This window comes from Caloenas nicobarica, chromosome 2 (assembly GCF_036013445.1).
Source record: "Caloenas nicobarica isolate bCalNic1 chromosome 2, bCalNic1.hap1, whole genome shotgun sequence".
Lineage (NCBI taxonomy): Eukaryota > Metazoa > Chordata > Aves > Columbiformes > Columbidae > Caloenas > Caloenas nicobarica.
The window spans coordinates 95,933,810-96,077,988 of NC_088246.1; the positions used below are offsets into that span (position 1 = coordinate 95,933,810).

General features: G+C 39.1%; 2 protein-coding genes across 4 annotated transcripts; both read right to left on the bottom strand.

The window, feature by feature from the left end:
* Nucleotides 1–28,668: 28,668 nt before the first annotated feature.
* TMEM245 (transmembrane protein 245) lies at nt 28,669–116,024 on the bottom strand. Of its 3 annotated transcripts, XM_065628416.1 has the most exons (18): nt 115,394–116,024; nt 103,371–103,488; nt 102,042–102,143; nt 100,983–101,090; nt 95,288–95,503; nt 90,057–90,226; nt 85,204–85,227; nt 79,040–79,144; nt 77,699–77,781; nt 76,340–76,430; nt 75,468–75,566; nt 72,644–72,775; nt 64,803–64,925; nt 58,846–58,991; nt 41,596–41,696; nt 39,561–39,735; nt 36,645–36,839; nt 28,669–35,626 (listed from the first exon to the last, which is right to left on the bottom strand). In XM_065628416.1, the coding sequence occupies exons 1-18, from the start codon at nt 116,015–116,017 to the stop codon at nt 35,581–35,583; spliced, it is 2,658 nt and encodes an 885-aa protein (XP_065484488.1). In that variant the 5' UTR covers nt 116,018–116,024; the 3' UTR covers nt 28,669–35,580. The 3 variants fall into 3 exon arrangements, with proteins under 3 accessions (XP_065484488.1, XP_065484489.1, XP_065484490.1); XM_065628417.1 differs by lacking the exon at nt 85,204–85,227; XM_065628418.1 differs by lacking the exons at nt 79,040–79,144; nt 85,204–85,227.
* A 13,722-nt stretch (nt 116,025–129,746) lies between these two features.
* FRRS1L (ferric chelate reductase 1 like) lies at nt 129,747–138,883 on the bottom strand. Its single transcript, XM_065629654.1, has 5 exons — nt 138,676–138,883; nt 136,788–136,872; nt 136,166–136,304; nt 130,862–131,108; nt 129,747–130,396 (listed from the first exon to the last, which is right to left on the bottom strand). The coding sequence occupies exons 1-5, from the start codon at nt 138,881–138,883 to the stop codon at nt 130,224–130,226; spliced, it is 852 nt and encodes a 283-aa protein (XP_065485726.1). The 3' UTR covers nt 129,747–130,223.
* Nucleotides 138,884–144,179: the final 5,296 nt, after the last annotated feature.

The window sequence follows — 144,179 nt, forward strand, 5'->3', positions numbered from 1 at the left end:
AAGAAGGTCATCAGGTCCCTTTACAAAGCTGAAAAAGGAATGGAGAGCCATCCAAAAGCTGGACTACACTTTGAAGGGGATCTCACTAATGTTGATGAAAAGCTTTCCAGCTAGCATCAATATGAATCTGTCCTGCTCTCTTGCCAATAAAATGGCAGTAATACTAGTACTTTAATGGAGATAGTTCAGCAGGTCAATAGGGAAACAATGCGGAAAAAAAAAGGTGGTGTAAGAGCTAGCGAGAATACAACTGCTTAGGCAGACCAAGTTACTAAGATACAGCTGCTGTTTAAATATGCCTGAAGAGAAATATGCCTGAGGAGTACCTTTATGATGCTTTAATGTTAACAGACTCTTTCAGTTTACTGCCATCAACACTAGGAGTGGCATCATAGCATTCATCCATCATCCATGGACCTTTCACAGAGGAAGAAACTGAGACAGATGGGTCATGCAAGGCCAACATCAGCAATGTAAACAACTTGAGCACATTGTGTCCTCACCCTGTTCTCCATCTGCCTGGTATACTCCATGCCTCAGGTAAGAGCAAAGAGGGGCTTGAATCAGTTCCAGGGTGCATCACCTTTTTTGCATCCAGCCACACAGAGCAGAAAGGTTACCATTGCCTGTTACTTCTTGCCAGGTAAATATTGAGATGCTATCCTTGTATGTTTGGGCATAAACTGTTCAGGGACAGTGCCTTTTGGCTGAGTCCTAATGTTTTTGCGTTCAAACCTGTCATTTCAGCCTAAATCTTACACGCAGCTGCCTACTTCAGAATGAATGGTCTGTTTTAACTTTCCAAAAATAAGTATTCATATCCTTTAAAAACATATAAGCTATTTGCACTGCCAAGGTCCTTCCCTGTCTCCTTGACATCTCTTCCTGCATTGGGATGTAGGATGAATTTTTCTTCTCCTTAGAAAGGACTGGAAAGAGCTAAAATGCAAGGAGAGGAAGGGCAGCTGCTTCTTGCTGCTTTAAAGGAGTGGCCCCCAAGTGTCTGCAATTTGTCCTCGAGTCTGTCCTTGCTCTTTGCTTCCAGTCCGTCTGGCGTTAGCAGAGCTCTGCTGGAGATCTTCCAATCATTTACAGGAATGAAAAGTTTAAAAATAAAACAGGAGCTTTGATCAAGAAAGAAGTTCAGCTAGGAAGGAAAAAGGAAAACACAAACACTGACAACTCATGCGGAAAACAAGGCAAAAGCAGGTTCATTATGAGCTCACAAACATTTCTATGTCTACTTGCAGAGCCAAAACCCTCACTGTAGCATGTTCTTCTTCAAAATGCTCTGCATTAACAGTGAAAATTATGTTTCCTTTCGCCTCTGGCTTTCCTCTGTGTACCAACGTTCTTTGCCTTTTTACTTGAAAAATGTTATTTTGCAGGAGCTGTCGACTGTACTGAACTCTGTATGTGTGCACAAGTATGTGTGTAAACACATGCACATGCAAGCATCAGTTCTTCAATTTCTGTTTTTTCATAGGCAGTTCTTCCTCCCCCTCCTCCATGTATTTATGTCTTAGTTTTCAATAGCCATGTCAGCTGCTGCTAATGGAGAGATCACTTCACTATTTTTCTATTATAAAGGAGGCAACAAAGCCAACGTGAAAAGTTACAGTACCAGCCTCCTCCCAAATTTTTCATGATACACACAATGTAGCACATTTTAGATTATATATACTTGCAAAATCCTCCCCCAAATTCTAAACAATCAAAGCAAACTCCACACAAGCACCTTGTTTACATTTGTCAAAAAGGCTGCAACAGCCTGCTCCATACAGGCACTCTGCATCATTCAGGACCTCCAAAAATGTCAGTGCTCAGGATATGCCCTGAAATGCAGACAGGATGAAAACAGAGCAGCTTCAGAGCGTACACTGCTAGTAGCCAGGGTATTTATACTGCATTCACTACCTGAGGGTGGGTCAGCTGGCTGTTGGCGGGAAGGTGGTGAACGTTTGCAGAACAGAGAAATTGCATGTTGCATGTCTCTGCTCTGCACTATGTATTTGAAAAAATGTTAGTTATTGTGAAAGTATAATCTCCTTACGTAGTTCAATATTTACTATTTTAAAACTACTGCATGCACACATATTGGTGAAGGGACCTGTTGTGTGCACAGAGCTCTCTGTTTTAAAACCAGAAATGACTACCAGATCATTTACTTCAATCTGCTATACAATAAACAGTGGTCAAGCCTGCTTCTGCCTGACAACTTATATTTTACTATGGTACATCTTGCAACAAGGCATCACATTCTTTCTTGAGAACTTCCAGAGGCTGTCAGTTTATCTGGGCAGTTAACCACTCTACCTGTTAAGAACATGTGCACTGTTCCCAAAACTCAGCTGTTTCTCTCTCAGACAGAGTTTGTCTGTCTATAGCTTCCAGCCTTTGCTTCTCTCTGCAAGATTAAAGGGCCTTTTAAGAACCTACCATTTTCTTCTCAGAAAAGTACTTGTGAAATTCACTCATCCAGTCACCTCTCTGTGCAATAAAGCTAAACAAAGGGAGGAAGTCCTTCATGGAAGACGTATCTTCCAGTTCTCCAGCCATGCTTTGCAAGCCTTTCTGCACTTTTTCAATGTAATTCTTGAAGTGTATGCAGGAGAACTGAGCATGCCACCTGAGTATGAAACCATTATAATATTCCATATATCAATAAACCCCCACCTATTTTAAAAGAGACAAAACCAAGACATTGAACAGGATTGGCACAACTCTTTGAAGAGCAGGTATTAGAATCTGGATACAAATACAAGAATAATCTGCTCACAGAACTAATTCTCCTGCCTTACATATGCCTAAAACTCACGCATCTGCTACAACGGCTACCAGGTAATCTGGTACAGTGATTCTTCCCAGAATTTGATGAGTCTGTACTATGTACAGTAGCTAAGAAATCACGGAACTAGAAAGTGCATGATTCTCCCTCCTCCTTGCTAAGCTGCCCAACATAAAAGCACCTACATTTAGTGACAGACCAAGTACATTGGGCTGAAGTTCAGAAGCAGCTAAGACAGGTGGTCAAAAACAACAGCAGCTCATTCCAACATCTCTAGCAGGTACCACTCCCCAGCCTTCCCCGTCTCACACACTGCAGTTCCCATGTCCTCAGCACCTCCACCTTCCTGCCCTCCAAAGCAGCGTGAGACACACCACACTGTCACATTCATCTCCATGCCTAGACCACACCAGTTTCAGCCATCTATATCAAAAACCAATGAGGACAGACCACTTTCAAGCAGATTTAAATTGAATTCATTCAAATCTCACCTTTATCTGGATTTACACACAGTACATTTTCCTAAAACAAACAAACAAACAAAACCAGAATAACGAACAAAAAACCCCCCACACCCTAAGTTACTTAAAATTCCAAATACCAAGACTCCAGCCTAACTAATTATCCACTATAAATAAAAGTGAAGTAGCCACAAAACACTTCATGGACTGTTATCAGACACAACTCGGTTGTGTCTAATTAAGGTTAAGGTAACAAGGAAACTGCACATGTATAGATGGTTGTATGCAGTCATGTTTACTACGTATATGTGACCATCCAAAGCCTGGTGTCCTGGTTTTGTTAAAAAACAGGTTTCTCTTTTAGTGAATTTCCCTGTCAGCTAAAGCCTTCTAAATAACTGCAGTTTTCCTGAAAGCTAGATACATGTTTTGGTAGACATAGCAATGGAATGCGAGGTCATTGATAAGGATGGATGCACATCTCGCGAGAGCAGTGAACTGAAACAGGTGACCAAAAAACTGACCAACTAAAGTATTCCATCCCATTCATGTGATACTTCATATAAAAGTGGGAGATCACGAGGATCTCGTCCCTTTTCCTTATGGCCGACATTGGGAGAGGACCTTGCGAGTTGTCCCTGCGAACTGAGGCCTAGTGACAGACTGAATCCAGTTCCGGTTGGCTGCGGAGTCCAGTCCAGGACTTCAGGTGCCGGCCCCACATCTGCCGGAGCAGCTGCCGGGACTTTCAAGATTGGTCTTGTATATTTTGTATTATTTTCTCTATTTTTATTGGTAGCATTAGTAAAACATTTTTAATTTTTCCAACTCTCTTCTCTCAGTCCTTCTTTCCCTCCCAATCGCCTGTCCTTAGTGGGAAGTGGGGAGAGGAAGGGGCTGAAGGGGAAAGTGGGGAGAGAGGAGGTTAACAATACATCTGCCACGGTTTATTGTCACTTCGCAATCAAACCTCGACACCTGGTTACATTCGCGTACTGTTTCTGTTTGGATTGAGTGGCTTCCATAGGAGACTGGAGAGCTGCTAGAGGAAGCTCTCACAGCTGAGGGATATCACCCAGTTCCTGCACAGAGGGAGATACAAAGGATCACCAATGTGGCACTTGATTTTTCATGTCCTTCAGCAAGAAATGATGTTGCAAGATAATAGTGTCCTGGTGCAGAAATAGCCAGTACATCCACCCACAGCACTGTTGATGTCCAGTTTTCCAATAAAAATACTCACACTGATCAGAAATTAGTGGGCAGCTAAGTATGTGCATGCCAGTTATAATGTATTAATTCCTCAAGCTGGGCAGCCCTAATACTGGGAGGTTTGTCTAGTACAAAAAAAAAAAAGAAAAAGAAAAAGAAAAAACACCAAACAAAAAAACCTCACTTGGCCAAGTTTTCATTCCACAACCAACAAAACAAGAATGTACATAATATTCTAATATTCTCACTACCTTTTTGCTACAGCCACTCACAGCCTGCATTGACATTTCTGGCTGTGGTCCAGAAATTGCTCCTACAGCTTAACAACCATCCAGCTCCATGCAGAGCTGTCGTTCAATTTTCTTTCTGCCCACTCTGTTGGATTCTTTACTCATAGCTATGGCAATTGCTGTGCAAAATCTAGACTGGATCTTTGCTTCCCTAGATGTCTATTCTACCCTCTCCTCCTCATCCTCCAGCCCCCTGCAGCTCTCCAGCAAGCAGAGAACATGGTGGAATCTGTAGTTTAGAAAAGGTTAAGAAATAGGCTGTAGGGGGTGTTTTTGTAGAAGTGCATCCAAGTGATGGAGAGAATGATATTTAGAAAATCATTTGCTTCCTCTTCCTTTTAGAAGTCATAGGATCATAGCAAGGAATCTAGGGAGTTCACTGCTTGCAACCCAGCAATAAGACCAGCACTTCAGAACAATGATACATGTCTTTGTAAGGCAGGACAAGCCACAGGAATTCATCTTTCTGCCGAAAGGCATGTAAGAAATGTTTTTTTACAGGAGTTCAGGGAAGAAAATAAAGCACAAAAAAGAATGTGTCACCACAACATGCTATTCAGCCTCTGAGAAGCAAAAGATGGCCAGTTGAAAAGATAAATGTCATGACAATTATGACATGCTGGAGCATCTCACTTTGAGTTGAAAGATCCCCATTTAAGACTTCATCCTAGATGTTCTGACTTCATTTGTACTTGTTTACAGGTTTCAATACTCATAATGCTTGATGGAAAAAAAAATCAGAAATATGTTTGAAATTATGTCCCCAAATAATTGCCTCCAGCCTAGGGAACAAGCTATGTATTCTTACCCAGCGTACACTACAGACTCACAGAAAGACCTCTACACACCTCATGGCACTTACACAAATAAGGGCTTGTATCTCCCTCTGCAATGGTGTCTCACTGATTTTCCCACTCAGACAAGTGAGAAGTTGCCCAAAGCCACTCCAGTTATACTGGAAACAGAAAGGAGACTCAGATCTAATTGCTTTTGCCATTAATTTTGGAACAAACAGGTCAAGCCTACAAACCTGCATACGCTACAAGTCTGTGTGTGAACACTGTTTCAGCCTCCATGCTACACCTTGCCAGAAAGTGAAGCTACACTTCACAATACCATGTTTGAAAATACGCTGGCTACCAGAGTCATAGAATAGTTTGGGTTGGAAGGGACCTTCAAAGCTCATCTGGTCCAATCCCCATGCAATGAGGAGGAACATCTTCAACTAGACCATGAATTGCTGAACTTGTAGCCGAAGGTTAGAGATACAACCTCTACAGACACTCCACACATGAGAGAAATGCTGACCTACCAGGGTTATGTTAGCTCAAGTCACAGAAGCCTAGAACAGCTATGTGGAAAACATGATATGTTCTCCTAAAGCTAAGGGCTGTGACTACCCAAGTTGATCCACGTTTGAATGAAGATTACACAAGTAACCTTTCCTCTTGCATTCACAGTCTTCAACTACACAATTTGAATGCTCTTTGAAAAGTGCTGGTGTTGTTCCAAGGGCACAGATGATCACCTCAGAGCCAACTGTTTGTGCCTTACCTGTGGGTCAGGTTTAACTTCTATTTCCATTTAGGCCAGGTGCTGGCGTGTGGCTGCAATATATTTTCTCTGTCTCAAAACTAGCTCATCATTGCACTTTCCAATAATTAGAAGACTGAGAAGAAGAGACCAGACCTATGGAGATTAAACTAATTACTGCTCCTAAGAAAATTCCTTAAATTTCCTGCTCCCAAAAGGCATACCTGCACATTTATGTATGACAGTCATTTTTTTTCTAGTTAATCTTCTTCCACAACCTATCAAGAGGACATCTCTTACCAGCATTATATCCACACTGTTAAATAAAAAGGAGCAGGTTGTGGTATGTGAGAGAATTATCATTAGTTCAAGACAGGCATCATATTCTCGTTTTTTTACCTTTTCACACACAGAGATACACAGTAGCTGGCAGACTCCAGGAGTATTATTCTGGGGTTTTAGAAATAAATAAACACATCCTCAAGAATTCTGGAGGTGTCTCTAAGCAACTTCACAAAAGTTCCAAAGAGATCTGATCAGCCAGAACCAAAAAATATAGGCTGTAAGAGAATACAACAGTCAGGAAATACATCACCCAGTAAAGATACATGCTAGAGTTGCTAGAGTTGCAGGTTTATCTTACCTGTAAAATCACTGAAGATAGCTTTTTAAAAAATAAAGTTTGGCCCACAAAAAAAAACCCTGATCTATGTCAGGCTTTCTTTGTTCCATAACATCAACAAAAGACAGGTCACAGCACTGCAAATATATTCATCTTTCTCTCTAGAAAGTCAGAAGTCATTGGGGAAAAAAACCAACCAACCAAACACCAATCTGTAGATTGTAAAGAAAATTTCTAAAAAGTGCCATGTTTTAACCTAAATAATTTATATGGTCCCTAACCATAAGTTGGACTATCCGCCATCCCACCAGTGATCTTTATTCAGCCTGAAATACTTCAAAGCCTCCAGGAATATATAGCTGTTGCTCTGCATTTGTTTTTTAATCTACCATTTAAGCTGCAAGGTGGCTGTGAAAACAGTGAAGTTACATTTCTACTTATGGATACAAATTGCTTAAAGATATTGCAACACTTCCAGTATATTCGTAACTGCTCTCAGGTGGACATGATTAAGAAGTTACATGAAGTTCATTCTCTCATTTCCCTTCAAATAAAAGTAAATATGTGAGAAAAATCAGCGTACCTCAATGGATGATTGGTGAGTGGTTAGCTAAGGGTTGTTGTAGTTGCAAAAGCTCAGACTTAACTCAAAAGTACACAGGATAATTGAGAAAGTAAACAATATTGATTTTAGCTCAGTATCTTTTTTCCATCATGGACAGAGAGAAGTGAGACTTGAAACATTCTGACCAAATCAATTTAATGTAATTAGACTTGAAACATCTTTTTGCCATTGTGATTGTATCATGAGTGGGAAAATAAGACGGCAAACCCGAAGCATATTATAGAAGAAGATGGCCATCGCAACTAGATACCGGTTGTGGACACACTTTAACAGTCACATACTTGATCTCATCAATCTGTCAATTTCCTCCAGAATAGTGTCACAGGTACCTTTAGAAATAATACAAAAATATCTACAAAGAGCAATTCTGAAAAATGATGCCTCACTTGTCAAATTTGCCAAGTCTCAGAAATAAATACTTTTCCACACCTCTTTAAATATATATATAAAAAACAATAATCTATGTCCCTCATTCTGACCTTGTGAAGAGGCAAGTAGTATCACAGAGCATTGTTTTTATGAAAATAAAGCCTTACATAACTGTGTGTAAGCAACTTCCTTGTTAGGCAAGTTTTTTTTCTTTTTTTTTTTTCAAAAGGAAAAAACCAGAACGTTGAAGTTGAACTTCTCAGAGAAAGCTGAAACAACGTCTTCCCTGATCATGCCAAAATTTTTGTCTAAATGAAGTACTTCCTTAATCCAAATAAAGTGGGAAAAAAAGAATAAACAGTTTCTGAGGTATCCACCATGTAACAAAATATATAAGAGTGGTGTTTGTGAAGGTGACATGGAGAAGAATTCATTTGGAGTTTCTGAAAGCTTTTGATAAGGATCCTCATAGAAGTTTTATTTGGAAAAGTCGGTCAAGCCTCCTCTCATTAGCTCACAGTATGACAAAAAAGCAAGAGAGTAACAGAAACTGAACAGATAAACTGCCAACTTCTTCAACTTGGGCAAAGTCAACAGCAAGGCACATCAGGATGGTTGCAGAGACAAGAGGTAGTTCATATACTTATTAGTGAATCACGAAGAACATCAAATAAAGTTTTTGGATGAGATCAATGCTTTCTAGTTGTTAAACACTGTAAGAAGCTTTGGGGAAAACAAACAAACAAACAAAACTCCACATTGTATTAAAGCACATAGCAGTGAAGTGGCAGAAAAAACCACTTTTTTATACATTTATAGTAATTAGAGCACTAGCAAAGAACAAGCACTCTTCTGACACATGTTAATGCACTTGTAATCTTCTGACGATCTGCAAGACAAGACTCTGATAGCAGTGTTAGGTCAATAAGAACATTTCAGTGAGAACTGTGGGCAACTTTGCAACAGCAGATGATCACAACTAGCCTGAAAGCAACTGGAGCACTTAAGTTGGATAAGTGCACGATCAACACTGTCAGAAACAGTAACATAAGCAACGGAAGGGATGTCACAAAACATGTTCATAGGCTTTGTAATAGTGAGCTAACCCTCACTAGAAAAGTGAGACAAAACGTGTGAGTAAATAGGAAAGGTGAACAAGTACTGTTTTCAACACTTTAGACTTACTATACAAGAACATGTTCATACCTAGATGGTACACGCAGTGGAGGGGCAACACATAAACAAATAAAGAAAAGAAGTCCAAGGGAGTCTGTCAGCAAGCAAAGAAGCCTCTGGCTGAGCACTGAAGAGGGCTGAACAGCCAGAATGGTGCTTGCATTGGGAGCTGCTGGTATTCTGTTCAAAAGGGAATAAGAACGTCTGTGTTGTGAGAAACACAACAATATTCTCTATAAATATTCAAGACAAAAGAGACAAGCAAGAGAAAAGCAAGTCATTATAATTTGGAGTGCCATGAGCTGGCACCAGGTCAGGTAAGTAATACTGAGCACAACTTGCAAAGGCAACAGTGGTTATAAAAACAAGCCAGACAACTAGAGTACCCTGTAAAGCTGTCATCCAAAAGGGACATGTCTGAGAACCAGGTGACAACCCAACATGAAAGATAAAGGGCTCTATGACTCAAAAAGGTCTCAAACAAGCAACAGCCAGATCTTGTAAACTTGTGAACAAAGAGAAGCAATGTTGCTGTTGCAGGAAAGCCTAACTGATCTATGGAAATGCATATGAGCCATAGACAGATTGAAATACACTGATTAATTTAATGACACCTCACTATAATTCTTGTATTTTATTAACTGTAATGTTACTTGTAAATTCTTATCATTATCACTGTTTGCCTGGAAAAGGAACACACAGAGAACTGTGCTTGAAGATGCTCTTTGTAGTTCAACTGGAAGCAGCCATTAAGTTATGCATGTTTCTCCTGGATATAGATCAAGCACGAAGGCAAAGGTAGATTGCATGGCACATTTACAAAGATACAGAGAGGAAGCTCATCAGCCAACACAGGTGCCTAAATGATCCAGATCCCTTTAGTCACTGTTAAAAATGTACAAGGCACTTTTGATAATGATTTTGATAACACAGTGTCCTACCAAAAGCAGAGGGAGTTTTCAATACCAATAGAGATACAAGTCAGGCTACTTCTATGATTGTGGGAAAATCACAACCAATACTCATTCCATTTTTCCACTCACATCTACACTCCTTTTCATCAGTAGACCATTAAACACTCCAAAGCAAGATAAGTATCATTATTCCCATTTTGCAGATGAAAAAAAAATAAAATAGACCCTGCACATGAAATTGTTTCACCAGCATCACCTAGAAAGGCAATGACAGGAACGGAAAGTAAATTCAAGTTGAAGGAACCTTAGTGAACCAACACAGTGGACACAATGATGTATGACACAATATCAACTTTAAGTGCTTTAAAACATCATTAAGCTAATGTAGAATGTTTTCTATTGCTTATCTCACAAACCTGGATTCAGTTTGCAACTGCCATTATCTAGATTCCCTTGGTCACGTTGAAGTATACTTTCAAACCTTTTTTTTTTTTTCTGTTGTTTTCAGCTGCTGGTGTTTTAAAACAAACAAACCTGAACAACTACTGTGATGTAGCAATCGGAAGAATGGGTAACAGTGCCTGTCTTAGGAAGGGAAGAAATGCAATTGCTTGAGCTGAATCTTATTGAGTACTATTTTACCTCAGGTCCTTTACATTCTACTTCCATGACTATCTCTATTTCTGTCAACTTTATTACAGAGATTTTGTACATACCACATTTTTTTTATTATAAGGTCACAAACTCAATCTGCTTCTGTGATCTCAGAGAGCAGCTTCACAAACCTTCAAAGGCCTCACCCACCCCAAGCTACTGCTGCCTTTGAAAAGGTATATCAAATGTCATCTTGTAGCATTCCTCGAGGCTTCCAAGTCTTCCTCTTGTGCAGAAGTGGAAGAATGAGACACTGATCACTCTCTGTTGGAGATACAATCTTGCAAGCAAGGACTAACTCAAACTCACTCCTCCTCTCTTTCTCCCTTCTCCTATCAGCACCTCTTAATATATTTTGAGTCATAGGTTACACTATTTTTTACATGGATGTACACCACCTTCCTTCCCCTCCTGTTCCCAGCAGTGACATAGCTGCATCCAGCCCTCTATATTTATTGAAATGCACTTAAATACCGTATTTGGTACTACAACACAAAGAGATGTCACAATTTATAAAAATTTTTGCTTGAGGCTAAATATCGGTTCCAGAAAACTCAAAACAGCCAAGCACCCCTGATGATCCCAACTCCTCTAGCCTGTAACAAAGAAAAAAATTTTCCCATACCGTATAAAACAGAGAATTGCAAAAGGCAGGTTCTTTTCAGCAAAGTGTTTTCTAGGTAATGGTATTCTTATGCTCTTTCCAGAGATAAGAGGCAGCTGCTTCCCTAATAAGTTCAGCATATATGACTGCCCTAGACACATTCTATAAACTATTCATGCTTAACACTTATTACAAGTTTGACATTTCTTCTTGCTCTCCCTCTTTAAAACATATCAAAGTATTTCACTAACTCTAAACGTATGGTCAATCATCCCTTTCCTCCTCCCTGCCTCTGAAAAATTCAGGAATCTGAATTTAGAGATTCACAACACTGAAACGTGGTGTATACAAAACCTGGATTTCACTTTGCTCAAAAAACATCTGTATGTCACATATATCTTATAAAAAAATTCTGAAGGATATAAATATCCCACAAACTTTGCCTCTGTTCTTCAGCTCTAATGATAACTAAAAAATAGTCTGGTCTTACAAAATCCACCCCTTTACCATTTTTCCATCCCTACATCCTTTATTCGTCCATTGGTCTGTATCTGTCTTCTCCTTTCCAATCTCCACACCTGTTCCACTTCTCTCCCATCTGGCTGACATGCTGAAAATAATCTTGTACAGTGACCACCTCCCCTGCCACTGCTACCATATCACTTCATCCCTCAAACTCCCCTATCAAAGTGCTTTTGAAACATACCCAGTCTTAACTACTCATTCAAGTGTCTCCAGTTATACCAGATGTGTACCAAAACTCATCTTCCAGAAGTCTTCTTACACTCCATTGCATTCCCATTTAATTCACCCCTTTCAGTCACCGCTCCATGAGGTGTCCCCCACTGCACCCTTGGGCACTGCTCCCACCAAACTTCAGTTCACCTTCTCTCAGACTCCACATAGTCAGACTCTTTTAAGTCATGTCGATTCAAATAGTGGCCATCACAACACCTGGCAAACCAGTAGGTTTGGAATGCAAAGTAAAGGATGGAAGAATTAAAAAATACAGGCAAAAGACACCATGTTCAGGCCAATGAGTAACAGCCAGTGAGCAACACTGAAAAGGGGTGAACTAAAGAAATGCTTCCTCCTGAGCTTACCTCTGTCTTTGCTTTCAGTGACACCATCCTCACCCTCTGCAAATACATCATTGCCTTGTTCCAACTGCACAAAACAGACTGAAGATGCCTCAGGGGCAGTGCTCATCTTGCATCTGAAAAATGTCAAGCAGATCTAGACTGCAAAAGAAGGTGAGAGGTAACAGAAAAGTGTGTATTTTTATTTAGCTTTATATATCTTAGGATCACATTAACACGCAAGTCCAAATACACATGCATGATAAACTAAGAAGTTACTCTTCTTCATAAGAAAACCTGTCATTGGTCACTTGTCTTCCTCTCCACTTGCTAACATCTCTTTTCTCAGCATGTATTTCAAATGTGCTTGTCACTCCAGTATCCCAGCACAAATGCATCATGCAAAGAACCTAATCCTGATGGTTGATGTCGTTGACGTGGCAGAAGCTGGGCTGCTGGAAAAGGCAGTCTAATCTTGAGGCAAGGTCTGTCTATAATGATTCCTATTTTTTTCCCACACATCTCCAGAGCAGTGGCAGACTGGGCCTTCAGACTTGAAGGTCTGGGGATGCTGGAAGAAGCTGGCACACAGCTCCTGCCACTGGGCATATTACGCTCTTGCAGAGCTGCACTCTGACTCAGTGTCCTTGCGGCCCCTGTTCACAGAGGCAGAGCCTTCCTGAAAAACAGACATTACAGCTCTGCACATTTCTCCCAGCTGAGCTCATGAACGTGTGCAATCACGTGAACATGTCCAATCACACATGGAGAGCAGCAGCCTTTCTCCTGTCAAGGGCAGAATAACCCTGATGATGGCAGTGTTTGCAGACTCCAGGAGAGGTACTCAAACTCTTCAGATGCTGCAGCATCAAACGAATTAAAACCACAAAAGATCACAGTGATTGCTGTTTGGTTAAATAGTCTCTTTCTTCACATCCACTATAAAATCACTTCCCAAAATCACTTCTTTTATCAAATGTTTCCCTAAGGAAATATTTCTTATTGCCCACATCAATATCCACTGAAGTGGATTTAAGAATTTCAAAGGCCTTGATGTTCATTATTAGCATCAGCTTGGGTAGCTATTCTGTTAAACATACAAATTTTCAGGGGTGATTCATTTGCAAGACTCCATGTGCCCTAGCTAGTGAATTTATTTCCCATCAGAATATTCTGCACCAGCTTCTAGAAGGCATCATTGGATTGTCACTGTTTGTGGCAGAGAACTCTTTTATTCGTAACTAGAGTGTTTGCCTGAAAGCATTAGGCTTTTTCCATCTATTCTACACCATCACCCTGCAAGTCCGAACTACTTTTGAAATGCTGGCATGAGCAAACCATCCACACTGCCTATTGGATCATCATGAAGCATTGAAAATAAAGTCACAAACACTTTACATAATGCAAACATCACATTTTCCCACATTTCAAATGAAGAAATACCTCAGAGATTTATGAAAATGTACACTTATTTTCTTTGTAAGCTTCTGTTTACCAAACAAATTAGATTTGTGCCTGCATTTTCTCAAAAACTAAACAAAGTTTTATGAGTTACAGTGCTTCTACCCCCAAAAGGAGTATGTCTAGTAACTATACATACTTAATACACAGTATGACAAATACCTAACTCTGAAATAGTTTCACATCATATTCGTACTGTGTTCATATATACATGCATCTGTCTTCATCAGTCGAGAAGACCTCACCACAGAGGGCTTGACCTGAAAACTGAACACTCCTGCCTGCTCCTGAACTCCCACAGTTGCAGGTGCTCAACAACTCACTGAAGTGAGATCTACACCTGCATGTAGCATTTTAACGAAACAAATGCATGTGCAACAAGGCATCAAAGATGACCTATATACAGGCAAGCACACGCTGAGGAAAACTGTATTAAACTAAACACATGAATGCATACTTACTACTCAAACTAAAAGTATACATTAAGAGTTTTTCCATTTCTTGCGACTCTTCTGCACATTTTCCCCTACAGTCTAAGGCAAAAAAATGGGCTGAATGACAGGGCAGCCTGTTGTTACAAAAGGGCCACCAAGCTGCATTTAGCTCAGAGCCTTCCGCACCATATATCCCAGGTAAAGATGTTTCTGCGGAAAGTGGCTCATGACTGAACCAAGGCGCAACCCATCCTAACTCGGGAATGTACAAGCAGATGGCCACTGGAGTTAGATTCTTCCAAAGACTTTTTAAAATTTTGGTTCTTAAGGCTCACTTGACTAGGGAGAGACCCCATCTCAGTTGTCTGAAGAGGAGAAGGTGGCTAACTATTCAAAAAAAGCAAAGCCTGTTCCTCATGACAATCAGTTACGCCCAGAGTGTCAAAATACACACGAAGGACTTAACTTACACTTACAGACTCTCAGAAGTGTAGAGAGGCCTGAGGTGTTCCTCTATATTTCTTAAATCTATCAGCTTTAATTGATTCCAAGGAAAATCTTATCAAAATCAGATCTTATTTTCACCCTCATATATACCTCTTCATTCACAATGTATAGAAAATCAAGGCTTAAAGATATTATAAATGCAATTAACCTCATTTCACCTATCTATTCTGGGAAACTGAAGTTGTCTATGGAGCTGAACATATTTAAATTAATGGATGCCTGTGTGGCTTTAGTCTTTTAAAACTTTAAGTTGTTCTTAAATGCTAAATGAATTATTTACTTAATTCTTTATACAAATTGCTGTCTGGCAGGTATTTGTATAGAAGAAAACGAAGTATTAAAATTAAGGAATCTGATAATCTGTTCCATATGAAACATTCCACCTGAAAATGTGTTCACTGTGTATCATGAATGTTGTCGCAACAGAGTTTCTAACTCGGCTAAAATTTGCAGAATTTCATGTTTTATGGTGGAGGTTTTGGTAGCTTTTTGTTTGTTTAATTTTTTTGTGGGACTTTTTTACATTATCACTTAAGTTACATAAATCTTCCAAATTCTTCTTTCATATTTCCGCATTCAGACTTTACTGAACATGTTAAAATCAAATATTAAATTGGAATGGTATTTTATGTAATTGGGCAAAATGCACCAACATCTTTAACACTAAGAAAAAAAAAATATTTAAAAAAGAAAATAGATCCAGTGTATTAAATATGTAGCCTTAACTATAATTTGCACTTGTACAAAAAACAAGCTCTAAAGAAAGTTTAACCCTTAATGAAAGACACACAGAACAGTGATTTGGTCTTCTTCCATGGCACCTCATTTTAAAAAAATATATATATATATATATATATTCACAGAAGTGTAGCTTGAAATTTTGGGGGAAAATTTTTTTTTCCCCTACAGTACTGCTTTTTGCACAGTTTTTCAGACAGAGCAAGAGCGAAGCTGAGAATATTCCATTTGTGTGCCTGGTGATTTACTGCACTTCATGGACTTGGAATTGTTGTTGGGTAGCTTTATTTCTCTCATGAGCAAGGTTCATCTTAAGAAATGCACACCAGCTTCAACCCCCACGCTCCACAAGCCTTTGACTGGATCGTACTGCAGACAGTGTTTGCACAGCAGCCAACCAGCACTGAATCTCTTAGAATTATGCAGGAGTTCCTATTTTCATCATCAACCAAAAAGACTCAATTAATTGATTGCACCTTGGATTCCTCCCTCTCCTTAAAACTGAAAGCTGCTGACCCTCATTTTAGAAGGAAAGTGATTTTTAATTTCTGTTCTGACACAACACTGCTGAATTACCGTGAAAAGATCACAGATCACAGCTGAATGACAGGCAGCTTTGGGCCCAACAGCTCATACTAATTGAAATCAAATCAGCTGAGGGAAGAGGAAAGACATTTGAGAGGAATATGTGTAATAAGAGTTTTGAAAAAATACAGTAGAGTAGAGAAAAAAACCCCACCACACACAAAAGTATAAATTAGGAGAATTTCTACCATTTTTCCTTTTTCAACAGCTCCATTATATAATCTCTAGTGAAAGGATATTTGTAATTTACCCATAAAATTCTCAAGGTTAAAATCTTTACAGAGAAAATCTCAACACAGATTTCATTAACTAGATGCAATTTCAATAACTTACAATTAGGAACTACTCGTTCTTCTTCAAATATATTGATTTACTTCTTCACTTCAAAATCTGTTCTACATGAAGAGTCAGGCTGCCCAATAAATTAGTCAAGATTAAAAAACCAACCAACCAACCAAAAAACCCAGAAAACAAAACTGATTGCAAAACCACAATTTCTTATAGCAAAAGTGAAGTTTCCAAGGAAGGAGAAGAAATTCTGGAATGATTGTGGGATGATGACCCCCATACAAAGAAACAGAAGGACTGAAGTACCTTATGGCTGACGTTTCATCAGGCAGCATGTAACTTGGTTAGTTCCACAACAGCAAACTGCATTCTTATATTCTGAAAATCTAAGCTCTTCATTAAACTCATTCAGAGGGGTGATTACAAATAACCAGTTGCAGGCACTAGCTGCATTTACCGAAATGGAAAATTTGCAGATGTTTGATAAACACACAGATGTAATTATCACTTCAGATTTTTCAGCTAAAGCTGAAGAAATTCTTTACTCTCTCTGCAATGCAGGCACAAATACAAAATAGCTATGATATTCCTTGGATACTGACCTCCAGCTGTTTGATCATCCACTACAAAAAAGAAAAAATACTGTTTTGGATAAACATACTTGATATTTTTAAAAATATTTTTTTATTTATCTCACTCAAAGAACACAAAAAATAATCTGATCCTCTTTGTCCTTAGATCTCTTGCAGTAGCATAACAAGGCAAAAGGGAACTAAGACAAACTAAAGTAATTCAGTTGTGTTGCCCTTCATCCTGCACCTCAGAACACCCCTTTGCTGAAGTACAGGCAGAATTCTATCTTTTCTGAAAGCATTACTGAGACCTCAAGATTATTATACATGAAGGGTATATGTTAGCAGCTCCAAGTCAATTCTCACAGGGCATACCACACTGTTTCTAAATGACAGAATTTAGACTTCGTGGGGAACATTGCAAGCAGTATTTAGAAAAGTCAGAATTTTAAAACTTTTACACTTCTAAAGTCTAGCTATTACAAGGTAAATCCAGTGGTTTCTTAACTTTTCCCGTGTATTACTGTTACAATAGAAAGGATAATGCAAAGTTACATCATAAAGCATTCCTATTTTTGTGCTTCACTACACATGCAAAATACATTTTTCCCTTGTCTTTACCAGATGTGACACCTCAGGGCTCAAACACGCAACCAAGTCACCATGGGTCCTATGAGCACTAAAAATAGCTGATGGGCATCCTGTAATACCCAGGAAAATGCAAAGTATGGCAACTTTGCTGAATGTTTGGCTTTGACAGTGCGACTATCAGACAACTCCATGTTAAGTGGAGTCAGAGATGGAGAAAAAAGGGAAATATCTCTATCCCGGCCCTTCACCTAAAACCCCATCATCAAACAGACTGGGGTGTCTGTAGCTACAGCACTTCTCTACTGCTTGAGTTAAATGTTAGGGATGAAAACAGAAATCTGTAGCCTGTGCCTAAGGCAGAGAAGGATGATACCACCTGCCTTCACAAGAACTTCTCCCCCACCCCTGGGCTCAAGCATGGGCTGAGACCCTGTTCAGGGTTCAGAAAAGCAAAGGCTGAAGAGCACTCTGCCTTGTCTCAGTAGATCTTTCTTCAAGGATACATATAAACATGCAGTCAATATTGTCTTTTATATTTCCTTGTTATAAATCCATCTAAATCACATTTAGACATGTACAACCTCGTTCTGATGTTTTTTCTCACAGGACCATCTACCATGTCTGGATTCCTAACATGTCTTCCCTGGGACACAGCTGAGCTCTCCAAAGGTAACAATCAGTACGCTCCTCAAAATGAAACTTCCCTACACCATTTCAAAAACACCTACCAAGCAGTTCATGTCTTCTCTGCTTTGCATCTCTTCCTTTCCTTTGGCCAACAACAAGACAGGCAGTAGAAAACAGCAGTAAAAAGTTACGGCAACACCTGAAAACCCAATGAAAACTTTAACAGTTAAGTACCCTTTCTTTGGCAGGCTTAAGAATGAAGCTGGCAGCAGTGTCACATTTTCTATGAAAAATGTACGACTTGGGATAGACACGTTCAGCTGCCAAGGGAATATATGTGTCTATATGAAAAGTTATATAAGAGCAGACTGAACAGCTGCCAGCTCCACCATGTACATGAAAGCCATAGTTTAGATTTTAAAAATATTTTTATTAAGACAAGAAATAATAATAATAATAATAATAATAATAATAATAATAATAATAATAATAATAACCACCACTCAAATGCATGCCAGCATTATCTGTTAAATGCTAAAGCTTTCAAGTGACCTTTACTTTCAAATGTTAGTTGTGCATCAGGCAACAGAGGCTTCCAAGTTCCTGCTAAGACAAAGCAAATCAATATAGTTACTTTCCCCAAGAAATAACAGGCTTACTTTACAACAGCGTAAGTCTGTTGACAGCACTGCATACTAAATTCTGAAATAATCCACTTGAAGTAGCAGTTTCTCCAATACTGTTGGCTTAAGAATTAGACAGTAATTGCACCTGATGAATACAGGATACTCAGCTGTTCCCAGGATGAAACTATTTGCTGACACTGAAGATCATGAGATTATTATTGTTTATCAAGTGTCAATGAGATAAAAATGTAATCTATGCAAATACAACACATCTCTCCCAAGGTATTTACAGTACACATTAGAAAGATAACACAGTTTATCATGCCACAGCAAGTAATTAGATAAACTCACTTCAAATCAGGATCTTTTCCTTGGGAATCACTGTTCTAACGATGCAGAGAGATCAGTTTTGCAAACCACACTTCTCTTGAACCAAAGGAACTACCTTTATTTTCTAAGGTCATTGCTGAGTCCCTATTTTACAAAAGCTTTTGGATTAAAGAAGTATAGAGTAGACTTGGAAATTCCTAATTCCAAAATCATTTGGTAGACTACAGCAAACAGCATATTCAAATCATCTATCTGTAAGCTAAGGATAGGATTTGTAGCAATGTCTTTATGCTAAAAATACCATTTACAGAATTCAAAGCCTATTTGTTGCTTTGTTGATCTGATATCTTTTCGCTTCCAAGATGATGTGCATTTCCCTGGCAGCAATGTTCTATTAAGGAGAAAAATATATTACGACTACAAACTAAGGTAGCCTTTGATTAACATTATCAGAAAGTGACAATATTGACTGGCAGTATGGACTGTGCATGTTAAATACAAGCCTTGAGAGAATCCATATGACATCACTTGTATCGGCTTTTTATTTACTGAAGTCTGTGCACGTTTCTCAAATACACACTTCTATAATCAATCATATTACACTATTTTATATCAACTGTTGCATTAATCATATGCTGTGCCTACCACCTTTGCTTACCAGTAACTCCATGTAACACACTTAACTATTCATATTTAATTTCTAATTATTTTTTAACAATTTGCCTACTTATTTTAGCTACTGTTCCAGACTGTTCTGAAAAGGAAGGTAGTCTTGAATTAATTTGTTGGTTCATAATAGGTAGGTATTCCTCCTTACTGCTCACTACACTCTTTCTTTAGTTGCTCACATAGTACTAGTCTAAGTCAAAATTATCAAGATGGTGTACAGCAAGCTCAGAGTCTTGAAATTTCCTTCTTTCTTCCGAGTCTGCTTTAGACTGTCATTGAAGTACGAAGCTGTAAGTAGAGCATCTCTCCTATGGCCAACAGCCACTATAGCAACACACGGTAGAGCTGCCTGGGGCTGGCACGGGTGCTGTTCCCTGGGCTCACAGGAACGTTCCCCTAATGGAGTCATCATGAGCACACCCAAAGTACCCTGAAGTTCAACAGACCCAGAATAATCTCTAGGATCTTCCTGATCAGAAATTCCTCTTCAGAGCAGAATCAATGAAGGTTTTGACTTTCTGCTTCCCGAAACAAGAAGTCTGCTAAGAAACATCCTTCCACATCTTTTGTCTGTTCTTGAAGATAAGGAAAAATTTATATTTTAATCTGGTGTGCCCCACACATGCCAGCACTATATTTTTCCCTGCTAGACTCGTTTGGTTATTTTCCCATATCCTCTGAACTTGGGACAACCAAAAATTTTGCATAGATAATCCTCCTCTCAGAATCTTCTTAACTGATCTTTTTTTCCCCCCACAGGAATGTGATAATTCCCAGCAAGCATTTCAGATAACTGGCAAGGAATATTCAAGTGATAAACATGGGTTCAAACCAAATATTGCTTCAATATTCACCTTGGAGAAAAAAATAATTCTGAAACTTGGTCAATGACAGATGAGAGCAACTCTAAATTCAGTTTTCAGAAAAAAACCACATTTTTATTTTGCCATTTCTGGTGTGAATTTTTCTCATTTTGTGCCGTTTTCCTAAGATTTCACTTCCTGTTTTAATTAAAATTTCATTTTGAAACATCAAATTCTTTGCAATTTTATCATCCTTTCTAAAGAACTGCAGCTCCTAGAAAGAACATGGCCATGAGCACAGCTGCAAACAGCAACATCAGAACCTGCTAAACATGAAGGTCTTAACAAATTTCTGTTACATGAGCTGCCAAGCAGATCTTCATTAGCAATTTCATTTTTAATTGTGCAGTCTCACCCCACAGTAAGATGGTTTACTCTTCCATGAAAACATATCTACTGCTGAAAATGGAGTATACTACACAGCCAGTGCTACTATGTTATTGCTTTCTGGAGAAATGGCTATTATTTGAAGAGCAGCATCTGCTTTTCATGAAGTTCCAACCTGTTCAGGAAGCTACTAACCAGATGTTCTCAAAATGGCAAGTTAAATGGACAACTGCTACAGAATTCAGAATCACACTCTCAGGGTTTTTTTTCTTCCATCCTCCTCCAAAACAGACAGATGTACTCGGAGCACTACCTGCTGGACATCTATGGCAAAGATGTGTTTTACATCCATTTTCACTGGTGCTTAAGCAACCTTGCTTGGCAAAATTGAAGCAACACTCTTCATCTTAGGACCAAAAGCTTGGGACCTTCTCCTAAAAGCATGTTTCTGATGAAGATCAGCAAGGAATAACTCTTTTCCTATAAAGCAGACAAAATGAAGAGGGTTGCATTCAGCTCCTTTTTACTCAATTGTCAGGTGTTTGGATACCTGCCTGAAAGAGTTCAATTCTCTTTTCTGCCTAAAGAGACTAAAACATTACTCTTTCCTCTTTACTGCTTCCTCCATCTACAGCTAGGAAGAGTTTTCTTTCACAGCTGAAGTTGTTCTTTTGCACGCTGAGTATTTAAACAACAATTAAATCAGAGTGAGCAGCAGCCTCCAGCCTAGGTAAAAAGATAAGTTCACTTCACATGAAGTTGTTACCAGAGCAGCAGCAAGGAACTTGGATCCTCTTCCACACAGGCTGCTCTCAGGAAGAAGAGTAGGCTGAACTTGCAACCTCCATGAATATTTAAGCCACCGGGCTAACTTAGAACGAAAAAAACCCAACCAACCAACCAACCAACCAACACAACATATATAACACAAAGTAGGTCTACTGAGAGTACTTGCATTTAACAGAAGCAGAGGAACAACACCTAGTCCAGGTTTGAGAGACTTTAGGTCCACATCTATTACTGAGCTGCTCAGCTCTGCCAGGCCGATGGGTTTCAAGGCTCACCCAAGAACAGATTTTTGGGGAGCTCAGTAGTAAAACAGTAATCCTACAGACTTTAGATGCCTTAAGGATTAAAACGAACTCAATAGTTCAACATAGCAACTGCGATATTTGGTATATAAATACCAGTTCCCTTTCCAGATCTGACCTTTAGCCCATGCCTCCATTCTGTGTCTGCATGGACGTGTCCCAACACACAAATAACAGCTTCCCTTCTTGTCAATGCCTTATACTTGCTGGCAAACAAAAGCAAAGTGTTGCCTAGAAAGGAAAAGAGGAATGAAACCCAAAAGATAATTAACACCATCAGTGGTCAGGATGAGAACCCACGACTTCAAGGCCCTGACAGAGCCTGAGGAAACCCTGACACAGCAGTGCTGCCAGAACCACCAGCAGAGCCATGGTTAGTTTCCAGCTTTTCAGTGGGGAAAAGGCAGCTTCAAATGCAATCTGCAGGGGGCAACAAAGGATATTCAAGTTTACAACTGCCATGACCAATAAAGAACCCCACAGAAGTTATGAGGGTGCCCGTTGTGCCAAAAGACAAATCCAAAACAGATCCAGGAGGGGGATGTCTCTTCCACAGGCTGCTCATGCTCCACAGAGCAGAACGTCACAGGGAAATAGGCGGCCAGGGGACACGAGGTGGGAGACTTGGAGGTGGCTGGGTGTGAGACAGGAGTGTTTCTGGAGGCTTCATCCAGCTACACCTAAAGGGATCCTTCACCCCCTGTGACACATCTACCCAAATCACTCAGCTTCATCTTTATGCAAACGCACATTTTCTGCTGGAGAGATAACACCCCAAAGCCTGTTTCAGATGAAGCAGGTTTGGTGGCAGTAGGTACACACAGGCGTAGCAGATGTATGATGTATCCTGTGTACAGTAGAGCACACATGAAACCAAAATCCCTGATCCTTTCTACCACTGCACCGCTGGCTTCCTCCATCTTCAAATCAAACCGTGCAGGGTGGGATTTTTCAAAATCACTTGGTACATTGGTTTGACCAGTGCCACTGAAATACTCAATAAACTCATGTTGTTATGAAAGCAGATATATCAACATCCTTTGACCCACCCAGAATTTCCTGCTACCTCATCTTATCTGTGAGTAATAAACAATTATCAACTGTCTCCCACTTCTCAGTAGGCTGAGATGTGCTGTTAACAAGTTACCCAAACATCCTTGTCTGGAAAGAAGTGAAAGAAAAGGAACTGTCTGGCAGTAGGAATATCCCTCTTTTGTCCACAAAGGACTCTGCATATGAGCAAAAATGTTTCACTATTTTTTTTTATAAAATACTTCGAATATGAGGGAAAAAACGGTTTTAAACATAAAAATCAGTCATGAGTCTTGCTCAAAATGTATGCAAACAGTACATGAAAAGAGTCAGTCTCCTATCAAACATAGCGCCAATGTTTCAGTATCACTTAAATGCAATAAAGAGACTGCAGCCAGCAACAGTTTACACAGTTACTCTTCTGGATTTCATAGAGAGAAAAAAACAAAGCCAACAAAAAGAGCAATCAGTGCCACTGAGGCTTTCCTATACTTTTATCAACTCAGCAAAGCTACAAGGTCATTATTGTGCTCCCTAGAGCTTTATGGGTTAGATTGCTCCTTCGCTAAAGAGAAACAAATACTTGGAGGATAGATGGACACTATATGTCATTCCAGAAAATGTATTGACTCTGGAAGAAAACGAGGTAGCACCTAAGAGAGCCGGAAAACTTGACAGCATTTTCCAGCATCACAAGCAAGAAACCTTACCATTAAGAGAGATCAAGGCAAGCTACCATGTTTAAAAGAACAAGACCAAAACAGCAGGTGTTGTGGTGTTCGGGGGTTTTTTGGTTTGGTTGGGGTTTTTTGTTGTTTGTTTCGTTTTGTTTGTTTTTGTTTTGTTTGTTTGTTTGTTTTTCTCACTCAACATCACAGATATTTATTTGGAAAACATGGAAGTCAACAAGCTAACATCGAAGTAAAGCCACAAAAAGCTGAAAAATGTATCTGGCTTCAGCATGACTCATGAACCCATTTACACTCCTAAATCCTCCATAAAATGACTTTTTGCAACCACCAACCATTTTTGTGTTATAATAAAAAGACACATTAAAGGACAAAAATCAGTAGAATGCAAGGAACCATCAGGAAATTTCAGGTGCTGATCTCACAGCTGCCAAGACAGCAGGCCTTGCTTACCTTTGCAGACAACTATAGATGCTTTAAGTACATGAGGGGTTTTAACTGAATGAAACATTCCTTATTTTAAGCATGCACAGAATTTTGTGACAAGGGGATTGTTCTAGCCCCTATTTTCCATCCTACACAACAGAGACGATCGAATTTTTTTCATTCAGAAACTCAGTTGTCCTAGACAATATAATGAATGATTTTAAATCCTCAAGGATAATTAATACCTTAATCAGAGAGATTTTTCCATTGGTTAATTAGTGTTAAAACATGTGCCTTAACTCTAGTCCAAATTTGTTTAGAATCAGCTTCCAGCCATCTGATATTGCCAGTTTTTCCTGCTTGAAAGAGGACCCTCTGATTTTTAAATTTGCTTTTCTTTAGAGTTTGATCAATCCACCGTCAATAACCCCTTTCTTGGCTAAACTCCAAAGATGGAGTGTCTTTAATCTCTCATTAGAAGGAGCATTTGTCATGCCTGAATCACTCTTTTCTCTTGTTTCAGAACTTTTTCTACTATCCAACATCCTTTTCAATGCATGAGCCTCAGGACTAGCCCAATTATTTTCCCAGTTCTCCTGTTAATGCCATAGACATATAGCCGGTGCTATCTTTTCTACACATCCAAGGATCATATTTGTTTTAATGATCATCCAGCACCAAGGGTTTTCATCCTGTCAGATATCTAAGCTGAACCACAAATGCTTTAAGGAGGCATTGGCTTGCAAAATATAATCCTCATAACAGATGTATAATTCTGAATATATCACCTTGCAATTAGTTCCATTAACGTATATATTGTTAAAATGAGACCAGGTTGACAAGTAACCAAGATTGTCCAGAAGGAATTTCTATCTGTCGTTGCAAATACTGAGAGTTATTACATTTAACCTTCAAATAATTACAATTTTTCTTCCTATCTTGCTATACTTCAACAATATTGTGACAGACCAGAGCGGTTTTTCACAGGAACTTACTGCAATGCTTTCTAGAACAAATATTCTCATTTATGCTTTTTACAGTCACTTGATGAGTGTGTAATCCATCTAGTTCTCTTGTGTGTTACCATTTTTTTTTTTAATCCTGATGTTATTTTGACATGGTGTTTGTCAGCTCTCACAGGAGCTGAGACACCAGGTCAACAAAATTCTTCATGCTTAATTAAAATGAAAGCATTTCCATAGGCAAGACCTGCCATGTGAATGACTGACCAGGAGACAGGAGTCCCCTTTATCAAAGGGTCATTTTGGTTTAGCAAAAGAATTACTTTTCATATTTTATTTAATTCTTCTGAACATTCAGAGCACTTCTACTTTGAAAGATAGGACATAACAGTAGAAATAAGCTGCTGTATCTAAGAAGTAGTGTCTTTGCTCTGTGGCCACAGGTATGGTGGATTTTTCCCAGCTGGAAGAACTTAACCTCAGATTCATTTTCCTCAAATATTTATTCCTGAGAGACAGAAAGAATAATGACATTTGAAAGTACACAGACAAATCTGATGTTCTCCTACAGGTACCGAGAAATTTCTGTTTAGCTACTTAATAACTACCAGTAGAACGTAGTTCATTCTGACCAGAAAATTACATATATTGGAAGTTTCTTACCACAGGACATTAATTTGCTCTCTTAAGAGAGCAGAAGTGCTTTGAAGGCAAGCTTTTTAATGATTGTAAACTGGTGGTGATGGCAAGCAGAGAGTTCAAATTAATTGCCATCTCTGTAGTTTTATTTGGAACACATAAAAAAATTAGTTTAAATCTCCACAAAGAAATTGGCTTTAGAGCGCGCAAGCAATTTATAATTTGTCAGAATGTATCGAGAAATGGAAGTAGACTAACCACCGCTGGAACGATTGCAATAGTACTGCCGCCACAATCTAGCTGCAACTGTCTACTAACTGTATTTCATAAAGCAAAGAAATAACTTATTACATGTCAGTTACAGACCACTGAGAAGCACACAAGAAAATGTTTGACACTCCCAGTGTGTAAGCTTCTGAATTCCCCCGCCACTGTCTCAGTTCTTGAAAGTCTACAGCAAAACCAGCATTTGATGAAAGCCAGCAGCCGTGCTCTTCACAGAACAGAACTTTGAAAAATGCTGTGGGTTATTATCTTAAAGGAAAAAAAAGAAAAAAAAAAAACTATCTAAAGAAAATCTGACATTGCTACCTCCTGATGGGGATATATACTGGTTATAGGCTTTTACTCAGACATCTGAAGATTAAACTGTGATTTTTTACCCGATTGAATTGAAATGAGTAGAATTGAACTGTCTTGACCAAGAAAAAGTTCTGGAACACCCCAGGGAAAGATAATTTTTTTAGCAGCTTTCTTTGACAGAGATCTAAGCAACTATTTCCTTTCATAAAAATGAGATCTAAATTCCCTTTCCGAATTGTACAGATTGGTTTTCTGAAACTCATCACACTAAAGCAAATCTTATGACAGAAGCCCATACCACATGCTCTTGGAGCATCATACTGTTCTCACTGCAAGACCAATATCCCCACTGTCACAAAATACTGCAGCAAACTCCCAACCAGCAAACAAGAAATAATGAAGTTACTGTTTAATTATCAGTCAATATCATTCAGATCTTTCATCCTATTTTTGGAGGTCCACAGACTTGTAACTTGTATGTGGACACTGCTATGACAACTGCTATGCCTTGATGCCCACTGGACACGTGTTATCTTGACGTGTCACTGTTCATCTTGAAATATTTTGAAAAACAGATTAGAAACCAACCTAAGGTAAAATTTTTGTTCCAATTTATAGAACGTACAACAATAATTATTTTAGAATGGCTGAAAAAATGCAATATATGGTAAAGGCTAGTCTTCCAGTTCTAGTTCCTGCTAATCCCCAAAATACAACAGATTAATCTTGCAAGTACGAGCTACTCACCACAGATTTCTGCTCGCATTTCAATTAAATGCTGAAACTATCCCAGGGAGGGGCCTTTACCACCCCTTCCCCAGCCATTAATTTTTAATGCTAAATGAACCACAACAAGTAGAATTGAGGAGAGAACCAAGAATGCGTAAGGCCTGTAGAGGTTTGAATATTTTAAGTGCACATCCTCCTCAAAAGTGACAGAGGCATTTTAACAAACAATGCAGTTCTGAGTAGGCAAAGCAAACTCAGTTCTGAAGTTAAATGACAAATTTCAAATTTTTTTTTTCTAAAAAAAAGGCCATCAGTATGAGAGAGAAATTAATTTCCAAGAAAATCTACTACAGTATAAATCACTGCTCCAGGAAATCTTTGCTTCGATTAACAAGCCAATTGAATTCTCCAAAGAATAAATTTGTAGCTTGGAAGTTATGATGACTTCTAACAATGAAACAATTTCCTTCTAAATTATACCTCTGGTCAAGCTCAAAATGCATCAGTAACATATTTCTTTCAGCACATTTTGTGCCTATGTATCTGCCTGATAACTCTTTCCTATCTTCTGCCCTCCCACCCCCCAAATGTGAATGACCTACATGGGATGCGCACCCCCGAACTGCTTTGTGGGAACAGTTGAGACAGAGCAAATACGTTGTTTCACTGGTGCTACAGCGTTATAAAGCTATTTAGTTTCCCTTAATAAAAAGAAACACTGTATCTGCCCATCAAAACCACTAAAAAACCCAAAATGAGAGCCAAGGAGTTTTCACAAAAGTGCATGTGCTTTGGGCTGCCTCATTACAGATGCCATTTGTCTTGGTTCCAACTTAAAAGGAATTCTGAGCATCTGGGAAGCCTTGCCCCAATTTAAAAAAAAAAAAAAAAAAGAAATCATCATAACTATGTTACTAGCATCAGTTGCTAAAAAAAAAAAAACCACCCAGCTTGTATTCCCTAAACTAAACAAGGTTTGATCCCTTAAGAGAACTCAAGAGCTATTAGCTAAAATTGACTGTGCTATATGGATCACTTCGATGCAATGAGTCTGGTCACAGAACAGTGAGAGGGATGAAAAGTAGAACATCAGCCACATCTCTTTTCAAAAGGTGTGAGCAGTCATACAGGGAGGATTTGATCACTTTTGCTTTATAGTTAACAGAATGATCTAAAATCACGCTTAGACACTAAACAACCATTTACTTTTCAGAGAGTGAGCCATAATGGAGGCAACTCGGATTACCTACAGCTGCTGAACATCAGCTTCTGTAGGGTCTGGACGCGTGGTTGTGTCACTGCAGACAGCATAGCAAGGTGCCAGATGTCAGCTGAACCAGAGTTACTGTTGAGGCCCATGTCCTTCTGTACCTCATGGAAAACATGAAGAAAAAAGAAAAGTAGGGCTTCTTCCAGTGAAATGAAGTTATGCTCAGGGATTGCAGATCCACTGCTGCATTTGTACTTCGTCTCCAGAGGACCTGTTATTTCACCAGATTAACTGCTGCCTTTGTGGCTCATTCCAAAGATCCCATTATTCAAATCCAACTCAGTTTTGTTTACATTAACAGCTTTTTATTTCAAAATATATTAACCATTCTGTGCTTACAAAGGACTGCGGTGTGAATACAATATTAAGTTAAAAGCTTCTTAAACCTGCTACAAAAAACTTTTTTATTAGGAAGAGGACTGGTGCATACAATCGAATTATGTAGTTTAAATAGCTCTTCAGTCTACATGAGTACTTCTCGATCTTAACTCACAGGTTTTGTTCTGCCACAGATAGACACAGGGGTTATATTTTCAGTATTACACATGCGAAACCAAGTACCGTACCAAAACCAATTATGGTAACATTAGTTTTGAACATAGTTCCATTCTGAAGATGTATCACATGTACATTTACAGACAAAATTTGTGTCAACAGACAATGGAAGTTATTGCTCCAAATCCCCACAGGTTCTGGGTAGGAATGCGTGCTTCAGAACAACCCATGCTCTGCAACACAAAAATCTGCTGTTCGGTTTGAGTAGGCTCTAGCCAGGCTTAGGATCTGATGTGAAAAGTGTCTTTGGATTTGGTTTGGCGAAATTTACCAAAGGGAAAAAAACAACTTCCCCGGTCTTCCAACCCAAAACATCAAACACTATTAACACATATAGATATAGGTAAACATGTAACTATTAGTATAAAAAGTTCGTTTCCAACCATCACTGAAGCATAGAAAATTTTAACAATCCGAACAAATTGTATGCTTGCAGAATATACCAGTGATGACACTGGAAACTGAAAACATCGATCTACACAGCCAGTTAAGTTATAAACAGCACAAAAATGTTAGTCAACTGATACTTCTTGAAATAGCTTCAGTTTTGGGGTGAGACTGGCAGAAAGGGGGCAAAAAAATGGATTCTGTTTTTCCAGCCTTATGACCTGGATGTCAATTCTTAAGCTTAATGAGCTTTTTGTTCTGTGACTACTTTTTAGTTTTGTGATGCCTCTTAAATTTAATCTACACAAATACCATGAAGACTTACTTTGACCTTAGATCCTCACTGGATCATTGTATACAATAAACAAGTGGCAAAGAGTAAGGCTAGGAAAAGAAATCAACATTTTTTGCTTTAAAACCATCATGCTGAAAATTCTTCAGATACATTCACGGATGCTAGAGCACTCACTCTGCCTTCATTAGCTTCTGAATGCATCCTGCTGCAAGCTAATACGCCCATATCCAACCAAGCTTTGGTGTGGCTACATAGTGCTATATCCAAAGACTAACCTCTAATTCAACGCAATATGAGTTATGTTCGCCCAAGTCCATCCATAAGCAGAGCAAATCAAGGATGCATTTACTTGTCAAATAGCAATTCCTTCCTGAATTGGACCTACCATTTCAGTATGGACACTCCAAGCACGCCCTTCAGGTCCTGGAACTTATCTCAAAAGAGGATGAAGCAACACTCTAAGGTACTAAACTGGATTCAAACCACGATACCAGATGAGGTGTGGAAGAGATTAAGAGATGGGAGAACTGAAGACATATTCATGACCTACTAATTTTGGCAGCTCTTCAGTGGATGTGTGCAAATACTTTCAGGAACAGTAATCTCTCAGCAATGGATTACCAGATGGAAAAACAGCTTTTCCCAACTTCATATTAACTACAACAAAACAGTTCTAGTCACTCTACCTGTATTTACTTGGCTCTTCCCCAACCTTTATCAAGTAAACATTAATCCTAGAAAATGTTGCTTGTTTTCATTATATACAGGCATTATTTTCTTATCGGATATCTTAAAAAAAAAAAGTACAAAATTTCAGTTAAAGGCTGAATACGATAGACACTGCTCATATTTGAATAACACTGCATAACAATATATACATTTACAAACCCAATGTAGAATCCCTGAATATGCTCATCACTTCTGGCATTGTTTCTGGTTTCAAAATACCAAGTTCATTTTCCACATTACAATTTTTTTTTTTTTAGTTTCCAATTTTATCATTTAAAAGCAATTCTGGAGAATTTTACCATAAAGCATTAAGGTATTTTACTAAAAGTGACAGATAAACAGTATCAGGTTAAAGATCAAGCTTCCCTAATGTGTGTTAGGAGTTTTAGGCAATTATAGTTTTGTAGAAATGGAAATAAGAAGGGAATTGCCCAAGTATGCATCACCAAAAAGTGTAAGAAATAATAATAATAAACCGTTAGAAATATAAGACAAGATACAGTTTATAAAGATGATGCATCCACAGATTTAAGAGATGCCAGCTGTCACTCAGCAAAGACTGTTTCACTTGGGAACCAATTTTCTCTTGTAAAATTGCAAACTTCAAGGCAAACAACTGCATCTCTAGAAGAATGCTACCTCCATTATCAAATATAATGAATACTAACTCCGATCCCAACAGCTTTCAGCACCTTCTGGAGGAAATTGTAGCTGTTTCCAGAGGTGGTATCTACAAAGGTGGCACCATCTGCTCTGACACACTTAAGCCAATATAACATGAATGCAATGTTTGAATAAAGGCAATTGTTGGAGCATGTTCCAGCACTGATGTAAAGCCATCGTGTCTCAGCAGAATAATGGCATTTTCCCATCATTACTATATCAGATCCATAGGAAAGGCAACATTCTTTGCAATATTCTGCCACCAGCATTAGGGCTTAGCAGCATAACAATTCTGCTGCTGCTTTTACTGAGGAACAATTCTATCCAGTTTTGTGTTTTCAGGCTTTCTGAAAAACAATGTTTAACATTGCAGTCGTACACCTATTTCAGAAGGTACACTGATACCCACATGGTATCATACTGGAGACAGCATCCATTTTTCCCTACACAATGCTTTTTTCTTATTTTATTTTATTTATTTAAACAGATGATGGATTTCCTAATCCACTAATCACTGACAAAATATATATATGTATATCTTCCTGCCCAAAGTCTTGAAGAGAAGCCACAGAGCCCTTGAAATCAGACAAATCTGAATATACCCTAGGTCAGCTGCAAATACATACCATTGCACTTGGAAATATCTGACTGCTGTCTCCATTATTAGATATATGGGTATCAACTTAATTTCTGAAAAACTTTTATCATATGTATGACTATAACATTAGAAAAAATTTTTAAAAAAAGAAAAAACCAAAAGGTGGTCTTTCAAACTAAGACATTACTGTTCCCAGCTGGTCACGGTGTATCGGTGCTGCAAGTCACCTTATTGTAGTAAGGCTGGCAAAATGAAAGTGTGCCAGATTCCTGCCCATTGCAGTTTGTTGCTTCATGTATTAAATTAAGCCAGTATTTACAGTGACCTGAAGTTAACACACTGGGCTGTAAAGGGGCACACGTTCACTTCTGCTAGCTCTGCTATACACAGTAATGTTCAGTCAAGGTACAGCAGGGGAGGAAGGGCTAACAGTGCAAAAACCAGTTACCACCGGTCCTTTGGAACTACACTTACTTGTAACAAGCCTGATTTGCTAGAAGAGAATGATAAAAAACAGCACAGTTTTATTTTACAGTACCATGAGAACATATTGTCTTCATTTACTACAAGGATTCTCTTCAGAATTCTAAACTGGTTTTGTTCAAACTGAATATTGAATGTACTAAATACAAGTAAATACCTGCTCCTGGAATGACTGTAAAGCTAAAGACCATCAACTTGCCTATAAGCATTATGAAAAAGATGGTCTCTCCTAAGAAAACTGTAGTTTAATGCCACTACAGAATAGGGTGTGTGAGGAGTTTCACCCACGGAGCTTCTGCAGATGAGGCAATATAACCAGGAACTGGCACCTCAGAAGTCAAAACGACCAGTTTGATTATTTTTACATTAATGTGAGATTGATCTAAACTAAACTGTTCTTAAAGAGGCTGAGTCTTTTCAGAAAATAATACAGATTGTTAAATACGCACGGACAAGTTTTTCTATTTCTACAGGTAACTACGTATTAAAGACAAACCATTAATAATCAAGGTACACTTTTTCATAAGGTGGTGTTTTGTTGGTACTTTTTTTAAACGTGGATAAATTCAGTGAATATTTCATGTTCTAAGAAAGTATTATTGGAGGTTTTGGTTCTTCTTTTTCATTTCTTTTTTTGGCAATATACTGTTACTGTATCACCACCGAACCACACAATTGGTTCCTCAATCACGCATGGCACATACATGAGCTCCTCAAGCTACATTTACTGGGAAAGACTGTACTACGGGTGGCTCTTCACAGCAAGCCCTAACTGAATTTGAAAGAGGAAGCATCAATATGAAACCCCATTTAAAAGCAGGGCAAACTAACAAGACTACATCAGATAGGAATTCTCTATACAAAACTACTTCTCTTTATGTTGGGAAAGAAACATTTCAAAACAGCAACATATCTTCTCAGTTAATTTTACTGATTTGCCATTATTGAAGATAACTGTGTCTGAAATACCATTTTAATCTTCCAGCAGAGACCCTTATTCGATCTAAGAAGGTTGGGTGAATGGGGATGGAGAAGACAAAAACTTAAAACCAAACAAAAGAATGCTTTATAATGACTCTTTAAAATGACTGTGTTGAATACGATAGGCATCTGAAAGATTGTCTCAGAAATAACTGGGATAGCAAATGTGGGCAATACAAATGTCCTGACCAGTGAGTAAAGATAAGCAATGGAAAACTGGAAATACATTAAAGATGTGTATTTCTTGCTAGGTATCTTCTTTAAATGCTGACTACAAGAAGCTATAATGAGAACACAACATTTCGGTGCAAAATTCTTGAGTAAAAGGTAATGTAATAAAGAAGTTTCCCAAGTATCACAGTGGTCTCATTCAGGCTGGTTAGAATGTTGGGGGACTACTTAGGGACAGACTCAGGTTCTTTGTTATACTTTACCCTAGACAGTAACAATTACAAAAATGTGTTTCATTAAACACTTTATGTGATCCACAAAACCAAGGAAATTAAAACACAGGACATTTACTTAAGTCAAGCAATGCATCCTTCAGTTAGTTGTAACTGATGTATAGGTCTTTCAGCATTTAAAATATTCAGTGGGGTGCTTCTGTATTTCAATGAACTTGAGTCAAACCACTAAATTAAGCCTGAGTCTGTCCTCCAAATACATACCTGCAAGTTTACAAGTGCAACATCAGCATGCTTGAAACCCCCCATTTAAGCATAAAGTTTCATCAATAAAACAGCAGCAGCTAGTTTTAAGAATCTGAGGAGTAGCTATTTGTCTCTCAATAGAAAGCCTGTTTATCACAAACCTGTACCAGGATTTTCTTGCTTAGTAAATATCAGAATACCTTCCAAACACTTTGTATGGCAATGTAGTTTTAGAAACAATGTAAAAATACATGCAATATCATGAAAATAGAAGCCTTCCAAATCTACCAGCACTTCTGCAACTTGAGTAAAACAAACATCCAAGTTACCAAGAGCTGTCTCTACACAAATCTTAGATATCATTATTTCTAGGTAAGAACTGTTCCAACAGTTCCATTACTGTCAACGACGAATGGAAGGCATGGCTGTATTTTGTATAACTCATCATCAACCACACTCTGACATAAATTCAAGATAAGTTACTAGAAACTGAAATGTGGTTCTTTGGTTAAGCATGTGCACCTGCTACTTTGTACCTAGGGCCTCACTATATTTGTTGAAAAGCTGTTCAAGTATGAAATTTCTACCAAAACCCCACACTTCCTATTTAAAAAACGGATCCATTTATCAAGATCCATTGTGTCAAAATATTTCAACAATCAATACAAAAGGCCTTAATTGTCACCAAAACTGCAATTTAAGCAAAATTACATACGGAAGAAAAGCACTAGAGTAGTCTGATGCTGTGACTTAGGCAATGCACCATTTCAGGAATTTAAGAACTCTGTTTATTATTCAGATATATCTTAATATATAAGATATATTTTATACCTTATTAAGATATTTGGCTAGAGGCTTACAGGAAAAACAAAACCAACAAAACCAAACAACAACAAACTAAAATAAAACAAAATCCATGCTTTCTCCCCTTCCTCTTTGGAAATCAACTTACATTTGTTTGCAAAGTTAACTGAACCCAGCCACAGCATTTGAAAACCAACATTAAACAATCCTCATTCAACTTCTTCCTATTACTGGAAGCAGACATGACCATCGTACATTACCTCTGCCTGAAAACACTTAAGGCCTTTGATTAAATTTAGTTGACAAGATGACTCCACTGGGATGGTGGGTAAACAGCAACATACTACCAGATTTCACTGCAAATGAGGGCAAGATTTAAACTACTTAAACAAGCCCTCCTATTTAAATATGAGGAAAACCCACACTTAATGATTTGTATGTCTACTACTTTCAGGTAGATACTAGAAATACCAGTCTCCAACAACATTAAATTTCAGTGTGTATAAGAGGATAATATTTAGGTGTTATTGTAAGGTACAGATGATGGCCAAAGCCTCTAAAGACATACTTTGAGGAGCAGCAAATAATTATATTCTACTTTCATTTAACAATAAGTGGTTTACACCTTTTTTGCCACCAGATTAACTCAAAATAAATATTTTAGAATTACCTTTCTTTAAAGCTACTACAATTTAATAACACAAATAACCCAATAAATAAAAGCCTATTGAGTCACTTCAGTAGATAATAACTCCAGTGGATATACTTGTCCTCTTAACCGTTCTTTTTATGAAGACGGAAGGTCTTCAAGGTCTTCAAGAAGGCAGCTGAACTGTGTGTTAGTATGCAAAGCCAAGGGAAGTCGACATTCTCTCCTGAAGAGGCAAAGTGCACAATAATGTAAGGCCAGCAGATGTTCGAGAAGTGGTTTCTCCTAAAACCCAAGCTATGCTTCTTGGTGAGCTGTCCCTAGGCACAGCTGGAAAAGGACAGAAGGCCATGGCTGTAGTGAACTCGAGACAGAAGACAGCGGTTCTCTCATGTTGAATAGGTGCAGCACAGCAGCTTCATCATTCTGCAGCCATTTTAATATCCTCGAGATTCTCTCTAGATGACCTGGGTGTCAGGAGGGGGGGAAAAAAAAAAGTAAGAAAGACTCAAATCTGTTGAGTGATTAAAAATATCTAGTTACCTACAAATGAAACAGGCAACAAACACGCATATTTTTGTGCGTACTGTGGGCAGCTCTATCTACGACATATACTGGAAGTCTTGGAACACAACTTCTACAAGTCAGAGACTACAGACAGGTCCGATTAGTGGTTTTTCTCCTCAGTACCCACATGAAAAATGACAACATTATTCATGTGAATGAAGCAAAGGATTATTTCTGACAAGCACAGAATCCTCTTTAAGATATATGTATAATGAGCTAACCTATGTAATTGAACAAGACAGTAGAGACATTAAAATGGCTACAGTCATTAGTAACTTCACAATATGATTTTCAACTCCAATTAAGTATTCAATTAGGAGTTTATTCATCCCATTCCTTAACTGTACAGTTTAAAGATACATTTCTATAGTCCATCCTCGGTAACTTCAATAAACAGATCAATCAAGATCATACTTTTAACGGAATAATGGCATATAATGTTATCTCATTTTTTAAATTCAAGTATGTTCACTTGTATTTTGCAGAATGGTACAGTAACCCGTAAAAATGCAATATTTGCAGGTAGGCCTCTTATTAAGGACAATGAACACTGACTATCAGATATCGATGAATAATAGTTTTACACAGAAAAAGGGATGCTTGACCACCTCCTAGCACAACAGCAACATGCAAACTATAGGATACAAGGGTATTACCAGTGAATTTTCTAAAAGAGCCTTCTGTAAGTAGCTGAGAGACATTAAATAAACATTCCAAGCTTACAAGATCCAGTGAGTTTTTATTTTGCTATGATTTTTATTTCTTGAGTATAGGACAGCTGAATCCTCTCCAAATACTCATGTAGGTGTGTAGGCAGAGTAATATATAAAACTCATGCACACATTCGCTATACCTATGTGTACATACACTGATCCAAGTAGAAACATGATGCATATGTGTAAGACATTTATAACTTACCGGTAAATCTGTAATGGCCACGCTGTTTGTGACGGAGTGTGCACTGAACTTGTTGGACTCACCAACATGGCACTATATATGTTAGATGCAACCACAAGTATACAAAGTAAAATTGGTCCTATGATGGCTCCTTCCAGCCCCAGGTAATACGCTCCACCAGCTACCGCAAGACCTGTCAGGTAAGGATGACCACCTCTGGAATTACGGCACAAGAAGTATAAAATTAAGAAGAGCAAACAACAATACTATCAATTATGAAATGTGAATTAATCATAAAGTTTTATTAAGCTTAGGAAATTACACAGAGAGCTATAGATACCCATATTTACACTATAAACAGTTGTTTAAATGACTGCACAATTATTCCAGCCTGTATTCTGTGCTATATTTGCACAACAGATCAGTGTTTTATAGCATCTAATCCTTGTAATATCCACAATGAAGTAGCTACTTTATAGACATCTGCTGAAGAATGTCTGAAGGAGTCAATGGCAAAGACATTTCCCTTTTGAAAATGGAAAGATGGTTGATCACAAAGAAGGTTTGTGCTTTGTGCTCAAGAACTGTTAAATTTTAAGACAACTAGCAAGATGTACTATGACTGCCCCTGAGAAACAACATTATTTACACCATGATTGCAATTTACATTTCATCTTTCAAAGAATAGTTAGCACACATTCTTTGAATAGACAGTCATGTCTTCTCATTTTGTTACAAAACAACCTCTCAGATTGTTTGTTATCATTAGTTTTAATGTTTTCAGATGAAAAACAAAACCAGATTTTTACTAACATATAAATATTTACCAGAAAGTTGGGGTCAATGGAGCTTTTGATATGAGCTTTTATGGCAGCAGGCCATGCCATTTTTCTTTTCTATGGTTCAGTGCAGATGCACAACATGAATCCTATCAACAGCATTTACACAAAACCTGCTCATCACGCTTAATCTTTGTAGCGAAAAGAATGATGGTAATATGGAATTATATAAGAAAAACTACAGTTTCAACTTAGCACGCAATTTTCAGGAAGTTGCTCTAAATTCTGAGTGTAATGGACTGAAAATACCAGCCAGTCAGTTCAGAGCTCTGGCAGTTTCTGCCAGGTTTCTACAATGGTCCTGACTTCTACCCAACTCCCTCATTGGCAGTCTTCGCCTTCATCACAACTGTGGGCAGAACGAGACCATGAAACAGGACCTGTTACATCATACACACCTCAGTCATGTCTTACCTAGATCAAATTTAACCTATTGGTAGGGCTAGATTGTTTTTTTGAGAGGACAGATTCAAGCTTGAAGTTTTATGTTTCTCCAACGGTAGACACATGATTATTTTCTAAACTTTTAATAACTTCAATTTTTTTTTTCCAGCTTTTGCATCAGTGTAAATGTTCTTCTGGCTAGTTAGCTAAATTAAACAACAGATCACCTGATGAAACTGGACTACGGTATAAATTCAATGCATTTGAAAAACCCTGCATAACCGAATTATAGCTATTTCAAATAGATTTAATCTAATCTGCAAGACAGCATGATGCTTACTGTTCTATCTAATGGGAAGAATACAATTTGGCTTCACTGTCAGAAAATCTATTCCTGCCATATATATTTTCTGGACAGGAAACAGAGCCTGCATCCCCTACAGCAAAAAAATGTATTCTAATAAGTAGAAGAATTATTGGAGGATTAAATAGCTACTGGTCTTAAATTTATCCATGATCTATTGTTGGAAAAAAATCATAATTTAATTATACTTCACCTGTTAGCTTTGATTCATGCAAAGTAACTAATGCCACAGTCTATGAAAATTATTATTAATATTCTGCATATTAACATAAGGTTCTCTCTGTTCAGTATAATTATATTTGATAAACAAAAATACTAATTTCAAACGTAACAGAGAACTGATACACTTAATGTCCTTATTCTACATTAACTCTGCTATAATAAAAATCAGCACAAATGAGGGACTAGAACCAGTACATAACTTAAGTCTGGATCATGAAGTTCTCGATTCAGACAGTTTGCTAGGATTGTTTCTGATGATCAAGACTGAAGTATGATTAGAGTACAACTTTATGTCTACCTTGTGCACGCTTGTGAACATGAACTTGACAGTTCATATCTTTGCCAGTTCTGTTAAACAGCGCTGCCTTATCTTCTAATTTGAATTGCATAAAGGGATTCCCCTGATATTTCAGCAGCAGAAAATGTCAGTGGACACTGCAGTTGCACTCTGGATACAACTGCAGACGCTGACTCCATAATTTGGACTTTGTTTCTCTGTGTACAAACTCAGAGTTGAAACCAGGAGATATTTCAAGTCAACAGAGGCAGCCAAATACCTAGCAAGTTTTTTCAAGAAATCTGTGCCTACCTTCCACAACAGGAAAACAGCACTGGCTACTGTCTTCAGTTTCACAATTTCACCTTTCTCAACATAGTTAAAGATCAATCCATAATCAAAAATGTTTACACTCAGATGTGGTGGCACAACACAAAGACTGGCTTCATAAAAATTCTCAAAATTCTCCCAATCCATTCTGAAAAATTAAAGTATTTTTTTCAGGTCCCTAACTAGCTCATGGATTTCTTGTTTGTTCTGCAGCACCATCTGGCATCAGGTGATGTACAGGAAAATGCTATACAGTGCAAAGGTATTCTCAGAATTACTTTACCAACCAAAACAGTTGATTTTGCTGACTTTGAGAACAAGTTCAAGACGTCTGAAGTGACAAAGTTCACAGAAGAGAAGCCTGAGAAAGTAAAGGCACTTAGGCCAGTAAGACTTCTTACATCTGTTCCTCTGTTCGAAGATCCTGTTTTGGCTGCTTCAGAAAAGGAAGTTTAATTTAAGGTGTCAATGATCATTAAGCATTTTTACATTTAACTTTAAAAAGTCTCCAATGTACTTACCCTGATATATCTGAATAAATTGCTGTATCTACAAAGTAGGTTGGCAAGAGGTGAAAAACCAAGAGCAAAATGGCTTTGCATCCCTGTCCTTGCACAAGCCACAGATCTAGGACTGCAGGGACGGCTGCCCAGTACGTCCCCAGAAATGGCACTGCTCCGAGGATTGCTGCTAATGCTAGGAAACAGGGAACCAGAGGTGAGAAAAAGACCAGGGAAATGTATTCCATAAATATATTTACAGTTAAATTCTAACACTTTTGCCACTCTGGTAGTCTCACTTGTATGAACTGTTGTAAATAAGACACTGAAGAAGTGCTACATAAAGCGCTCTTGGTGCTTTATAGCTGTGGTTTAGGAAAAACCCTAAAATTACAGTATTCCCTATACAGAAAAGCTTCACCAACTGTTGGTCATAAGGAGTTACCTCCAAAAGAGACAGAAGTCAAAAAATCAAAGTTATATCAATCATGCACATTTCAAACTGTTACATAAATACAAATTAGCAACTCTGTGCAAGAAAATATACAAGCAAAATTCTGTCTCATTGTAACTTACCAGATCTCCTGCAGTACATAAATAATGTAGGTAGTACTGTGAGAAACCAGGCAAATGTAAAATCCATGACATATGTATTTCTGTATGCACGTACATGCACACAGGCGTACACCCTTCTCATTACACAAATACCTGTTTTAATCTAAAGTGATGCATTATTGTTGTCATTCTAATTTAATGCAACAAGAATTAACACAATACAGAAAAATCATAGTTTTTTCTTTTTTTCCTCTTCTTTTGGTCTCATTAACCAGAAGCAAACTTTTAAAATTTTGTGTGTAGCTGAAAGAAAAGGAATAATTGTCTTCTAAGTGGGTCTTAATGACAACCAATGCCTTTAATGTACCTGCACTTCATAATAAAGACATTTCCTATTATATTGGTTTTTGTTGGTTTGTAGCTTCCCTTTGTTCCTTCATACATGAAGGCACAGCATTTTTTAATTACTTTTTTTTTTTTTTTTTTTTTTTTTTTTTTTCTTTTGGTCAGGGGAAGAGAGGCAAAACAGAAACAGGGGAGATTTTTCAGTGAAAACTGTTTAGACACTTCCAGAGCTAAGATCAAAGAATAACACAAAACCAGAGGCTGGTAATACAGCCAGGCAACAGTACTGAGAAAAAGCAGCACGCCTTTATCGTGCATTTTCACGACACCACACATTCCCGCATTTAGGCACCTTGAAAAATCAGCACCTGAAACAAAAGCCAAGTCAGGCAGTATAAAGTTAAAACCTGCTAAGACTCAGGCTGGATAGAAGGGAGAAAGAATTACATCCAGCAAAAGATGGATAAGTAAAATAGATAGCATGGGATCTGTTGTGAGAACAGAAAAAGGCAAGTCTCAGAGGTAAGATACCACTCAGGGACTTCTGCCCATCCTACCCATGGCCATCCTGAAACACCCCTGGAATAAGTTCCAGGAGTGCTACATACGTTCACTGTTGGAACCAAAGATTTTGAAAATAAGAGCTATGAAAAGCTGTACAGTCTGTATAGGATAATTAAACTTATGGCAGTTTAATTTAAACTTGGAAGAATCAAGCAATGCTAAGAAGTTTTATGGAACCACAATCCATATCACAGAAGTATTAAACTTGTCATAGTATTTTCATAGTGGGGTTTGAACAATAAACCGGAAATAAAAATAAGGTTACATATTGAACAAGGAATAAAGAAAAAAATTCTGAACAGCTACTCATTAAGTTCATACCACACACTGAGTTCATCAATAGACTCAAGTGCTATAATAAAAAAGTAGCCAATCCTGTAATTAGAAACTGTCTTAAGACATTTGCACAAATCAACCATATTAAGGTTGTCTATGCAACTCAAATTCTGATAGTTGCCAGCCTTTGATTTAACGTTCTCTAAAAATAACTTCAAGAGTATTCTTATCAGCAACATTTAGTCCTACTGATCTTGCACAATAAATAATTATGTAATATTATCTATAAATAGATTGTAATTGTTTGAATTCTTACCAGATGGTATGAAGACTATGTTAATTCCAAATATAGTGTGAGTCAGCCAAGTATAGAGTCCATAGAACCCAGCCATTTTGAGGGAAGCATCAAATACACCTCTAAAACAATCAAAGAAATACTGTTAAATTTTATTTGCAATAGGATTCTGGGATCTACAAAGATATACATAAGCTGCTTTGAAAACCTGCAGAGTCATTCAGTGCCACAAATCATACAACTCAAAACATTACACTGAACCCTTTATACATTTATTCCCTATGAAAAGAAAAAGCATCCATCACACCTGTTATTTAAGGTATTTAGACACAAAAACCCCAGACTCTTCTTTACTGCACAATGGGTGCCAGGGATAAATTCCTTGAAAGAAACTGCTCAAGCATCAGACCACATCCTCTATCAAAAACAATCTTTTATCTATGAGAAGGAGTACCATTCTATGCATGAACTACTTTTTCTTTTCTTTAGCTGCTTACATTTATATTCCTGCTCGTTCTTGTCGGATTAAAACCACTCATCTGTGAAGAGAAATACGCTACTTAAATGAGGTTCTTAGGGACATGGTTTAGAGGTGCACTTGGCAGTGTTTAGTTAATGGTTGGACTCTACGATCTTAAAGGTCTGCAACCAAGGTGATTCTGTGATTCCATTATATACTTACATGGCTTTCCAGATGAGAATATTCGAACACCTCGTATTCCTTACTGGATTTAGCATCAGTATCTTTATCTTCCTAGCTTTTAGGTTGCTTACTAGGTTACATTACTGGAAACCAAACAGAAAGTCTGGTAATCTAATTCGATCCTGCTGAATCTACATTAAATATGCTGGCCACAAAACAAAGTTCTCCTCTCTTTGCTGTGACCACAGCCTCACAAGACAGCAAACAGGCAGCAGAGTACTGTGCCACACCTACAGCACTAGAGAACTTACACACATGGAGTAACCTATAACTGAAAGCCTGTGCCTTAGCACTACAATCACAAAAAATAAACTCTAAAACGGGTAGATCTCACCATTGCATTATGCCAGTTTTTCACCCTTATTCGAGAAAGGTATGAAGCTTCCTGAAACCACTATTTTAGCTTCGATCTAAGTAACTGAACTATCCTTGAGTTCCCCTCCTCGTAAAAGTCCTAACAGACAGATCATTGCAGATGTGGTGGCACACATCCCTTCTTAGCAAAGACAAATGCAAACTTTGCTGATGTTAACTTCCCATTTTACATTTCACGCTTTTAGTCTTTGAAGGTTTGGGAACTCCAGCAGGAGGGCAGAGAGGACGGGAAGACACACAACAGAAATCATGGGGCCAGATGATTAGTTGAAAGGTTTTCTTTGCACTTCTAAGAGGAACACAGTCTGCACAGAAGTCAGCCCTTTCTGGAACAAAAGCTTCTAAGAGCGGTTTCTGTCCTCTGTTGAGCTGATAAAGCCTTCTAGAAAAGAAACCTTCTCTGTTATTAACTACTGGGTAGAATCTTCTCTGAACTACCAGCAAGAATTCCCATACTCCCAGTTTTTGCTTCTTTGGGCACTATCCTCATTACTATTTCCATGGGCCGTTTGCATATTTTGCCCTCCTTTCCAACCTGAAGGCACACATAGATTCCCAAATGACTGCTGAATCAAAATTATCTTATTTAAAATTCATCCACTGGAAGTTATGAGTGCATAATAAACCTCACGCATCAACAGTGTTGTTCAAAATGAGAGATTCTCTTAACAAATTAACTAGAACAGCTGTTGTCAGCCATTCTCCCCCAAAAAAGAGGGAAAGGGAAAATATGGAAAAAAGCGAGCTTTAAAAAATGACCTGAAACAACAAATCCAACATTTGACAGGCAAATATTATATGGTGCATGAAGAAGGCAAAGGAGTAGTTACAAATATATAGTGGCCTCAGTGAAAAAACCTGAACACTTCACAGTTTAGATAAACTTATATTAAAATGGGAAATCACCAACCAAAATATAGAGAATCTACAGATTTTGAAGAGTGAAATATCTGTATTTTACTTATAAGAAAAGTATGCTTCTAGTGTAAAAAAAAATGGCAAGGAGGAGAAAAGACCCCCAAAACCAAAGCCACAGTAAGAATGCTAAATGTGAGTTTGCACTAAAAACTCAAGACTTTTTCATACGTCAGCTACTCAAAAGTCTTAATTTTCTGCATTTTCTGTGGCATTGAATTCATGTCACTCTTTCTGATGATATGAAATGAGCATAATATTTTTGTAACAAGAACCTGTTTATTAATTGGAACTGATTCTGTCAGCTATCATATAAAAAGGGGAGAAAAATAATCAATCTATCAACATTTTACTTAAGGATACTTTACAAAAACAGAGGGCTAAACACCACTTTAATCCAAACTGGCAAGCTATCTGTGGTTGGATTTTAAGAACTTAGGACATGACCAACTACAGCAGGGTCTTTGGCAATAGAAGCCTCCAGGCAGCTGGAGAGATGAAGTGTTACCTGTACTGCAATGATCATGAAGGGGCAACAAAATCCCCCTCACTTCTCCTGGTTGCACTGAAGAGATATTTGTTTCCACTAAACCCAAGTCCATCGGCCTTGATGGTCTCTTGAATTTTAGACCTGCCCCATAGAAATCCCTTTGCACTGTAAAAGAGGTAGCTCACAATTTCTGAAACTCTTCATTGGTGACACAAAGTTTACAAGTTTTTTTAATGAAATTTCCTGGGTCCTTCCAGAACAAAAACAAAATGAAAAAAAACCTCAACATATCCAGAACAATTTGTTAGAATGAAGCAATAAATCGAAATATTTAATAGCATCTATGAGAACCTAGATTTCAACATGCTGTAATTAAATCTTTAAGTAAATCTTTTTATTTTCAATCGAACAGGAACTGTGGCACAAATACATCTCAGCTGTCAAAAATATTTTAAAACTGTCCTTGAATTATCTCCTTATTTTTTCCATAAAGATGTTTTCTGTAGTGTAGTAAAATGAACAAGGTCTTAAAATGTTCTGTAAGTATGCCCCAAAACTACATTTCAGTATATAGAGGGCGAGGCAGGCCCCAGGCTTAAGGCAGGTATCTGAAGTATCAGCCTCACTTGAAATTAAAATATTCATCTACAACTACAGGAAAGACTTTTTGTATAAGTCATCATTTTAGATTTTCCCACAGAGACTACAAAAGAATGGAAGACAGTCTTATTATGATAACCAAAAGGAGGACAACCACCCAGAATCCAAACCAACAGCCAGAATTAATTGCTGTGAATTTAACTGTGTTAGGGAGAAACTGCAAATCCATTTCTCATTCATAAGAAAGCATCCAAAATTGCCATTCTAATTTCAACAGTTTTCACATTTCGGTTAATATAAGCATAATTTTTATCCTCAGATTCATTTTATTCAAATTTAAATTCAAGTTCTGTCATGTGTTTTGCTGATGTAGTCATCAGCTTATAAGAAAATTTTAGACTATTAAGTCCATTACTCATTATAGATGCACTAGTAGAGTAACAGAAAAGTTAATCATGGACCAACAGGTATGGCCCGGTCTGATGTCATTCTGCAAGTCAACATGTAATTTATTTCAATAGCAAAATAGTATATACCTCTAAAAGGCTGTAGAACAGTTCAGCATCACTAGCTCCTTGTATGTGGCACACACAACTAATTAGCTGTAAGGAGAAGGCACCACACAGTGCTGAGAAGCTGTGAGGTGCCAGTGGTCGAGCAGGAAGCAAGAGGAGGCTATACCTAATTTCACTTTACTCCTCGCCTTCACCTTTCTTTGTGTCTGATTCAACTAGCCAGAAAAAAAGCACAAGGGGTCCTACTTTGTGGTGAGTGTGGGCCAGGAGAACTCTAAAGTCCCTGAAGACTCCTGTTTGTTACTTCTGTCAGAAGAACTAAGAATCATCTCTTAAAAGTCTCTAGAAATTCACATCCATTTCACTTCAGGGTTTAGAAAGCTAAAAAAATAATGCTGAAAACTTTAACCAAAATCTTCATCCACAGTATGGTTCAGCTACTCCGCATCTGTGACACCAGATCTTAAAGATGATGTGGTATGCCAGCGCAAACGCTGAAAGAATTTATTACCATCTGTAAAATGCCAACCTTACCGGTGAAATTTTGACAGTAAATTAATTTCATCTCTTAATATGTTACTGGCATACATACAGCTTCCTTTTATATAGAAGAGTAATTGTATGTTTCAGAAATCGGAAAATCCAATTGCTGCTCATGTCTCACTTTGGCACTGTATCTGGATGAACCACTTTACCTGCAAGAGCTGTCTTCTGCAAATGCATAATTTATGAGCACTTCATGGCAATTTCATGAAGGTATACTTAGATGTACATATTCCATTTTACTGAGCTACGAAAAACATGTAAAATTAAAAGAAAAAAAATCAGAGGACATGGGTCATACTTCAAATTATCCAGATTAAAAATGAAGAAACTTCTGTCGAATTGTCAAAATGTTTCTGCATAGCTAACCTGAATATATTTTTTGAAGTTCTTTCTACTTCACCACGAAGCTGGGGAATTCGCGTGCTGATTTCACACAGGAAAGTGCCACCTTTTCATTTCATGGATTTTGTGGGGTTTAGTGATTTCTTTTTCTCTTTTACTGATTTGCCATAAAAAATCTACAGTTTCCGCTTTGCTTCTACTGAAGTTTACATTAAATGTATGCCCACCTGAATTCAAGTTCACTTCACAGAGCCTGCAGGTAAGGTCTGTTCACCATTAGTGACTTGGCACAATTTCAAAAATTTCAAGCTAATGCTGCAACAACCCCAGTTGAAAGGAAAAAAGCTTCAGCTCAGAGCATTCATTTTTTGACCTCAAAGTTAATTTGACTTTCTAGATCTCTCTGTTCCCGGAGTACTGGAGGAAAGAAGAACATATGTCCTGAAATGATGAGAATTTGAGTTTCCAGAAAGATTAGAATAAGCATGGAAGTTCAGAAAACAGATTCACTGGTTACTATACTAAATTTATAATGAAGGAATACTGACCCTGGCTGCTGAACAGCCATAAGAGTAAAAACTAAACAAAAGTGACAATTGTGTTTGGCAATGTTTGCAAGAATTAGCATTTCCCTAAATACATTAAAAAAGACTTTACAAGCCATACAGTGGTCTAAAATCCAATTAAAATGCAAGTTTTATAACAGGAACATCTTAAGTCAAAAATACTATTAGAAAAAAGACAATTTCACTCTTTCACCATCTTTACACCAGTGATGTCTGGTATTTTCCCATACACTCTAAGCAGACATTACAAGGATTGTAACTGTATCTTTGTTGCAAAATCTTCCTGTATACAGAGCCGACTAATTCAAAGTGATGCTTTAAGAAACTCCAGCTACTCCATTTCTTTTGAGAAGACAAATTTACATCTTTCAAGTAGAGGGTTTAAGATATAAAAGCAAGCGTAATGCATTCCAGACTTCACAGCGCAGTTTCAGAGTTTATTTCACATCAGGTTAACTCAGAGCTACCACAAGTAAAGAGCCCTCCCGTTTCCCTGTTCTCAAGCACTCGCTCCTGCCCCAGACCACTCTTCTTCTGCCTGCCTGCCAGCACAGTCTCTTTTATGTGCCACGACAGTTTTTACAATGAATTCAGGTCATAATTATTTTTTTGCTGTTAGTTTTAGCTAACTAGCTCAGTTCTCTGCTCCCTGTCCCACTCATAGAGCAGTGGCACAAACAGCTGTGTTCCCAGCAGAAGAGAAGGCAGCAGCTCAGTTGTGGCAGGAGGGCAGGAGCTCTTCTTTGCACAATAGTGCTGTTTTATTCCGGCTGAAATGATCAGCTGCTGTCACCATAACTTCAAAACCAAATAACTAATTTTCTTCCTCCAGACACCACCAAGATCCATTGCAAAAGACAAACTACCAGTGACAACTAAAGGACAGCTATTATCTTAAAAAGGACTGAAGAATTCTTCTTCTACAATGATCCCGCAAATTTCAAGTGATCACTGGGAGAACACTGAAAAATTAAATGACTCAGACAAGTCCTTTCGCAAATAGAACTATTAAGCTGCTCTTCAACTGTCTTTAAGGGTTCTGTTCTTGTAGGAACAAAAAAAGAACCTCACTATTTTTCGGTTTCAAATTACACATGAAAATAAGCAAAGAACACTAAGATATATTCCAGCTATAAATAAAGCAGAAGTGGCAGTGTTTCTGAAAAGAGTAAGATCATTTCAGAAGCAATATAAACATGCAAGTTATTTTCAGAGATGACTCCATGACAAGATTTCAACAGTTTTGCTGTTGAAATGAATTTCTCCTTAGCAATGACACATCACACAAAGAGAGGTAACAGCTCCAACATATGGAAGCTAGTGATGACACTAATCAGATAAAGTGATACAGCCTTGAACAAAGCATAGGTCCTCAAGATAGGGCGACTGATGCAAATATTACACCTCTCAAGTCAGGACAGGGCTCCACTGATTGTACCAAACTTCACTTTTAAACAGTGGCAACCAGTTCGAAGGACACAGCAGCAAACAGACTTTCTTCTCTATCATGTCTACATTCTCTGAAAATGAACAATTAACATGTAGTCCAAACTGTAAGAAATTCTACCTCTGATTATTTTCTCACAATACTTTCATATTTGTAATATTCATCATGATTTTTAATTACTAATTTGGCCTGTTTTAGTCACATATACCACATAAAATTATTCTTCTGAGAAGCATATCTGAAATCATTAGTTATTTCTGAATCAACTATTTCTAACATTTCCAAATTTTTGTCATGAGCGGGCCACAATGCTTACAAAGGGCAACACCTAACTCTTCTTAAAATAGATCTTGGGACATAATGTATAAAAAGCCATACTAGTTCAGACCAAACATCTGTTTAGCCAGCATCCCATCTCCAGTAGAGGCCAGAAGCAGATGCTAAGGGAACAAAAGAAATAGGACAAACAGTTAACGATCCCCCTGAACATTTTTCCAGCCTTTATTTCCACCTCAGGGGATATAATGAAGCAGACGCAGGCTATTTAGCAGTCTTCAATTCATATGTATTCTTAGTCCTGCCCAATCCTTCAAATTGCTGCAAGTCCAACATTCTTTGGTAGGACCTTCCCCATATCTACTGCCTGTTGCATGAACCAACACATCTTTCTTACGTTTTGAAACCAACTGCTTGCTTTTTGATGACCCCAATATTTTATGTTGGAAGAGACCACAAGCAGTCCAACCCCAGTCATCCTTTTCACACTGGTTTTGCAAACCTCAATTGTGCAACATCCTTCTTCCAGGCTGAAGAGTCCCAATCAGATCAGCCATTCCTCATAGAGAAATGAGTGCATACCTTCATTTCTCTGATCAGTCTTGTTGCCCTCTAGCTTTCCAAGATGCAGAAACTAGAATGACACACAGTAATTCAGGGTATAGGCACACCACAGATTCATAATATGGGAGTAATACTCCGTGTTTCTCTTGTCCATGTCTGTTGTAACAAATCTTCCTGTTTGATATGCATGGCAGATGTATTAACTGAGCACTGAGCTAGCAGGCCCACCTGAAAACATATCTCCCAAGTGGAAACAGCACAGGGGGCATCAGTTCATATGTGAAGTTAGGATTGGTTTTCATCCACATGTAACACTTTCATCAGTCATTTTATTCCCCAGACACTGCTGTCTTCTGACTGAGTTTGTCTACAATTCTGCTACAATTCCATAATTAGTCCTCATCCTTAGTAGCTCAAATTGTTTTGCAGCATCAGGAAGGTGTCCATCTCTACTTCTTTCCCAAGAAATTACGAATAGATGGGATAGTAGAGGTCCGTACCTCAACACCATCATTTACTGCTGCCCTCTGTTTCTTATCTTTTTAACTGACTATTTATCCATGCAGAAACCTTCTCTATTATCTCGTCACTACTTAATTTCCTTGAAAGTCTTTGGAAAGAGATGTTGTAAAAAGCCTTTACAAAGCTTCCATAAAACATAGCAGCCAGATCAACTTATTAAAGGCCTTGCTTGCTGACCACTTCAAAAAACATGAAGAGTAAGACAACTTCTCTCCGTGAAAACTCCACTGACGCTTTGCAACTAAATCATATTCACCAGGTGCTGACATGTCCCTAACTGTAGTTCCTACTAAGCTGCACAGTACTGATGTACAACTTAAATGTCTGTACTTCGTGGGTTCCCTGGAACTTTTTTTTTTAATTTTGCCCTTGAGTTTTCTTTGGTGAGTTAATATCATCCACTCTCAGCAATTTGCTATTGCTTATTTCATCTGTTTCTTCTATAACTTCTGCAGTCACTGTGATGTCTGAGAGATTCTGCTGCAGCACACTTTTAAGAAGGGTTTTACAATGTGACTCCCTCCACTTACCTTCACAGCGACAAACAACACAACATCAGTTTATTATACCTGCCCCCCCAGCAACAGCCTGCAGCAACCTTGTTGTCGCTGAGTGCTCCTTGTCATCCCTCAGCCCCCTGAGAGCTTCTTGCTCCCGCTGCATATAAAAACCGGTATTTTGGTTTAATAGCATTTTGTGGAGCTTTGAGCAAATGAATCACACAAACACACACCCCTCTGGGCCTGTTTCTATCTGCTAAACTTTACGAACCTTCTGTTTTCTTCAGTTAGCTAAAACTTCAGCTTTTTAAAGGATAGTTTCTCATGTCCTGTGCCCTTTGTTGCTCTGCTGTTCAGCTGTGCAGTCAGTCCTCCCTTTAGCCTTACTCAAGCCTTCCTTAGCTGTTACATGCCCTGGCACTGGATATTGAACATTTATTATTCTCCACACCACTTGTAAGGATGTAATTCTTTTAGATCCCCATTTTACTTTGAAAAATTCATGAATGAGAACAACAGCTAGCTGGACTCAAAGCTCAAAATCCATTGCCATCTTATATTAAGAAACTCACAGTCTATTCAGATTATTATTATTATTATAAAATTATGAATCAGAAGCCTAGAGAAGGGAGTATTTTGATTGTTTATGCTGGTGAAGAGAATAAATAATGGTTTGACTTTATAATTTGACCTAATAGGACCAAAAAAACCCCAAACGCAAAAAGCTAAGGCTGTGACGCTAAATCTTTGAAAAGCCAGGAAATCCCAAAGTTTTGTATCAGCCTTCATGCTGTCTTCTTACATTACAATGAATCTGTATTTTAAATAGTAGAAATCTAACCAAGGTTATAATAATATATACTGCAACCTTTAACACAGACATGAAGAATTATTAGATATGCAAGCACAGAATCCTGCAAAACGTTATACAAAAAAATAATTCTCCTGGTATCCCTTTATTCTTAGAAAAGCCTGATAGAAGATTTCTTCCCCATATATTTAATAATTCTTTCAGTAACCCTTGTCTTTCCATCCATCCCTGTTAGCTACTAGGCCTGCCTTAGAAGCAAAGACAAAAACCATGGCTGAGCTCAATTCCAGGTGCAAGTAAGCATCACTATTTTTACTGATACAGTCTCTGTCACGTACCAACTAAACTTTCATTCAAAGAAAGATTGTAAGTTCTGACATAAAAATAACTGTTTTAAAAAGTTGGCGTTGTAGAAAAACAACATATATACTTGCATAAATGCAATATGTAATTAAAGGACTAATATCAAAGATGCAACGTTATTCCTAAAGATTGCGTGCAAATCTGCTTATGTGTTTAAAAGCGCACACACACACACTAACCCACATCCTCTATGTGTTCACAAATACCTTCAGTCTTAAACAAACTGGACAGTCACAGAATTACAAACTACAAAAAACGCACTAAAGGAAACTCCTGTTGGAACATACAGAATGCGCCATCTGGAATATGAAAGAAGCAAATAGCAGAATGTTGGCACCACTTGATATAAAACAAGGAAGCCCTCAATAACCCATCAATATGTTTGAAAATACACTATACCAGTCTGCACGGTGCAGAGAACAGAACTGTTTGTGTCAGAATCAGATTACGCACTTACATACTCGTGAATTAGGGGTAGTAAACTGTAAAATTCCTACAGACTTTGTGACGTGCTTGACCCAAATTATGCATGTGCAATAACGAACATTTTTTCATCGTTTCAGGTAAACTTGGAAAAAGAGTAAAGATTAGGCATGAGCCAATCAATTTTTTTCTGAAATTTTAATATGTTTTCCTTTGAATTGTTCTTTGAACCACTTTTTAAAGTCATGAGTATATAAAGCAATATACAGACAGCTGTATTTAACAGGTATTCTTGGTATAAAAGAAAAAGGAAGTACAGGTAAAGACTTGGGGTTTTTGCATATAGGAGAATATTTAAGACTAAAATAGTGGTATGAACAAGTCATGTGGTTATTGCTAATAAAACATTCAGCCGATAAATACTCCTATCTATCCCACCAGGATAACCAGGTTACAGTTACTGTCAGTTTGCTTCTGTAAACGTACTGAACCATTGCAGCATCTCTTCTACATTTATAGACTACATTCTACTTTTTTTTCTGTAACTCAACTAAAGCTTTCCTTTCCTCCGTGTAATTTAAATAAAAATAAAGTACCTGTTATTCCCAATTTTAGACTAGGAAATTATTTCATTAAGACAGAATCATTTTCAATTCTATTCCTATCTCATAACATATACCATAAGTAGAGTTTATAAAATTTCAGTAAGGTCCTGTTAAATGCATTCCTGTGTCAAGAGATTTCTGCAAGAGATACTCCTGCTAGTAAAGAACATAAATTGCATGCAGAAATTCAGTCAAAACATAATCAGTTAACAGTTGTCTTTGAAAAATTAATCTGAAAGACATTATTAATGTTGCAGTAAAATCAACAAGATCACACATTTTGCTTTTTCTAAGCATTAGCTTAACATGCTGGAAGATTATTGTTTTCTGTGGGAATTGTATCACCATCTCATTTTCTCCATCATTACTACCACGATGCCACAGCAAACCAGCTAGATGCTTAAGCAGCTGAGATTTTGTTTGTTTGTTTGTTTGCATGGTAGCTCATTTCAGATCTCTTTAATGTTAACAAATAAAAGTTGAAAAAAACATCAGGAACCTATTTCAGCCATCAAGGCACCATAGGTTTTCTTCATATCAAATCTCTCCTTGAATTTCTGGAAAATTTCAATTAAGGGTATGATTAGTGTTTCCTCTTTAGAAACTCCTAATGTTTTACATAAATTTTATATAACCAATGAAAATCTGATCAAATTTGAAGTGTATGTGGCAAATGAAGAAAATGAAGCAAATAATGATAACCCTTCTCAGATTGAAAACAAACAGTACTCATCTTCCTGGCATTACAGAACAAACTTCCACTAACACGTGTTTCAAAGCATCAATCAAAATACCAATCTGGGTCTAAGACCATCTCACAACGTAATTAGGCCCCACCAAAACTGAAAGCTGCAGTAACTTTAAGCCACAGCCATACCCGTGTGCATGCACTCATGTGAAAGTATCGCACACACTAAATTGCACTGAGGCCGTGACAACATGCAACTTAGTAATGTGCAATATCTCCACCAGAGCAAGCAGAATGGGAGCTTCAGGGAAGAAGGGTATGGTGCATTCAGGAAGAGAACGACATGCTGCTCAGGGAAAGGAAAATGGTTCAGGCAAAGGTGTGCATGCTACTACTTTGGAGACCTGTGAATCAGAGAATTACTGCTTCGTTCATTCAGAAAAAAAAAATCCAGACAAGAACACCATGTCCCTATTTCAGGGGTACAGGACATAATTTTCCTACTTATGCAGTGAGGTAGGTGACTTATGAACGAGATTTTACAGAATCTTTCTGAACAAAGCAAGTCTCATGCTGATACGTGCAGATCATTTCCCACTGACCCTCAAAATACTACATTATTAACATAATTATAACTACAATGAAAAAAATTCACTAACTAGTATTAAGAACTAATATTATCTAAATTCAGTAAACTGGTCCAAGTGGTTCTCATTTCCAAAGCAAGTAATCTCTCTAATCCTCTCTAAGAGTGCCACCAAAAGAATTCCTGAAACTCAACCTACTCTTGGCATAACTTTTCTGCTACAGTAACCAGTGCCCTCCCTATTGCTGTTTCTCCACCAGTTCCTGGTGAAGAAAAAAAAAAAGGACAGAATGGCAGGAGGGACGAAAGGCAAATGGAGCATTTACCAAGAAGAATAGTAATGAATTGTGGCCACACCAAGAAAGTTAAAATTGGAGTGAGAAAGATCTGAGATTGATTGCAAACCAAGGAAAAAGAAAAACAGATAAACCAACTGGGCAGGGAAGAACAAAACTATTACAGAACAGAAGCTATTTTGCTACTGAGACATTAGCAGTATTCGGGATTATTATCATTTTCCTAAATTTTTATTTCCCATCTTATTTGCAGGCAACGGCACACAAAATTCCAGCACATAATTTGGCATTCTGAATTCTGAATGAGTTGCTTTACTGGAAGTAGCACCAGTACTTCATACATCTGACAGAAAACCCTGAGGTCACACATGTCTTTTGAAGTGATTTTCCTCCATTAACAAAACCCCAAACAAGAAAACAACCACAACAAAACAAAAACCAGGAAATAAGCCTCCTCTCTTAATTGGCACTTTGGAAAATTCATCTCGAGTCCTCTGTCCACTCCTGGTCTCAACACTCCAAGAAAGATTCATTATAGAAGCAGCCAAAAGGTTGTGAGATGGTGAGGGGAACACCAGGGAAGGTGGAGGAACCTACCTCTGATCTACAGCGAGAAGTCTTCGGGTGGACCTCATGGTTGACTAGATCTGAATGAAGGGCAGTAGGCCCACGAAAAATCAGCAGTAGGTAACAGGAAAAGAGTGTTACAACAAAGCTACTCAGAAACAACACAGGTGCCGAAAGGGGCTGTGAAGTAGGCATCCTTGAGGGCATCCAAACATGATTAAACAAAGTCCTGAGCAGCAGGATCTAATAGGAGCTGCTCTGAGTTGCAACTTGGAATGGAAACCTCTAAGAACATCTCTCAAACTCTGTTCTTCTGAGATTCTTTCAGCATGAGCTGTCCTGCCTTCCCTGGATGGGAAGAGACACACACGACCTTGCTGAAGGTGGCCTGTCCCACCACCACTCAGGCCCTTCCTTCAGACCATCAGCAGCATCAGCCCCACCACTGACCCAAGGCACACCAGCACTACCAGCTGCCCCTGGCTGACGTTTGTCCTGCGGAGCACAAGGCAGGGTCCTCCCACCATGTGGCCCCCTTCTCCTGTCCTCACCTCACCCAGCTGGACGCTGTGGGAGGCTGCGTCACGGGCCTTGCCCCCGTCAGAGTCAATGGCAGTCACTGCTCTCCCCTTGTCCCACTGGGACAGTCTCCTCCTCAAAGCAAGGCTCGTGTTGGCCCCAGCACAACGTCCTTGGTGAAGCTGTGCTGCCTGTTCCCTGATGTCACCTTGTCCTTCATGTGCCTCTGAGCCATCTTCTGGCAGACGGCTGAGAAGGGCAAGAACTTCTTCCACAAAACCTGCCGAAAGCCTCTAGTTCATGACCTGCCTTTGAGTTTTCCAACAAACCGAGAGCGCTATTGCTTGGAACAGGGAAGCAGGAGACTGTGAAAGCAGTGAGAAGCTTTGTGCTGCTCACTAGCCGACAGAGCAAGGGCACATCTCAGACTGAACCCCCTCCCACCTCCAGGCCCCAAGGACGTCCCTCGGGGGCCTCCCACAGGCTCCTCGCCTCGAGCTGGTGCAGCAGCCCAAGGACGCCAGGCCCTCTGCTCCCCTCTCCCCCAGGGCTCTGTGCACCAGAGATGGCCCCTCTCCACGCCCCAGGGGCTGGGCCAGGGGACACCCGGGGAAGAAGAGTCCGCACAACACTTGGCAATCAGCAATTCCTTTATGGAGTGCTGGCAGACCTTGTGCAGGATGGCTGGGCCTCTGTTTCCACCGGTGGGATGTCTGGATGCTTTGCCCCCTCTCAGCCACCATCAAGCTCAGGGGGCTGTGCCGCTTGCAGGACACCAGCTCGGTGCGGGGTCACTGAGCAGCCCCGACCCTCCTGGAACGTTCTTGCCACCATCTGGTTGAGGGGAACCCAGGGACAGGATAAGGAGGGGCTGGAGCCCAGGGCTCACGAGAGGAGGTGGATGGTGCTCCCTGTGCCCAAGGGGCAGCCTTTCTCTTGGGCAAGCAACATGGCAGGGGAGAGTGAGCCCCAGGAAAGGGGCCCTCAGAGATGGCACCAAACAGCATCACAAGGGCACCTGGCTGGCTCACTACCTGTGGCTCAGCTGCCGCATCTTCATGGCTGGACAATAAACAACAACAAAAGAATAAAAATGTTTTCATCCTCTCTTATTTGGCACTTTGGTGACTGCGTCTGCACTCCTGTGACACCTCCTGGTCTCTGTCTTTGACTAGGAAAGTAAAGTTTAGTATCTGAGGTATTGTGACAGAAACAGTCAGATTCAATACTTGACAGAAAATAGGCTGAAAGTCATTCTTACCTCAATACAGCTCAGAAATCAATACATGTGAACAGAGAACTGTCAGTTTCTTTGCAAACTCATCATCAGGGCAGTTAGAAAATTATTCATAAAAATCTATAGCTAATTATAGCCAGTACAATAAAAATCACAACACAGTTCTAACAAGAGAAACTGCAACAGGAAATGGTCTTGGTCTGATTAGGTGCTTGCTGGATAACAGCTTCCACCTGCGTGATTTCTTGAGCTACAGAAACCTTTTGCCAATTGCCCTCCTCAAATTTACCCATTGCTCTTCTACTCACAAATAAATGGCAAAGGCCATGAAGCAAGAGACTTTCTCGATCATACCTAAGTTCCCTAATTCTTTTCACAAACATATTTTAAGTAAAAGAGCAACGGAAGTGACTGACAACATGGAAAAAGTATTTTCATGTCATTTAGTCCATGAGCAACAGAGATGCAACTGCATCGCTTTCCAGGAGGATCCTCGCCCTCTGGACAGGAATATTTAGATGCACTCTTCGCTTTGTGAACATGCTATGTCCTGCTGAAGAGTGATGGGAGCTGGAACACAGCTGGTGACTTTCAAGATTTACAACCTGATCTTTCTCTACTTTCCTCAACTTAAATACGTATTTTAAGGCTGAATTCATGTTATGTAATGCCATCACAGTCTAACGATTAAAGTGACTACAGAAGTTTTATTATTTGACAATTCATAACACAAATGGAACCTCTTCCATGCTACGATCAAACATTAACATTCATTTTACATGCCTTGTATAGATGAAGTGGAGCAAGCCGTTTTTAGATTCCTATCCCTCTAGCAACAACTTGTCTTCAAAAACAAAGGATAGCTGCTACTTTGTGACAAAGAAATGGCTTGTAGTGGCAGCTGTTTTTCATATGGTAACAAATTGGGCACGCATAAACTCACGGGAACTTGTTACTATATTTTTCATATTTACATACTGAAGACCACAGTAAGTACTGAGTGGAATGCAAGCTAATCTAGAAGCATTATGATAAATTCTTAGGTACAACTAAGCAAGAAAGAGGAACTCAGAAAATCTCAGAAGTGTTCAAAAAAATTCAAATAAGGCACCAAGCACAGGCTACTCCAAACAAGCAAATATGCATCACTGATCCAAGCTATCTCAGTGAACAGACATATTGAGCTCCCCTGCATATGATGAGCAGCCTTCACAGACCACATTCTTCAGACAGTGGCTTTTCTCATCATACTTGCAGCTACTGATGCACACTGGCTCTCTCTCACCTGTTTTCCTATGGCTTCTCTAACATTATTTGCTTTCCACCACTCTAAACTCTGACAAATACCTTCAGTCATCTGTTTCACAGACCTATAAAGTCAAATCCTCCTTGCAGAGTATCCGTGTCCAGAGATGCCATATCTTATTTTTTGACACTGTTCCGCTCTACCAAGGGCTAAACAGAGCAATTCACTAGACAAGTTTCAGTTTCTAAATCTGCTTGCATTCTTCAGATGAGACAGAACTAAGACAGTAAACATGTGATCAATGAAAACTCAATAGCAATCACTCTAGAGAAGGGCTATTAACTTTTTGGCAGAACTCCAAATTTGTTGCTTTCTACCTGGATTGTCCCTTCATATCAAACAACTACAGTAGTTAACATTGTTGTTCAAGATCTTGTGCAGCATGATATAACCTTCTGATCATTAAAATGAACCCAGAAGCCACTTAATTCCAGCAACAGGTACCAACACTCACTTGTAAAGTACACCTAGTAACAACGGCAAACATTTGGCAATGAGTTTGGAAACCAGATTTAATATCACCAGTTTAAAGTCTATTAATATTTTGTATGTATGCGCAAGACAACACAAAAAGCACTGGTGTAAGACACAGTGGCTGTATAGCATTAAGTATGGAGTCTGTTGACTTTGCCCAGTCCATCAACTTTTCCAAAAAAGTGAGCTATGACTTAAATACCATATTTTAAATCCATTTCTTATGTTACCAACATATATTTCAAGCTGCTTCCAGGTAAAAGCTGACAGTTTCATTCATCTGTAATGAATGAAATACATTACTGAACCACCCCAAAAATTGCTTTATTGTGAAATCTCAGTGAACCATACATAAAACCACAAAAAAATCCTCTTTCAATTATCGTAGTAGTTTAGAGGTGAAACATAAGAATGGTAACTAAGCATGAAACACTGTGGATGCACTCTGGAGGTGCAGTACAGTAGTGTTTTAAGTGGGATAAGGAGAGCGCTCTCCTGTTCCCTTTGGTGTAATTTGGTTCATGGAGATCATGAACTAAATTTCTCTCAGATGAAACTGAACTGGAAAATGCACTCTAGAAGCACATCGAATATACGTCAGCTGCAAATGGGTACTTAGTCCCCACCTTTAGATGAAAACCAGTTCAAACTAAGTAACTCTGAAATGTGTACAGCACAGATATCAGGTCCTCCATTTCAGCTGTTTTGCCACACAAATCTGCTCCTACTGAGCTGCAGCAGCTGTTAGTGCCAACACAGCTGCAAGCACAGCGCTTCCTGATGGGTTGGGGATGTGACGGGTGTATCAGTTTTATAAAACAGCAGTATTCACTACAGCACAAACCTCTGAAATTTCTTTTAGGCAAGTCCAGTCAAATTGCTCTTTTAACAATCATCAATGCTAGGTTCTCGAAAATCTCTGATATTTGCTCCTCATCTTTGAAACACACGCTGTTGCAATTGCTAAATATTTGTAGCTGAACATCAAATTTAAAAAAATAATTTTCCAGAAAGGGCACGAAATCAACAACATACCTTATTGCTTCCTCTACAGATTGGCCAACTATATTTGAGGAGGGGCCTGGCTGAGACAAAGGTGTCAGGCTTATCACCCACTTTACTGGCTTATAGTACTCATCACTGGAACTCAATAGGTAGAAGAGCGTTGTCAGAAAAATCACCTGCAAAACAAATTAGAGTTTTAATTTTAAAGGCAATACATACTTCCCAGAACTATAGTATACACCTCTGCTTCAGATATTGAACCTCATTGGAAAGGCACAAAATAAAACACTATTCCACAAGCTCTGGCAGGGGGATTGGACTAGATGATCTTTCGAGGTCCCTTCCAATCCTCAACATTCTGTGAAGTTCAGATTTAGAGAAACACAGAGCTGAAAGAATAATTTTCTCCCCTGCTCCACAAAGGACCTCACAGTTATAGCTGAACATTATAAAACTTTTCCCCCTGTTTAACCTCTTCCCAAAGTCACACCTAGATCAAACAACTAGAACAGTTACCTAGATCAACATTCTAGTTGGTTTTTGTTTGTTTGTTTTTTGGGGTTTTTTCAACATGTTTAGCAGATCAAAGAATTGCTGAATAGTAACACCTATTTAAAAAAAAAAAAAAAGAAAGCCAAATAACTGACTTTTCTCAAGAGTAATTATGCAGCTGGATATCAGATATGAACAGAATAAAAACGCACAAACAGAAAATTTATAATATTTATTACGCTGGCAATCCTGACTGAATATTCCTACTGTGAGTTTGAAGATGAGTCTCAGCAGAAGTGATGACAGTTCCAGTGTTTCAGTTTAAAGACCGAAAAAATACAATCAGATCGTATTAGCTTCCTGTACACCGCAGTCTACTATGTTGTCCTTATTTTCCCATTAGTGGGTTCAGAAACTTCTTGGGCTAAGCATACATCACAGAAACGTGTCCAGCTTGAAACAGAATACCTCAAACAAGGAAAATCCACTCTATATGCTCCAATGGTAAACCACAGTTTATATTTGTTTCATCTGTAAGCATTAGATCTTTTTTCTTTCTCCGCAAGCTTAAAAAGAATTCTTTCACTTTCCTTATTTCCACTCTACTCATATGCTAGAATAAACTACATCGTAATCTTTTGATAAGCCAAACAGCCTGGCATACGTAAATCTCTTACTTTCAAGGATTTTTATCCAGTCTGCAGACACCTCATGTCCTTTTCCTGTGTTCTGTCTGAAGATGCTCAGAAAAAAAAAATGCAGACAGCACAGCAGGCATTGTTCCATAACCAGTCTCAAGAATGCCATCCATTTGTCTCCGTTCCTATTTCTTTTCTACTCAGTGAAACGGTACTACTACTTTCAGCCTTTAACTTGGAAGTCACAATCAGCTGTTCACCTACTGTGACCCCTTTCCAAAATGTCATGTATATTAATAGGTGTAGCCTGTGTTTCATCTTCCCAGGTGTGTAACTTCTGCCTGGGTGACAAACCAATTTATCAACTAAAACGTGTCATTACCTCAGCACATTTAAACACCATTCTGTTGACAATCACTTTGAGAGCATTAAAGAAACAACCTGAATTAGGCCTTGGCTTAAAGGGAAATTATCCAGTACCAGTGGCAATATCAGCTATGTTTTGTTACAATTTCAAAGGAGTAAATCTTAAAACCCAAATCAGATTTTAGCATCCTCTGTAATGCTGCAATATGTTCTTTTTTTCTCCATGACAGGGCCTGCCATTTCTCCTAAGTCATTGTGCTGCTTCCTGATTTCACTACAAAACTCTCTATCATGAAGCGGGCATCCGGGTGGTGTTTTCTCTTCCTTCCACTGGGATCTGGCTACAGATCCTTCTTGCAGTGCATTTTTCAACTTAGATCAAGTGGCAGCACACACAGCACGTGTACTGACTGGAAAGGCTGTTCTTCCCTGGTCTCTGTAGAAGAAACTTGCTTTCTCAGAGAGTAACAGCACACCAACCTACACATACCCACCTGACCTGTAAAAGGCAAAGTGACAGCTGGGGATGAACAGCAATGGAATAAAAAGGTGTTAAATTGAATTACAAGCTAGGAAAAGACATAAATCTAACTCATTTCCTGTTAAGAGAAGATGTATGTAACCACAGCACCATACAAAATCAACTGCATTTTAGATTATCAGCATTTTGGGAAATAAACATATTTGCTTTAGCTTAATAGGTACAGAAATGCAAAAAGAAGCAGGAGTCACAGAACAGGATAACTTACTATCAAGTGGCTTACTGACTCTTCAAGCAAGTAGAACAGCCTCAATAATACATTCAGCAGCACAAAGACATGTCCTATCCTATATCAACTGCAGTCTGAAAATTTTCAGACCTCTTTTACAGGACACCTGAGATTTCAGACATTACTTCAATTGTTTCCTAAGCAACACTTCAAGATCCTGCTGATGACTATGAGGAAGAATCCACCGAAGACAAAATAATAAGATTTTTCCATTGTTAAACAATTGATGGATTGCTATTTCTTGCTGTAGAATTTGTTTGGTAGCCCAAAACGTTAAATTCTCTAATTTGAGGGGGGCACAGACTGAATTAAAGGATAATTGACTAGTTTAATTTTTATTAAAGATGACTAAAACTAAACTGAAATGTAATTGATTGAAACGCTAACCATTTCGGGAATTATCTTGTTGGAAAATTTAAATTAGTTTATGCCACTTCATACTAGAAAAACTCTACTATAGCAACTAAGAATCCTGCAAAATGGAAAAATGAGACTACAGTTAAGGCTAGAGTAGAGTGCTTTCTTTTAAACACAATTCTACCTAGACACAATTTAAATGAGTTCCTTCTGTTTCACATTTAGGACAAAAACTTCCCTCAGTAGCCCAATAAATATATCTTTTGACAAAACACAGACATGGCATTTTCAAGAGAGTCAGCTTTTTCAACTGACGCTGCTGGAGCAACATATAAAATGTGCTCAAAATCTGCCTACCTAGCTTTAGGGTTCAGTCCATTCAAAATGTAAAAATTCCTTTCCAAAATTGCATTAAAAACCAAGGGAGGTGGGGAAAGGATATTGCGTCAGGTAGCAGTCAAAGTTTGAATAACTAAGCTAGAATGATCAAAAACTCAGAAACTATTTGCCTTCACATTCAAAATGAACTCTATACAAAAGCTCTTTCTCCTTACTGGAGAACAGTGAGAGTTTTCCCAGGAAACCGTAAACTTCCTAATTCAAGACTTTCCAAAAGAGAACAGGAAACAGTTCACACTGAAATCTCAGCTTAAAGAAAAACTAAATTGTTAAATCCACCCTTGGAAAGCAAATTACTGAAAAAAAAAAATCATCAAGCTACAGCAAAAGATGTAAGTATGCCTTGAGAGCCCACAAGAACAAGAACTATCAAGGTCACTTCTGGGCATCATTTTCTCACTTGGAGAGCATTTCTCCTTAGCTCTGAAGAAAGGAACGTGAATAGCAGGCAAATCTAACAGTGACATAATATCAAATAGGATTCAGTAACAATGCACATCACAAAAGTTAAGAAAGCTGCAGTGATTTATCCTAGAGTCATATTTGGATTTTCTCTGCTTATCACATTAAGCTGTTGCAGTAGGGAAAGAGGAAAAAACCAACAACCAAAACAAACAAACAAAACCAAACCCAAAAAACAACCAGCCAAACAAAAAACAACAAAAACACACAAGGAAAAATTAAGAACCAGTTTTATTATTTCTACATGGTCTCCACAACAGTTCAGTTAAGTTATCCTAAAAAGTAATTTAAAGATCAGCTAAATTCCCACAAGAACTACCATTTTCATGTATTTATTGCCTCAAATAATGGACTGTATTAACCTTTATTTAGTGCAGGCTATTTACTGAACATCCTAAATTTAAGTCCTTTCAGTCATAAGCTGTTAACAAACCCACACTAAACATTATTAAAACAAGTTTCATTAATTTATCTTTCTGTGTTTTAAGAAAATCTGTTTAGTTTTGTAGCAAGAGCTTTTGCAAAAGACTTTCTTAAAGATAAGAAACCATGCCTCTGAATAGACACAATGGCCTATGAAATGTACAGTGCAAACAAGACTAAGTTATAGCACTCTCCCACAGAGTTTAACAGCATTAATAACTACTCTTCAGGTAGGCATGCAAATTTTAAATGCCTTCAAAAGAAATAGTTCATACAGTTACAAGAACATCCAGACTTAAGACATTTCCTGTGCACAGGAATGGAAGCAAGTATATCCCTATACCCTGGTGTATTTAAAGTACAGCTAACAGAACAAAAGGTTTCAGTGATTTTATTGCCTTATTTCTTATAAGTTTAAGTATTTCTAATTTACCAGTTCTGCTGTTTGCATTTCAAAGGCTATAGTTCTCAAGAATCTACAGAAAGAACCCATATATTTAATAAAATGGATCTTTCCTATATATTTACGATGACCAGCAGTGCAAAATGGAAGCTCATAGTTCAAATCCAAGAAATCAAGAGTGCAGGACTGATGTGTTTTGGTGGGGAAAGCTTTATATAACAGAGTAACCTTTATGGCATCTAATCTTTCAAGTAATTCCACCACAGCAATACCCCAACTAGTTCTGCTAAACCAGCTGACTGCACAGTGACACAGCAAGCGGCAGGACCCCGCTGACCGACGAAAAGGCAGGATCAGGCATCACAGCAAGAGCATGTCATGAACTCGGTACAAGCCATTAGGCACCTAGAGCTACATTTTGTGTCTGAGCAACGAGCGCATTGAAATCATCTACAGTTACTATCCAAATACTATCCGATTTTAAGTATACTAACTTCTCAGACACTGTTTTCAATCTGTCGTCATGGGTGAAGTTGTGAACTAAGGAAGAAAAGAAATGAAATATTCCCATGCAATCTTTTCTTCAGTAACTGAAAGATAACTAGAGAACAACAAAATTAAGTGGCAGCGTTTTCTTCAGTTTAAGACAGCCATTCTGTTAAGTCTTATTGTGATCTGTTCGTTCTTATATATTGGAGAGAATCCACACAGCTGCCTTGAAATGCTATCTCAATTTTGCAACTTTGTCTACAAAGACCTCTCTCCTGAGCAAGTATCAATGAAGTTGACAAAGTAAGCTGGCAAAACACTTTGTTTTCTAACAAATGTTTTTGAATCCTGAACTAAAAACCAGTACGTGTATTTCAGTCAAGCTTCCAAGATCAGTATTTGTTAAGTTAAAGGAGGAAAAGGTCCCAGGCCAGTGTTTTAGGAGTTTTTTATTTTAAGTAACAGCTGTCATAGCAAATGGGAAGAAGTTACCTCTACTGTTATAATTACTCCACACAGATGTGGTGTTTAGAAACAAAAGAAACTATAAACATCTAACTCACATAATACACTAAAAAGTATTAATAATACATCCTTTAAAGAAAGCATCTTTAATAAAAGGGTTCAGACACTACTAGTCAGTGTGAGCAATAACATTAATAGGAATTAACTTTGTGAAGGAAGCATTCTGCAGTTAAGAGCTCACGGATTTTAAATAAAAACAATGTAACAACCCTTTCACACAGATTTGCTGAAGACACATCATTAAAAAAGGGAATATAAAGTAATCCTTGTGAAATAATAAATACTTTTGCTGACATTTCCCTGTAACAATTTTAAACCGCTTCCAAGAGCATTGGCTTGTTTAAGGATATGTTTATGAGGACATGCTGTAAGATTTCAGTTACGCAGGATTTTGCAAGTTACAGTTCAGTATCCTCAAGGCGAGAAACAAGAGTTTTCCATGAATGATAGAAAGACTGCCAGCTCCTTATGTGGAAGTTGCACGAATCTTGCCCTTTGCCTAGAATGCCCCAGATTTGAAAGCTGCACCATCCTAAAAAATTTTTGGTATTAGATAAGGTCAAAAGATGTTTTCAATGCTTTAGGTTTGACTTTTCACTGTTACAAGTGCAATCAGGTTCATTGAGCACAATGGACCATGTAAACCAATGACAACCTACTTACCACTGAAAGCACAAAATTGAGAAGAGCTGTCCCACTATGGAAGACGATTGTCACTAATGTTGTAACTGTAGTAAACAAGAGGCTCACATTACGACTCATCACTATCCACAGGGACTCCAGGATCTGGAAAAGCAGGGAGAAGCAAAGACAAAGTCAGGCACCAGATGGTATTAGCTAGGACAAAGAACTGCTTACAGAATGCTTCATCTCCATCAAGCCACACAAAGAACACATTTTATAAAAAAATCGTCTTCCCTCACTCCTAAATTACAGAAGATAATATCAAGTGAAATGTCTACTTTACCAAAGACAAGTTTCTATGTAGATGGTTACAATGTTTTAGAATTTTTCTCCCAATGCTCAAAATTATTTCATTATACAAAACTGCAAAAAATCTAAATGTGGTGACACTTTTTTATTGCGATTACCATTACCACTACCATCAGCTGAAAGCAGATCTTGCCTTGGGAGGAAAAAAAAACCTCATCTTTTCAAAAGCAGAAATGCTAAAACCACAAAAAACAAGGAGTAACATCACAAGGTAGAAATAAATCTGGTGACAGCTTCAAATCAAATAATAGAATTACTATTTTAGTTTTAAAAATATTTTATGGTAATGAGATGCATATTTTTATATTGTCTGCAGACTACACAACTTGTGATTTTGAGAAGGGATGCATCAGTTAGTCAAGCAATTATGGAAAATAAATCGAACAATGCTAGACAATCTATTAAATTTTGTACTGCTTAGGAAACTGATTGCTTATTAGTTAAAGAGTGGTTTTGAGATATGCCTTTAAACACAGAATACCCACTACTGCCAAATTAGTTTATGTATTGAAGCAGACACATCAATTTGAATACGGCAACAACTTCATGAGACATTTCGAACATAAATACATGGCACATGGAGGCATCCTAAATGCAATGCACCATCATTTTGTAACAAACATTTCATTCAGAAGAAATACAGTAAGCATTTATTAGCCAAACTGATTCAAACAAATAAAAGCAGCAAAGTTACAAATAAAAAGTTCTAAGTTCTTTCAGACTAATATCACTGGAAAAACTGTAGAAGTTCTGCCACAAAAGCCCTTCTCTAGATTCAAAGCTGTAAGTGAAGAATTCAAAACTGGCAACAGTTACTCTGTTGCTCTTGGTTTAATGAATATCTTAATCAATTAGACTCAATTGAAACAAACAAAACAAACAAAAAAACCACCAGTAGTTGGCATTTGTACAGCAGACAAGAGTGTGAGCCAAGTGATCGCCTCTGCTCTGGAACTGAGTGAAACATATAGAAGATAATTTATTAAGCATTAACTTGGGAAGTAATAAGTGCTAGGAGAAGTGACAGGGAATTACAACACATAGTAAAACCAGAAAGATCTACTTAGTGCATGCTTCTTACTATTTAATGGCAATTATTAATTTTAAGGCTCATCTTCTGAACAGATTTTATTAGTGTCTCTTGAGAATTCAAGTGAGGTTAGAAGGAAAGAGGATATTCTACTGAAAAATATTCTCTCACTGGTACCTGTCCCTTCTTCTATGGATTAAAAATTAATTTTGGGGGTGCAGCAGTGGTACAAATTTATGCAGCTGCCAGGTACTTTATTAAATGTACACTACACTCTAAGGACTGTAAACACAGAGAACAGTGATCTTCAAGGGAACAGTTTGTAGCTAAAGCAGAGTCATTTCCGTTGGTATTCAACAACAGTACTGTCATTGCTGTAAGTTGTATGCTAACTGTGTGAGGCTCCTGTCCCAGCTGTTTAAGCCTGTTACTAGAATTTGACATGTGAACAGGACCTTGGCGCCACAGGTCTCCTGTTATGATGTGGAGTTTAATCAAAGAACAGCAGCATAGGTGTTGACAATAGGGACACAAGTTGAAAACAAAGGTCACTGATACACAAGCAATTCATTGAGGAAGAAGGCATTGAAGATGCACAAACTTAAGAGCTAGGAAAAGACTGCTTTGCTTTAAGAAGACGTGGTAGCAACTAAGGGAGGAAAAAAAAACAAACAAAACCACAAAACCAAACCAACGACAACCAAAAAAACCAAACCAAACCAAAAACCACAAACAAACAAAACCAAAACCCACCAAACAAACAACAGTCAAGCAACAGGACAAGGCACCTGCCATGACCTGGAAAAGTAATGCCTCTCCAAATATCACACAACACATAGTCCAGGGCAGAGGACAAGGGGTGGGAGTTGTCCAGAAACCAAAACACCTAATAAAAGGACAAGCTCCTTAATTTGAGGGAAGATGATGTCCATTTCAGTTCCAGCTTTCCTTATTTAAGAGCTCTTGAGCTTCCTCACTTTGACTTCTATGACTCAGACCATCAAGGATACTGGTGCCAACTACACAGCATCACCATGATGGTGATCTATCATCACAGTTCATGAAAGATAGGACTGCTAAGGACTGACCACTTTGAATACATAATGATAATTAATAGTTTGTAAAACAAACCATTAGCATGAAGTGTGGTGTTAATGAAAGTTTTGGTTTAAAGATTAAAATTAGCCTGATTGATCAGTCTTCTAAATAGCTGATATTGGTGAGGGGTTTGGTCCATCTGCTACAAGAGAGCATACATCTAGTGTGGGCTGGGAAAGTTTCCTTCGAAATAGTATGTTCCTCCAGTATAGGTTGTATTTGTTTATCACCTTCCATAGAAGCTTCAGCCTAAGGAGCTGACAACCAGGAGTATACAACTGCAGTTAGTTTGAATGCAGTTATCAGGTGGTTCAATCAATACCGGGAATGGTTCTCCTAGAAGGACATCCTTGTTAGGCAGAGTCATTGATTGGAACCGTTGAACTACTGTTAAACTAGTTATCATAGCATATAGCATTTGCTTTAGAGTAAGTGCAGACAGTGCCTTTTGTTCAGCTTCGGTACCATCCTGTGAAAGCACATGCATATTTTTGGACTCGTTTCCAGCTGCAAAGTAAGTTCCTTTTTATGCACATGTACCATTAAAATTTCAAGACGCATGCCTCTCATTGCTAGGATGAGAAGACAAGCATAGCAGACATTAATCATTACTAAATACAGTATCAGAAAGTGCTCAAATACTTCACTAACAGTCACAAAAAAATACAGGTGCCTGTACCTAACAGTTCATTATGTTGTTTGATTCCCAGAGCATCCTGCAGCTGAGTTAATGAGCTCTATTACTATCCATGAACAATTTCTAACCCCTTACCATCTGAGACCAGTTCTCCAAAACACAACTAAGTGTGAATATTTATGCAGTAATGATACTTTTAATATTACTGTTATTAAATAACAGAAACCCACAACTCTTTCCTCAAAATACTGCTTTGCAAGTAACCTTAGGAGATCTGTGTTTAAAAGGGCTATGAAGCTGTACGGAATTCAAGACTCTTATGCATAACACTGTGATGTGTCATCATCAGTATCAGCTGCTATGCTGCCTTTCCAAGCTGTAACAGGCAAGAAATCCAAACTGCACGTAATGCTCTTAGCCATCCAAGGTATGCTAGTGGCTACTTAAACTGGCCAATACCTGAAAGCGAGGTTTAAAAGGCACTTGACCAAAAGAAGTTATTTGCTGAGAACTTCAGGCCAACAAACTTCTGGAAGCCAGGTAAATTAATGTACCTAATTTGATTATAGAGATCATGAACAGATTTATAAAGGGAATAAAACTGAACACAAAGAGGTATTATGAAAAAAACTTGTCTTTCTCTGTACTTTAATTTTTTTCTGTGCAGAAAGATGTACCATCCTGACAACTCAAAAATGACAGCAACAGACCAAGTCAATAAACCTTTAAGGTAAAAGGCAAGCAGTGGACTCTGTGAAGAATAATACAGCATGCACAAGATCAAAGGCCTCTTGCTCCAGTTAAAAGCTGATTTCAAAATAAATGTTTAGCCATAAAGTTCTGGGCTAACCCTTCAGGGTTCCACCGCTTATTGTTAAAAAAACATCTTTGCTTGACCTTTACATGAAACAGAGACAAAACAGCAACAGAAAAAGGAGTATCCTCCAGCATCGTATCTTTGCCTTTCTGATTGTAAATAAATTGACTCCTACTCTAAAAATATGCATCAGGTTGAATTTCACCTGCTCTGAAAAAAACAACACCCATCGTGAAGAGGAGAACACCAAACCTCTGAACGCTTACCTTACTAGAAAAAAAAATGCATGGCAATTGAATTATTACTGAAGAACGGATTGTATTAGCTATAAACTTAGGGGATTACTCAAAGAAATTCTCATGGCCACAGAAAAGATTAGGATATGTGGTAACTCAGTGAAATATTTGAGGAATTGACTTGATTTGGAACACACAGATCAGTCATGCTAAGGGCACAGATTGAGAAGCTTAACTGAGCTGAAGCTCGCTATGGACATCTTAATGGAAGGTCTTCTGTCTTCCTGTCTGAGAAATCTCTGAATGAGATACTGGCTGCTGGTGCAATAATGAGTTTTCTTGTGCAAGAAGCAAAAAAGATCAATTAAAGGAGACATTAGCAACGTCTCATAGACCATCAACGGAGCTCTGAGTGATCATTCACAGATTTAGCCAGCAGCGATCTACTTTTTCAAGTTTCAAGCCTTCAATAAATGGAGGGAAAAGGTATGAATGGAAAAGCAGGTGAGTGAGGAAGGAATGAGCTTTTTAATTTTTCAGAAATTAAATCTTCATAGTCTAGCTATGTACTGTATATTTCATTCATCTGAACAACTACCTTAGAATACAGCAATGGTTGCAAAAATCAAGGCATAGTGAGGATCCAGTCTAGTTCTTTACCCAAGCTAAGAATAGGATGAAATAAACTCTACTTCAGAAACACATCACTGGATACACTGGTTTATAACACTGCTGCTTCTCAAGAATACCAGAAAAATCCAAAGCTGAAAGATAGCAGGACTGCTAATACCAAATCTTTTAGAAAAAAGCAAATTATTTGGAAAAGCTTATCTTCATATTAAATCTTCAAGCAATTTACATGTTTATATAGTGAATTACTTTAAATCTGTCTACATCAAACTAGAGCTAAGCATATGTGCTATAATGAACAGCACAGTTTGAGGGTGGTACAGAAGTCTTCTGTGCTTTATCTGATACTCAGTTAAAGTATCAAATCAATGCATATTGTTACAAATTAAATGAATGCCAGTAATTCCCCAATACAGCTATACCAGTGATTTAATTAGATGCTTGCAACTCCAATATGAAAGTTTCTTCCACTAAGGAAAAAGCCTGAAGTGAAACATTTGCATTTGTCTTTTTTCACATTTTTCTTAAAGCAAATGTTCCTTCTCTTACTAAAGAGGACGAACACTTCCTATGATTTCCATCAATGGAAAAGAGCTTAACTGCTTGGGATTACAACATGACACTGTCAAATAGCTGTGTTTTCAGAGAACAGAGAGTCATCAGTACTGTTCCAAAATATTTCGGAAAGCCAAGGGGCTAGCAAGACAGTTATTCTATGGTAAACTCTAGCCCAATCTATGCATAAGTATTTATTATGTGCAAGTAGTGTAATCTTAGTTTATTCTTTTCCAAAGGTGGAGGAAATCTCACTATAACATATTCACATATACTTCTTTACAGTTATCTCATTGTATTTAAATGGTTTGTGTTTTTAAAAATTGCCAAAGCAGTTTTGGGACGGTACTGTGTCTTGTTATATTCTTAAGAATTGCCAGGTTAGCATTGATTTCAAGTGTCCAAATGCAGAAACATCCTACAGTTTGAATTATTGTTAACCTATTTAACCTTCCCACCAACCCCACTCCCCACAATCTCCCATCATACACAACACACACACACACAAAATCTCACTTAAAGTCCCACAAAATACAAAAAGCAAACAAAAAAGCCAAAAAACCCCAAACCAAACATGAAGTCCACCCAAAGAAAAAAGAAGTTCCTCAAAAGAACCCCCCTCAAAAGTACTCACACAATTTAAAATATTGATCCTTCCCAATTCAGTATGCCATTCTAATAACTCATTGTTCCTATTGAAAATACCAAGAGAAAGATTTTCATGCTCTGATAAAAACATAAATCCTGAATACAGTAACTTTCCACTGTACCCTAGGGTAGATAAGCTACTTGCTTAGAAACACCAGAATGAAGTCAAAATTATTCTTATTTTTATAATCTCTGAGTTTTAATGACTTAAACAAGTACAGAAATCAGATTTTCATAAATTTTAATTTGAAATATCAGTGTTGAGTAATATTTATGCAATGCATTGTGTATGAAAAAGCCAGCAAAGAAAATGCTGCCCAGTAAGGATGTGAAATCAGGATTTAGAGCTATATACTATGCAGACTGGTTTACAGTCTGTCAGTAAGGACATGAGTGTATGGAGAAAAAGGACAGGTGTTTCCCCACAGCTGATGAGTAATGAGTTCATGGAAATAAACAGGAAAGCAAGTCAACTGCTGGCACTTTTTTCCCTGAGCTTCTAAACCAATTTTAGAAGTAAAGCAAGGCATGCTAGCTAGATGAAAATTTTAATACTAATGTATTTCAGCCTTAAATATTTATTATCTTTACACTATTTCCTGCATTATTCTAGTCTATTTAGACTACTGAAGCACACTTATTATCATGGTTTCTGAGCACTGTGTAGCAATGCTGAAAATGACATGTCCAGAACCTACCTATCATGTAGTTACTCCTCAGTCTCTCTCTCTTGCCTACAAGGAAACTCCATATTGATTTTAAATGATGATACGTTGTGTATTTTTGTAACTCTGCCTCAAGCATGCATGGTCAATTTTGAGAAAATATTAAGCAAATTCCACTATTAACTGAAAAAGGGTTCACTCCAATAAAAAGTTTCAAATTTTCTTGACTCGCATCATCTTCTATGATAGAAACTGTAACCATTTAAGCAGCAGTTGAGGGAGGAGAGAAAAAGCGCACATGCCCATCAGTCTAAACCAAGAACTGCCTTGAGGCAAATACTAACGTTTCTGTGGATGCAATTAAAGTTATGAAGTTATGTTGTGAAATAGGTATAAATAATATTCTTCCAAAATGGATAAGTAGTAATCTGAAGGTACTTCCTAGTTTATGACAAGAGCTGAAGTCAAAGATTAACTACATCAGAGACTGGTTCGGTATATTATTAGTATAAGCAGTATTTTAGTATTTCAGACTTAATATCATCTTTAGAGAAATGTACTTGCTTCAGTTTGGATTGCTTTCAATGCTTTTTTCTCATGAGGTAAAAGGTCCAGTGCAGTAATTCAGGAATTACACAGAGTGTAAAACATTAATTTCACTCTCCATAGAACTTCCATGCAAGAAAGGAGAAATAAGATGCTTTCAACCCAATGAACAATACTTCGAGGAAAAAAGAAAATAAGGCTAAGATATATATACACACACATATATATATATATATATATATATAGTTACCACAACTCCTGGTCCATAGTTTCTTCAATTATAACCTAGATAAACTGATCCCTTTTTTAAAAAAATAAATACTACCTAATACAAAGCATTTAAAGCCAGCTTGAAGGTGACACAGGTAACACTCCTACAGTAACAATCTCTCTCAAGAATAAATCTGGGAAGTTAGTACTAATGAAGATGCTGAAATCAGGAAGCTTATTCATCACAAACAGTTTTGTTTATAGTATGGTTACATCCTAAGTAGGCTTGCTGTAATTGCTTAGGTTATTATAAGTAACAGTAACAGTCTTTCCATAATTTTCCATGTACTTGAACCCATAACCTCAGTGTTAGTCCAAGAAGGAATTGTTACCAGTTAAAAATGAGACCAATTTGGTAATAAGGGCAAACAATACATACCGAAAGAAATGTTTCAATGTTTTCATGAACAAATGATGCAACATCTTGCCAGTCCAGAATATCACCAAGCCAGCTGTTTTGTCGATTTATGTGCCATTTGTGTCCTTTGTGTCTTCCAGAATGTGTTACATTCTTAAAAAGAGAGACGAAGACACCAAGAAAACAAACATTTGAATAACTCAGATATGAGAAAGCCAAAGATTAACATTTTCTTAATGAGGAACAGATCAATCATACATCCAAATACTTAGAGCTTTGTTAATTGGCATACTCAAAAATACCTGGGATTACTCTGTATACTGGAAAAATTAAAATCTGGCAGAAAATCATAGTTTATTATCCCAAATAATTACAGTTCTGTATATTGTACTGATTCACCTCAGTTAAACATTAGCTTTACTGCTTGACTGATACAATGGTGTCCCATCTTGCTCTTTATGAAAGCACACAAGAAATAAATAATGATTTGAGCTATTGCCTACATAATTTACTGTTTGCAACATACAACTTCTCCCAGTACAACCCACCACAGAAAATACAAGCAGAAGTCAAAACAAGTAGTCTTCTCACAGTTAGTGTCTACTTCTCCACTGGCAATATTCAGTCATGCAAAAGCTAGAAGGTAAACTGGAAGCATGAGGATTTCATTTGATTACACAGCTTTGTAACTACAACACATCAAGACAACAGGAAATGGGCATAACCACAACTAATTTCTTAAGCAGCTTCACTCTAATTAGGAAGTTGCTTGTTGTCCAACTAAATCACACCTGACCACAGTTTAGCATGAAACTGACTCAGTTTGGGACTGTGACAAATGTTTCAGAGAAGGATGTCAAAATTCTGCTGTAAGCAAGTCTAAGCAAACACATTGACTACAACAGATCTCATCCTACTCTTCAATAGCAAGAGACTTTTCAAGTTCTCAACTCTGATGTTGACATAAGCATCCCACTACTCCTGTGAGAATTTTCCAAAAATTTTAAACCTTACCAGCCTGCATTCGTAATGACATCTTTTTTGGCATACATGGCAAGTAGTATTCCAAGTGAAGTCCCTGCACCGATTTATCTAAGAGCATTACATTTTCTGCTTATTACGAATTCTCCCTAGATGGATTGTTACACCTTATGATGCACAACTAGCAATGCTCTTTAACAATCCACAGCATCACAGAGATCTTTCTTCTGAGGTAGCAGTCTATTTAGAGCAGAAACATATAAGTAGTCAAAAATCTTCCTCCAGTAGGACTTCTGTATTTGTAAACTGTATCAAGAAACTATTTCCCATTCATGTAGCTCTATTTTCAAAAGACAGCTCTCACCATTAACTAGCAGAATCAGGTACCATTTGCCAATTTTTTAACATTGTTATTAATACACATTTCAAGTTCACTGTTTTTCAGCAACTATACTGGTGTAGCACCTAAGGCCTCAGATATTGATAAATAAGGGACTCAAATTGTCAACTGGTTCCTCTTCAACAAAGTCACTAGATCTTAAAACCAAAACTCCGCACCTGAATGGACTTGGAAGAGGAGATTCTTGTCCTTGAAAAAGACACCTTGACTGCAGAGTTAGGCCATCAGTTTCCAAGTAGTCTATTATTCTGTTACTATGTTACTTCATTGGGTACATAGACACAATGATATCTGATCTATCACAACAACCCTAAAACTTGTTGAAATACGCACCATTTGCAATCTACTGATCTTTTGAGAAAGTAGCAGATAATGGTTGAATCCACATTTTGTTGCCAGTCCTTCCTCAATCCTACAGCATTCACAGAAGACTATCACCAGAGCCTGGGTTCTTTGGTCACCTACAGACTATAGCAAAACTACGCGGGCCTCAAAATGAAGTGTAATTATTATGCCCGTACAACTGAAATAGTTGAAATTGAAATAAATTGAAAGCTGTACTGGGAGAGTTAAATATGATACAGATGTGCTGAATACTCCCAACTGCTTATGGCCAGCAAGATCTATTGTAGCTAGAGTTTCAATTTATCCTGCGTGGTCCCATGCTCCTCAGAGTCATGTTATCTCTCCACATGCTCTTCAACAGCATTATCTTGTCACAAAAAGAAACTGATTCTTTCCCCTACTATTTTGACTACTATACTGAAACTCTTCCTTCAGAGTAAGAGATCTTGAAACTGGAGAGGTAATTTAAAAATGACTGTATAAAGAAAAATGTTAATATACTATAATTGCAATTATTTAAATATAGAGAAGTAGTTCAAGGATATGACTTCTGGATTTCGATATTTCCATTGCAGCATGCCTAACAAATCGCTTGCTTTTTAATTTAAAAGGCAAACAGCATTGGCAGCATGAAAATGATTTAACTCTTACGACCTTTTCAAGATTTAGTGTGCAGATCCTATTACAAAATGGTTAGTACATTGCACTGTAAGAAACTTAGTGAAATGATAATTTTTCTCAAAATTGCAAATTAATAAAAGTATTATATTCATGCAGAATACCAAGTTCCTTTTCCTAACCCCTCAAGATCACAAAAATTTAACAGAAAACTGTAAGCTATGAAATACTAAGTATAAAAGGTGAGCAAAGTGTAAATTAAATGGCATACATAAAAACACATAACTACTTAAGTGAAGGACATGGTTCTGGCTGTACTCAAACTGTGACTGAAGAATGATCTATCTTACATACTTGACATTTTTATCAGCTTTTTATTATGACCTTTAAGCAGCATTCCAAATGTTTGCTAATCTCTTTCTCAAAATGCATACTTAGCATAATTACCTCAAAGCATTAAGTGATAAGTTTATATAAATACCATTTGAATAAGTTACCCACCTTCACAAACCAAGAGTGATAAAGCCTGTCCCAGAGCTCTAGCACTTGTTTTTCAATCACAGCGGTGTTATTCACTTTTTCTCCTAAAATCTTATGGAGCTAAAACATATAGAAATCTTTATTATATAGGACAGAATGAAGCTGGCATCTACTGACAAACTCCAAGCTAGAAGAGTCACATAAAACTGTCAGTAAAAGCATGGCTCAAACCCAAATGATTAGAACAGCTGAGTATCAGCATGGAATACACCCTTCAGATAACATGGTTCACAGCATGAAGATTCTGTCTGTAAAAAACATTCTGTTGCACTTCTTTCTGGACTTAAAAACCAAGGCTGTCTCTAAAATGCTTAATCCAAAATTCTTGATAACCTTTAGAGTAAATATTTCAAATAATTTGAGATGTGTGGTAGATACAAAAATGTATAAATAAGAATCTTGGCAAATTCTCCTGAAGAAAGTTAACTTAAAAAAATTATAATTTTTTAAAAAATCCAATCTACCACACCCAGCCCACATAGAAATTAGAATACTGGTGAGGAAAAATGTCTCGATGGCCTACAATTGGATGGCTAAAGCCAGAAGAAAAATATTACTCATCCTTAATTGATGCATTTTCATTGGCAATCTTATTAAAATAAGAGATTTTTCAGCTCTTAAAAATAAATATTCCTCTGAGCAGAAAAGACTACTGAAATCACACCCAGCCTTCCTTCAACTCACAAACTAGAGAATGGAAAGAACAGATCTGCTAACAAAATTGTTAACCACACAGAAAAGAATCACTGAGAAAAAAAAACTTTTATTTCTTCTTACTTTTATACAATATAAGAAATGAAAACATTAAAAAGGTAGGGGGAGCTCACTCTTACCTTATGTGTAATCCATTCTCGGCCATATTGGTATACATTATTAGCTGCTGAATTGAGTGCCTTCTGAATAACCTGGGCTTCTGGAAGCCAGCTAGTTTTTTTAGAGAAGGAAAACAAAATTAACTGCTAAATATTTTACCCATTTCATTACACCAGAAACACATTACAAATTAACATTTTGAAACAACAACAAACAGTTAAGGTTAAATACATATAAACTTACTACAACTAGAATACTCTCTTCTACAGATCAAGGAACAGACTTTCTCATAAGCAAAGCACAACTGAATTTGGGGCATATAATTGCATTTAGAATTCTCCAAGGTTCCTGAAACTTCGGTTAAATTGGTATCTCAACTTTTTCAAAAGAGATCTGCTCTTCAATCTGTATATGTGCTATTCACACTGCATTCTTAGAAATTTTCTTACTGTTCTAGTTTTCTGAAAATACTGTATGAAGCAGTCTCGTGGAGCTGCAAAGATACCCTTCTGAATTACGAGCTGAATGTAAATTGCTAACCTAGGTTCCCTGAAAAAGCAACCAGATGAAGCAACAGGTTTAGGCACCAGTTATTTCTACATCCCCACCAAACTATCTGCTCTTGAATTTCTTCAGTGATTCATGTCACTTTCAAGCAATTGACCTACTGAGCTGCCAGCATTTGAACACTTGGGAACACAGGGCACACGTTCTCTGCCTTGATTTTCTTTCTACATCGTGATTCAATGGCACATGTTGAGCCCCTCCAAAACAAGAACGCATTCAGGAAATAGAACTGCTGTATTCGTTCGCCTGAATGTCAACATGGAAGCTTTTCTGTCTGTCTAACCCTTCAGAAAGGTTCTGCATTGGCAGAACTCTCTCCATCCACCCTTCTCTCCACCACCAAACTCTTTTTCAGTTAACTCCAAAAACATTTTCTTGAACTTCTATTCCCTCAAAGGCATTCTGCAGCCAGCTCTCTAAACTGAAAAAATAATTGGGCTCATCTCACAACCTTCTACAGAGAGCACTCTTTGCCATTACTTTTCTTTGCAGGTAAAAGAATACTGACCTCTTGATTCTCTGCACTATGCAGTTTTTTTCTCTGAAACTGTAACTAGAGAAGTTTATACAGCCGTCATTCTCCAAAGTCCAATGAGTCCTCAAATGAGATACCACACTGACAGTCCTCCAGAGTAATGCATGAACACTACTCACACTACTCCTAACTGAGGGTTCAACTTTTACATTTGTCTGTAATGGTCACTCCCATTTCTGCTCACCTAGAGGATTTTTTAAATTAAAAACTATGCATAAGAGCACCTAGAAGCTTGTTCATCCACCCTATACTATTCGCTTAACTTCAGCATTCTTACTTTGCCCATTCTGGGTGACTGGCTACTGTCTCATTGATCAAGCTGCTTGTGACTTGAATCATGTGAACGCTCTCTTGATGTACCTAAATTAAATACAGAGAGGAGAAATGTTATGTAATGCAAACTAGAACTCTTCCTACATTCTTTTTTTTCTTGGGGGTGACTAGTCTGTACATTTAAAGAATAATTCTTCCAACACAGACAAGTCATTATGAAGAATGAAGTGCCATTAACCCAAAAAAAGTAGTCAATACAAAAATCGTCAGCCTGTTCTGACAGCTTTGGTCACACACTGTGTGACTAGTAACAGCAAATGAAAATTTAAACCTTACTTCATCTGTGGGAAAAAAAAAAAAAACACACCAATACAGCAGTGCTGTTAAGGGAAGTGCTAAAATACAAAGCACAGTTTCAGATATCCCTTTTTAAGCCATGGATCAAAGAAATATAAAAATTAATGAATGCTCAGCTCTAACATGACCAACCATGCTATGAAATGGCTCACCAAAATAATTCTTCAATAAGAATGATAAAAGACACCTTTTGTAAATACCTTAATGTTCCTTTTATGAATATAAGGAGGCTTTAGGCATGAACGTTTGCACAATTTTTAAAGCTTTCAATTTTAAGTATTCAACATTATATAAGCCTACCTTTTGGGTAAAGGAGAACCCATTGATTTTTGTTCTGTAACTGTATTCAAGTCAAACATTCAATCTCCATTGACTGGTTCAAGAATGAACACAGCCCATTTAAAAAAAAAAAAAAAAAAAAAAAAGAAAAAGGTGGGGAAAAAAAGTACATGAGTGACCTCTTCTGGTGAGCAAAAAAAACCCAACCACAGACAAAAAAAATCAATTCTGAGAACATCTGATCATGAATCTCAGCACATTTAAACTCCAAACAAGATACCATGAGGTTATTACAGGCAATTACACAAACAAATTGACAAATACACCTTAAGCATTTTGCAAATAAGATTCTGATACGATGCAAATTAAAAAGAAAAAATTCTAAGTGACTCTGCTGTTGACCAGAAAAGTGTAACAGGATGCAAAAGAAATCTATCCCTGTAATACAAGCTAGTAATTCTTTTACTATAATAAATTTTGTATTTCCAAGTGTCTATATATTAGTTTTGTCATATATGTAAATAAACATATAAATACAAATATATAGATTTTTTATATATGTAACAATGGCAACAAGTTCGACTACAGAGTATCTAGTTGCTAAATTTTTCAAAGAATTCTTTAAGCTACACAATTTTGCATAAATATCAGTAACTTTCATTCAGCATTTAAAATGAGCTCTATGATTACATTCCTTAGAGCACTGTACCTTTGCAGTAAGTAGCAGGGCTAGCAGAAGGGTTCCTATCACTAGCAAAAATATTATGAAAATGCTGATTATTTTATCTAGCATTTTCTCCAGCCACACGATCATCTGTGCAGAACAAAAGAAGAAAAAAACCAAATCATAGCATATAAATCAATTTTTAATGAAAGCAATGCTATATGCTATATGACAGTATTGTTATCTCAATTTACAATCAAAGTGCAAAATCAGGTGCTAATCAAACAGCATTTATGCTCAAGCTTGGAGATGAACAATTAACAAGCGATGTTAGCATGATTAAGGTCATGATATGTGATTTTGCAAACGACATTTACACACTACCACAAGACACAGCAAGCTCTCTGCAAAGCAAGCAATAATGCAACGTTTACTTACTAGACCTAAGGAAGCTAGCACTCATGACAGCTATGGACCTAGAAAGTTGTCTTTGTTTCTTGTCCTTCAGAGCTTGGAAACTTTCAGACACTCTATGCACAGGACTTGGAAGCTATCAAGTTATACTGTAAAGGACAACCATAACTTTCAAATTTTAATAGCTAATTAGCATCTAAAGAACAAATGATGCATTTCTGCAAGTAACCAACTTTTTAAAGCTGCTTATCACCTTCTGACCTGAAATGGGGCTGGAGGTTTCTACATTATTGAACATCTGGCCAGTTATTCAGCATTGACTATTTCTATCCACTGTCAATCTTGAAAGGATGCTCAGCATTAAACACACATCAGCTAAACCTACTGATACAGGAAACAGGCATGTAAGTTGTTCTGTCAGGTTATGGAAAGGCCCATTGTACACATGTCCACAAACAAATAGCGATACCACTTAAGATTAGAGAAATTCTGATAATGTCATTCAAAATGATAAAACTGCTCAGCCACGCGACTATGCAGCATGCTCTACAATAGTGCAAGCTGAGCTCTGTCTCATACATATATTGACTGTTTACATTAAAAGCTGGGAAAGCCATGCAAGAATGAACAAATAATTTTTTCTAGCTTCTATGGGTCAAATAACAAGGTTATTTCTACTCCATCTGGCATTGTTGCAGAAAAAAAGCTGCAGAAGTACAGCTGTAAGATTTGTGCTTTAAGAGAATTGTGGTCAAAGCCAATGTGTGGTAGATGAAAGTATTTCCAAGTGAGTACAAGCTACACATTCAGCAATTAGGCTGGTAAGCTATTAGTTAGAGATCTCACTAAACTACTAATATGTTTGCTGATGGTTTGCATTAGTTCTTTCTTCATTATTTCCCCTATCCCTACATGTGAAATTGGCCCTGGAACAACTAACTTCCACACACTGCTGTGTGATGATTGAATTGGTTAACACTAGAGAAGTACCTCTTATTTGAAAAAAAGTAAGGGGTTTTTTTGGTGCTCATCCTATAGCATCTGAGCAATTAATGTACTTTAAGCAATTATTTTTAAACTGCAGGTTCTTTCACGACAAGCTCCTTGTTTGATCTAAATTAACACAAGGATTATATTCAGCATTTTAGAACTGTTGTTTGAAATTATGAAGAAAACTGGAAGACAGCAAAAGCCTTTTAAAAGAAGCAAGATGTTGACCCAGCAAGTTTCTGTAACAAAATCTGTACTTATATTATGTCCTGCAGAAAGGAATTCAGAGAACCTGACAGAATCCGCAAAATCTTTTGTCTTATATATTAACATTTTTCAGCAATGCTGAAATATTTCAGCAATCAGAAATGCCCTGCCAGTGCTAGAGGGAGGTTACCTTCCTGCAGCAGTACCACAGCTTTCCGAAAAACTCTGAGTAGCCTCTACAGGGGGCTGCTACCTCTTTGGAAATAAGACTGAAAACAGGATTTGCTGTGCCTTTCCAAGCCTCACATACATCTAAGCATTATGTAAGAGAAGCAAGAAATAAAAGTATCTGGTTTAAAGGTCAGAAATTAAAAACATCACTGAAAAACACTGGATGGCCAGGGGATAGAAATTTCATAGCATGCGCTTCAAAATTAAGCTATTAAAAATTAAAGCTGACATTGTTATTTCTTAGTTAACAAAGTTCAAACTAATTGCTATTTACTTTCTAAGACAGAGATAAAAGTAATCTGCTAGCTAGTCTTACATACAGCACCTTAATGAGGCTCAATGAACCCAAGAAACTGGAGGTACTACCAGAAATCTCTAAAAAAGCTGCACTCAATGGTTGCGTGAGTGGTATCCAGTAGATGAAATCTCAGCGCAGCTGAAGCTGGATGCTTTAGATGTTTCACCACAGTAGCAACTACTAGAACATCAAGCACTAAAAGATCAGGATGAGGACTCTCTGTGAACTAGAACATGACAAATGGGGCATCTTTTCTTGAGTCTCCTTACTGAGGGTTGGAGTAAGCCTACACTGCCATTGAGCTGTGGCTGCAGGACACATAAGTCCCGAGTTACCTTTAATCTAGTCGCTAAAGTAATGGCAGCACTGGTGTTGTACCAGTACAGGCAGGAGCCTCAGCCATCCAAGCCCACCTTGTGTTTCTTTGTTTGGGTTGGTAGCCCAAGCAAGCCAGATGAAAGCCAGTTCTGGCATGCCTGCAGGTACTGCAAATACAGCCCTCGCCACAGTCTCAAGGAGATCCAAGTTATACAGCTGGTACAGACAAATCACAGGAGAAGACTGCATTGGATTGAGTACTGTACAAGTAAAATCAGATGCACAACATTCATTTAGGGCTATATTTACTCCTCCTCCTTTATCTTGCTTGCTATTAAACCTCTCTTCCTACCTCTACATTTACGCACAACAGTTCCTTAGGAAACACTCACCTTTGCACACTCATGCTAAATAATGCACAGGTGCCGTGTTACTGCAGGTAAGCTGGACTGTTAACTCCCTGTGCGCTTGTACTTACCACTGAACCAGGCCCAGACTCTGTTCTTACCCCAACCCTGTCAGACCCTCCTTACACCTTTCCTGTAAACCATGGGCATGCACACAGACAAACATACACTAACTAAACACTAGTCATTAGCCAGAGGTCATGAAGTTTTAAATTCAGTTCTGAGTTTCTAATCTAAAGGTTAGTCAATAGCGGGAAGCTGATGCTGCCACAACACCCAAAATTACGCAAAGGTAAAGGAAAGCAAGGCTCCTAAGCTACAGAAGGTCACACTTGTAAAACCAAACAAATATTACTGATTTGTGACAGACTGTCCACAAAAAAACTATCCTTAATTATCACAGTTTTGAAGGGAAAGGTCTCAACTTTTTTTTTCTTTTTCAATTTACCTCACTGTAAAAAAAGTTTTTAAGATGAACTACATTCTGTTAAAATGCTTCTCAACAATTTGCAAATACTCCCTGCTTTCAACTTTTCAGTGATGATACAAACCAAATTACACTGAGCTGTAACATAACTACAGCTCATGCTTAGCAATTGGGAATCCTACTATTTAAACAAGTTCTCCATATTATGCAGCATGATACATCATCTATGAATTCATATTTTCATGTTTCACACTGCATAGCCATCAGAACACTAGTTTTTCTAGTATGTTTTATTTATTGCATTACCCACACAGTGAAGCATATCTGAACATCTACTTCAATTACATCTACATAAGATTACCAAAAAGGACTACTTTTTTTCTTTAAACAGCTTTACTATCTACCACGATTTTTTTCCAAGACATTTCTTAGACTTGTTGACATTTCCTTTCAGTTCAGTTAATATTTGAGGATATCATCTGAAGAGAAGAAGGGGAAGCCTATAATCAGGACACATCTCAGGGTTACATGGAAATGAGTCAGACGACTAGTTAAGTGAGAAAAGACAGAGAATGGTCTATATGAGATCTCAAGTCTGTTCATACTCGTGTCCCTCCAACAGCAAAATTTAGCAATTCTTTCTAAAGACTCCTGCCATAGACAATGTTATGAAGAATAAACCACACTAGCCCAACTGAACCTATTCTATATTTTGGGCTACATATACTGTGTTAAACTATGTGGTTATATACTATCCTTGTTTGCCGAAAAAACTCAAAAAGTTTCTAGCAGGTCATTGACAGAAGCTCTTAGAACAGGGAAAAAAAAAAAAAAAAAAAAAGGTTTATCACTAGCAGCCACAATAAACCAGCATTTCAAATTCTGCCATCTCTAGGCGGTATATTTTTAGTTTCTCGGTAGATTATCAGAAATTTATTTTGGTGTTCTCGAGTACCTTTCTCCAAAGACAGGCAAAAAGGAGAAAGGTTGAAAGGAAGCAACCTTTTAACTGCCTCCCGTGTTCTGTATTACAACTGTCCTCCTTTATTTGCCTCTAGTAGAGTACGATTTTTTTAAACGTAATTATTAAAAAGACCCAAACCAAATACAACTCAACAAAACAAACCCACAAGAACCTAACACAGTTTGCATAGCGTTTTTTTTACCTTTTTTAAAAATCTTGACTATAATATTATTACTACTTTCTCATGCACTGGGATCAACATCACATGTAACACTACAGGACTCTCAAGGTCTCTTCCTATGAAACTGCAAAGTAAACCAGTAGTATTCAAAAATAGCTCCTAGGAACTAAAAAAAAATGCTGTTAAGAAACTATATCCACAGAGTAATGCAAATCTCTAAACTAAAAATAAAATCTAGACATTTTAGAGTTCAAAGCAATTACAGTGAAATTATTTTTGCCACCTATCAATACTAAGGAAAAAATTGATCTACATACATGAATTTTCAAACAAGCACACGACAAACTTGGAGCCAGAAAAAAGTAACCAAGACTAAACTTTTACCTGTGGCCCACTGAACTCAGCTCTTCACCTAAACTGTGCTAACAAACCAATATCTAATAAAAAAAATTTATGAAGGGTTATGGTTACACATATTTACTAATTATAAGTCACTCACATAATGCAAAAATTTCAAAGTCAGGAAATAAAAATCTAATTTTAAAACAATCAAACTATCTTCAAGGGCAAAAGAACATCCAAAAATTTGCCTTCTTAGTGGATAATTATAACTGAATCATGAAGCAAGCAACTCTACCTTCTTGTTCAGAAACACGGAAAGATCCCCACCATGTAACCCTGAGTTCACTGATTAAATACTGAAGATCAACCTTTCTAAATTAACTACAGCCGCTCAGCCTGCACACTACATGCAGCCTTATTCCCTACTTGGTTTTCATACATTTTATCACATACTAGATTTTCCTCTTTAAAACTCTGAGGTCCTGCAGAGTCACACATGCTGCAGGTATCCCTCTCCAGCTCTGTGCTGGCTGGAAGCAATGACACTGTCCAAGTCCCAGAGATATCTCTGCTCTGAGGAGTTGTCCAGATTTCAGTCACACATAAGGCCAAACATGGACTGAATCAGTTTTAAGTTCTCTTGGGATGACAGTTCCCTAAAGAACAACAAACTCGAGTTGATTAAGATGAACCACAGGAACTGAGGAGTACATTTCATATAAACACACACCACATGTTTACAAGCCACACAAAAGAAACAATATTTTAGCTATACCAACTGCTTTAATTATATTTAAAAAAATTTTTCTACAAACCCTCACTTCCCTTAAGACTGACGTTGGATTCAGCAGTTCTGAGACCATGAGTATTCCCATTTCACTCCTGCTACACTGAATACCACTGAATATACAGGCCAGTCTGACACTGCTAAAGTACAAGACTAACAGGACTGACTGAAGCCGGTCAATGCGCTATTTGTAAGCACATTCATAGCTTCACAAGTGTGCTTCACCCTCACCACTCCCATGTTAATCCGGCTAACTGATGCTTTCTCTGAGCAGCAAACAGCTCTCCAGTCTGGAAGAGAACTGGGTTTGTTATGAGTACAAGTGAGGACCAGGTAAAGATCAACTGGTCGTAAATAAAAGCGTCGCTAAATCAAACGACTGCTCAAAAGGCCAGTGGAATATTTCTGCTCTACCAAACACTTAACTATGGGCATTCATTTTAGTAGAAGACAAGAGATCAGGTAGAATTATATGACCTTCAGTAGCTTATATCAAGAGCTGGACAGAGACACTTGGAAGAGAAAACTAAGAAGCAAGGCATGTTAAGGAGTGTTCATGCTGAAAAAACAAAACCAAAACCAAAAAACCTCCCCAAAACCACAGAATCCATTAGTTGGAATCACAATTTTTCTGCTTATTTACCTTCTTATTAAGCCAGTGCCACAGCTTGTCAGTGGCAGGGGGAGATGGGAGAAAGGGAAAAAAAGACAAGAACACAGTGGAAAATCATTGAAAAATGCAGTAATAGAGAGGGGAAATAAAAGCAATGAGAGGTAGGCAAAGTCATCCACAGAATGAAAATGAAATTTTTCCAGACACAAAGGTAAATTGCAATAGGAAGAAAAGATCATAACTTCTAATGCACGAATCCAGATTTTACTATTAACATGCACTTTTTGAAACAAAGAGAGACATAACAAATAAGAACAACTTTAATGCTATTAACAGAGCTATCAGCACAACCTGAGCAATTCCAGTTTAATTACACTGAGAGCTAACATTTCAGATTTCAGAGCAGGACTTGTAAAAGTACTCTGAGAAGGGCACTTTACTGAAACACCAAAACTTAACAGGAGATACTTGTTCATTGCATTAATACTCCCATTCAGGCAGTTTCCTATGTATTTCAAAACACTCCTATTATGTCAGCTACTGCTGAATTTTATATGTTTTTTTCAGTATCACATTCATATTACAACATTCACATTCAACAGCACAACATAAAATACATAACTAAATCTGATATACACACAACAGCAAATTGTAGATCAAATAAATGTATGGATTTCATATCATGTTACTGGTTGTGCAGGAGTTCTTTGCACTTGTCTACAGGCAATTTCTCCTTTTGTACTACAGTTATTTTTCCTTACTAGTTCTCACCCATACTGCTTATGTATACTCATTTTGGGACCTAGTTTATGTAGGATTATACTCTTAATTCCCGCCGTTAGTAATCAGTTAGCAGCATCATCACAACAGTGAAAAGCTTCAATGTTATTACTCATCCCTGTTAGAGGTTAAGATCAAGTGAATGAAATTTGTTTCTCTGTGAAAACAAGATAATTGAATAGTCAAATCTAGAGTTTTGACTAGTTGCCAGAAATTATATTAGCTCCCAATGAAAGGAAAATGTAAGAACCTTTCAAACAAAATAAAATAAAATCTCAGAATGTTAATTAAGTTATATCAGAAGCAAGAAACAGATTTAGAAAGAAACAGGAACACAGGAAAAATTAAAATAAAGTATGTTACAAAGCATCCATTTTTACTACTCATGGAAAGAATCACAGTAATGGAAAGCAATAACGAGGCTTCAAAAGCCTCAAACTGACACAGCAGAATTTGTTCCTATTTCACCTCTTCAACTATGGAATAATTTAATCAGTGAAAAAAAGGTAGTTTACTGATCCAACAACATACTCTTGCCTTTAACTTTACTTCTGCATATTAAAACCCACTATATATTAGGAAGAAACTTGGATCTCATGGTTGTATTTCTCCACTTTGCAAATCCAATACAACAAAAGCTAGAGCTCTGTTGTGACCCTGAGATTTTAGCAGAATGTGAAAGGAAGTCTTTGGTATTTTTCTATAATTTCAGCCGCCTAGAATTTCATTATAAATACAGTAACTATAAAGTAACACTATATACCAAAAATAACAATCTTTTTTATTAATGTTTTAGATTATATCTGGGAGGCCCCACATGCCTATGAGCTTACTGATGTTTAAGTAGTTCTACAAATGTAATCAATCTACATTTAAAAATAGGCTACAGCTTAATTCTAATCTTCAAGTCATCCAAAATTAATAAGGCTACAGCCACTTTCCCAGTATTTTATTGAATAACCACTTATATAAGACCTTACACATCTATGGAAGTATTTCCTAGAATAATATGTGCACTGGTAGAGATTCTCCCTATTTTCTGTCCTTGCTTTAACTACATGGTAAACTTGGCACCAGAAGAACCAAACCTTGACTCTACCCAAAGTCCAAAAAAAACTATTACAGTGCTCCATATATAAAATTATAGTACGCTATACCAAGAAAAAGCATATAATAACTATGTGATTCACTGAAGTTTACCAGAAAGCATGCATGCAAAATACTAGCACATTCTAATTTAAAAAGTGTAGCGCATGCTGCTGAACTCCCTTGCAAACTCCAGTCAAAATAAAACTGCCCTTATTAAAGGACAGTCTTTAAAAAAAAAAAAAAAAGTGAAACAAATCATTAGTTCTCGACTGTTGATAAGAACACACATGATACCATATCTATAAAGCTTTAAGATGACTTGATGGATGACAACAGAAACCTCCCTACTGTTTCCTCCAAGAAGTCTCTCCTATCTGAACTGCTATGTCTGTGGGCTCCATGGGGCAAATGCACAACCAGGGACTAAAGAATACGGTAAGAACATCTTATTTCCACAGTTCGTATTTAAAGCAGGCCTGCACAAACAGGCCCAGCTTGACCTACTGTTTATAAAGAAAATGAAAAACAATGCCCTACTTTCTTTCGTCTTGATCAGAACTTGAGTTAAAATTTGCCTGCATTTCCAAGATAACTCGAGGTTGATGAGCAGTGGGAAAGAAGAAGAGCAATTCTTTTCTTACTGCTTTTATTTAAGAAACAGACATAATCAGTAAAGCTCAAAGATTTGCATGCATAAACAGTACTCCCCCATTATTTCGCACAATGCATTGTTTTCTGGATCACCTACACTAGCATCCTAAACTTCATTTCGGAGAAAAAGACGTGCCATTTGAAGAGGTCTCCTCGTCCTCACTACCTTTTACTCAAAACTAGAACTATTTCCTAATTGACCATACCACTTTAGAAAGACCAAGTAGTACCACTAGACAGACCTTGTCAAAGGCTTGTTGTACTTAGCTAAGAGCACCAATATGTCCTGAGCCTGAGATTCAGCCTCCAGTTAACCTAGTATGCAAAAAAAACCCAGAAACAAGCCAAACAAACAAAAAATTACTAAGAAGCTTCAGCTCCCAGGAAAGGAAAGCACAAATAAAATATTAAAAAATTAAACATCTAATTGCAAATGAAATCATCCTTCAATCTTGGTTCCTCACATACCCACAAATGGTAAGCTGTAACAATTTACTGCATGAATTTCTGGTTTGTGTTTGCATATTTCTATTTCCTCTTCAACAGTGCCTAATTAAGCTAAAATGTCTGGTAATCCAATTTAAATACAGCTCATCCATCCTTTCTAAAAAAAACTCGCAAGGATGTCATTTTCATTCCTCTCCTTTTCCTCTCCTTGCAAATATCACAATTGCCAATATCCTGTGTCATTGCTTCCCAAATTCTCAGAGATAAGATACATCTGTGATCCTACAATGCACAGAATAAGCATATCCAGTAGAACTTAAAAGATATGAAAGCATTAGTGTGATAAGCACTGGAAGACCACCTATAATTCCAGCCACCCATGATAAAGCCAGGCAAACTGTAATTAGAATAGGCACAAACAAGGACAACAGCATCATGCAGAGTATCAAGTGTCCTTATAACAACCAGAAGAGCTTAAATTGCCTTAATACACACAGCACAGACTCAGAAGGAATATGACTATCACCTAAAAAATGGGGAGGAGAAGGGAGATAGAGAAATGAGTTGTGCTTACACTGTTCTTTTGCTTAGACAAGAACATGAATATAAACTGACTTTAAATACATGTAAGCTGAAGAGTGGTGAGTTCTGCTGCACATTATGACAAAAGCCCTATCTCCTTTAAGGACAAAAGTCTTAGTGTAATTAGAAAGAATACTATACCATATAGCTATGCAATACAAGGATACTAAACTCAACAACTCATGAAATACAATACATATGATATTGTGTCTAGAGAGTCTTCTTACTGACAAAACAAAAGCTTTAATTAAAAGATTTGTGTAATGTAAGCTTTTATCCTAAAGCGTTAATACTTCCAATGCCTTTGGAAACTCCTTTTATCTTGTCCATAGCTGTATTCTGAAAGGCTTTTTCCCTTTTTCATATTCTTCCTTAATGAACTCTGTGAAATTATTACTTATTTGCTACAGTCATTTTAATGCTTTTTTTGACCTTTTGACATCCATTTACCCATTAGATCTGGACTTAAGCTCTTCCTTTTCCTACAGGAATTCAGAGCTATAAATTGGAGATGGATCTGCTGAGGTGCAGATGCTCTGACAAATGTACCTACAGGGTTCAGCTCTTCAGTTATAGAAAGTCTGACGCAATAGCTTTTTCTAAAGCAGAAAATACTTCGACAACACAGTTACAGAAAGCTACTACGAACAAATAATCTATCGGATTAAGTCAAAACTTAGAAGCCTCCATAGATTCTACGGAGCTTTCCAACTCTGCAATTTGCAATGCAAATGTGGGCACATTTTGAGTGGGGGAGAAAGAAGAGGAGTGCAGAAGCCTTATTCTATGGCATTTCCCAAATACCGTATTCCTCTCTTACAAAGGAAAGCCTCCCTTCTGTACCACCATCCTACCATGTTCAATAACTATACTTCCACACAGTGTAAACAAATGTGTTCAAACTAGCTCAGGCCCTACATACAGAATAAAAAGGGTTGCTTTTTACATTAAGTTTTCATAATAGAAGCAGGAACGTCTCATCCTTCACATTACAGCTGATTAAATTTTATTTTAAAGTCTTTGTAATCAGGTAGGGTGACTGAACCATGAGAAGTTTGCCTTACTCAAATAAGGAATCTTCTAAAACTAACTCAACATTTAAAAAGTGACTTCTTTCAAGCTTTGCATGTAATCATTTAACAAAGTTTAAACGTGTACTTAAGTGTGAATAGTGAAAGAAGGGACACAGTTAAAATACACCATAAACCAGATACAGTTTTACATGAGAGACACGTCCATTAGTGACAGACATTTATTTTAGAATTAAAGCTTTTCAACATACAGTGAACAGAGAATAAAACTTTCAGGTTGTTTAAGAAAATAAGTAGAAATACCTTACTGTCAAGCTTTAGCATGACTCTTCCAAGCCCTCTGATGGGCCGTGGAGCAAGAGCTTCCTGACGTTCCTTCACAAAATTTTCAACGAGTTGCCACCAACTTTTGCAATGGTTTGCCATGAAGTTCAAAACTCCAAAATGAACCACGAGTTTTTTAAGTGCCCAAACTGTAACCACAAGAAGGAAATTAAGTATTAGAGATTTCAGAGGAGCACCACAAGACTGTGCATCTATTCTATTCTGAAAGACCTATGAAAAAGAAATAAAAAGATTATTGAGTTTTATTTCCCATTAGAAACTGCTTTTAGAATTTTCAAGTGGTTTTAGTACTGATCTCCTCCCTCATTTTACAGCTGTGTTTATCCACATGGAGTTTAGATGGCAGCAGAAGGTGCCCACGTACTACCCAGTCATGCAGCTAACAGACTTGGGCGAGGCCTGGGATAAGCAGGTGTCAAGGTGCCATTCCACAATCCCTGTACAGTGGATTTATCACGCCTTCACACATCCACCACACCAGATAACTACACATAAAATACCACATTCAGAACTTAACAGTATGTTATGCACCAAAGAAAATTTTCAGCCTCAATTCTTAAGTTTTAGGCCTTTTATACTGTTAAAGCTGTCTCCTCTAAGAATTGACAGCAGGTCATGCCTAATTTCACAGTAAAGAAGTGTTCATTTAAATCTTCAACTGAAATACAACTACTGATTAGTCTTACTTTTTAACATAAAAACCATCATTTTCAGATCAGCTTTTGATCTTGGCTTGAAGATGATCTTCTTCAAAGCTTCAGAGAAACCCATACTGCTCCGCAAAACCAGACAACAGAATAAATTTACAACATTTTCTCCCCCCAAAAGAAGCATTTTGCTACCACAAACAGCTTTTCTCAACACTCCTAACACATATCCACTGTAAAATAAAGAGCTTCTCAGCAACACTAGAAATGTCTAGTATTATAGTTACAGAAATAAAAGCTCATGTCCATTTACTTGCCATGAAATAAAGCCCAGAGACTTTTGCACAAGGCTTATGGTTCCAATTCTGCAATGGCACTGCTCTTTCTCACTGACTATACATGCAACACTTGTGAATCATCACAATCAGGAACATAAAAGCTAAAAAGCATGGTACATATCAAACTTTCCTTGGAAGCTAATAGGTCTTTAACAGTCATGAAGTATTTGCCATATACCTTTTTTTAATTCAACAAAATGTTAGATCACTCAAACTATCTATCTTGTCTTCACTGAAAAGAAGAAAAGTGAGTAATCTTCCAAAGCCACTAGCAACTTTAACATCAAAACAAAGGAGTTAAGTGCAATCAGCTGTAAATACAAATCTTTGTTTATAATGTGAATTAATTGAGCATTGATGGAAACATACCAGTCACAAAGATATCATGACAAGATCCATCAATTCAAAGGATTATTATATATAGCAGTAACAGACCAGAAGATCTCACAACCCAGTCCTGACATGAACTTCTGATACACAAACCTCTGAAATAATTAATGCTACATCCCCAAATACTGAAAACTATGGTTCTAACAGAAAACAAAGTGAAACCATTAGCAACAGAATCACATAATTCTCCTAATTTCTACCTATTTTTTTAAAACCAGAATTTATTAACCACAAATGTCACAAATTACAATCAGTGTTAAAAATTCTGCTTACACAGTAAAATAACTTCCTGTGAAAATGCTAGCAGTACTCCTCCAATCATATCATATTTACAGCAACATTTGACACTGAACTCCCCATCATTACATTCAAGTGCACTTTTAATAAAGCATTTTTTTACTACAAAGGCTACTCTCCAAGCTAGACTCATTACTTACTACTGCCTTACATCAACACCACAGTAATTCCCTCATCCTCAAAAATTCACATCATGCTTCTACTTGGAGATGTGTAAAGTGACACACATAGCCAAAAAGGTTAAATTTTAACATCCACAGGGCATTTATCAAAGTTCCACAAGAACGTACTATCTGTAAGCCACTTGTGTAATAGTTCTTTTTCATGGAGAGCTCATGGAACAATTTGCTGACATTTGGTTTACTTACCCTCTGGCACCACCACATGGCCAATATGGGATTTATTCTCTTGAGGAAATAATCTAATAATCTTTCCACTAAAGAGTTATGTGGCAAACAAACAAAAAAAAAGGAGAAAATATAGTGCGAGTGCCAGCACCTAACTTACAGGCTGAAGTTTTGTATGATGAAACGTAACTCATGGTAAATAGACTTCCTGCTGCAAAACAAGGCAACCTTGAATTTTACAAGGTGAACAACATACCTGAAATGGCATTCTAACCTTCTGCTATTATTTAAAAATAAGTGTTTAAACAGTATCTTCTAAAATAACCGAGTGTACACCTATTGCAAAGGTGATGTCAAGAGGTGCTATGATCATGCAGCTGTAATTTTATTAAGTTAATAAGACGTAAGAGAGAAAAAGTTACAGGACTGTTATTAAAAAGTTGCGAGCAAAAGAAGAGAAAGCTGCATAATGATCTCCAGGAAGAACAAAATGATCTGAGGAAAAAAACAGACTTAAAAAAGGAGGCGACAGAACAAGCAAGAAAGTAAATGAAAGATCTTAAAAAGAGACAATAGCAGGATTCCCAGGCTCATATCACTGAACAAAATCCTACAAGTGTTCCACAACCTGGTTTATTGCTTAGCTTTTAAATTCAAAAGTCATTTTTTCACCTTTTCATCTTATGGTATAATTATGGTATAATTTTTCCACCCTCTATATCAAGCAATTTTAAAAGAGCATCTCATTCTACTGAAGTACAACTGCATTCAAAAAAAATGTTAATGGTACCAAGATATTTCTAATAATCTAAATGCTACTTCACTTAAGTTCTGTCTACCAATATAAGGAACTCTGGTGAATTTAACACCTTTATATTTAAGGTTTTGGGCTGGTTTTGTTTTTTACATATTAGAAGCATTCTTCTTAAGGTCTCAGAACTTGCTTAAAGTTATTAGCGTCCTTAAACTTGAACAGCTGCAAGGCAATCTGCTTGATAAGCCTCCCTATTTTCCGCTACTAAATATTTTTAATAACACCTCTCTTTTAACAATCCAGGTTACCATCATTCACCTTCTGACACTTAATGTGAATCACTGTTCTAAACTTGGCTTTCTTCATCATGATAATGCCTTTTAACAGTATTTTTGTGGTGATCTAGTTATACCCAGTTATATACCAAGAAAAAGCATTTAAATAGCCCAGTGTCACCACTATGGCACCAAGTGACAAATATTCTCAAATTCAATTTCTAATTTGGCATGAGTTTATTGTTCAGGTAGCTATTTTGAACTTAATGACTGGAAGCAGCAGTATTCACCCATTTCAGTTAGCGATGTGTACTTTAATTCAGATTTGTCTGGCTCAAGCTTAAAACCATTTATTGTTGTCTGCCTAACTATAAAACTATTGTATCATTTTTTTCTTCCATCCAAGTAGGTATTTCTTAACGGTGGTTAAGTCACTCCTTGACTTTTCAATAAATTAAGCCATGTAAGCCTCTGTTTCTAGAAGGTCTAAAATTTATTTTCTAATCCCTTTATAATTTTTATGATTTATCTATGAGCTACATCCAACCTTCCATTTCCCATGATGCCCAGACAACAAAACTGGGCAGTTTCTTCTGCAGAAACTATACTGCAATGAAACAAAGATCAAATCCCTCTCTCCGCTTACTCTGTTTTCAGCTATTTATATGCCTAACCATCATGTTACCCTTTAGCTGCTCCTACAGTGTTGCGGCCAAATCTGCAGCTGTTCCTTTCACCACGTCCCTCATTCACTGTGCCTCTCAGAGTTCACAGCTTCTCGAACCTGTAAGCATGGCCTCAACAGTCGTGATTTCCAGGTGCACAACTAGACGGTTTATTATGGCTTTGTGTATTGGGTGTAAATCACAAGGTTTTGGTAGCAGGGTGGCCACTGGGGTGGCCTCCATGGGGGGAGGCCGGGGCTGCCTTGTGCCACACACAGCTGATTCCAGGGGGCTCCACAATGGACCCACCACAGGCCAAAGCCGAACTCATCAGGCACAAGTGTGGTGCCTCTGTGAAAATGTATTTAACGAAGGGCAGAAAACACCAGAGAGGGAGAAGAGGAAAGAACGCAGAGCAAGTGAATAGAGAGGAAGACAGAACAGAGGGTTGAACAGAGGGAATAAAAAGGCCAGGGGAGTAGAAGCACTCCACCATGGAGCAGGTGCACCCCTCTGAGGGACTGTGGCCTATGGAGGACCCATGCTGGAGCAGGCACATGTCCAGAGGGACTGTGGCCCAGGGATGAGGAGACGTCTGAGCTGGGACCTCCCCAAAGGGACTGCAGCTCGTGGGGGGAGCCCACACTAGAAGGCAGGACAAGTGTGTTGGCTCTGCAGGCACTTGGTTGATAGCTGGGGCCAAACCACCACACTTGGTAAATGGGAAAATAGCTACATTTAAGTGTTAAATACATTTAAAACTGCTGAAAAATGGCATTTTAACCAAAGTTTAGAGAAAATCCAAGCAAATTATGAAACTCACTTTGTTTACAGTAGGAGGATGGGAAGAAATGCCTATAGATTCATAGTAGCTCATGCATATTTCCAGAGTTCCCATCTTCCTTATTCACCTCCCAAAAGAGTATTGGAAAAAGTGTCATTCAGTCTTAAAATAAACTCTTCCAATAGCTATCATAACTACTCCAATCTTGCTTGATATATAAGAGAACAGATGCATGTAGATGCGAAGGACAAAGCTAATTAACCTTAGATCTAGAATTAGAATCAAGTTTATCTTGTGACTTCTCCACAGGGCCTAGCAACCCATTTTTAATGTAAATGAAAAGTTAGCATGAGCTGTACTTGGCTACTGAAAAACAGCTAAAATAGTCGTTATCTATAGGGACAAAAACCATGAAAGATGTACTCTAAACCAGAAGTATTCTTACGATGTAAGGTATGGCACTAAATTATTCCAGGTAACTACAACAGTCAACAGACAAATCAATTTTACAAAGTTATCTACTACACGGTAACAGACGGTGCACATCCGTCTTCCTATTTGAAGCTCTAATTCATCTTGTCTTAACAAAAGGCCTTAACAAGCCTTTCCTTCTATTTTATTTAAACACAAAGCCTAAGGCTCTCCAAAGTCATCATTTAATACATATTAAATACAATAAGTTGATTTATTACCTGCAAAAGGCACGGGCAATAGCTGCACAATCCAGAAATTTAGCCAGATCTGGACAATGACAATGGCCCACACAAGTGTAACAAAGTAAATATCACTAGTTTTCTTTTTTCTAAGAAAAGCTCCAATCTCAGGTCTTTGTCTGCTCCCAGAAGAGGATGAAGAGGAGGATAAAGATGATGATGAAGCTTGTGGAGACCGATCACCTTCTGTTGCTCCTAAAACAAATTCAAACAAAGAACTGGAAATTATCACATTAATGTTCATCACAGAACAATATACATTCCATAGTCCCAAATTAACCTTTTTGTTGTTGCTGTTGTTTTGGGTTTGTTGTTTTGGTTTGGGATTTTGTTTGGTTTGGGGTTTACTTTGTTTCGTTGGGGTTTTTTGTGAGTTTTTATTTGTTGTTTTGGGGTTTGGTTGGTTGGTTTTGTTTGTTTGTGGGGGTTTTTTTGTAATTTCTCTATAAGACAGATACAGCCTTGGCACTGATCTGAACTTTGAAAAGCCAGAACAGGGCTGTGTAAGCTCTCCCACATCATGCAACACCACGCCAAGCAGGGCTGGGAGGAGGACAGAAGAAAAAATACTACAGCCTCTAAGAGGCCCCCTGTCACTGCAGGTGAATTACAAGCCCAATACATTTTATCAAAGAACCATAAAACCCTGAAAAACACAAAGTGTAATTCACTTCTGAAAGAAATCAAAAGTCTTAAAAGAAATCTTTGATTTCTCTTTACTTCAAGTACTCAAAAAGAAATCTTAGATTTGCTCAAAGCTCATTTAAACAAAACACTGAAGAGAAAGCTTTTATATTACAAATTTCTTACTGCACTTTTTATTTTCCTGCACACTCACACTACAAACAGAGCACTCACACTGTGATCCTAAATTACTTGCTTGTGTAAAATATTTTAGTAACAACAGCAAGCATAAATGAATGGTCAACAAATGTTGTCATTCTCTCATTGTTAGTAAACACGAAATTGAATTAAAAAAATGTAAACTGATGTATTAAATGCACTTACAGATAAACAGTAAATAGTAATTTCAGGCAAAAATTTTATGTCCAAATTAAAATTCTTGTATAAAGAACACAGTAATTTATTGATTTATTTCTCTTTTTAATGGGTAAATCTGTCTAGTATGGGTGACACCAAACCCATCTTCAGTCGCTGTATATAGAATCTCTCCCTGAGAACACCAGTATTAACTTACCCTGAGGCCCCATGCTGGTGGCAAAATGCACAGACTTCCCACACACCATTACTTGAGAAAAATTTGTAGCCATAGTGGAAGAATGCACACAAAAGAAATCCTGAAAAGTTACTCTATGCTGAACAATAAAAGGCAATTTGTTATGCTGGTACATACTGCAGCAGGTAAGCAATGAACACAACTCTTTCACTGGACTTGTGTCCCATCAACACCAGCCACTTTCCTCCCATAAAGAAAAACTGCTGTAAAAACTGTATTACAATACATTACATGCATATCAGCCAAACAACTTACGTTCCACACATGCAGTTTTAGCTGCACTGTGTCACTAAAGCCATTCCTGGCCTAAAGCATGACAGCTAGAATGTACAAAAAGACAAGACCGATTTCTCATATGTGTACAGTAGTAGTCAGTGACAAATTCTGCAGCCTCATACACTGGATAAACACTCTTCTCTTGTTGTAGAAGTCTGCACTGGTGTTCTACAAGTAAGTGGAATTATTTTTAGAGCTTATAAAAACTTCCCCACCACACTAACACGGTAACGCAAATCTATTGATTTACCCAACTGATAGACACTGGGATCATGACAGAAACATCAGCTGGTTGCTGGTAACATATTTGGTGGAACTTTAGAATATTCCCAAAGGAATTACAGCATGCAACCTGAAAGAAGGAACTCTGCAAGCAGCTAAACACAGCAGAAGCCTGAGGTGGAGTGCTTCTTGGCAAACCTCTTTGCTGGGTAAAACTGCCTGGAGGGCTGGGCCCAAAGAGTTGTGGTAAGTGGAGCCCAATCCAGTTGGCAGCTGGTCACGAGTGGTGTTCCCCAGGGCTCAGTACTGGGGCCAGTTCTGTTTAATCAATGATCTGGCTGGGGGGATTGAGTGCATCCTTAGTAAGTTTGCAGATGACACCAACTTGGGTGGGACTCTTGATCTGCTTGAGGGTAGGAAGGCTCTGCGGAAGGATCTTGACTGGCTGGATCGACAGGCTGAGGCCAATTGTATGAGGTTTAACAAGACCAAGTGCCAGGTCCTGCACTCGGGTCACAACAACCCCAGGCAGTGCTACAGGCTCAGGGAAGAGTGGCTGGAAAGCTGCTTGGCAAAGAGAGATGTGGCAATGTTGATTGACAGCTAGCTGAACATGAGCCAGCAGTGTACCCGGGTGGGCAGGAAGGCCAAGAGCATTCTGGCTTGCATCAGGAAAAGTGTGGCCAGTAAGTCCAGGGAAGTGATTGTGCCACTGTACCCAGCACTAGTGAGGCTGCATCTTGAATCCTCAGTTCAGTTTTGGGCCCCTCACTACAAGAAAGACAGCGAGGTGCTGGAGAGAGTTCAGAGGAGGGTGATGAAGCTGGTGAAGGGTCTGGAGCACAAGTCTGATGAGGAGCGGCTGAGGGAACTGGGGCTGTTTGGCCTGGACAAAAGGAGGCTGAGGGGAGACCTGATCGCTGTCTACAGCCACCTGAAAGGAGGTTGTAGCATGGAGGGTGTTGGTCTCTTCTCCCAAGTAGCAAGTGATAGGACAAGAGGAAATGGCCTCAAGTTGTGCCAGAGGAGGTTTAGATTGGATATTAGGAAACATTTCTTCACGGAAAGGGTTGTCAGGCATTGGAAAAGGCTGCCCAGGGAAGTGGTGGAGTCACCATCTCTGGAGGTGTTTAAAAGATGTCTAAATGTGGCACTTAGGGACATGGTTTAGGGGTGGACTTGGCAGTGTCAGGTTAATGTTTGGACTCAACGATCTTAAAGGTCTTTTTCAATCAAAACAATTCTATGATTCTATGTCTCAAGGGGGTAAAGGCCAGCCCTACCATACAAACTACACTTCAGAGAAAAAGACGTGCATTTTCCATAAGGGCAGAGAAAGTTACCTGTAAACAGAAGTCTTCCTGAAAAGACAAAGTGTTTTTGTCATAAGAAACGGAGGGTTAGGTGAAATAGTGACTTTATTATCATTAATGTCTTTCAGAACACCAGGATGAAGGTATTCCTTCATGAACAACCACATCCCTCTGCAATTTCAAGAGAAAAAGATTTTTTTTTTTAAGAAAATAAAGAAGTTGGTGGAGGAAAGGGAGGCTAAGAGTCATGATACATTTGAGGATTTCAGTAGCTATCATATTCAAGCCAAACGAGACAACTGAATCTTGCTTAACAAGGCAGCTAACAAAATACTGCAGTGGTATCTACTTCTTAAATTGTGGACTTCTCATTTGCTGTATCATCTAGAAACTCTTGGCACACCAGGAAGGACAAGTTAGACCACCTGCACTGGTTATCATTAAACTCCTCACCCCCAACACTAAGTATCAGTATTCAACAACAAAATAAGGAAAAACATGAGTGTTCAGAAAGACCTACAAAATCAGCACAGCTCATTTCCCCTCTGAGTTTTTTCATGAACAAATTTAAGTGTAAGCAGAATAGAAAAACATGAAGCATTGATTGTACTATAATTGATTTAATACAATATAAGAATTCTTACTGTTACTGATAATTAGTCAACCTTGACAACCACAGACATATTTAGAATAGATATAAGGAAGATCTCCTCCTGAAGTCTGCTATACAGTTGGCTGAAGATGTGAAAACTTCCAAAATCCTACACTTCTCATAAAATAGATGTGTGTTACACTACAAGTTCCAAAGCAAGATAACAAAACATCTAAAAATCACCGCAGAGGAAAACCAAAAGAGTTGCAATTTCTTAACCCTGCAGATAAAGCCATTTGCTGTACAAGAATAATGTTTCATCATCATTCATACAGAAGATCCAAATCAAAGATGACCAAAAGGATGCTTAACACATACCACAGAATAGAATGCTAATTTGCAACAGATTGTTGGAAAATTATTTGAACTATTGTTAGGAGTAAACAGAAAACTTCATATTTATTCTTTTCCTGTCTTGAAGGAGAAAAACAACAGCATTTGCAAGACAAAAAAACCATCTGGTTGACTGTCTCAAGAAAACAAATTAAAAAACATTCATTAAAAAAACCCCTTTGTAAAACCACTGAAGTTTTTCTTTTGGCAAAGAGAGGTTACAGCTTGAAAATAGAAAAAAAAAAACCAACAAAACAAAACCTGTCCTGAAGAGAAAAAAATTAAACCTGTTGTGTAAGTCAAAACAAAAAAAAGCAACAAACAAAACCACAATCATTTACATGGCACATTTGTGGGAGACTGTTGCTTGACCAGATGTTCAAAAGCCAGCTAAAATAAATTATCTCATTTCCAAAATTAAAGGCTAGAGTGATGCTCCATTCTCAAATTTCAGGACATAACATTCTCAGGATTCTATATTTGTTTTTGAGATAGTTATGTAAAATGTAGAAACAAAGATAAGAAAAGAATAAGTTGTCTAAAGCTACCTTTTTTATATTTAAAAATGAAACATGTTTTCAAGCGCAGCTTCCTTTGACATATTTAAAATCAGGAAGTGTGTTTACATTTCATCGAAAGATTTCTGAAGAGCTTGTTCTACACCATTTCACCTGGTGGCTGAAGTAACTTTTTAATTTCATAAATGGTAGCCTTTAGGCATAAGTTTTTAAAGCCACATGCTCAAAGCATTCTCTCCTGCACAATTGCTATGTTTCCTCCTCTGGAGCACGATTTACACATTACAGACAATATTAACGACATGCAGTCTCGAAGCAGAAAACTCTTAGACACAGGCAATTTCAAATTAAAACTTTGGAAGTTCACATTCTGTCAAGTTGAATGACCTGTTCTGTCTACTTGCAGCAAATGGATGAAACCTTTCAATTTCCAGAGCTCTCTATAATAACTTATTTTTCTAGTATCTTCTCCATCAAAGGCCTACCCAGAAAAATGATGGTAAGGTTCAAAATCAGTGATGGACATCTAAACATCTTCTTTGCAACTCTTTCAAGTCATTTCTTATAGATTTATAGCTGTGTTATTTCAAGTGAAACTATCATGACTCTATCATGACTCAAGCTAATGTCAAGTAAACTCACTACAGGAAAGACACTGAGCATGCCACATTCGAACAGAAAACCAATGGGTTTTTTGTCATTGTGATGTACACAAAAATTATTCTAGTCTGTCTGTACCTGGTCCAGAAATCCAGTTATATCTCCCAAGTGCCAACAAATCAAAAGAAGATTAGGAAAAAATAAAAATAATAATAATAAAGAACAGGTGAAAAAAATACCCTTATTCTTAAAAAAATTCCTTCTAGTCAGGCCTTCTATTATAAATGTACTGTTCTTCAGACCGACTCTTACACATGTAAACCATCATTTGCAAGACAGCTTTTATATTATTGTCTTCTTAACATTTTTAAAAACAAATAAGCCTGTTTCACAAGGCAAATATCAATGTGCTGTTTTGGACAGGATGAAGAGGATAGGAATTATTTTGAAATTTGTTCTTAATTCCCTCTAATGTCATGCCTTTAGAGCAAATTCAAACGTTTCTTACAGAGTATTCAGTCACCTGAGGGTTGTGAGGAACATTCATTATTGGACTCATCTTCTGTCATTGAAATTGCCATGGCAATTGTTGAAGCAGCAATGGAAATCATCTGACCACGAAGCTCTGCCCCTGTAAAATATATATGTGTATGTAAACAAATAAAAGCTTAAGTCTTAAAACACTTCATTTGTTGCTTGATATCCACTGAAGCTGTGAGGCAACAGAAATTATACAGACACTGTTAGTTTTTATAATATGTATTATATGCAGTCAGTAAGATCAAAGAGGAATGCATGCTAACAATTTTAGTATTATAATACACTTGGAGCCAAAACACAAAACCAGTTATTTGTTTAACACCTTCCCTACTAATGAACTGCTACCAACTAAGTCATTCACTGTTGCTGGCAGTCTGATTAATGTAAAAATCTTTATAGCAGATAATCAAATTTTATTAACCAAGATTATGATGAGTTTCAAGAAAACTACAACAGCTAAACAAAACAGCTAAACAGGAAAAAAGTTTCCCCAAATATTCATACAGCTAATACTGGAAAAGAACACCTGGCATTTGTTTTTTGCAAAATTGACCCACAACAAGCAAAACCTATCTTTCTCAAAATCTAAACACAAACCACAGTTTTAAGAAACTGTTTTTTAAAAATTAATGACTGGATGGAATTGTCTCTGTTTCTCTCATACTCAATATTATAGGAGCTACCCAATCCATATTGCTTATTTCTTTCAAAATTAGCCTCGGATATCAAATTTCCTGGGCTTTCCGTATGCTTGAAACTACATACGGGATTCTGTAAACTTGAGCAATCAGGTTTGATAATGAGAGTTGCTGCTTTCCTATGGAAAAGAAACATCGGCCTATTACAATTATTTTCTGTAAAGAATAAAAGATGCACTTCAGCATGAGTAAACCACTTTGAAACAAACATACTAAAAAAACTTATAGTAAGTTTTTGCAATCCATATGATATTGAGTTTACAGTGATAGGGTCCAGATTCTTTCACTGGACTTTATGGAACCTTTGCCTCTAACAATAAAAGAAATAGTAACTTGTTCCTTACCAGAAGACTCCTTTCCCTTTTGCTGTTCGTGCAACATGCCTACAGTCATCAGAACAACTATAACCAGAAAAACAGGAATTCTCCAGGAACCTGCCACAGAAGCTGAAAGATAGAGCACTGAGGTTTTTTTCACAAGTACACTATTAATAAACTCTACATTTAACAAAACCAAGAAAGGTACCACATCAACCGGGAACAAGCTGGGCAGAAACTAAGTGTCATAAAGCAAACAAGTTTTCTACATTCATGAAAAGGAAGAATGTAAAACACAGATGCACAAGTTTCTCAATGAATAAACCAAGTTGTTACTGTTCCTAACTTCAGTGACTTTAAACTATGCTGATACAGTGAACAATTTTTAAAAAAATATGCAAAATTACATGAAAATACACACAAAATAAAAACATTTTAGATATCAGAGGCAAATCGAGTTCCACCAAAAAGTCTACACTTATGTTAGATCTCCACTGAGTGGCATCAAGCAGTGCCTTCTTGGGTTTTGGCTTTTCAGCTCGTACTCCCAGCAAATACAAGACTGTCAAAATGTAAGCAAATGCAAAGCCATTACGTGTAGCTTAAAGCCTCAGGAAAGTGTCCCCACATAGCCAGAACAACTTTTGAAACCTTCTGCTAAAGCAAAGTAAATCCTGAAGTACGCTGTGAAGCCTTCCATCATGATAGCGTTCTATTATTTCCATGATACTTCTACCATAAACTCTCTGATATGATAATATAATCTGACAATCTGTTATATTAAATATGTAAAACAAATCTAATGCTGATAGATTACTATAATGTTATATTTGTATTAACAGATTATATAGATTACTAGTAGATTTATTTGACATTGTTGATATCATATCAACATGCTTGTTGACTACTGATAGCATTTTTTTTTTCTTCTATTACTACCATGAAACTCATTGTAAAGCTTGAGCCTTGGTTAATAGCAGGCTCTCAAGAAAATACAAATATTAAAAATCTTCACAAGTGTATGTCTAAATCCACCCACATGTAACCCCAGCCCTTCCTCACTGTCAGGGACTCAGTACCAGGTCTGCGAGTCAAATAAGGGAAAGCCATGGGAAGTACAAACTGGGCAGAAGGAGTAGAAGATGTATGTTGTTCAGCATCTTGAAGCCTTCCCATTCCTTACTCCAAGACTCTCTGCTGGCCACATGCAGCCAGAATTACTGAGCAGAGAAAACAGCCTGCATGTCAGCTAAGACTCCACTATACAGATTCAGCAGAAGGGCAAGCGAGTAGCTTTATTTGCCAGACAACAGAATCCCAGGAGACACAATAGAATAATAACTCCTTGTTACTCACCTAAGTGAAAGAGCAGCATAATCCAGACAGGGACAGAGACCGCTTTTAAGTAACGCTCAGTGCTTATATTCCACTTGAATGAAACCATTAGCAGGTAACCAACTACCAGCGTCCATATCTTTAAGAAAAAGATACACACAGGTATGTATACATACAGGAGTACAATACAGCTATATTTTGACGTGTGTGTGTATACACACACGTGCACACTCCCCCGTCATATTGAGAGAACTGAGGTCAGGTTCTAATTCTTTAAGAGGCCTACATTTCAGAACTGTCAACTAATTACAGGAGTTTTTGCTCCACGTAAGAGAAATGTAAGGTTTGTACAAAGTGTAAGGACAAGCTAGACACATCTTTGGTCTGCCTTCAGCATGGGTCTAATGCAAGGCAGTGTACATGCTTTGCTGGACACAAACCCTGAAGGAAGATGTTTTTGCAGCTGAGACCAAGCAGCTACTCTGAACTACTACTGAAAGGTAAGAACCTCAATGAAACGGGGCCACCAGTGGCACCGGTGGGGCCACAGGGAGACAGAGCCAGCAGAGCACCAGTCGCTCCAGCACAGAGCAGCTTGCCAGCTCCTGTGTTCCAGTCCAAAGAGACAAAGGGGGCTTTAAGCCAAACATAGCCATTAGGAAGCAGAACAAAAACTGCTGTTCCTCAGCAGTGTTTTTCCACAAAAGAGTCATGCCTTTAAACGACTCGTGACACAGAATTTTATCAAATATTTAACTAAAAACACTAAAGATACAGAAAAATGTCTGTGACAACATATCAAGAGACAGATTGCTGATTTTGCTGTTGCTGCTTCTCACTGCCTTCTACACCTCTGCTCATCAGATAAATCACAGTAGAGAATTCTAATTAAGAAACTTCGGATGAAGAATCTGAGCTTGAAAATACTGAAAAGAATCAAGCAGAAACCAGAAGAGGCAACAGGAGGTGAAAAGCAGCTACTCAGCAGATACGAAATAAGATATGAAAACTTGTGAAAATAAATACTATGTTGCATTCTTAAGAGAAAAAAAAAAAATCTGACATTTCTGGCCCAAAGTCAACAAACATTCCCTATCCACAACCAGCTAAAGACACCTTCAAATTTACACTTATAAATCAATACAGCCTAATGAAGTTTAAACAGAACTTCTGTTAACAGCATCTGCTGAATCAGACGTCACTGTAAGAAGTAAGAATGTACCAGCAGATGCACAGAATGAGCCATCAGAACACACCGCAAGAGCTTTCACCTCTTTACTCTGCACTGTATGACTCACGTTGAAGAGGAAACAGTCCCTGTGAAGAGCAGGTTTGTGCAACTACTCCCATGCACCTAATTGGCATAGAGGAAATCTTAATTGTGCTGAATTCAGCCAACAAGCAGTGATGTACTCTGTTAACTTCAGGGGGAATGCTCATATGCGCAAGGCAATTTAAAATAGCTTAAGAAACGTGAACAAATGTATTCCCTTTTCATACCCATCTTTCTCATCAAAGCTGATCAGTCCAACTTTTCACTGCTATGAGTAGCTCTGTTTTGCATCAATAGAGCTGTGTATGGCCAAATGTGGACTCAAGACAAATGCCTAAAACTAACACAACTCTTAGACATTAAGACTAAAGTCATGAACAAATGAACAACAACAAAAAAATAAATGCATGGCAGCACCCCTTTAACAGCACAGGTTCATAACAAATTCATTCACAAGGCATATTACAGCATAACCGTAACTGCAAGAAAACTCAGCGTGAAGATGCTATCCTACTCCCTAACATAAGCCACACAGCATCTTTGTATGATAAATACTGCTGCATCAAGCCAATTTTTCTCTTTTGCTTTCAACTTTAATGATAAACTATAAATAGAAGACTCAATAAGTTCAAGATATTAAATTGTCTGATTAAAAAAAAACAATGATGACAACAAAAAAAAACCCCCACACACACACAAAAAAAAGGAGGCTAAAACTGCATAAACCTAAGTTTAACAGCCAACAAAGCAAAACATGTTGCACTGCTTTTAGCTGTCCAGGTAGCTGAACTAGAAGCTAGCATTTCAGAGTTTAGGTATTCAATAATTTTTGGTGTTATAAGTTACAATAATTCATCAGTTCTCATTTCTAAAAGCTTAGCAGATGATCCAAGCAAAAGTATTTCTTAGTTCTATTAATAGAGAGAAATAGCTTATTTTAAAATAAACAAGTTATCTTGTTTCCAAGATCAAACAATAACAATCCTGAAGCCCCGTGAAAAAACTATGTAATAAATTGACTGGTGCAAGAAGTTTAATATCAGTGACACCATGGAGTAATCAGTTCCTTATCAGTTAATGTCACAGCCAAGGACTTCCCTACGCTGCATGGGAACTAGGGTAGCCTACTTCCAACAATTCATAGCTGAAAGCAACCGACAAAGCAAATTAATCTAAATTGACATGGACTAGGAATTCATCCCATATTAAGCTGGCAACAGCCTATCTTTTTTTTTTTCCCCTTAACCCTTTAAATGCATGTTATGGAACCTTTCTCACTGTTTTTCTGAATGGCCTCCAATAATTTTGGCTAAAAGAGCATGAGAATATTAATAGCCTCTTTACTATTACATGTCCATCTCAACAACTGACACCATGGAAATGAAGAATAAAAGATATTGCCTACTTTCATTAAAGTTAAGCTACTGTAATTACTGCACTGAAACTAGAATGGATACAGATTCCATGCTAAACCAAAATGCCTATAAATTTGATGTATGAGAGTATACAGCTAACCAGTAACACTTCTGATATTGCAGAATACATTAGCTACCATAACTATTTATTTATCAAGCTGAAGTCAGTTGTAGATGCCTTTCACCACGTACTCTGAGATTTTAAATGCCTACTCACTCACAATATTTATAGATATGCATAACTCTAATTATATCATTAAATACAATCTAACTCTAATGTTTAGCCTGGAGAAAAGGAGACTGAGGGGAGACCTTATTGCTGTCTACAACTACCAGAAAGCAAGTGATAGGACAAGAGAAAATGGCCTCAAGTTGCACCAGAGGAGGTTTAGATGGGATATTAGGAAAAAATTCTTCACAGAAAGGGTTATCAGGCTTTGGAACAGGCTGCCCAGGGAAGTGCTGGAGTCACCATCCCTGGAGGGGTTTAAATGACCTGTAGTTGAAGTTAGGGACATGGTATAGTGCCAGAGTTAGGTTAATGGTTGGACTCAATAAGGGTCTCTTCCAACCAAAATTATTCTGATTCTAACTCTAGTACATATAGTTTAATGCTGTAATCTTTCCTTCTTCCTTCTCTCACACATCTTCATTGTCTGAACAGACAGCAAATACCACATTTCTCACATCTCCTCTGCATTTTGTAGCACCCCTTGCAAATTGAATGAAATGCTGGTTTGCCTTTAGACATAAAAAGTAAAACTGCCTGCTCCCTGAATAACCAGCTGGAATACTGCAGGGCAGCTTCTTGGATTTCAGCATCCACTTTCGGGTTGCAGTGGCAAATTTAAAAGGTCAGATTTAGAGATGTCCAGGCAAGTCTGAAGGGCTTCAGTTCTCTTTAAATTACCAACTGGAGGCAAAATTACACCATAGAAAGATGCAGCTTTTATGTTACATTCGAGCATCTGCTTCAGTGTTTTTTCTTTTAAATTACAGTGTTGGAAAGTCTAGGATTTATCAGCATGATCGCACCACCAGTGCTACTGAAAGTCTATATCCAGTTCCAATTAAAGGTGAGAGAATTTGACAATCTGAGACACTGGTGGCTTTGGCATCATTTTTCAATGAGAGAAAACTCTTTCTTACTACTCAACTGTTGACCACATTTATATTGACGAGTAAAATTCTTTATTTACACAGTTCACTCCCCTTTTTTTCCTATCAGCACGCTAATCTCTAAGGGAGAGGTTTTAGAGATTAGCTTAATTATTAATAATAGCTCACTGCTATTGGAGGTTCATTTTCTCCCACTGCCAGTCAGGTGGGTCCCACCTCTTCTGCACACCAGCTTCAACATTCAACCAGCCAGCTCGAGCTCCCACAGCTGATAAAAAACTATCTGGAAAAAAAACCCCAAGAGTTTATAATCTAATTCAGTTATAGTTAAACAGACTCACAGAGATAAGACAGGCACTGACAATGGGGCAACTGAAGCATATCTCAGAAGTCTGGATAAGCAAGAACAGTTCCTCACGGGCAGTAAAGCTGTTGGAAGGACTCAGCCTTCTGCAGAACGTTGCCCCAACAACTCAGCATCCTGCAGGGAACACATTTCCTACCTGCTTCATGCAAACCAGCCCATGGTAAACGCAACAGTGAAGACTGAGTAGAATAACCTACAGAGTAACTTCTTTTGCCTACCTTCCAAAAGTTACCAATTTTTAACAACTCAGGACCTACCAAATGGCATGTCTCGACTCCTTTATTTTCAAGTTGTAGCTCTACCTCCTTTCTTTGCCATTTCAAAGTTTTGGTTTTTTTCCAGGCTGCCCTTTTCCACTCGAAAATCACAGGGCAAAGTTTTTTAGGGTTTGTTTTGGTGGGATTTTTTTTGTTTGTTTTGTTTTGGGTTTGGGTTTTTGTGTGTGTTTGGTTATTTTGTTTGTTGGCTGGTTTTGTCTGTTTGTTTTAAATTGAGATATCTAAAGCTCTTTGACAAAACTATGGATCCAACCCAAACAGTTTCCTAGTTTCCAGTTAGTTTCAGGATTATGACCAAAAAAAAGTCCTAACTACCTCTCCACTTCCCTTTAACATTTAAAAATAAAATTTTCCTTTGGAAATATAGATTTTCCTTAGTTTTTCTTAAAATAGGAAATCCTTAAAAACATGGACCAAACATTCACATGGCACTTTTGCAAACCTGTAAAACAGTGCTGCATTGAGCAACCCTGGCTGAAGAAGTGATCTTATGACAGCAATTCATTACTCCTACCTCCTCCTCAGTGTCAATGCAGGCCAGTGAAGGAAAATGAACCCACTGCAAAAGCTGAGCAGAATAGCGTTGGGCTTGAAAAATGAAGTGACACAAGGCATTAAATGCATTGCTGAAAGCCAAATTGTGTTTTCCATATGAACCTCACAGTGGGGTTTTTTTCTGTTCATTTGAAAATAGTTTTCTAAACAATAATAGTGAGACAGGCGAGGAATTATGAAAATGTCATTTTGATGACAATTTCCAGAATCAAAATTGATTCCATGTGGCTTTACTGTACATTCCACAGTACACAGGAAGAAATATCCCACAATGTGCAGAGTTTGGTAGAATAAAGAAAGTATAACTGTCCTTCACTTAGCATAGAAACAGTCTTTGTTGAACAGATACAAAACCAAAAAATCCCAAACCAACTAATCACGCATTTAATACTATTGCCCACCTCAGAGCAAACTCAACCACCTCTTCTGTTCTTTAAGGAAGCTGCCATTTATCTAAGCAGGTAAATGACATCCTGATTTTTTTTTTCCTAAGTGAACACAAGTACACATAAACATGACAGACTGGGTTATTCCTAGTCCTATACCCAAAGGCCTAGAACAGCACATCAGTTCTCTTTCTTCCAGAACCCTCAGTTGTGACATATATCCATGTAGATATGTTTGGCATTAACACACAGACTGCTAAACCATGTGAAACAGAAGCCTGGTGTTTAGCTGGACTACCCCTTTCTGAAATGACAACGTTATGAACTTTCAACTAGAATCCTGGAACAGGGGAGAGAACTGACCATCAGAATCAACACTGCCACACACAGGTTAAAACCATTTTCAATATGTCCTGCAACATTTCCTACCCTGTGAATTTAAGGAAATCCATTAAATCTAAGATATCCAGAAGCCTGCAGCTATGGATGTTGAAAGTGCTCCCCCTTTAGTTCACTTTTTCTGTCTTAGTACAGATGTTATTTATGAGAAACTTCATTAATAAAAATGCTATTCAGAAATCAAACTTTTCAAGATTCACTTGTGAAAAAGAGTTTTTCAGAGCACATCAAATTCTCTCCCTGCAGACAGAGTAGCACTCCTCTGACACACTACATGACAACACTTTGACAAGAGATTGTTCCTCACCATATGCAACTTCTTCATCTTCTTGCTTTATTACAGAGAGCACAGCTGAAATTTTGCTGGACAGTTCCGTAATAACCATGCATTTCAGAGGTGGTAGAAAAAGAAATATTGTATTCAAATAATACATATTAATACAAAAATATAACTAATTTTATGTAGCGCATATCGTTAGGCTCAATGCTTGCTTCCACTTAGTGCCTGGGGCTGCAGTTTATACATATAAATCTAAATAAGCCGACAAGCCGTTTCATGAAAGGTACCTCACAGCAGGTTCTCCCAAAGCTGGGGGTGGGTGTGGAAGGGAAAAATAAAAGGTGGAAAAGAAAACACTATTGACACCTCAGTCTTTCCCTGACCCTTCCCATCCTGTTTTTAAATAGGCCACATGTAGTCTCTACACAGTTGATCTCTACCAAGTTGTGAAAACAAACCCAAAACTGTGGTTTTGGTAAGATATGTTTGCAGTTAGTACCTAGCTGTATGATTTATATGCCATGATACCAAATAATGAAAGGATTAATATAAACAGCAGAAAGAATACTTAAGGGCTTTTTCAGGTGTGAGTTTTTTTATGCTGGGCAAGTTTTAGAAACCTGCAAGCCTGCTCTAAGGAAGGGAAGAAAAAAAAAAAAAAACCAACAAAAAAAACCCCTACTGAAACACTCCAGAAACAGAAATTATATGCACCTTAAAATCAGAACTCTCTTCTTCTCATTTATAGTTATGCCTACACTATAGTCAAACTTAACCCTTTCCTTTGCTAGAATAGAAATTACCCCATCAGGTGAACTTGACAAAATATTAATGCTTTTTTACCTCCACAGGTGATATTCAACAGCACTGTGGAAACCAAGCATCTTGGAACCTGAAACCCAAAACATTTGCAAGAAGCATGTCTAAGAATTCCAGTCTGCAAGGGTTACTTTAGGGACTGGTGACATCTAGTGCCAACACAAATGGAGTTTTCCAGTGTTTCCAGATTTGCCCAGCACTGTAGTGAGGAAAGGATGGTTTAGATCTCCTAACTGCATGCTAACTGCGCCAGAACAACGCAAGTTGTACTTAGTACAGAGACACAAAAATACAGTGACATGCACACACATGAGTAAACAGTTCTGACCCTGACCAGTAACTTGTGACAAACCAAGGAAGAAAGACTGGCCATGAGAGAAAGATTTTGACAGCGCTGTAACCAAGTTCACTCCAAAGAACTCTCTCAATTATGACTGCATCCAATTTAATTTACCAGGATGAACTTCAGAGTCAATGTAGAGCAGTTGTATAATTCATTTCATCTGCTGGGACAAACTAACTATTTTCTAAATAAATATGAGCATGTGAACCCTGCTGAAAAAAAATACAACCAATAGCTGGCATTTCCTGTATATTACCCTCAGTGTAAAACATCAGGCTAAAGTAGTTTGAACTCTTGCCACAAAGCAGAAGAATTTCCTGTACCTTAGATACAATGCTGGATACAAGCATACTTGCTACAAAGCTAGGATGACAAGGAAGTCCAAGATTAGTCTGCAGATGGTATGCTAACTACAAGGGTAACCATGCTGAAATTGCCATAGCATATAAACATGCCAGGTATATTCAGTCCACTATGGGACAAACCCCACTCCTTTTCACAAAAAAACCCACAAACAAACGACTCAAAACCAAAACCAACCAACCAACCAAAAAACCACCAAAAAACCCCACACAGAAAAGCATTCACCTTCCCTGTTGTACATCACTGAAGTTCATGTAGACTGCATGTCCTCTACGTAAGATTTCTACAAACGAGCCATAGAGAAAGCTGGAATCAGAGCAAGGAACTCATCTGGAATTTACAACCAGCTCCTAGCTTTAAGGCCCAGCAGCCTACTACATTTCTCGAGCAAGCTTCTTCAAAGATCATGCAGGAACTGTAAAGCATGAAGAGAAAGAAAAGGAGACAGTGGGAACAAGATGCTTGTAGACTAACCTAAGATCTTGGACTTGTTCTTCAAATACAGTGTTTTGCAATCACTTATCAAACAGCCCTATCCTGGAGGTATCTAGGGTAAAATTGCAGATGTGACTTAAGAACCACAGACAGGAACACAGCCATTTGCATAACTTCACTCATCAACACCATGAATGGCTTTCCCAGACTTAAGGACAACAGTACAAGAAAGCTCTGTAACACACTGGTGTCAAGCTACAGTTTACTATGACATTTTCACATGCCATTGCTGCAAACGTACAATATAGTCAGATACTGGTTTCACACTTGTTCATCTCTTTTATGCTTTTAATAAATGATTTATATATCATATTCTTGGCAAGAACATATTCTTCGCTAAGGGACAAATTTACTTATTTTATGTTAATTAAGTTACTCTGTATCAAAATATTTCAAAACACAGAAATATAGATTGGCTTAGTGGGCTGCTAAAAAGAAACAGTGCAAGAAATGAAAATACCATTACTTTTATTTATCACATAGAGTATCTAACAAACAAAAATAGTTGTAATGTTCATGCCAGATAACATACAGAAGGAACCATGAAGGATTCAGATCCCAGGGAAGAACAATGCAATGGAGCAAACTGACTCGCAATACCCCAAATTCCTGTGCAGCTAACAGGTAGACTGTACACATGCAGAGTCCTACAGTATAATAGGGCAATTAAACAGCTTTAAAATGCCTAACTAGAGCAGATGCTATTAACTGATCCAGCTCAAGGCTCCTCAGCAGCATGGATAAAATTCAGTTTTTCTGCTACGGCTCTGAGATAATACAACTCAGGTAAGTACAAAATTCAAAAAAACTGGAATGGCGAAACACCGTAAAGCATACAGGTGATTCCAGGTTGAGCTGAGGTTATTTACAAAGGGAAGCTCACAGTTTCTTTCTTGTGTAGGGTCCCAGAAATAGACATAAGCAGTTTGCTTGGAAAGCTACTGCAACTGGTTTGCTCAAGGAAGTCCATGAGTCAGTTATTCTGACATGAACCCAAAATCTTCCAACGGAACTCAAGTCAGAGGAGTTCTGGGAACTTAGCCTTTCCTCAGTTAAAATCTTAAGAGCACTTCAATGAACACAAGTGTCATAATAGAAAAACCGGTGCAAAACAAAAGTATCAGACACTGTTAAACAAAATTGCACTGAGCATGCACAGACACTCAGCAGTGCATTACAACCATAGCTATGAGGTTAAATCACTGCAACTTCCTTTCATACCCTTATACGTACCCAGTGTAAGTGCAGCTTAATCAACCAAGTTTGAATAAAAGGCTGGACTTAGCCAAGTCAGTTAATGTAGTGATATCACTGAATTATTAAAAATAGAATGGGTAGGCCAATGCACAGGAAAGTCTTAAGTTTATCAAGTAAATTGTGTGGCAACTAACCAAAGTTTCCCATCAGTACCAAGCCATGCTTACACTCCTCTACCACTCAGCTGAAGGTAGAGGGTTGCGTCTTGCCTCTTTATAGAGTGAGTGTCTCTATCTACTCAGCTTTAATTATACTTCTAAGTACAAAACAGACCCGAAACAGATCTCTCCTGACATTTTCCAGTGTATGACAACACTTCAGCATGGAAAGCCAAGAAAATCCCTTCTTCCACTGTTCGTTCACCATCAAGAGACAAAACACATCCTCCAGTCCATCCTATTCACACTAGAAATAGCTCAAAATATCCTTTTTCAGTACATCCAGGAGATCTATTACTTTTTTTTTTTTCAGGCATACACCTTCAAAGTTGTGTTTGAGGTATCAGCACGCACCAGTTCCGCCAAAGGGATAAAATTAATATTCAAAGAACATGTGCAATTCAAAATCAGAAGCCTGGACAAGCTTGTTATAGCTTGGGATTTTGTTTGTTTGGTTTGGTTTTTTGGTTCTTTTTTATTGACAATTCCTCTCTCTTGCCCACATAAAAAGATCAGGTTTAGGTAGTTCTTTGGTTTTATCTTCATATATCCCTATATTCCCATTAAACCGTGTACATCATTTTCCACCTACAGGGGAGTGCATGCTGTTGTTTGTTTAAAGAACTAGAGCAGCTTAAAAACAGTCTTTGACACTAAGTAATCTGGGCATGCCAATCATACATCAGCCTCGACAGGCTGGAGAGTTGGGCGGGGAAAAATTTAATTAAATATAACACGGAAAAATGTAGAGTCTTGCATCTGGGCAGGAACAACCCCAGGTTCCAGTATAGGTTGGGGAATGACCTATTAGAGAGCAGTGTAAGGGAAAGGGACCTGGGGGTCCTGGTAGACAGCAGGATGACCATGAGCCAGCACTGTGCCCTTGTGGCCAAGAAGGCCAATGGCATCCTGGGGTGTAGTAGAAGGGGGGTGGTTAGTAGGTCGAGAGAGGATCTCCTTCCCCTCTACTCTGCCCTGGTGAGACCGCATCTGGAATATTGTGTCCAGTTCTGGGCGCCTCAGTTCAAGAAGGATAGGGAACTGCTGGAGAGAGTCCAGCACAGGGCCACAAAGATGATGAAGGGAGTGGAGCATCTCCCTTATGAGGAAAGGCTGAGGGAGCTGGGTCTCTTTAGCTTGGAGAAGAGGAGACTGAGGGGTGACCTCATTAATGTTTATAAATATGTAAAGGGTGAGTGTCACGAGGAGGGAGCCAGGTTCTTCTCGGTGACAACCAATGGTAGGACAAGGGGCAATGGGTACAAACTGGAACACAGGAGGTGTTAAATATGAGAAGAAACTTCTTCTCAGTGAGGGTGACGGAACACTGGAACAGGCTGCCCAGGGAGGCTGTGGAGTCTCCTTCTCTGGAGACATTCAAAACCCGCCTGGATGCCTTCCTGTGTAACCTCACCAAGGTGTTCCTGCTCCAGCCCGGTTATTGGACTAGATGATCTTTCGAGGTCCCTTCCAATCCCTAACATTCTGTGATTCTGTGATCTAATAAAACTATAATTTACTGAACTTCTACACTTTCACATAACCATTTACTTCAGATATATGGTATTTTTTGCATTTTCAATTATAACTAACAAAGTGAAAACAAGTCCTGCCAGAGGTTTTAACTAGTCTACCAACTGAAGGCACCACAGAGAAAAGCAGTCTCCCAGAATCTTTATTACCATAAGTAAAATTTCTAAGTTAAAAAAACAGCTTTACTTTTTAACGTTCAAACTGAGTTTGCACCATTTGATACTTTAGGAAAAAAAGAAAAAAAGAAAAAAATCAGTATACTGAGAAACAAATCTATGCCTCCCCACCCCAAGTCACCCGCGGAGCCGAGCTGCTGTTTCACAACACTCAATACACATCTTACAGCTCAACAAGAGTCGGTGCTTGCCCAAGACCTCACCTGAATTACCTTTGACAGAACAGCATCTCAAAACTGCAGCGAGACTAAAATATCGGCGGAGAAAACGTATCTGCTCCTGCTGCACCCACTCGGTTAGACAGAGCACCCCTCTGTGCCGCGGGTTACAAGTCGGGAGCTTTTCTAAAGCCGTTTTACAGACGTTTTTTTGCAGGGAAGGCTGGGTTTGCCTTACGCCACCACGACGCGGTGACAGCTGGTGCTTTGCCCCGGGGAACCCCAGGCGCTGCTGCACCCCCGAGCGGCGCCGCGGCCGCAGTCACGCCCGCGTGCTGTGGGGACACTTTCCGCGTCCTTTCCCCCCCCCAACCCAAAAAAAAAAAAATTAAAAAAGGGTGCGACGGCTTCAAACATGCGCCTTAGCGATTTTAAACGTCCGCGACCGCAGCGCAACAAGTGAGATGGCGGCCGGCACCGCGCCCCCAGCCGCCCCCGGGGCAGCCCAGCCGCCCCTGGGGGGACGGGGGCGGCGGCCACATCGCAGCCCCCCGCGGTGGGCCGCGCACCTCCGAGGCGGGGCGGAGGAAGCTGCCGGCAGCCCCCCAGCTCCCCGCCCCGGGGGAAATCGGCCGCCTCCGAAACCCCTTCCCGCCCCAGGCGCACTCACCCACTGGCTGCTGAAGTAGTCCAGCCCCTGGCAGATGAGGCGGGCGGCTTGGGCCAGCAGCAGCTGCACGCCCAGGGAGCTGCCCAGGCAGTAGAGCCCGTAGAGCAGCGGCCCCCCGGCGCCCAGGAGCAGCAAGAGCCGCCGCCGCCGCAGCACCTGCTCGCCCAGCGCCTCCACCCCGTAGTTGGCGAAGCAGATGGGGAGCAGGAGGGCGGCCAGCAGGACGGGCGTGCGGGAGCGGTGCAGGCGGCCGAGCCAGCGGCGGCCCAGCGCCGTCAGGGAGCTCTTGAACGGGTGCAGGAAGGTGCCGCAGAGCACAGCCCAGAGCAGCGGCCGCAGAAAGGCCTCCAGGATGAAGTAGACCAGCACGGCGGCGCCGCAGCACAGCCCCGCGAACAGCAGCGCCCCGGTGTTGTAGAAGGCCTGCTTGATCGGCTTCTCCAGCCGCGGCAGCGACATCCCCGCCGCCCCGCCCGGGCCGCTCAGCGGCAGCCGCGGCATGGCCGCCGCGCCCTCCGCCCCGGAGGCACCCGCGCTGGGGGAGCCCTCCGCCCGCCGCTTCTGCGCCGGCGAGTCCGCAGGGGCCGCGGCCGGAGCCGCCGGGAGCTCTCCGCTGTCAGCCATGGCGCCCGCCCCCTCCCGCCCAGCGCCGGGCACGGCCGCGGCTCCGGCCGCCGCTGCCAGGGGGCGACGCGACGCGACGCGCCGCGGGCGAGGGCGCGGAGAGGCGGCCGGCAGCGCCGGGGCTGTAGTGCCGCCGCACGGCCCCGGGCACGGGCGTGCGCCCAGCCCGGCGGGGAAGGGGAGTTGCCGGCCGGGAGGGGTGCTGGGAAATGTAGTTCTGCACCGGGAGAGCCGGCGGCAGCGCCCCCTCCCGCGGCCGGGCCTGGCGGAGCGGCGGGGGGGTGTGCTGGAGGTCCTTTATTTCGTCCTTCCCGCTTCGGTTGCCGCAGAGTGCTTTCCAGCGCCATCGTCACTTCTGCTGAGAAGAAGCTACAGGGGGGTCTGAAGCATCTTTCTTATGAGGAGAGACTGAGATAGCTGGGTCAGTTCAGCCTGGAGAAGAGAAGGCTGAGGGGGGCCTTATTTGTGCTTATAAACATCTCAAGGGTGGGTGTCAAGAGGATGGGACCGGACTCCTTTCAGTGGTGCCCAGTGACAGAATGAGGGGCAATGGGCACAGACTGAAGCACAGGAGGTTCCATCTGAATATGAGGAGAGATTTCTTTACTTTGAGGGTGCCAGAGCACTGGAACAGGCTGCCCAGAGAGGTTGTGGAGTCTCCTTCTCTGGAGACATTCAGGACCCACCTGGAGCAATCCTATACGACCTGCTGTAGGTGAACGTGCTTTAGCAGGTGGGTTGGACTAGATGATCTTCCAGAGGTCCCTTCCAACCCCAACCATTCTGTGGTTCTGTGACTTCCAAGGGCTGGAGCTTAAAAGAGCCCAGCAGCAAGCTTCACATCCTCTTCTCCATCCAACCAGCACAGCCCTGTTGCAGTTCTGCTAAACACTCTCCTGTCGCTACTGCTGCTTTAGTCTCTGGAAGCTGAAAATATTCAGAAATTTGCAGTGTCATTGCAAGGTGGAGAGCAAGACTGGTTAGACCAGATGGAGAATTTTGTCTTGTTTGAACCTGCGGCTAGCATCAAATTATTTAACAAGGAAGCATCTGCGTTTTTACTGGGAGTTAGGCCCACTAAAAAAGTAGTTGTTCTGTCTCATTTTTTAGATTTGTGACATTATGTTGCACCAAATGGGGTTTTTTTTGGATATAATCTAGGGAAGGGCTAATTTCCTGTATCTGGCGCATGCCAGACCCCAGCATCCACACATGAAGGCAACAGCCAACATTTTACAGGTGCTCCAGATGCCTCTATAATAAATGTGCTTGGTCCGAGCAAGTTTTGTGAGGACTGGGATCCACTATATTTGAACTAGCTCAGTGCTGGCACTGTGCTACTCAGCAATTTTCCTTTCACAGCTTAACACAACCCTCCAGCTGGTTCTGGTAACACTACCAGAAAACCCCTAGAGGCATCTTCCTATTTCTTCTGACCGAGATGTTGCTTATCCTCAACACCCTATTACAGAGATTGTATACCTCTGAACATGTGAAAAGTGCATAGAATTTGATTTTTTTTTTCTTTTTAGGATTTATATGCAAGTTTAATATTATGTAACTTCATGGTAGATTTGTTTCCCCCTGGACTTTGGTGGAGCATTTCTTGCATGACACAGATGTCTAAAAGCTGAGATTACCCTGAGGACTATTGTTTTTAACTTGTAAAATGGGAATACAACTGTTCATAGCCCAGCTTTTAAATGCAAAGCAATAGAAAGACAAGATAGTATAGCTGAGACCAATCACTCTCATCATCCCAAGGAGGAAAGGTAGAGGTTTTTCCACTCACTTCCAGTAACGGTGTTACATCCTACAGCTGTAGGTTGGGCTGGGCCCAGCCAGTTTCCTAAAGCTTTTGCACTGCAGTCCTGACTTGTCCATGCTGCAAAGCCTTTCCTATCAGTTACACACCCATTCGTGCTTATAAAGGTCCCTCTTGCCTCCTGCAGCTCCTTGTTTTCCTTTGCTGAACAGATCACGTATAGGTTTGACAAAGTGCTTTAATTTCACACAGCACAGGCATTTATAGACCTACAGGTACCTTGTTTGATCCTGACAGTGATGAGGCATTACAAGCAGTTGTCCATATGAGCAGCTTTTATTGCATCTTAAAATGATGCTGTCACTCACTGCTCTTCGATCAGATAGATCTGCCTCCTGGCAGGGTGTCGAAATAGGTAAAAAGCACATATCAGTACCCAAACATTTTCTCTTCAGTTCCTCCAGAGCAGAGGAAGCATGCCAAAAAGAGACTCTAATGACTCATTACAATACATTTATTGCATTAACGTTCAATTAGCAAACATCAATTAAGATTTACATGGGGGGAGTTGAGAGTACAAATCCTTCAGTTAGATAAGCAGAGATGCCAGCAAATCAAATCTTCATAGGCACATCCTCATTCCTTTGATTTTTCTTAACAGACCCTGGCAGTCATATTCTTCAGGAATAGAAATTAATGTCACCTCTTTGATGAGTGAGGCTATAAATACTGCTTTACATAACCTGAGGATTTGGTCCATACTGTAGAAAACCTTTTCTTTCCAATTCTGTGTTTCACTATTCATTATAAACAACATATCAGAAATATTTTTTTTTAAAAAGCAATAAAGATTTTTAACTCGTTTATTACCACAACATGAACACTTGAGAACATGGACATGACCATAAATATCAGAAAACAATCTCTGAGGTGACAGCTGAGGGAGGATGTGTGATCTTCACAAGAAACACCTCAAGCTCTGAAAACTTAATTCCACAGCAGATTTCAAGCAGCAGCTGCAGCCTCAACAGCTGTTTTTGTTGAAATGTTGAAATGTTATGTGATTTTAAATTAGATGCCAATTTAGGTATACATTGTGGTTTAAGCATTTTTATGGCCATAGATAAGTAGTCAACCCCAGGGTTCTAAACCACCAGAAATTCTCCAACAGTCCCTTTATATGTATTTTTGCTATTAGTAATTCTTCAACGGTGAAGAGAGCAGCAAAGGAATGCTTTTGTGTCAATGTAGAAAACATGTATGTGCCTAAAAGTACACATGTGGCAATTATGGATAGTTCTCAGTGCTCTCCCCTGTAGAGAAAAATATAAAATGAGGTACTAAATAGGAAGAGAGAATCTTGTAACTTGTGTTTGCCGTTGCACTATCACCCACAATTTTGTGCACTGATCTGAAGCTTTTTGAGTCCCCTTCAAGAGACCCCAGACACCCCTCGTTCTTGTTCACTTGATGTGCGGTCAACATGGCTTAAAGTTACAAGCTGTCTAACACCTGATACCAAAATACCGGGTACTGAGGTGGCCATGAAGCAGAGGAGACAGATGACACTGACAACAGCAAGTTGAATCATGATTTATACCTGAAATAACCACATGGAACTATAAAATAACTCGAGAATGAAGCCACAAGGTGTCAGCACTGGCCTGTGTTTTTAGAAAATAACTATCCCTGCTTGAGAGACTTTGTTTTAATCTGTGTTACTGAAGTTCTGTGAAGGTTCAGCTGGGGTTAATCTCACTTCATTAATTCACCTCAGTTTAATGACAAAGTAATATCCTCTTCAGATGAATGAAAAATACTCCACATAAACGACTATAGTTTCAATAGTAGCAGGACTAAAGAAAAAAAAAAGTATCTTTGAAGTTCATCAGTAAGATATAAACTTTGTATTTTTAGGTCACTGGCACATACCTTTGTACTTTGGGATAAAAATTAATCTTTTATGCAGATCAACTGCTAAGATAAGATGACTCCAAATTAAACACTGTCTACTAAACAGGGGTAAAAAGAAAATGAAAACCAGCTCTTAGGAACATTGGCTCTGGTTGTACCCAGTGATTAGACCGGTGACTTTTATTGCAGAAACAACTTTATTCAGTATCTCAGTTAAAGTATGCGGTGTTATCAGCAGTGCTATACCTGAATGATTCACGTAGAAGGCTACAAATCCTGTTCAGTTAACAAGGGGAATGAAATGTGTGGTTGTAACGCAGAGCGGTCAATAGCACCAACAGAAAGATGCTCCCTCGCTGGGCCAACATGCAGAACACAGCACCAGCACAACCTGGGGATGAACAAAATCCAGAGCGCTATATCGCAGCGTTAGCCCACACAGCAGCTGTGTGCGTGGAATGAGAGCTGGACATACAGAGATCCGAGTAGCAGAAGAATATTTTTGCCTCATCAGGTTTGTAACAAAGTGCCTTACCAATCCGTCAAATGTTATGTGGCACAAGACAAACAGAACATAAGACCCTGTACTGAGTATATTTAAGGCCTCTGTTGATCATGATCACTTGGATAGTGCACAAGTAGCTGACACACATGAGACCCAACCTTTCTCGCAGCGTGAAGCTACAGGGTAGCAGCACTACAAACGTGACAGGGCACACAGCGTAAAAGAAACACTTTTCTCAGTGCCTTGAGCAAATTCTTCTTCTCACTCCACCAGCAAGGAGCTAAAATATCTGCTCAAACCTGAGAGACCACAGAAATTGAAGCACCCCTGTTTGAGAGACTTCTACAGCTGCTTTTGCTTGAGGAGCATTATGGGAGTTCCTCCTCTCTCAAATCTCCAAAATAATTGCAATTTCTTCCCCGCAAAAGCCTGTTTGGAGTGCTTCAGGAGCTCCTCTGACTGGCCAAGCAATGAGGCAGTGATGGCAGTAGACAAAGAATACCCACATTTGTAATATTGGCAACTTGATTATAGTTGCATCAAATAGGTTACAAAAACACAGCATAGAGGCCACCACAGGAACCTCTACATTCTACTCACCTATAGTAAGTGAAAATTGGATTAATACTTTGTTGAAATACAGATTATTACATTTATTTACATCTGCACTGTGATTCTGATAGCAAAAAAGAAAAAAAAACTGTAGTGCCCAACACCTGTTAATTTGCTACTATGACCAGCCTCACTGACTTAAATGGAATTACTCAGGGTAATAAATTCAAATCCATAGTACAGGAAGGATTGTTAACACAGGGCAGCAGTAGAGACTTCTTCAGCCTCACAGAGACCTTTTTTTTTTCCCTTTTATAAATGCCATACCACACATTTTCTTAGACTAAAAAGGCATTTATTATAACAGGTTTATAAATATTATTGTCTGTCACTGTCAAATAGCTAACAAGACTCACTTGAACACCAAGTATTTAGTATAAAACAGATGTTACAAAGCAATATTTTAGGGCATGCACTGATTGTAAAGTAGTCCTGTAGGTCACCGTAATTTCATTATATATTCATCCAGTGTTATTTTTCTGAAAAGACTAGTGCATAAATATAAAGAAGTTTGATGATTACCTCTGAACTACAAAACCCCAGTTCTGCGCTCCTACACAACCAAATGCTTATGGACTTCACATGGATGCTGGGTATTGGCATACAGAACAGAGCCTGGCATAAAGAATGCAGAAGGCCACTAAGCACTATAGTTACAAGTTGCTTATTTGTAAATTTTATCTATATATTAGTCTTGAGAATGCCGAACAAAGCCAGAAGGTAGAGATGACATTTCAGGTTCAACCATTACACTTCATGTAATGCAAAACAAAGCAGCAAGAGTTAACATAGTTACGACAGCCTGCTTACTTGCAAAGAGGTTAAAGAAAACCAGACCTCAGGATATATTAATCAAAAATACCAAGGAATACCAAGCATCTGTTTTAACTGAAACAGAATTCATGGTCCTTCAAATATACTAACAAAATGGATCTGCCTAAATAAGGGCTTGGAACATCACACACATATCAGGGTCCTACCATTCCATTTTTCTAATTAGTTAATAGGTTGGGAATTTCATCTTTGACTGTGTCAAGACTTGCATGATACTTCCAGCTTTAAAGCGGATTTGTTGTGGTAATTTTTTCTTTTTCAATTTTTACCACTGGTTTTATAGCAACTGTGAAAAACTGAAAAATAAATCACTGCTTTACATGTGAGTAGTCCAATATTTCAGAAGTAGGTATCATGCTTTGTACTTAAAAAATTTTTTTTCCTCCTAGATTTAAATATAGCATCTGTGCTTCCTTTCCTATTGTACTAATACTTTCTACAAGAGTATTTTCTTGACTTACTGAACTTATCCTCATTTCATCTTGTTTGGAAAAAAATGTAAACAATACTGTAAAAACATTAATGTGAGGCTAGTTTTTGCACTAAAGAAGTTGACAAAAGGTTAGTATATAAAAACCGCAAACATAATACCCTAGCAGGTAACACCTCAGGTTTCTGTAGATTCTTCTGGACCATTCTGTGTGCTCCATCCCTGCCCGCCCCCCCAAAAAAAATCAGCTAGGAGCCTGTGTTTTGTCTTATCTCCAAAGAAGAGTCTATCCTTTTGTTGTTAAACTGTCTTGTATAATTCTCAGACTTACACACACAAAAAAATGCCTTCAACGAATTTACACTGCCTAAATATTAATTCTGAGAATAATACTTTTCATTAATCTAAACTTTGCAGATCACTTACAAAAAATCAGCAAGCATATTTTCATTCCTTGGCACACAACCTAAGTGAATTGTTCCTTTATTTAGTTTTCTACTAATATCATCTTACGAAATTGAACTCAATGATGTCAAGCTTAAGAGAGATGCAAAACTAAATTAGGCAATGTGTTGCAATCACTAGTTGGCATGAAACGTTCACTGCCCTGAGCAGGCATTGGAGCCATAACAGATTTGCAGCTGCTCGGTACTTTTGAAAAATCCCATTACTTCTTTAAAAATTGTAAATGTGAATTTGAGGAAGTATCATTTCGAAACAGCTCAGAAAAGTATTGTTACCAGGTAATTTTGTAACACTCTAGTCTTTACAGAAAGTTTCCTAAGAGTGCCACATAAAAGTTCACCTTGTAAGGACATTCCTAAATAGCCTCTAATTGCAGATCAAAATGAACCTATGCAGAGCAGCAGCTGTAATAAAACATGGGCTCTGAAGTCCTGCAAGTATCCCAACCTCACGTCAGTTTGAAACAACATTCCTACTTAGATAAGAAACACAGAAATGGGGCAAAAGCAACAGGTGTGAATGACTATGAAGCTGAGTCAGGGGAAGTTCAGGTTGGAGATTGGGAAAAGGTTCTTCACTGGGAGGGTGGTCGGTCACTGGAACGGGCTCCTCAGGGAAATGGTCACGGCACCAAACCTGTCATAGTTCAAGAAGCACCTGCATGGCGGTCTTAGTCATATGGTTTAGTATCAGGTAGTCCTGCAAGGAGCAGGGAGCTGGATTTGATGATGCTTAGGGGTCCCTTCCAACGTGACACAGTCTATGATTCTATGAGTGCAATTCAAACTACTCAGCAATCCAACAGGAACAAAAAGAAAAAAAAATCTGTCCCTTTCCTTACAGGAGATTCATTGCTATTTTCAACTCAAATCACAGATTCTTTCAAAGCAAGTAATGTCTTTTAAGTCTGCTTTTTCACACCTATCAACTCCACAAGCTGCACATGTCCTCCTTGACATTTCAAAATTACATTGCTTTTGCCACACTATCAGAGCCCAAATTAGACAAGTTAAATAATCAAGTTCAGGATACATAATTTTACCAAACCCACTGTAAAAAAAAAAAAAATCAACAAAATGGAAGTTACCTAAGTGATTATTTCATACTAATAAACCTTATTTTTCTAAACTTGTTTTACCTTGATCTTACTCTGTATCAGCAAAAATCAGATACCTCAACATAGAATTCACACAGAAATAACTAGATATGAAAAAAAAAGTGGCAAAAAGTTGACATATGGCAAAAAAAAAAAATTGTTAATTTTTGTACTGAGGAAATCGAGATTTTCTTTAAAACCTTCTAGTTAGATCCATACTGGACATACTATGGGAGACCTGCATTAGGCCCTAATGCTACAGAAATACTGATAATGAAATTTAATTGGCAAAATAGAAAATGCACAATAAAAGCTGGTAATAAAACATGTAGAGCCTCCACCTTTTGATACTCCAACGGCTGCAGGTATAGTTTGTAAAATGGCCAGTGAGCAGATATATACACAGCAGCTGTCGCTACTGTCTACAGAGTCTTGACAGGTTTTCATGACCTCTGAAGACAGGATCAAGCCTCTGGCTCTTGCCTTGGAGTCTGACAGGAGTGCACATCACAAGGCACCGTCTGACCTCTGCCCACATCAGCCCTTACGCAGCTGGGACCTGCAGAAAAGCTAAATTCTCATTAACATCAGATTCTGTTCCTTCTGTTCGCATCAAGTAATATTTGCTTGCGATTAAAAGTGCCAGACGTGCTCTGCCAAATATAAACTCATGCAAAAATAGGAAGTAGGCCAAACCCTTGTCATTCAGCCTTACTACCAGTGTCTCCACTCTCCTATCCCAAAGTGAGGTCACCTATGCCTCACTGTGTAGCACCCAAGCAGACTGCTCTGCCCATTTATTACAGGCTGTGGAGTCAGGGTTGAAATGGAGGATGCTAATTCATGCAAGTTATGTACATACACAGCTTCAAGAAACACCCAAACAACTACAATAGCTAAACGTGTTTCTACCTCTATCATAAAGCTAAGGCTCTAGACCAGTTACAAATCATATACTAGCACTCTCACAGTAGATACCTCTGAAAATGAGTGATATTAGACCTTCTGTAATTCTGTGAAAAACACATTTCCTTCTGCCAAAGCTATTACCCACCATTACCCAACACTTTTCTTTGAGGAAACTATTTGGAGATATATATGAAAAAAAAAAAAAAGATGAAAAAAAGTACATCTGTTACACATCGGCGTGGCAAACCAACATAACCACAGAGTTACAAAACGCAATTTAATGCAAATAAAAGTCACGAAGTTTGCATATAAGCTTTAATTCTGTCTCTAGAGTACTGCATGGTGCAAACTTCCAGTGATCTTGCAAGAGATGAGAAAGACCAGACAGAGGGTCTGTTCTCTAAAAGGAGAATAATTTGCTTCTTTGTAAACACCGATGCATTGGAGCAATGAGAAAGAAAGGAAGGAGAAAACAAGCAAAAAATAGGGAGACATGCCTCTTCCCTTTGCCTTAAATTTACAGCTCTCATTTACTTACAGGTAACTGGAGTATCATCAATGACACAGGTTTCTAATTGTGACCTGGCTAATCATGAAGATCCACTAACTCCTCTTCACAGCTGGGCTGAGACTTCTCTGGATCGCCTCGCTAAACAGGACAAGGCATCTGTGGAAATGGGGACAGGACATCAGCTACTGACAAGGGGCATGGTAGAGGGAGACTAGACATAAACACTCACAGTAAGAATACCATCCACGGTTTGGCAAAAGAAGATACACGTATTTAAGGGGTTTGGAGTTGCATGGGTCGTGCTGTTGGTTATTTCCATTTTGCAGTAGCTATTGAGTAGATGGAGGCAGTACGAAGGCTCTTCTCCTTGGTTCAGACCCAGGATATGGTGGTGCCCAAAGTGAGCTTCAAAACCTGGGTTTGCTGATGTACACCATGCTCCAGTCATTCTCTAATCCCTGTGTCACAGGCTGGAAAAGTCAGTGCCAAACATGGCTTTGACAACTTTTAACCCAATCTGTGGGTTTCCTCAGACTAGGGAGACCACAAATATTTTTTCACTTGTTATCCAAATATTGCAAAACCAATCAAGGACAAGAAGGCCACAGAGGGATATCAAACTTTTCTCATCAATATGTTCTCTTTCAAATCCAGAGTATTTCCCTTATAATAAAAGAGCTTTGAAGAAAGCATCACCCTGTTTCCAATGACTATCAAATCAGCTAGGCTGTTTTTGAGAGGGGAATCAATTAGCATCTAAGAGTGTCTCACCTATACATAAAAATATACATCGTTATGTGATTCCAGAGACCAAAAAAAAGTGACTTTTTGAAAGTCTGTCCTTTCCACTTTTTTCCTCTTTCTTCCTATCCTACTTACTAAGAATGTAATTTCAGGCCTAGCTTATTATTTGTAGCAGGGTACCAGTCAGACACTACAGTCAAAAAACAATGTCCCTTTTCAATAGACACTGTCACAAATTTAAGCAGCTGATTTCTCCTCCATCTAACTTACAAACTCTAAGTATAAAACATTCTAGATAAGATGGATAGAGTGAACAAAGGGTGATAACACAGTTAATGTAACAAGCAATGGTCGCAACTGAATTTTGTTCTGCATGGAAAGAACATGGTCAAGGACTTCAATTAATGCCTTATAGTCTTTGCCAGTCCTGTCTTTCTAACTAATAGTCAAAGTTAAATCTCCAAATGACAGCATACTCTAAACATTCACTGCCTAAACACTATGCCTCTGTACTAGGTCATCTTTCAACAAGTAGTTCTCAAAACAAGAACACTTTTGAAATGCATTCTTTAACAGCTGCTTGCTAGTAGTCACTATAGGGAAGCTCAAAATGGCCTGGAGAAGGAAATTTCTCCTTTGGAAAAGGAGGCAGAGCCTTTTCTTCTGTTTGTGTTGATACTTGTTAGTTAGAAAAATAAAAAAAAAATTACTTGAAATGCCAGAATCACTTAAAAATTACTTTGAAGAAAGTTGCTTTGTAGTAGCTGTGTATAACAGGGATCAATCCTGCTTTTCCATGTTAAAAAGAAAAATCACATGAAAACCAAAATATCTTCCATGACAAGTCACTAAACGCACTCGAATGTTAAGACTTACCAAATATCACACAAAATTAAATACCACTGAGTTAAAGGCTTTTCATTTCTCTTACAGCCTTTTTCTTCCCATATTTGTTCTCAGTTAGTAATTTCTGAACACTTGTACCTTCATTGTAAACTTGATTCTCACATTCCTGCTTTTCCCACTCTGAAGAGCAACACACTCAGTAATAAACTCAACTTAGAGTTGAAATACCAAAGAATAGCTTCCTTGCTCCTTGTTGCCACCTTTTATTTCCTCCCATTTGATTAGCAATAATTAGTGCTAATTAAGTACTTTAAAGCTTGGGTGAAAGTTTTTATAGAAGTGCACACTTCTTCTATTACTTCAACAACAGAAAAATATGATGACAAAAACATCAGGCAGCACACTGACAAATAAACTGTAGGGGAAAGGGACCTGGGGGTCCTGGTGGACAGCAGGATGACCATGAGCCAGCACTGTGCCCTTGTGGCCAAGAAGGCCAATGGCATCCTGGGGTGTATTAGAAGCGGGGTGGTTAGTAGGTCGAGAGAGGATCTCCTTCCCCTCTACTCTGCCCTGGTGAGACCGCATCTGGAATATTGTGTCCAGTTCTGGGCCCCTCAGTTCAAGAAGGACAGGGAACTGCTGGAGAGAGTCCAGCGCAGGGCCACAAAGATGATGAAGGGAGTGGAGCATCTCCCTTATGAGGAAAGGCTGAGGGAGCTGGGTCTCTTTAGCTTGGAGAAGAGGAGACTGAGGGGTAACATCATTAATGTTTGTAAATATATAAGGGTGGAGTGTCATGTGGATGGAGCCAGGCTCTTCTCGGTGACAACCGATGATAGGACAAGGGGCATTGGGTACAAACTGGAACACAAGAGGTTCCACTCTAAATATGAGAAGAAACTTCTTCTCAGTGAGGGTGCCAGAGCACCAGAACAGGCTGCCCAGCGAGGTTGTGGAGTCTCCTTCTCTGGAGACATTCAAAACCCATCTGGATGCCTTCTTGTGTAACCTCATCTAGGTGTTCCTGCTCCGGCAGGGGGATTGGACTAGAAGATCTTCCGAAGTCCCTTCCAATCGCTAACATTCTGTGATTCTTCAATTCTGTCAACTGAAAAAGAAAAGGAAAGGGAAAAAAAAGGGTTTTTTTACCCTAATTGAAAACACGGGTACAACTGAAGACTGAAGCAGCTTATCCTTTGCAGCAGATACATCCTTAAGCAGCTCTGCCTCTGCTCTGAATTTGCTGTTGCTTTAGAGCCTGACTCCATGTAAGCATTTGCAAGTTTAGCTCAGTGTTATTATTGTCATTGTAACAGAGCTCTGTGCTCACGTTCAGCAGGATATCCGAAATCCAGCACTGTATTAAAGAAAAGTGGAGTCAAAATGGGTTTCCATCCTACTTCAGTACCTTTCAGTTATTAGATTAGCCCTTTAGTGGGTAATCAGGTAAGTATCTGAAACTAAAACAGTAAATACAAGGCCAAAAACTAAAGCAACCCTGAGGCTATTTTAAATAGCTGTGATCTCTGAGAAGGAACTGCAGTATCTCAGCTACCTACAAATTACCATAAGGGAGAAAGAATTTGCCCTAATGATTTCTTCACTTGATTGCTGAATATAAAATTCGTTATTCAAGGCTTCAGCTTTCTGCTTCAGACAATCTTAAGACTAAATTTTACAGCCATTGTGGACCATAGCAGACCTTCCTTATTAGGCAGTCTCTACTATATATTTCATCAGATGATGAGTAGGTCATCTAACCTGAGAGAAGTAACTTATACTAAGTAAAGCTACTAGATGCATTTTCAAAGTTCATTCTGAATTTCTCTTCCTCACCCTGAACTCTAATCCAGCAATTTTAAGTGAACAAATCCTTAAAGACATCAACGAAAACATATATTACTAAGCAATCTTTCTTTTGAAATAGTGATCAAGTGTGTGTGGTGGAGATAAATTCCTTTTCAATTCTTATTCATAGACTTTAAGCATAGGTTTGAAGAATGCTGAACCTAAAAAGAACTAGTCTACAAACTTCAGTCTGTGAATAATGATGCAAACACAGCAAAGCTAGTTAATCTTTTTACATTCCATGCAGCAATAAGTATAATAGGAGGTCCACCACACACTTTACCAGATCCCATGTTACAGAGTTCTCAAGCGTAGCACCTCAGATAGAAGTTGGGCACAATTTAAATTTTAATTCTATCTAAATAGAATTTCAATGCAAGTTGGGAAGTGAATGAGCAACCTTACCTTAGCACATTTTACTGCTACACGTGTATGCATCATACACTTCCTATTAGGTGAAGAACAGAAATTCTCCACGAGGACTCAAAGTTTTTCATAATATTCCATGGCTCAGAAATATATTTTGACACTTTCCATTCCAGTAACATTTAGCATTTATCTTTCTAATATTTATTGGTGATTAAAAAAATCTAATGTATTTACTCTTCAGCTCATCTTTTTCTACAGTAACTACGTTTTAGCAATGGTTTGATGAAACTAAAGATACTGCTCTTCTTATTAATCCCTGTCTTTTCTCACATAAAAATTGAAATTCTGTTTCCATTTCTTTATAAGTTAACACCAGCTGCTCAGATTCATCTGCAACATGAATGGGATATACAGGCACACAACACAGAAAAACAGATTACTACTATGCAACTGCTTAAAAATATATTTATATGTCAGCAATATTACTGTTTTTTCATAAAAAGAGAAAAAATTATTTAATCTCTTGGGAGGATGTCCTATGGTTTGTTGGGAACTTCCATACTCTCTACGTTTTACACCTGTTTTTTCTATGTATGGACAATTTATACTACTGTATTCTCCTTTCCCCTTGTTTAAATAACTTTATATTTCACTCATAAAAGAAGTAGTCATTTCTTTCAAGAAGGCTGTTGAAACACTATTATTATAAAGACATTCATCACTTCTTTTCCACTGAAAAAAAAATCATGTTAATGTTAGATTATGCGAGTTTAGTTTTGGAAAGTACCAGAGCAAGTAGGCCTTAATAAATATATTTTTAAAAGTGGGAGAACCGCCCATTACTGAAGGGCAGGTTTTATAATACTGTGTTGGTATCCTGATCTTAAGTTCACAAACTGCACTTGGAGTTGTGCTGTCTGCTCCAGAAGTATCAAATAGCATTATAATGTTTTCCCAATTTTGCTCTTTGGGAGCAATTTGGAAGGCAATTTTATTATGTGATAATATGTTCATCATTAAATTCGCCTAAAGACACATACAGACGCTCCTTCCAAACACACATACATACGCACATGCACATTGATTTTACAAAAGTCTCCTTTTCTTTAAGCAAGTCACCACAATACTGAAAATATTCTCCATTGTGTTCACCGATTATTCTTAAATGATTTGTCACCCCTCTGCCACTCAAAGGAGATGGTTATTTCATTCTTCTGAGAAGCTAACTATGTTTAAAAGCAGCTAGATGAGGATGGTGGCGTGATACAAATTCCAATAGAAAAATGCAAGGTCCATCCGTATAGCCGTCCATCCTGAGAAACTTCCACTGACAAATTCTTGCTATTTTCCATCAGTCATGGGGTTCCCATCAATAAATAGAAGGTCAGTGCAACAATGAGGAGCAAGCAGAATGGAGAAGAGAAGGTCTGATAGGCAGCTGATGGCATGAAAATATCTTCATACTTGTAAATACTGACAACACGCTCTGATACAGGTGGTGAGTCTATATCATGACGAGTTATAGAACCTTCAGTAGGTAAGGACAGAAAGAAAAAATGTCAGATGCATTTATGCTGTAACTCTACCAAAGAAACAGGTAGAAAGCCAAGTAATTTTCAAATCTACGGGAGCATGCAATATTACACTGTCAGTGAGTAGGGTCATTTCTCTGCTTTCTAAAATTAAACTTCTGAATAAAAGTAATGAAATTCAAGTACACAATAAACATCCTTCAAAGGAATTCAGAACATGTAGTTATGAATTATCCTTACCTAAATTTATCTTTGGGGAGTGGAGAAAATAACTACCTAGTGAAGACAACGTGATAGGTAGGGCTTATTTATTTCTTCTTCCTTTTTATCTGCTTTAAGCCTCAGGCTGCCAGAATTTTAGTTCATTTTTTAAAAAGGGGGTCTAGTAAGAATGTTGTAATTGGAAGACATTTATCAGTTTTGGCACCCCAGTTCTGTCAGAAGCACGGAAATCAACTCACCCTGAATTGCTGGACCCCAAGCAAACAGGTAGTACCAACTCAAGTGCAGATCTACGATGGTTTCCTCTCGAGGAACATACACAGGACGCTTGAATCGACATGTTACACGGTTGTTCTCAAAAACCCCTTCTTCATCTCTAGCAGGATTTCTCTGGATTTCTTTAGCCCACTGACCGACATTATAGAAGTGATGTATTCTGACTCTTCCATTATCGTCATGAACACAAGCCATGACATCATCTCCTCCCTGCGTGGTAAAAACATATTGGTAGAAGAAAAACAAAAGCGTCTCTAAGCATTTCCTCATTTATGTATCTAATTTGAATTATTAAAAACTAATCAAGACCTCAGGCTCTCATTCTTTCTAAGTTACATATACACAAATATTTGTTTCCCTGACCATGTATCTTCAATCAGATTGAAAAGCACAAAGTGTACAGTAATATTTACTTACCTTTACTATCTCTGAATTCTCTTTTGGATCTTTCTAAGAGTTATTTTACCTAAGATATCTGTAACACATGATATCACACTGACATCACACAATTAATGGATCAGTGGAAGGCTGTTCTCTTTCATAATTTGTGAAGTTGTGGGATCCTGCTTCACAAAAGCTGGCAGTCTTGAATCCTGGATGTGTACAAAGTCCACTGCATAAAATCACGGACAGAAATCCAATATAATTTAGTAAAATAGGGGATATGACTCTACTATATCTGGGCAAATAATAGCATAAATTACAGTCTGTCTTTTCTAATCTGTTCTCACGTCCACTTAAGGGAATAGCACTTCTTACATCTCTTGAGAGAAAATGAAAAATGTTCAGCTTGTAGTAACAGAGTTTAGAACACCATAAGACACAAGAAAAGAGTAACAAATTTGTTCTTCTTCACAGAGTATAAACACCCACCAGGCATTACAATCAAGCAAAGAAATAACTGCCAGAAGGAGACAATTGTTTGTGGAGGTCATTCATAGAAATATAAAAAGCAGTTGCTAGAAAGTTACTCAAGGTCACTGCCCAAGTGGTAAAGCACTGTATCATTCAGGGTTCAGCATTAATTTTAGGAGTACTATCTCATAGAAGCCTTGGCATCAAGAGCCATTAAAACACTGTCCAAGCTGGACAAATGGCATTTTACCTAGTATCACTGCCACAGGTATCGGTGCCATATTAAATACAGGTCCCACTTCTCCAATACTAAACTTTCTGTTATGTCGTGTTGATGACAGACATGATGCTCGCTGCTGTGATCATCCCTCAGTCCTTTGTCATAGGGAAAGGAGAGAAAGAGATGCAGTTCAGCTCTCTGGGAATATTGCTCTGTGGATTTGTAAAAGATATGTCGAAAATGAGGGAAAAAGAGGACAACTAGGAAAAATATGTGCTTGAACAGCTTATGCACCTTGGTGCTGCTGCAGGCAACCTTTCCAGTTTCTTTCTGGAGCCTATCCTTGCTCTCCATAACTTATTTTCCAACTTTAATTTTTATGCGTCTGGGTACAAATCCCTCATTCTTAAGGACAGAGAAAAAAAACCAGAGCCGTTTTCACATAGAAAAAAAATGAAAGAAAAGAAAAAAGCATTCTGAATCTCAATTAACGGAATAACATTACAAAATCCTGCCCAGGCACAAAAGCCTGCAAGTGGAAAAGTATAATGTTATCTGAGACAAAGAAATAGGTCACAGACTTAACAAAAAATCTATTAGAGGACACAAAGTATTTTTTTTTCCCCTGAACTTCTGTAGCTATCCAGGCCACACCATTTTGATCAGGGCCTCCAAGGCACAGCTCACTTCTCACAGCCAAGCTGTTGTGACCCAGAGTCATTTTACCATTACAGCCTCCGTATCCCAGGACACCAAAAAAACATTCTGGAAGTTATGAAGTCAGCAGGGGAACAAGAGAGGAAGACAAATGCCAGCTGGTTTTGTCAGTTGACTGATGGGCATTAGAACACACAGGCAGCAAATTTTGAAGCAAAATCTTTTACTTCACACTTACTTAATTCCTCTAACCAGAAGTTGAGACCTAACATGCTGCTTGGTGTGCCTGGGCTAAGATGCAACAGGTGCTTTCCAGGCACTTCCAGGCATCTAAACTATTCTCAAAATTTGGCTGTAAAACTGTTCCTCACAACATGAAAAACATGAACTGTTTCTTGTGACATGGACTGTTCTTTATGACACAAAATATTAATACTCCTATCTCTATTGTGTTGATTTACAAAGTCGTATTAAAACATATGTAGTAATGACTGAAAAGCACCTGCCCTCACATTTTCTTTCTATTTCTCATTTTGGGTCTGATAAACATGTTAAGTCAGCACGAGTCTTCCCAACTGTTTTTGTGGGTCATAGCCCAGGACCTGCGTGGTTATACAAGGAACTGTTGTGTAAGCTCAAGTGGAAGAGGAGAGTTTACAGATCATGGAAGGAGGGGCTGGCCACTTGGGAAGAATATAAGGCTATTGTTAGAGGATGTAGGGAGGCAACTAGGAAAGCTAAGGCCTCCTTAGAGTTAAACCTGGCAAGAGGGGTCAAGGGCAACAGAAAGAGCTTCTTCAAATACATGGCAGATAAAACTAACACCAGAGGCAATGCAGGCCCATTGATGAATGGGATGGATGCCCTGGTGACAGAAGATACAGAGAAGGCAGAGTTACTGAATGCCTTCTTTGTCTCTGTCTACTCTGCCGGAGGCTGTCCTGAGGAGCCCCGTACCCCTGAGGCCCCAGAGGAAGGCAGGGCAATGGAGGAGTTTGCCTCGGTTGATGAGGACTGGGTTAGGGAGCAATTAAGCAATCTGGACATCCATAAATCCATGGATTCAGATGGGATGCATCCACGGGTGCTGAGGGAGCTGGCTGAAGTCATTGCTAGGCCACTCTCCATCATCTTTGCCAAGTCTTGGGAAACGGGAGAGGTGCCTGAGGACTGGAGGAAAGCAAATGTCACTCCGGTCTTCAAAAAGGGCAAGAAGGAGGACCTGGGTAACTATAGACCAGTCAGTCTCACCTCCATCCCTGGGAAGGTGATGGAACACCTTATCCTTGGTGCCATCTTAAGGCATATCAACGATAAGAGGGTCATTAGGGGCAGTCAACATGACTTCACCAAGGGGAAGTCGTGCTTGACCAACCTCGTAGCCTTTTATGAAGACATAACAAGATCTTCTATGGAGACATAACAAGATAGATGATGGCAGAGCAGTGGATGTGGTCTATCTTGACTTCAGTAAAGCATTTGACACCGTCTCCCACAGCATCCTCACACTAAACTGAGGAAGTGTGGACTGGACGGTCGGGTAGTGAGGTGGACTGCAAACTGGCTGAAGGAGAGAAGCCAGAGAGTCATGGTCAATAGGGCAGAGTTTAGTTGGAGGCCTGTATCTAGTGGAGGGCCTCAAGGGTCAGTTCTGGGGCCAGTATTAGTCAATATATTCATCAACGACTTGGATGAGGGAATTGAGTGTACTATCAGCAAGTTTGCTGATGACACCAAGCTGGGAGGAGTGGCTGACACATCAGAAGGCTGTGCTGCCATCCAGCGAGATCTGGACAGGCTGAAGAGTTGGGCAGGGAAAAATTTAATGAAATATAACAAGAGAAAGTGTAGAGTCTTACATCTGGGCAGGAACAACCCCAGGTTCCAGTATAGGTTGGGGAACAACCTGTTAGAGACCAGTGTAGGGGAAAAGGACCTGGGGGTCCTGGTGGACAGCAGGATGACCATGAGCCAGCACTGCGCCCTTGTGGCCAAGAAGGCCAATGGCATCCTGGGCTGTATTAGAAGCGGGGTGGTTAGCAGGTCGAGAGAGGTTCTCCTTCCCCTCTACTCTGCCCTGGTGAGACCGCATCTGGAATATTGTGTCCAGTTCTGGGCCCCTCAGTTCAAGAAGGACAGGGAACTGCTGGAGAGAGTCCAGCGCAGGGCCACAAAGATGATGAAGGAAGTGGAGCATCTCCCTTATGAGGAAAGGCTGTGGGAGCTGGGTCTCTTTAGCTTGGAGAAGAGGAGACTGAGGGGTGACCTCATTAATGTTTGTAAATATGTAAAGGGTGAGTGTCACGTGGATGGAGCCAGGCTCTACTTGGTGACAACCAACAGTAAGACAAGGGGTAATGGGTTCAAGCTGGAACACAAGAGGTTCCACTTAAATTTGAGAAGAAACTTCTTCTCAGTGAGGGTGCCAGAACACTGGAACAGGCTGCCCAGGGAGGTTGTGGAGTGTCCTTCTCTGGAGACATTCAAAACCCACCTGGATGCCTTCCTGTGTAACCTCATCTAGGTGTTCCTGCTCTGGCAGGGGGCTTGGACTAGATGATCTTTTGAGGTCCCTTCCAATCCCTAACATTCTGTGATTCTGTGATTCTGTGATCTAAATTCTGTATTTTTTCAGACTACTGCTCACAACTGTAGAAGAAACAGTCCTCTCTTCTGACTTGTGATTTAGGACATAGGCTCAGTATTGGTTTATATACTCAGGAGTGTTTCTGTAGATGAACACCTACATTATGAACTGCATTTTAATCCTAAACATTTTACCAAAGATCACAGCCAAAACATCTTTGCATAAGTCGGCTGTTGCTCATGGGTTTTAAATTTTGCACAGTACATGCTCCTGTTTTTCTCACTGAAACACAATGAAAAACAAAGCTTTTGAATGAAAAATTAAGTACAGGAATAAGCATAAAACCAAAGCAAATAAATCCAGAAGAGGGAGAAGAAATCTTAACAAGGTTTCTTTCTAGAGCAATGGATGTTAAAACTAGCAGAATTTATTTTGTCACACGTTTGTGGCTTCCCTGGAATAACATGCAGGTATGAAAGAAACAAAAAGTTTAAAAGTTTAATGGTGAAAGCCATATTTATATCACTGAAAGTCAGTTGATTTACTAAAGAATAATATTATTTTCTATTTAGTTTCTGATGTGCCTTTTGTCCAAGTGACTCTGACATAAAGCACGATAGAACATTTCCACGTGAATTGGCTTATCCCTGAGGGCTTTTCTAACAAAAAGGCAAAAAGCTAATGACATTCAGACACTCAAAGCTGACCCACAATACTGCTGCAATTCTTGAAGAAGAAGGGAAAGGACATGTTAGGAAGGATGAGTCAGTTCTCTAGGAGGCAGTAGGCCTGGCTCCCGCTCCCAGGCTGGCTACCAAACAGTGCTTTCTCTTCAGCCAGTCAATTTTTCTTTATATGCTCTGTTTCTGACAAATCAATACAAACCATTTATACCCTAGCATGTAAAAGTGTGCACACCATCAACAGGAAGAACCACACATGTCTTACCATCTTCTTGTCTGAGGAAAATCCCACCGCCACCCAGCCATCAGTATCAGCGCTCAACTCAAATTCAACATCAGCTCCTATTCTACGGTAACTCAGAAAGTAGTCACAAGTCTCTGCATTGCATCCAGGTTTGCCATACCTAAATGGAATTGGAAATATATATAACTTTTCCTTGCCATTTCCTGCTATGGAACTTAGTTATGTTTCTACAAGAAAAAACTAAAACAACACATTTTGCTATAATGGTAGTAAAACATCTTATATTATGCTATACACAAAGTAACATTAATTGTTTGCAATTATTACTCTTTTAGTGTAAGAATGTATAGTATTTAAACATTACAGCAAGCAATTAACTACACACAGTATTACTCGGTTGACCCTCCTAGCCCTAGTTTTGCAAGTGAAAATACAAGAAACTTGAAATAACCGTAGGACTGTAACTATGATGTACATCCTTAATTAATCTAGTTTCCTCAAATAATATAGTCCATAACTACAAAGTATGTTCTTAAATAAAAAACACTTATTAAAATGAATATGGAAAATTTACCAAAGTCTCCAATGCGATCAGTCAGCATTTGCAAACATAAAGGTCTCTGCATTCTTATCTGAGACTTACCTGAAGCATCCCTTGGTTTTTCCACAGTCATCCACTCTGATTTTTGCAAATGGATCCACAGGAGGAGCAGTAGGGAAAGGGTAACCTGTATAATCAGAATAAATCATTACTAAATACAGTAAAAGGAACAAAAAGCAATAATACTAAACAAAATGGATTCCAATAGCATCTGATTTGTCTGCTGATAACTGAGCTGTTCAGATGAGGGACAACTTTGTCACATCCACAATCCCTTGCTCAGACGGTCCTGGATCCAGCTACCAAAATAACACTGACAACTGAAAACAAAAATTTTCACAGGTTTCCTACATTCCTCAAGAAGGGAGAAGGATGCCAGAGCACAGCTTTGCTACACAGAGGGCAAAAGCTAACTTAAGGCAGCAGGAACACGGAGTAGTGCAGTCACCTAAAAATTAGGGATCTATGCTCAGCTATCTCTTTGTGCACACCTTGTCCCCCAAGGAAATCCATAAGGGAACTAAACTCAACTCCTTAGCTATAAAAGTATTAAGTAAAAATGGAGGGCACTAGATTCAGAGCTTTAGGACTGGGTACTGAAAGGACTTGATAATACATCCTCCATTAAGAAGATAAAACATGCATTACAGTAAAAGGTAAGAGAGCATCAAAACAGGGAGTTGCCTGCAATCCCTTGTGAAGGAAGACCTAGAAGAGTCAGACAGTGAGACTTATGACTCCAAGCAGCCCCCCGTATGCTATACCATGGTACACCAAAGAGGTAGTGCGAACATTTGCGAATGGACCTTTTTTGTCTTGGCCTGCAGAAGTTCGTGTCTGTTGCATGAACACAGATATTTTAATAGGATGTTCTTCTATTTAGCCAACTGAAAAACAGAGGGCTAGCTGTGAAACTAAAAAAACCTTTGAAAATACTTCACTGAATGGGAAATAGACATTGCGGTTAGTTACAGCATCTGCAAACACACAAGAACATTAACCCTACACAACTTCAGGAACATGTAGCTTTGGGAGCCCTGACTCGCTTTCCTAGATTTCTGGCAATGCCAATGGAGAGACAAGGTGTACCGTAAATTGCAAATTACAGCCTCCAATAAATGTATCAGGGCCTGGGTAAATTAGCCAGCATACACATACGAAGTTAGCAAAAATTCACAGCAGCCTGTAGAGGAGCATCCCTGCAAGCCTGGGCACAGGACATCCTATCTTCTCACTTTTTTTTTTTTTGAAATGTATCAAACAACTGGGTTTCAATGCATCCTAGCCACAAACCTGGAGTTTTAACACTGCCATTTGTAACTTGGAAAAAAATCCAATACAAAAACCCAGACACGCCTGCTGTTATTTCTTACTTCAGACATCACAGGGCATTTAGAAAACCACAAAAAACCAGGACTCCTTTTTAAGTTAGCAGCCCGGGAAGCTTTTTCACGAGGGGGTTTGCCCCTGGGAAGCCGAGCCACCGCCGGCCAGGCCCGTTCAGCGGGACGGGGCCGGGGGACGGAGCCCGGACCCCGGCGCCCTCCCTGGCTCCTGCCGCGGGCCCCGGTTCCACCGCCCCGGAGGGAGATGCCCGGGCCCGGGGGTGCCGCTGCGCCGCATCCCGGCGGGGAGCGAGGCGCCAGCCCTGCGGAGGGCCCGGCCGCCGGGCGGGGTACCCGGGGCTCCCCGCGGGCCCGGGCCCCGAGCGGCAGGCAGGGCCGGAGGCCGCCCGGGCGGCGGCGGGCGGAAGATGGCGGCGGGCGCTGGCCTTCGTGCTGAACGCCGCCGCCTCACGACCGCCCGCCGGCCGGGCGCCACCAACCGCCCGGCCCGGCCCGGTCCGGCCCGGCCCGGCCTTCCCTCCCCCGCACCGGGCTCGCCCCGCCGCGCCCCGCCGGGACCCGCCGCCTGTCCCCGTCCGCCGCACCCTCCTCGGAGAGGTAGCGCAGGTCGTAGAACTCGCTGGCGAAGGTGCCGTACGAGGAGTCGTGGTGAGGCTGCGCCGCCTCCTCGCTCTGCTCCCCGCCGCCCGCCTCCCGCCGCCCGCCGCCCTCCTCCGCCGGGCTGGCGGCGGAGTCGGCCAGGAGCAGCAGCAGCAGCAGCCGCCGCCAAGCGCCGCGGCTCCGCACCGCCATGGCGGCGGCGGCGGCGGCGGCGGGGCGGGGAGGCGGCGGCGGCCGAGCGCGCCTCCTGCGCCGCCGCCCGCGGGCTCCTGCGCCGCCGTCGCCGCCAGCGGAGCGGGGGAGGCGGCGGGTTGGGCCCGGCCCCGGGGCCGGGCGGTGCCGGAGGGACCGGGGGGGTGGGAGAGGGGACGGTGTGGGAGGGCGGTTGGGGGGAAAGGTGCCGGGGCGGTGTGTGCGCGGGAGCCGCGGGCGGAGCGCTGTCGCCCCCAGACCCTTCCCGGGCAAAGCCGCCGGGGCGCGGGGCCGGGATCGCGGCCGAAGGGGCGCGCTCTGCTCTGCCCCGCTCGCCAGGTTCCCACGGCCCCCAGCCCCACGCCGGGCACCCCACGGCCTGCCCCACCCCGCCCGCGGGACACCCGCGCCCGCAGGCCGGTGCGCAGCTCTCGGGGGGCAGCACCAGGCCGTCCCCCTGGCCTCGATTCACCAAAACCTCTCAGCATGTGCTTCAAGAGGACGTGATAAATCCTGCCTGGTAACTGCTGGGTGAACTTATCTCTTTTCTTCTTTTTTTTTTTTTTCTTTTTAATCTTTAATGACTTCTGAGGTGGGACTGAAGGCACAGCGCAACTTAACATTCGATTCAGGTAAAACCCCATGCTAGTGACCTTTCGGTATCTGCGCATTCTTGCTTCCTATCTGATGCAATATAACTGCAGCGGTACGAGTATGCTGAGAACCCGGCAGAACTGAAAGAAAGCCCAGATTGTGCCCTCAAAGTTTGCTTGGACTCTTGTGACTGATGCTGAACTTGCAGCTAAGTATCAAGGATATGTTCGCGTTCTCCCTGTGCTGTGGTATCTACGGGTTGATGGAGGAACAGTGACCTTTTGTCCCCCATGTTTGCTGAAATGGCTCTTTTCTCGGGTTTGGATTGCCGTCTGCTGGTTATAACTATAATTTCTTTTCCATATTGTTATGCATGGTTACACTCCTTCCTCTGAGACTCTGGAAGAAAATTCAGCAAAATTTTGGGGAGGAGGGAGGGAGACAGAAGAAGATGCAGCAGTCAGCAATATTCTGAAGATGAAAATAATCTTCAATTTAGATCTTTTAGTTTTTAGTATTGCTGACTGAACTAAATTACTTTTTGTTGGGTCACTGAGACTGCCCAAGACCTAGACTGCGCTAGGGATAAGTTCTTTTCCTTGGGCCGAGCAGTTGCTTGTAATACCGGAGTATGCTTCGCTACATCAGGTGGAGGATGTTAATTCATGTCTCTATGCTTTAGTCCAGTGGAGTAGAGGGACAGCCACATAGAGGTACAAAAATAAGTTGCAGAAGCAATTTTGATCGCACGCAAATTCAACATCTTCTTTAGTAGCGTGTGGAAAAAGCTATGGGAGAGCAACCTCAAGCTTAAATGCAAAATAATGAGTCCCTTCTTCCCGCTGTGCTGAGCTTGGCAAACTTTGCCAGGCCAGTGGAAAACAAGCAAAGAAATGGCAATAGAAAACCCCTTATAAATCAGACTAACAGGAAAATAAGACTGCAGCTTGTTCTTTCTGGCAATAATCAACTCTGATGAAGGCCCCCTGTCTCCTTTTTGAAATAGCTAGCTGAGTGTTGTGATGCCTGTGAAGAAGCATTTCCTCAGCGAGAGAGCAGCTGTCAGCTGCATGCCGGTTTTTCCTCCCTGGAAACAGGCTTTAGCGCACTGCGATACAGGCGGTGCTTCGCAGCAATGGTGAACACCTAAGATATTTATCATGTGTTGCTTGTACCTACGTGACATGTTTTAAATCTGACAGCTAAAATAATTGTGGTTACAGTGGAGCTGAGCTGATTTTCTAAGGTGAAGACTTTGCTAAGAGACTGACCCTATTGTGTGCGCCTTCCTCCTAGCAAAACCTTAAAAATTTAAATGAAAATACTCCAGACACTTTTTTTTTTCTTTAGTAGAACCTCTTGTGTTTGCCTGAAGGTTGTCCCTATCACAAAAATTTATTGCTTATAGGAAGCAATGTCATACTGAGACTGCTGAAGCACTAATGGGCACTTTCAATTTTCAGCAGACAGAAAAGTCTGCGCGGTGACTACTAGCACTGCCTTTGCAGCAGCAGTTCTGTAGGAAAGATCCTTATCTGATCAAGTAATTAAGGCTGCCATCAAAAACAGCTGTTAGCAGGAGTCCAAACTGAAGTTGCATGAGCAGCTTTAATCCTTGAACACCTATACTTTCTGAACGCTGTACTCTGCAACTTGCACATGCTGTAAATGCCTTTCTTAGATGGGACATACACATGCTGCCTTGTGCGTGAACCAAGTGTTGGAAGGCACCGCCGTCCTCTGACAGTGGGAATCCTCCTGCTTTTGGTGAATTTAGAGATGTGGTCATTTCCACCAGTCCTTGTGCCAACACCTCCTGCGTTAGGGGAATCCAGCAGTCAGATTCCCTGCACAGTGAAAGTGGTTCCCCTAGCTCGGACTAGTGCTCAGTCTAGCAGTGTCTTCCCAGAGCTGGAGACCAGGATTATCCCCAGCCATCCCTTGAGGCACATCCTGTCTCCTCTCTTGGCTCTGTTTGTCATCCAACGTACACCTTTCTCCTGGAGGCTCACACATTTGGCAGTATCTGGACTAGAAATTAAAGCTCCAGGAATAAGTCGTAGTTTACAGCTCCTTCAAGTTTAGTGCCTCCAGTTATTTCCATCGAATCAACATGTATTGAAAAAACAATATGTATCTACCAGTGCTAACAAAATTACTCCTGAGACAGCAGTTTTCTTGCAGTAACCTGGATCAGAATTTGTATTTCATACGCAGCTTTCTCAAATCTTTACAACAATCTTGTTCAATATGATGAATGTATCTACTCTACCAGCAATTTCTCTTGCACCTCTCTTTATGAAACAGCAATACAAATTTTGGAAATTGAGAAATCATCCTGATTTTGTTAATAGTCATTCGTCCCATGCTCCAGTTATCTACCTGTTACTCTACAGGAACATGCTTACTGTGTTATAATAGTTACTTAGAGTAAGGTATGGGAAAAAAATATGCCAGGAATTTCTTGCAAGCAGAACTTTTTCATGGTGTTGTACAAAACAGATTGGCAAAGGAAAAAATGTCAAATGCCAGTTCATTAGGAATATCTCCTATGAGAAAAGTAAAAGCTATGTGATTGCCTTGAAAAACCAAAATACTATGGAGGAAAAAGGAGTGTTCTATTTCTGAAAGCTACTAAGCAGAGATGAGTGAGCTTTTTTGGAGGCATGGTACTGCTTTGGCTCTTCTGGAGAAAGGCAAGAAAATATAGTCTCTGTGTTATGATCCCAATAAAAACTGCATTAGATCATCAGGTCATCTTTTGCTCAGCACGGGTAAATCTTTTTCTGCCTCTACTGAGTTATGTATCTGGTCTTGCTCCGAGGGCAATTGTGCCTCTGCAGCCAATACTGCTCACAACAGCACTCCTATAAAATTAACCTAATGTAGGAAAAAAGCAATGTCTCTTTTCCAAATGCATAACACACACCAATCTGAAGACTAAGTCCAGCAGACTTAGACACTAAATCAGCCCGAGTCTTGCTTCAATAAGCACTATGGACCCTTCCCAAGGTATATTAAAACTGTGCAGCTTTTTTTTTTTTTTTTCTAAATATTGGTTTACATCAGGCAGCTTATGTCTTTTCTCCCAAGACTGAGTATTTTTTACATCTCTGGCACTCTTTGCTACCCCAGTGTGATTGGAGTGCTGGGAGGTAAATCTACCCTGAAAGCCAGATCTGCCAGATGGTGGCACAATGTGCACCAGGAGGTTTTGGAGCAAAACTTTTCACATTTTTTTAAGAAGTCCTTGTTACAAAGAGGCTATTTATAGTGTTATTCTAATAAGGAGCCAAAACAGAGCAGCCTTTTATTAGAACTTGCAATAGAGGGCATTACATTGAGGCCTCCCCGTGCATAAATACCATTTACTTATTGTGCAAAAATTGGCCCGGAGAGCTGAAAAATTCAACTCATATTAGCAAAGAGCTCATTTAGGTAGGAATGTTTTAAAGACTTTAAGCAGTGCTGGCAGAATTCAATTAATTCCGTGTGTGACAATGTCATTTCATCCTAATTAGTTAAGAACTCAGGAAAAAAAAAAAAAAAGACAAACCCCTGTTCCCTCATGAGAGTCCATCTGAAGTTATGATAAAAGTTTTGTACATTCTGCCTGTTGGAAAACAGTCATTTAAAACAGCCTTTTGCCACCCCGGACTCAGACTGCTCTGAGCCTGTATAACAGTAATAATAATAACAACAACAATGGTAATATTAATAATAATGATAACATCATCAGTAATAATAATGATGATGCCCTTATCTCCCAGGTGAACATAAGTGGGCAGGAGAGATCAGAAGGGAAGCTCCTTCTGGCTTGCTCCTCTGTGGTGAAGTTGCTTTTTTATGTCCTAACTGAGGCAGCTCCTGCCAAGGAACCAGGAGGCCACAGGTTACGCCTTGTCCCCTCCCGCGTAGAAGCCACAGGAGGGGATGCTTTGCTTCAAACAGCCCAAGGAAAAACTCCTGTGTTAGGGGAATTTGCTCTTTCTCTTGGGGCTGTTGGAGCCCAGGTGAAGGGCAGCGCCCAGAGCTCAGGCTCTGGGAACACAATCCAAGCCTGTCTTTGGGCTGGAGCACCCTGGTCATAGAATTGAATAATGAAATCATTTTGGTTGGGGAAGACCCTTAAGATCATCGAGTCCAACCATTAACCTAGCACTGCCAAGTCTGCCACTAAACCACCGCATCTACATGTTTTAAACACCTCCAGGGATGGTGACTTCACCACTTCTCTGTTCCAGTTCTTGACAACCCCCAGCTGCCTCCAAAAGTGCCGCTGCCCCCATGCCCACATTGCAAGAATCTCTCTCTTCTCATCTGCAAAGGAGATAACGCGTTATGGTACAGCTACCGTACAGCTGGTTTTGTTGTTGTTGGGGTTTTTTGCTTGGGTTTGGTTTGGGGTTTTGTTGGTTGTTTGATTTTCGTTTGGGGTTTTTTTTTGGTTAGTTGGTTTAGCTTTGTTGTTTTTATTTATTTATTTATTTGTAGTTTTTTTGTTTGTTTTGGTTTGTTGTTTGTTTGTGTTTGGGGTTTTTTTCTGGTTTTTTTTTTTTTTTGAGGAAGCGGTAGTAGGACAGCAGGGGAAGACAGAGAAGAAATCAGGGAGGAAGAGGCGAGTTTCCCCAGAACGCACGCCGTAACTCCCCCCCTACATTGAGGAAAACGTTGTCAGTGGCTCCCCGTGGCCGGTCTCCCT

Bases quoted from the DNA above. Each gene is read 5' to 3' on its own strand.
- TMEM245 (XM_065628416.1), bottom strand. From the start codon at position 116,017: ATGGCTGACAGCGGAGAGCTCCCGGCGGCTCCGGCCGCGGCCCCTGCG. The intron at 102,144-103,370 runs GTGAGTAACAAG...TCTATCTTTCAG, and splicing joins TATGCTGCTCTTTCACTTAG to CTTCTGTGGCAGGTTCCTGG. The intron at 41,697-58,845 runs GTATGTTGTTGA...TGATTGTTTTAG, and splicing joins TCTGTAGAGGAAGCAATAAG to AGGTGTATTTGATGCTTCCC.
- FRRS1L (XM_065629654.1), bottom strand. From the start codon at position 138,883: ATGGCGGTGCGGAGCCGCGGCGCTTGGCGGCGGCTGCTGCTGCTGCTG. The intron at 136,305-136,787 runs GTAAGTCTCAGA...AATTCCATTTAG, and splicing joins AAAACCAAGGGATGCTTCAG to GTATGGCAAACCTGGATGCA. The intron at 130,397-130,861 runs GTGAGTTGATTT...TACCTACTGAAG, and splicing joins TTGGGGTCCAGCAATTCAGG to GTTCTATAACTCGTCATGAT.